The sequence below is a fragment of the Sturnira hondurensis genome, unplaced genomic scaffold (assembly GCF_014824575.4).
Source record: "Sturnira hondurensis isolate 20B ecotype Veracruz unplaced genomic scaffold, ASM1482457v3 Scaffold0024124, whole genome shotgun sequence".
Lineage (NCBI taxonomy): Eukaryota > Metazoa > Chordata > Mammalia > Chiroptera > Phyllostomidae > Sturnira > Sturnira hondurensis.
Window position 1 is genome coordinate 1 of NW_028096755.1, and position 116,400 is coordinate 116,400.

The following is a 116,400-nucleotide window of genomic DNA, read 5'->3' on the forward strand; positions in this document are numbered from 1 at the left end:
TTTCAGCAAAATTGGTCCACGTGCCCCTTCATCCAGATGGGGGCCAGAGACCAATCCCACAGGGGAAGGTTCACCTTTACCAAAGGGCATGGCTCTCGGGTGGAGGTGCACTCGAGGGAGAGCTTCTGTCCAGGGCAGAGGGAAGGCTTCTGAAGCTCTGTCCAGTTGAACTTTGGTGTCCCATTGGTGCGTCCCCCAGTCCAGAGGGTTGGGGTGAGGGGTACGTGAAAGTGCTGCAGAAGGGGCCAAAGGTTCCAGACAGATTTGGTGACCTGCCCAGTGAAATGAGTCCCTCAGTCACTGTGTAACTCAGAGGAATTCCCCAATGGGGAGTTAGTTTCACTTATAATGTTAGGGGAAATTGGTAGCTATTTTAAAATATAGCGCAGTGTGTAGGGAGTAACTCGCTCTACAGCACAGCAATTAGGGGATTGTTTTTACAGCCTAGTGATTCGCCTTGTTTCTCTTAGCTTATCTTCTACATACCAGAGTTAATGAAACTCTGTCTCTGCCTTCTGTCTCTGTAAATTGTCTCCTGCTTTTGGTCCCAAGGATGGGCCCTCCCTTGATCTATAAAATAACTACTTTCCCACTGTTCGAGGCCCAGAACTTGGAGACGGACTCCTCTGGGTCCACGCGGAAAATAAACTTCCACTCCGTACACCCAAAAGCGGCTGAGTTGTTTTCTGTAACAATAAGAATTGCCAGGGAATTTCCCATAGATCAATGACTCATACAAGGAATCATACAAGTCATCACTCGTGTACATTTGTGTCCCTGACACGGTGACATTTGGATAAAATGCCAACCTCACGTGGACCCACAGGGAGTGGGAAATGTCCTGGGACCCAGGGAGTGGGTGCCTGGGCTGCACTCTGGACAGACAGGACACCTGCTCTACTCCTCATGAGCTACCGCAGGAGAAGGTCTCCAGGGACAGTGTTCATTCCATGGAATCACCTTTCCAGGCCCCCAGGGTGGTGGCTCCTGTGCAGGTTCAAGTGCAGGGCCTTGGGCCCCTACAGGGAAGATGGGTTCTGATTGGGTCCAAGCCACTTCTGTCTCTCTGGGTCAAAGGTTCCCCCCTTTTGTTGTTATATTCTTTTCTCCTTCCATAGCTGTTTGTTGAAACTGTAAAAGATAATCCTTTATTGATTTAATAGAATTCAGGGAACATTTTTGGGCCTGGATTTGTCTGTGCAATGCCGCTTACCGAGCTGCAGTGTTGGCAAAATGAACTTCCTTTTCCTTCCATGGTGGCAGCATTAGAATATCCCGAAATTTTGATAATGGCCCGTTGTTTTGGGTCCTTTATGGCATCTAATGATTGTGCAACCAGTTTTGCACTTGTTTGTGCACTGCCCTGAGGAAGGGAGGAGGCCTCACTCACTTCCCCATCAGCCCAGAGTCATGAGCTACACCAGGTGCACAGCGGAAATTGTTACAGTGTGTAGGCTGAGAGGCCCCAGGCCCGCCTCCCCCCCACACAGGCGGAGCTTGGGGGCTGGGGAAAGCAGCAAGCACAGGAACTGATAGCTATTTTGCCCCTCAGAAAGGTGGGCTAGCTAGGGAGATGGGCTGGACCTTAAGAGTCAAAATTTCTTGGGTGGGGGGTGTGGCCTAAGACAAACCATAAGGGAAAAAAGACCTCTGGGGAGGGGGCTTGTTTCTGTAAAAATATCAGTGTAACAATTGGCTACTACATCTTCGTCCAGGTGACAAACCCGAGTTAGAGCAGTCAGTTCAGCTCGCTGGGCAGATTTTACTTCCAGTACATGAGCGCTATCGATTCTGTCCACCACGGAAGTTACTGCACATCCCACTCACTAACGTCCCTGCTCATCTCTCAGATGAGATCCCTCTGGAACGAAATTAAAGCAGCAGCATCAATAGGAGTTTCCTGTACATCACTCCTGGGAATCTGGAGGTGGTCAGTCAGCACAACACAGCTGTCCTCACCGTGTCAAGGGGGTGACAGGTGCAGGGTGAAGGTGGTCACACCGAGTTAAAGTGACATCGGGTGCAGAGAGCAGGACACTTCCTAAGAAGCCATTGTAAGGACAGTGACGTGTTGAGAGGTCTGAGAGGTCAGTGAAGAGTCAGCGGAATGAGGAACACAGGGGAGCGCCCATAACCATCTCTTCCTGTTCACACAGCCTTTTCCCATGGACGAGGAGGGGCTCAGAGTTCCGGGTGCAGAGGAGGGCAGAGCCCCGCGTCCCCAGACCTGGATACTGATGAGTTTTGCCAGTTCTCACTCGCTTTGGGTGTCCGAAGTGTGGAGTGGCTATTCAGCGCTCGCTGTGGGTAGATTTGAAAATTTTCTCCACTAGGGGAACTCATTCTTAGCAAACGCTCAGGGGTCTCATGGGACCCTTGTTGCTTTCCGGGGGCTGGCCCTGCCCGAGACCTGGGCTGGTGAGTGCGGAGTCGGGAAGGACGGCCTCTGCAGGGCAGGAGGGAAGGTGCCATGTCCTCTTCCAACCATGTTGTCTGACAAGGTCCGGGCATGAAGGACTCAAGTTCAAGGAATTCGTCTCCCCGGAAAAGAATGTGGCATCCAAAATGGGTTAGCAATTGGCTGTTTTATTTTAATTATTTTACTCTTGCTACTGAATATAGGCATTGTACTGTACTTACTTATTCCTGTGGAAATCACCCAAGAGGAAAGGACAGTTCAGGGGAAAACATTAGTATTCCCCACGGAACTGCCTGAAAGGATGGAAAAATCCCCTCTAATGAAATAGCCCCTGAATGTCTAAAATTGTTGGAGTAACAGCCCCTTCTTTACCTTGAATAAGAATATATATCAATTAGAATTAGATAGACAAAGAAACAGGAGAAGCTGGTTAGCTGCTACAAACTAAGCATGTAGAAACGATTACCAAGGAGTTAGAGTCCACAATACATAAAGAAACGTTTTAGACAGAGAGAGAGATAGCTAAGTTAGACATCACAAAGGCTTATAATGAGTTTCCTAACCTCTGCTCCGTCTAGCTTACCTTTTGCCCCATGTCAAACTCTGAGAACTTTAATAAACAATAAGACATTCAAACTCTGTACATAGAGCTATTTCAAATTGTCTGATTAACGGTTCTGCCAGTCAAAACAACACTTGTTGACCATAACTGAATCTATGGGAACTTTTGTACTTTTCCTGGGTACCTTTGTATTGATTTTTTTCTGCTTAACTGATCATGCTATGCACCTGTAAATGTGAATCACTACCAAAAATGAAAATATAAAAACCTGCTTGTACTTGCAATAAACGGAACAGAGCTTCACTGTCCTTGGAGGTGTGTTGTCCTCTGTTACCCATCGCCGACGCCTATCCTCACCTCTCGAGGGACCCCTAGACCCACTGTGGCCGGACCGCGGCAGGAAGGGACGCTGCCGGGCACGCAGGACTCAGGGCGGCCGTCTGCAACCCCCTGGGCTTGAACCCAGACCCCTGACTTCCGCCCCCTCCTCTCAACCACCGCCCCCTTGTAGGTGCCCCTGCCCGGACCAGGCCGCCTGCAGTCCCAGGAAGCGCCTCCTCCCGGCCCCCAGGCCCCCACAGCCCGAGATATTTCTCCACCGACGTGTCTGGACCCGGCCACGGGAAGTACATCGTCCTCATCTACGTGGACGACACGGGGATCTCGCAGTTCGGCAGCGACACCGCGAGTGCCAGGCTGGAGCCGCGGGTGCCGTGGATGGAGCGGCCGTGGGCGGAGCAGGAGGGCGCACAGTTTTGGAAGGAGCAGTCGCGAGAAATCGAGCGCCACGAACAGCGGAGCAGAGCGAACCTGAACCAGCTGCGCGCGCACCACAACCAGAGCGAGGGCGGTGAGCAGGCGCACCCGGGTCCGGACACCGCCCCTAGCCACCCACAGGCTGCTCTGAGTTTCTGGGTGGAGACTTACTCAGAGGCCATCGGCGGGAAGCCCCTCATGGGCCTGTGCTGACCGCTCGCCGGGGTCAGGGTCTCACACCTTCTAGGGAATGACCGGCTGCGTCCTGGTGTCGGACGGGCGCTTCCTCTGCGGTTTCTGTCAGTTCGCCTACTTGGCGCCGACTTCGTTGCCCTGAACGAGGACCTACGCTCCTGGACTTCTAATGGGGGCGGGGGTGAGGGTGGGGGTCAGCTGGAGCTACATTGTGTGGGTCCCTGATGCGGAGTTCGGAGAGTCTTTCTGGAGGACACGTGCATGTGCCGCCTCCACCTGCTCCTGGAGAAGGGGAAGGGGACCCTGCTCCGAGCAGGTACCAGGGCGCGGGCCTCCCCCAGGAGGGGATCTGTGGGCTGGAGCGGCTTCCCACAAGGAGAGGAGGGCAATGGGGCAGTGTCAGAGTGTCCCTCCTGCTAGGGAGAAGGAAAAAACCCCCAGGTGTCCTCATTCCGTGACTCACCCGCAGGCCCAGCTTTCTCTAAAGGACAGTAAGGGGCCCAGCCTCTCCCTGAAACACCCCCAGCGGTTCCGTTCCGTCACACCCTGCAGCACCTGGGGCACCAGGACGCTCCCCCTGGTTCTGCGGCTGAGACCCTCTCTGGAGGACTAAGGCCAGGGTTTCTGAATGATTCAGCCTCCACCTGAGTCTGTGTCTCCCCTTAGAGACCTGGACACTCCTATCCTAGGTTCTCACCTGATCTGGAACCTTCCAGGAAATAGGAGCCTCTGGGTGGTGCACTCCCTTCCCCCACCCTCACTGTCCTGTCCACTCTGAGGGTGGTCACATAAGCACTGCTGGAGTGTCCCATGACCGTGCAGAGTCCCTGAATTTTCTCACCCTCCCCTCAGACCCTCCAAAGACTCACGTGACCCACCACCCCATCTCTTGTGGGTGACCACAAGGTCACCCTGAGATGCTGGGCCCTGGGCTTCTACCCTGCTGACATCACCCTGACCTGGCAGCGTGAAGGGGAGGACCTGACCCAGGACATGGAGCTTGTGGAGACCAAGCCTGCAGGGGACGGGACCTTCCAGAAGTGGGCGGCTGTGGTCGTGCCCCCTGGAGAGGAACAGAGATACACATGCCATGTGCAGCACCAGGGGCTGCCTGAGCCCCTGACCCTGAGATGGGGTGAGGACTACGCTCTGTCGACTTCTAATGGGGGCGGTGTGCCCACACCCCCTCCTCAGGGTGTCCCTGAGCAGGGTCAGGACTCAGGCTTGAGGCTGACCCCTCACCTTCCCCTCTCAGAACCCCCTCCTCAGCCCACCATGACTATCGTGGGCATCACTGCTGCCCTGGGTGTCCTTGGAGCTGTGGCTGCTGGAGCTGTGATGTGGAGGAGGAAGTGCTCAGGTGAGCAAGGGGTGGGGCTGGGTTCCCTGTCCCCCTGGGGGTCAAGCCCAGGTGGAAGTGTGCTCTGCCTGGTTAATGGGCATGGTGTCCCCACACGGGTGCTTGTCCACCTGGGGCCTATTTTCTAACACTGACTCTTTGGTGAGGCCCGTGGGAAAGTGAGGGACACATTTATCCCCTGATGATTCTAGAAATGGGGACTGATTCCCAGGTGTCAGAGGTCAGAGGGGAAGGTGCCTGCTGAGGACAGACGTCCAGACTGGCAGTTAGACCAGTGCCCACACTTGTACTATTTCCTGATCCTACCCTGTGTGTTCAGTCACAGTTCTGGAACCTTCCCTGTGCTTCAGGAGTGTGGGGCTCCTTTAGGGTCACAAGACACAGCCTTCCCCCTGACTTCTCACAGAACGTTTTCTTCCCACAGGCAGAGGCAGAAAGAGCTACTCTCAGGCTGCCTGTAAGTGTGGGTGTTGGGAAGGTGACTTTTGGGACCCTTGGGAAAGTGTGGGCTGGAGTCTGTGAGGGGGGCTCCCCCACCCCATAACTCTGCTGTTGTGTCTTCCCCAGACAGTGACAGTTCCCAGGGCTCTGATGTGTCTCTCACAGCTCCTAAGGGTGAGACCCTGAGGGCAGGAAGTGGGGGGGCACTGGAACAAGGGGCACTAATGGGTTTGGGGATTCTCAGGTGGGACATTCTGAGCATGTGGTGGCTGTGGGAGAATGTGACACTTCTGAGAATTTCTTCTGAGTGTGACACTTCTGAGTTTGTTCATGACAACTTTCCAGGGTGACAGAGCTGCCTTGTCCAGGACTTGGTGCTAAAACAGTCACTGCAGCCTCCCCTTGGGACTTTAAGGATCCCTGACTGCAGTTTCTGCAACTGGCATCAAAACTTGTCCGTGTTCTTATCAGCACAGTGAGGAGCTGGTGCCCATACCACCCTCCCCACAGGGACCTGTGTCCCCTCTCCTGGGGACTGTCCTGCCCTAGCAGAATCCCCATCAGGGTGCTCACTTCCTGTTCCTTTGAGTTTTAATGTCCGTTTCCCAGTTGGAAATCAGAATCTGGGTATGAATTATATTTTTAGATACTTCCCATAAAGGGTCAATGGGTTAAATGAAGGAGAACCTACAATGGGATAGAAGACATCAATGACTGAGAGCCTGGGAACCTTCCAGAATCTGGGTGCTGAGCCTTTTGTAGGTTGGGGCGGGGGTGGTTGTGAGGAGCAGGGCGAAGCCCAGTCAGGCTCTTTGCATTGTGGGCTCGGAGGTGATCATTCCTCGTCTGGGTCATCTTTGTTACTCCTTTGTCCTGGCCACTTCCGAAGAACCTTGTCCCACCAGGACCTGGGATCCCAGGGACTTGAGTGCCACCTTGTGGTGGTTCCAGGACTTCGCTCAGTGAGGGCGTCCTGTGGCCTTGTCAGCCTGGGCTCAGGCTGGGTCTGGCCTTCAGCCCCTGTCTTTGGGATATTTGTTCTTTGTTTTTGTAGATATTGTACCTATCCTTGGTTTTTTAAATTTTATTTTAAATACAATTATTTGGGTGTTTTTTATTGGTAGTTTTTTTTTTTTTTACTGTTGTTCAATTACTGCTTTCCCACGGTTTTCCCCATTGCTTTTCCCTGCTCTACTCATACCCCGTTATTACAGTGGTACTTTTCATTAAGTTTAGTGAGGTTTGGAGCATCATCCCAATTTTCCAAGATTGCAGTTTGACCCCTTGTCAGGGGCCAAAGTCAACCAATAACTGTATGAATAAGTGGGACGACCAATAGACACCTCTCTCTTCCCACCCCCGTCTCCCTCCGACTCTGAAAACAACAAATTGCTTTTGGAAGAGAAGCTGTAGCCCCACACAGGACGGTGGTAGGATGTGGGGCCCTGGCGGGGGCTCAGACCGGGAGGGCGGGGCTTCGGCACACTGGCTGAGAAACAGCTGGAATGAGCCCTGGCCCTCCCCCACGGGAGGTGTTCACCCCCCACCCCGTGTTCTGCTGCTCAGGGCCCTTTCCCCACTCCCGTGTTGCCTCGCACAGGACCAGCTGACCACTGAGGCCATGCGGTCCTCCCGGGAGGTGGGAATGAGAGGCCGGCAGCTGGGCGCACCGGTGCGGAGGGACACACCGCACGCTTCGGCCTCAGTTCCATCCCTGCGGGGGCACATATACATACACGCACAAAAATACGTACATAAACACACTGCTGTTACTTCCAACATATCGCTAAAATGAAGAAAAATATTTCTACTTTCACTTGCTCCTTTTTCCGTTTAATTTTCTTGAATCTTTATCTGAGGACTGTTTTTCTCCCATCGTTTATAGACAGAGGAAGGGAGAGGGAGAGAAACATCAATGTGAGAGATCAGTTGCCTCCTGCACGTGTCCCAAGCAGGAGTCGAAACAGCAACCTTAGCCTATGGGGATGACGCTCCCTGGCCAGGGCGACAGTCCTAGTAGGCAGGGGGGCCGTGAACTCTAAGGGGGTGGGGGCGTGCAGGGCTCTCTCCTGCGTGTCCCATCACACACTCAGACGTACCTGGTATTGTCAAACTCTTCTCACGAGGCAGACAGTAAACGTGTCGGGCGCTTGGGGCCACAGAGGCTCTGTGCCACCCGCTTAGCCCTGCCTCAGTGGCCACGGGTGTGGCTGGGTCCCATGTGGCTGGGTCCCAATTAGCTTTGTCTAGGGAACTGAGCCGCCAGCCCACCCACCGCTGTGCTGACCCGCGTGGGGACGTCCGTTCTGGGACCTGCCGTGGTATGTCCTCGGCACCAGGAAGGGCATGTTGCAGACTCAGATGGGTGCCAGTCCCACGTAGTGGGAAGGACGACGACACTAGGGACCCAAGAAGGGGACGGATGCCCCTCTGCAGAGCACAGCGGGCCTGGAGAGAAGCAGCGTTTCTGGTGGAGGAGGCTCGAGGCCCAGGCCCACTGAGAGGGGAGTGGTGCGTGTCGGAGTGGATTTGTGACAAGAACCTGCAGCTGGGCATCACTGAGAAAACACGCTCGCAAGGCCGCCCTACAGCACGCGTGAACTCGAGGGTGGTGTCCCGAACCCCCGCCAGGCCGCGGCCTCTGGTGACCCCTGCTGGCCGCCGACTGCACCTGCCTCCTGGCCCCAGACCCCAAACGCCGAGGAACCGGAGCGCTGCAGCTGGGCCCACTTGCAGGAAGGCCCTCCCTGGGTGCGCGCCTGTCCTCTCCAGCGGCCTGGACACACAGACCCCGGTCAGAACCGCACCCATACGACCCTTCCCAACACCCACGAAGGACCCAAGCCCTGCCATCTGACCCGCGGGAACACGAAGACTACTGGGGAGAAAAACAGCAGGCGCATGTAATACAACAGCGGGAGTGAACAGAGGTGGGCGCGGCCCTCCCACCAACACCCAGGGACAGGCGGGACCCCACGCCCCGGGTGTGCGGCTCACGGGGAAAAGTGGCGACTAGAGGAGACTGACACTTTTGGAGCAGAGAAGCCCAGGACGAAATTCGAATCAAGCCCAACGCCGCAGGGGTCCTGCTCGTCCCCTCCCCCACTGAGAGACAGGGGACAAAGGCAGACGCTGAGGGAAGTCTCGGACCCTGAACCTCCCGCTAGGACACAGCACCACACACTTTACCGCCTTCACTGCCTTTCTTCATTGACTTCAGAGACCGGCGAGCGAGGCGGTGACTGGCTGCCCCCCACACCGACGCACTGGTTGGCTGCGCCCCCTCTGCGCGGTGAAGGGCCTGAGCCGAACCCTGGGGCACGGGACAGCGCTCCAGCCACGCTAGGTCCCAGGCAGGAGCTCTGCGGGGGTGGAGGCCCATCCCCCCACCTCCTGCCCACACTAAGCACCCCCAGCCTACCCCTCCCCAAGGACCCCACCCTCCAGGCAGGCCCAGGAGACAACTGTCCCAGCACCTGGGCCCCGGACCAGCTGGCGTCGTGGGTCGCATCCCTGACCCGGTGCCGCGCTGGCCCACTCCGTCCTGCCACCCCAACCACCTTCCCATCAGCCTGGCCTGCAGGAGCGCGCCCTCATGCTGCCACCCCTCAGGGGCCGGGGCCCAACAGCTGTCCTGAGGGCGGCGCACACTGCCCCACGCTGGTCGGCACAGACCTCCGGGCGGCTCGGCTGCTCCCTGGGGCTGCAACCCACTGGTCTGCACCCGTCCGTCCCTCCTCACCTGTGCCCACTGTGTCTCCCCGGCAAGAACTAAGGCTGGCTGACCACGGGGTGCTCCGGCCTGGCAGCCACCTGGCCAGGGTTTGGGTGCCCCCACCCACACAGCGCCCCCACTCTCAAAGCATCGGGAAGGACATGAGGGCTTCAGAGAAAGGGGTGCTGCCCCCACACCCTGGGTCCCCAGCGTGAAGGGGCCGCAGCATCACGGATGGGCACTCTGGGAGCCACACCCATGAGAATTGCCATTTATTCCCGAAGTTGCCAAAATCACCGAGGACTCACCGAGGGAGTGGGGGGGGGCTCAAACACTGATTGAGGAGGGCCGGTCGGGAGTGGGAGGGGGACGGGGTGCAGCTGCCCCTCCCTGTCTAATGCCACGGGAAGAGGTCCTCCTCTGACCGGCACCCTCCCCACCCCCACGTCCAGTTTCTCGGGGAGGCGAGGCGGTGGGGAGGCGGGAAGAGGTGTAGTGTGAGTGGCCCCGGGAGGGAGGGCGCAGGGGCCGCTTCACATGCACTCACAACACTGGTGTCCCAGGCAGCGGAGCCGGGCAGGCCAGCCCCTTTCCGCCCCGGCTTATAGGAGGAAGGGGTTAGTGTTGGGGGCCGGGGGTCCAGGGGGCATCATGGGGGGCAGGCCCGGACCCCCGCCCAGAGGAGAGATGTACGTCGGAGGAGCCCCCGGTACCGGGGGCCCTGGGCTGAGCCGGAGCTGGTTCAGGGTGAGCGTCGCAGGGGGTGCTGGCTGGAAGGGGTTGGTGACGGAGGGGCCTGTGGCCGGGGCTCCTGCAGGAAAGGAGAGGACAGATTCTCGGTGCACTGTCAAGGGTCTCCGGGGCTGGGGGCCAGGGGTGGGATCAGCAGCCCTGCTGCTCGGGAGGCCACACTCACCGCTTGGCAGGAAGGGGTTGGAGGCCTTGGCTCCTGGCAGCGTGGGGCCCGGCCGGGTCACCAGCGAGTCCAGGTCAACTAGGGCTGCGTTGGGCCCCAGGAATGACTCCGGTGTCTTCCGTGTGGGCGGCGTGGGCGTCGGGGTGGCTGCGGGCGGGGGGCTCCCCACAGCCTCGGCCAGAGAGCCCCCGACCCCGCTCATGTCGAAGGCCCCCGGGCTGCGGGCAGGCACCTCCCCGGCCAGCAGCTGCAGCTCCCCTGGAGGACAGAGGGGCCCTTGGTGGAGGGGCGGAGCCCAAGGGCGAAGGCGGAAGGACACCAGGAGAGGCCTCCACACTGGAGACTACTGGGTCCTCGGCAGCCTCCCCGCCCACGCCCACACAGAAGCGCAAAGTGGGGAGTCCTGCAGGTGACATGTCAGTTTGAGTTTGTTTATTTTTTACTTATTTAAGGGACCTGGCTGGTGTGGCTCAGTGGATTGAGCACCGGCCTGCGAACCAAAGGATCGCAAGTTCGGTTCCCAGTCAGGGCACATGCCTGGGTTGCGGGCCAGGTCCCGGGTGGAGGTTGTGTGAGAGGCAACCACACATTGATGTTTCTCTACCTTTCTCCCTCCCTTCCCCTCTCTGAAAATAAGTATGTAAAAATCTTTTTTAAAAGTCCCGTCTAAGGCTGGAAAGAGCCCGTGTGAGCATGAAGGGAAGGCCTGGAAACCTGCAGACCGCAGGCTGCACAGCGTCCTAAGGGCGTCCTGGAGGAGGGCCCCCGCTGCCTGCGAGGGGCCGTGGGCCCCAGGTGTGTCTGCTCCCATAAAAATCTGCTTCCGTGGGAGGCAGAAAAATGAAAGGGACCTAAGGGGACATCTCGGGAAAACAGACACCTGAACCTCCTGGTAAGAGGCTCTGATGAGAGCCCCTGCCATGTCAGACAAACCCAAACGAAGGCGGACCGTCCCAGACGGCCTGGCTGCCTCTGCCGGGCAGACAGGTGCTGAGGGCCCAGGAGGAGATGTGCACAGGTGAGGAAAGAGCGCAGGGTCCCTGTGGTCACCATGGCACCGGACTCCTCGGGGAAGCTTCTGGGGGGCCAGGGAGGTCAGAGACCAGCACCGGGGAAGCTCTGGGAGGGAGCTGCCTTCTGCTACAAGCGTTAACTCTTGTCCAAATCTGAAGTTATTCCAAAATGAAGCTGAAACCTCTTTTTGAAGATGGGGTGATGACCAGTTCCACCTCAGTAAAGCTCTGTTTTAAAAAGCCAGGCGCTGGGCCTGACCCAGGCCTGCACTCGCACCACAGGTCTCCCTCTGGGCAGCGGGCACAGCGGGCAGTGGGCACGGGAGGGCCGCTCACCTGTGCTGCTCCCCGAGGTTGGCAGCGCTGTGCGCAGTCGGTCAAAGTCAGAGAACTCGTCGGGCTCCGCGTCAAACCCCCCGACCGCTGTGGGGGACACGGGGGCCAGGATGTACGCTGGGCTCCCCCAGGGCCCGCCTCCCGCCCCACCCTCCTCGGGAATCGGGGGCTCAGACTCCTCACTGGTAACTCTGCCCCTCACCCAGCGCCCACCCAGTACCTGCAGTGCCATTAGTGCTGGGCTTGGCAGGTGACCCCCCCCAGGGGTCCGAGAAGGCTGGGGCCGGGGCCCAGGGATCAGAGGCTGGGGGTCCACCGACCAGGACCCCACCTGGGTGAGGAAGAAGGCACATGAGGACCTAGGGCCCACCTTCGGCAGGTGGGGCTCTGCCCCGTACTACCCCCGTATCCCCAGACCCTGCCCCCGACCTCATCAAGTTCCCACTGTCCCACCAGGGTGCGCACCTCCCCCAGGGCCGCCAGACCTGCCCGCCCACTGGCATCCAGCCCCCTCCAGCCCCCCAGGGCTGCACCGTTGCGTCTGGCCGGCCCCCGGACGAGGCCGCACTCACCATCCGAGCCCCCCCATGGGTCAGGGGTGGGCCCCTCTCCAGCTGCAGGGGCCTGTGTCCCCCCCCACGGGTCAACGGAGGGCCCTGTGGGGGCAGCAGGCCTCCAAGGGTCCCCAGAGGCTGGTGTTGGGGCCGGACCACCCCAAGGATCAGCAGCCGGAGGGGCAGGGGGTCCCCCCCAGGGGTCCGAGGTGGAGGTAGCCGTGGGGATGGCAGCAGCCATGGGTGCTGGGCCCCCCCAAGGGTCTGAGGCTGTCGGAGGAGCTGGGGCCGTAAAGACATCAGCAAGATCCATCAGGGACGACTGCAGAGAAAGGGTGTGAGGGGCGAGCCAGTCAGAGAGGATGGGGGTGGGAGCAGGAGCCCTGGGGAGGCGAGGGCGTGGCCAGCAGGCCCATTCCTGGTACCCCCAAGTCCAGCCCCACACCCTCACCCCTCCACTACTCCCCCATGCCCACCACAGCCCCTGAACAAAGGAGGGCAAACACCAAAGACGCCCATGCAGGGCTGTCCCCACATCCCCCAAGAAGCCCCACTGATGGGCACCCCAAGTCGGCTCGGGAGCCCAGGTCATCCTGAGTATGCCTGGCCCAGAGCCCAGCACACAGCCCACATCACTGCACGCCCCAGGTTCCCCGGTGCTGCACACGCACCCACCACACCACTTCCCTGCATCCCGGACGGACCCGGCTGGCCAGAGGCCCTACCCTCCTCAGGAAAAAGGAGCAACGGGGGGACCAGGGGCTATCTTCCCCGGGGTTCCTGCTGAGCCTCGTGGGGTACCCTTTGGCCATACCAGCTATGAGCTACCTGCTGCTGTCCACTGGGATGGGGTCCAGCCCCCACCCTGGGCATGTGGCCCAGCCTTGTGACCCACAGCCGCGTGCAGGGGGATGGCCCTGCTGTGGAGACACTTCAGACGCCCACAGCAACCAGTGCGAGGCTGTAGGGAGGGAGGCTGGAGGGCGAGGCCAGCTTGGACACCTGCCCCACGCTCACCTCCTCCTGGCCCGCAGTCTCCCGCTTGCTCTCCTCTATGGCCATCTGCAGCCTCAGGTCATCCCCGCGGCGGATCCGCTCCTCCTGTTTAGGCCGAGAAGACAGGCAGCGGGAGGACGTCAGAGTCGAAGTGAGAGGACAGCCAGAGACCGCCCCCCGCGCCCAACAAAGGCGGCTAAAAATTAAAATGGGATGTGGACGATGTGTGGGGTGGGGTGGGACACAGGGTCACAGGCTGGGGCACGAGGACACTGCTGGAACAGGCTGGGAGGCACAGGTCTGCACTGGGGGAGCTAAGGAAGCCCAAGCTGCGGGGCGGGGACGGGGAGGCCCTTGCTGCTGCAGGAGCGGCTGGCGGGCAGCTGCTTCACGTAGTGGCTGTCCCCTGGGGTCTGGGATCCGGCTGATACGAGGTCTGCAGCTGCACGTGCTGCAGGGCGAATGTGTCAACTGGGACGGGGGCCGTGGGGTGGGGGCCCTTCTGGAAGACTCAAGGAGGCGGGACCCGGGGAAGAGTCCCGGGGAGCCTGCGGGGCGGGGAGTCTGCTCTGACCTTGTCATGTTCCTCACGGCTCAAACTAAGGGCCAGCTGGAGCTGGACGTCGTCCTCGGGGCCGCAGGATGGGGGCTGGGGGAGAGAGCATGTGAGGGGACGGGGTGGGGGTGACGGGGGGGGAGGGGCAGAGACACAGAGAGACAGACAGACGGAGACAGAGAGCCAGGGTCAGACAAGGCCAAAGACAGAAGGACAGCCCCCAACCTGGAGTGGGGGAGGCTGGGACAGACAGGACCAGCACTGGGCAGGGCAGGACATTCCCAGGACAGCGCGGCGCAGAGGCGACGACAGGGCCGGAGAGCGAGCAGAGGCAGACGGGGAGACAGAGCGGGCCTCTGAGAGAGGGGCGGGGGCTGGGCTGAGGGCGAGGCATGGAGATGGGATGGCAAAACCCAAGTCGAACCCGGCCACACCCACCCGGGCCCTCCAGGCCCTGGTACCTGGTCGGCCTCCTCCTTGCTCATGGCCAAGGCCAGCTGGAGCTGCAGCTCCTCCTCCCCACTGCTCTGCGGCCACGCCTGCTCAGCCTCAGGTAGGGCCCCGGAGCCCACTGCTGCCGAGGAGGCTGGGGGGGAGGGAGGGGCAGTGAGATGCAGAGCAGACCGGGGAGCCCAGAGCCCGACCTGCATGCTTCCAGCAAGACCATGTCTGGGACCCAGACACCAGGTTCTGAAGGTGTGGGGGAGGGGACTGTGCCCGAGACTCTCCAGCCCCACTGGGAGGGACAAGTCAGGGAAGGACAGCCAGGCAGACAAGGGAGGGCATTCAGGAGAGTCCAAGCCTCAGCAGGGGCTCCTGCACCACGTGGGCCCTGTCGCAGGGCTTCCTCCCGGGCCTCGGCCGGGAGAGCACCCAGCATGCCCCTGGGGTGAGGGGAGGCCAGTGCCGTCATGTCCAGGGCTGGTTGGCACCTGTAGTTCTGGCAGGACCGTGGGTGTTAGGGGAGGCACCACACCTGCACCCCATCCCCCACCTCCCGGCGCGCCCCAACCCCATCCTGGGTGACCAGCCTGGGTCATGAACGAAGATGGAGAGCTGGGGGAGGAAGGTGCTGACCTGAAAGGGGCACAGGCGGGCATGGCCAGAGCTGACTGGACCCACCCTGCTCTTCCCCGGCCCTGAGCCTGTGGAGAAGCAGACGCGCCAGGCGGGAAGGCCCCACCTCAGAGCCCTGCACCCGTCATCCTGGGGTCGGGGACCACCCCCAGCCTCACCACACAGAGCCCAGGGCTGGGGCCACCACACCAGGCACCAGCCACACTTGCTGGGCCCTGCTTGGCCGCGCTCGGTCCAGCTCAGCCCATGAGCCAAGAAAGGCATTCAGGTTTTAAGTGATTAGGGAGAAAAGAATCAAAAGATGTTTGAATAATATCTTGAGACGTGAAGAAAAAAACTGAAACTTCAGGACCGAAGATGAAGGCCTGAGGACAGAGAGCCTGCCTCACACAGGGGCCTGTCTGGTGGCAGGAGGAGCGCCCCCTGAGGACAAAGTGGAAGCACGGCCCTGTCTGCCCCACTACAGAGAGGACGCCACGTGCACGTCTCTCCACACCCCGTCCCTCTGCCTGGACCACCGCCGTCTGTGGCCTGGGCGTGTCCCCGTGTTCACATGCGTGCCGGACAGGGACAGATCCGGACAGAGCGCCAGACAGGGGCAGATCTGGCAGAGCCCTCCCACGGGCCCAGCTCCTGTGGGGAAGCGGGGCGGGCGCCCTGTAGCCTCTGGTCCCAAGACAGAGAGCCAGTGGCCTTGCCATGGGTGACCAACGCGGACTTCCTAGTGACCCGGCTCCAAATGCTAGTCACCGCCCCCACCTGAGCTCACTCATCTCCACCAACAGCTTCTGGAAACTTCATGGCAGGCTCTGCGCAGCCTCCAGCCGCGCCCCCCCCCCCCACCAGGGCCCCTGTGAACCTCGGGCAGCCCCCTGGGGCCTTCCCTCTCCCCAGGGGCCATCCCTAACCATGGGGCTTAGGGAGCACCCTCTGGTGGCATTTGTTCTCTCCTGGACCGCTCGCAGACGGGACCTCGAGCACCCCCATCCAGCCACTCCAGGCCCAGGCTGAGGGCAGGGCACCCTGGGCCTTCAGGGACGCTCGCTATCACCTGCAGGTGAGCCAGAGGAGCCTGCGTCCAGGTGAGGAGGGCAGGGAGGCAGCAGGGAGGGGACGTGCAGCCCCGGGGCCTCACCAGTGGCCGTCTGCGCCAGCTTCTCCTTGGTCTTGAGTGCGTGGGCACGCTCCTCCCGCAGCCGGTCGTCATCCCGCAGCAGGGCCACCAGCTGCTTGGCCTTCTCACGCACGTTCACGCCCTGGTCCTTGCCGTCGCGGTCCACGTACTGGAAGTCCTTCAGCGTCTGCACGGCGTACATGTTCTCCTTGCACTGCTGCGACACTCGCTCCGAGCCCGTCTTGATGAGGTACTCCATCAGCGTCATGGCCTGGGGAGGGTCACGCAGTCACTCCCCCCACGCCACGCGGCATGGCACTGCAGAGCCTGGGGGGGGCCGCGCGGGCGCGTGCCACCACCTGTGCGCCTGCAGCCCCGGTGCCGAGGGAGAGCGGCGCCGAGCAGCACAATGGGAGACGGGCAGCCCCCCAGAGCAGCAGCTGTGGCGGCCGGCGCCCGGGGACGCGGGGGTGGCTCCATGGGCACGGGGCTGCTGCCCGGGGAAATGGAAACTTTCCGGAACTAGTCCATGGGGACGGCGGAGAGCTTAATGCCCTTGAACTGCAGACTTCGAAAGGGTCAATGGCATGGCCTGTGACCCCTGTGTATCTCCCCAACGGGATCTGAGGGGGCCCGGCAGCGGCACGGAGCCAGCTGCTTCGGCACAACGAGAGCCTAAAGGAGCCGGGCCCAGACCGCAGCAGGCTGCCCGCTCCAGTGTGTCCTCGGTGCTCTCCCCCGGTGCACGGAGCACACTGCACGCCGACGGGCTGGGCACGGGGCGGGGTCAGCCTTTGGTGCCTCTGCGTTTCCTGATTTGACAACAGACCATCTTCAACAAGTTAAAATTAAATGGGGGCAGGGGGCAGGCGAGGCCTTTGCAGGCCCCGATTTTGAGGCCTGCGGGTCTGGGGAGCAAGGTCTGGGTGGCAGCCCCTTTCGGACTGAGAGACCAGGGCCACCAGTTTTGGGAAGGGTACGCCTTAGAATTCACAGGTGATTCCAGGGGCTTCCAGGGGCCCCCTGAAACCTGCCAGGAAACAGCAGAGGGAGGGGCCGGCCCTGCTCTGGGCCTCTGCCATGTCCCCAACCTTCAGCCAGCCAGACCTGGGCCTGGCACAGCTTCCCAAAGGTGTGCCCACAGTATTTACGTCTTTAACTGGAGATTAGTCTTTAACTGGCCCTCGAGGTGTTTGCATGTTCAAGGAGGAAGGAGAGGAACAGCCACACCCACAGGGGAGGCTGGCTGCAGACCCCCGGCCAGCTCTGCCCCACACCACGCAACACAGCTCCTGGGAGGAGGGCATGCCCGTCACTCGACGGGGGCCACCAACTCCAGATAAGCAGCCTCACCTTGTCTTAGACTGGGCCAAACAAATCCCGAAAAACCTCTTTCAGAGCTTGGAGACTTTGGAACCGCAGTAAAAAAGATGGTGAACCCGGAAATGAGCCACACACCCATCGAGGGTGAGATGCATGTGGTTACAGGACGCACACCTACCAACCTCCCAGACAGAACCAGGGCCCTGGGCCACACGAGTCCCTGCTAAGGAAGCTCTAGGACAATCTCAGCCCACAGAAGGCAGGCCCAGTGCCTTCCACTCCCCCAGGCGGTGGCCACCACAGGTGCACACGCCTGCAGGAGCCAATGGCAAATGAAGAATGTGTTTCCAAAGCAGGCAGCTAGACAGCCCAACAGTCCCTGTCAACTCCAAACGCTCCCCAGTCAAGGGTGCCCAGGTCCCCAGGAGATGAGGGCAAGTTTGAAGAGTCTTCTGTGAGGGCCAGGCACCACACAAGCCCACCTCCCAGGCCATGCTCCACAGACCTGATGCCCACAGGTGCCGCCCACAAAGCTCTATTCACAAAAGCAGCAGGGGCCGGACTTGGCCTTTGGGCCGCAGTGTGCTGCCCAGGCCCCGTATTCCTGGGACGAAGCAGGTGGCAGAGCCTAGTCGAGAGGGGCTCTGGGGTTCCCTGCACAGCCCCATGGCATCCTGGGGGCCTAGGACTCTGTGCCTGCGTGTCCTCACCTGGGGAACGGAGACAGGAAAGTGTCTACAGTCTCCCCAGGCACTGGTCAGGAAGAACCTGCCGCCCTGGGTTCCTCAGGACTCACCGCCCCTCACACACCCGTCCCTCCAGACGCCCAGGCCCTGTCCCTCTCCGTCACCTGTATGCAAAAGCTCGCCTGCCAATGACCAAACAACTGACTCAACAACGAGTTGATCAAATTGTGGGCGCAATCTTGGTTTGTCAAGGTGAGCAGGATGGGGCCACAGCACAGGCCTCAGGCCCTGCTCTGTGAGCCATGCGACCCTCAGGCTTTGGGCGCTTCTCAGAAACCAAGGGCACCCCTGCCAGCCCACGCCCCAGGCCCCGTCCGCAAGGCCAGGGCTGTCCCGTCCCGCCCCACCCACTGCCACACATGGAGCAGGACCGCAAGTGACGATCACTGAAGAAATAGCGACAGCAGGCCCTACCAACAGTCCTGGGCCAGACTCGCTGGCCAACAGCCCTGGGTCCTGGGTCAGATCTTCACCTGGAGGGAGGTCCAGGGACTGGCCTACAGCCACACCACCAGGAGTGGGGCCTGGTCACCCACCCCAGCCCTTGACCACTTCTTTACCAAGGGTGGGAAGCGGTAGCGGGGGACACACCAGACCCCCAGAGCAGCAGTCAAATGGAAGCCCAGGCACTGAGTGCTGGCTGCAGGCGGGCTCCCTGACCCAAAGCCTGTAATCTGTCTGGCCACTGGGTAAGCGTGCGCATGAATATCAACAGGGCGAATAAATGGGCCACTTCTGTGGGCAGCACTTTGGCCACATTCATCAAAATGACACACACACATGTCCTTGGACTCAGACTCCCAATTCCAAAAATGGCAAACACAAGGATACGCGTGACAGTCACGTCTGTGACAGCTGGGCACAATAATTATGACCAGCCCGTGCAGCAGAGAAATCCCTTCTTCCCAATACCTAGCTCTGGGCTCCGACAGCGGCACAGGGCCACGGAACCACCCTGCTGCCCGCCTGCCTGGACGTCCGCAGACCGACAGCCCCGACGGAAGCCAGAGGCAGCGGACGCAGCTGCCCCCAAAGGCAGAGACTGACTCCACACAGAGGGACGGACACTGTGCACCTGCTTGCAAGCCATCCGGGTGGGCACCTGCGGCATGCCGCCCTCCAAAGGGAGCTCCAGTCGTCGAGGTCAAAGCCCTAAGATGTGCGCTTGCAGCCTCCACTGACCGAGAGATGTCACACAAAGACGCAGAACTCTGGCTCCTCTGGAAAACCAGGGAGGTCTGCCACAGCCCGCTGCAGCGCCCACCCCAAGCCCGGCCCGAGCCCTATGCCCGCAGGCATCGACCAACCTTGTAGACGTGCCGCCAGTTCTTGCCATGGTCGTTGAGCCGCTTCCAGATCATGCTCATGATCTCTGAGAAGGCCACGACGTTGTAGGTGAGGTCGGCAATCTCGGACATGAGTGAGCTGGACGGGCCCCAGGGGTCGTTGCTTGTGGCCTCGCGGACCTTGATCTCAGCCTCTGAGTAGTTGTGGACGATGTTTTTCATCTGGCGCCGGAGCGACGAGGTCGACATGGTGGCTGGTGGTGATGCAGGGGAAGGGTCCCCTGGGGCGTGGTCGGAGGGAGTGACTCAAGGAGGGAGGCCGGGCAGGGGCTGGCAGGTCACTGCATCTGAGGAGAGAAAGGACCTTGGAAACACAAGCAGGACCTGGGGCTGCCTGCCTGAACCCCTACCCTTGTGGGCGCCCCCCCACCCCCCACTGCCAGCCAGGTGAAGGACGTGGTCCTAACAGTGACCTAGGAGGCCCTGACGCTTGTCACCCTCCATCTTAGTCACCCCATCCATTTTGGTTCCTCAAATGTGCCCAGCTCCTTCCTGCTCAAGGTCCCTGCTCAGCCAGGCAGAGCAAGCAGTGACACATTGTGGCCCCGGGGGACACAGCTCAACACTTCCTGGCCTAGTCACTTGAGTGGGCCGACAACTCCCGCACCTCAGTTTTCTCCTCTGTAAGATGGGGCTCCACTGCGCAACCCAGGGGGCAGGGAGCAGGAAGCAGGCTACCCACGTGGGTGGTGTCACAAGCTGGTCTCCCTGCTCTCCCTCTCCCCAGTCACCAGGTCACTCCCACTTGCCCCAGGGCGTCACTTAGCTTCCCAGATCTGAACAGGTCAAGCACCAAGGTCTCCTTTGGGGGTGGAGGCCTCAGGTGTACCTTTGGCCAGGTGGTTCTACACTCATTCGTCTGATTCTGTGGCTAAGGCCGACCAACCAAGGCCATGGTGGCAGAGACCATGTCGGTCTGGACACAGCTTTTCCCATCTGAGAGCTGGCCCGGAAAAGCCATTCAATAAACTGGAAGGAAGGGAAGCAGGGGGAGCAGGAAGCACCTCGGGGGGGGGGGGGCAGAATCTAGGCAGAAGCAAGGACACACACAGAGAGCAGGCAAGGAGGGAGTGAAGAGATGGGGGCAGGGAGGCACCAGGAGGAGAGATAAGGAAGAGCACAGCCCTGGGCTGTGTCCTCGCTGTGTGCCAGGCACCCATTATCTCATTTAACACTGCTGGGCCTCTGGGCCTCGGTGTTCTCACAGCTGCCTGCGGCCCACGGAGATTAAACACGTCAGCGAAGGTCACCAGCTAGGCCTGGCAGCACAGACTTGACCCCAAGCCAGCCTGGGCTCCAAAACTTGTACTTTTACATTGAGATGAGGGTGACATGTGAGAAGGTGTCACCCAGAAGGGTGAGAATCAGGAAAACGACGACAATCCCAGCAAGTACTCCCCAGCCCTAACTCTGCACCCGGGGCTCCTATGTGCTGGGCACATCATAACTCATTTAACCCTCACAAGTCTGTGATTCCCAGGCACCTCACCGGAGAGGACACTAAGGCACAGAGAGGGACACAGGCCTCAGCCGGGAGCAGCCTGACCCCAGAGCAGGCTCTGACCACTTCCGGCCACAGCCTCACCAACCCGCCACCTGCCAGGGCCCCGGCAACCTGAGTCAAGTCCCAGGTACTCCGGGACAGATGGGGCTGGCTGAAGAGAGGTGGCACCTGCACCAGGCCAGTCACACTGGAACAGAAGGTGATGTGAGAAGACGGAGAGGAAAGGGAAGGGGAGACAGGGAGAGAGAGAGGCAGAGAAAGCGGACAGAGACTCAGGTGCGGTGACACTACCAGACACCAGTACAGAGCCATGGAGAGTCAGACAGCGAGGCAGGGCACAGAAAAACAAAAAAGATACAAAAAGACGCAGTAACCCGGGGCTGAGAAACATGAGAGGAGGAAAACGGGATCTAACAACAGCAAGAAGAGGGAATCTGGTTCCCAATCCCGGCCATCAGCTCCCAGCAACCTGCTGGGATACCAAGGAGGAGAATCCTCCTCCCTGGCAGACTTGCTGATGAAATGAGACAGGCACATAAAGTGTTTGGTGCCGGGCCCCACAGACAGTAGGCACTCGGTAACGTCGGCTGCTGTTGTTATCAGAGAAAACACCCACAACCCTTCCACAAGAGTGCATCAGAAGACACACCACCTCAATTCCATGAGTTTACATCGAAGTGCGTTAGAAAAATACACAACTAGTTCCTCAGGGTCGCGGAAATCCCACAGTTGCCGCGTAGCATAAGAGTAAGGTTTTCAAAATAAATTAAAGATTACATAGCAGCAGGAGGGCAACGCAAAGTTCTTCAGGGGGCACCCAAATGACGGATATCAAACACCAGGCGACAGAGAATCTGTAACAGTGAGAAACGAGGGCTCCCAGCGGTAAATCACACGCTTTCCCGCAGCCGGACAGTATCTCCTCCATCACCAGCATCCCCTCCGTCAAAATACACAGCGGCCCTACGAAGAGCAACGACGACGGCGCCCCCATGTAACCCCCGACGCTGCGATGTGGAGGTAAGAGGAGTCTCCGCAGACATCCCAGGCGAGCAGGCAGCGGGCCTGGTTCCAGAGCCCAGATCTTCAGCCCCAGACTCAGGAGTCTGGGGGAGGGGCGCGTCTGAGCTCCGGCCACAGACCCGCGATGCGAACGAAAGAGGGCACAGGGAGAGACACCTGGCGAACGGAGAACACGGACGACCAGAGCGAGACGCAAACGTGAGTCGTGACCACCAGGCACGAAAAAATGCACCGGGACAGTGCTTTATAAAAACAGCGACATGGCACGAGCAAGGCCGAAGCGCTGACAGAGAGAGGCGCTGACAAGAGAGAGGCGCTGACAGAGAGAGGCGCTGACAGAGACGCTGGAGACGGAGACGCGGGTGGTGCAGGCCCACCCGGCGCGGAGACCCGAAAGCCGAGAAAGCGGCCGGGGGCTGAGAGACCCCCGAACCCGGCCCGCGCTCACCTCAGCCCCCTCACGCCGGGCTCCGGGGGGTCATGGCGGGCAGACCCCTGTCCCCGCTCGGCCTCGGTGTCGCGGGTCGCGCGCCGAGCCGCGGGCGGCAGCCGTGGAGATACGCTCGGGCGCAGGCGCGGACGCACGGAGGGCCGCACGACGACGGCCCCGCCGCCCCGGCGCCCGGGAGGGGCGCGGAGAGCCGGGCGGGGAAGGGGAGCCGCCAAGCGGACGGGAAGCAACCGAAAGAGGCGACGGACCGGAACCGGAAGTAACCACGCGCGCCCCGCCCAGCCCCAACCCCGGGGAGCCTGCGCAGCAGCCTCTTCCACGGCCTCCGGACGAGCGTCACTTCCGGCGCGCGAGGTCCCGTCCACAGGTGCCTGCTGCCTCACTTCCTCCCGCCTCCTCCAGGTACGAAGGACGTGCCCCGAGGTGTGGAGGCCCGCCACCTTCTCCCCACGCAGTCTCTACGCGGGCGCAAAGTCAGGCCATCGACCCCTCCTCCCCACGGCCACGCCCCAAAACCGGCCCGGGAAGTCGGGGCGGGCCCATGCAGCGGCTAAAGGGCATTGCCGAGACCAGCCGGGCTTCTCACACACCAGACACAGCAGCTCCATCAAGTATAATACAACAAAATGTTTAATGAGCAAATTCGTCTTAGCAAATATGAAACCGCCACAGAGAGGAGAGGGGCAGGGGCCATGGGGTCCGGGAGGCAACTAGAGAGGAGAATCAACTACATTAAGAAACCAAGGGGAGGACTAGAGGCCAAAGGGCGGGAGCTGCGGTCCTGGAAAGGGACAGGGCAGGGCGAAGGGCAGGGCAAAGGGCCGGACAACAAAATTCAAAATAGTTTGGCCATAAAATATAAACACGCTATGTTTCTACGGTGGGGAAGAGAAACAGGGTATCAGGGAGGAGAGGCTGTTTTGGGAGAGGGGCTGTGGGGTCCCACCCCACCCTGCTGTGCACCCCTCCCCACCCCAACCCCTTCCCTCTGTGTCTGCGGGTGTGTTTGTGTGGGCCATGTGCACACTTCCCCAGTCCCCTTCCCGCCCAACCCCCACCCCCCCACCCTTAATTGCTGCCATTCCAGTTGCTGCCGGCTGTCATTCGGCTGTCACTCCTCTGCCCATCGTCTTCGGAGGGGGAATAGAGGGGGGTGGGAGGGGGAGAAGACCCCAGCCCAGCCCCCACCTGCCCCCGCCGCCTCTACCAGAAGTCCCGGCGGTGGTAAGAGTCGGGGTCACAGTATTTTGTGACAACCACTCTGTTGGCGAACTTGCGACCCGTCAGGCCTTGCATGGCTTTCTGGCAGTCAAACACAGAGGTGAACTCCACGAAGATCTGCAGGACAAGAGGCGGGCTGTGAGGGCCGAACAGCCCCTCTGCCCCCAGAAGAGTGGTCTGCTTGCTCACAGCCACCAGCCAGCACGCACCCACACCCTGAACTCGGAGTGAGGGGGAGGGAGAGGGGCTCACTGCAGGTCTATGGACATTTACCCAACGTCCTCCAGGACCAAAGAACAGGAGAGCCCAGAGCGGAGGTGTGCAGAGGCACAGAGAGTGAGAAAGAGCAGAGAAGCAGCTCTCCTGGGGAGGTGCACAGCACGGAAATCCTAGAATGCCCCTATTATTTGACAACTACATGGCCTGCAAGAAAGTGTGGCAGGGCTGATGTAGATCAAATTCATAACCTTGTTAAAACTAAGCTTCATGATTCCTGGTTTGGACCTTGAGACCAACCAACTGTAGAAGACATTTTTGAGACAGTAAAGGAAAATGATATGTGGACTGAGTAGGTACTAAGGATAATTTTGTTACTGGCATTGTAGTTTTGTTAAAAAAAGAATTTTTAACATGTTTCAAACCGTTCTCAGCCAGGTCAAGTGCACCCCAGGTTACACATGACCATGTGTACAGATGGTTTTAGCTGTCACAAAGGGGTGCACTGCTGCGGGCGTCTACAGTGAGACTGGGGACAGGGCTAACCGTCTAACTACGGACAGCACAGACCCCAAATGAGGGCTACTGCAGAAGCTGGAACACTGCTGCAGACAGATATGCCCAAGTATCTCAGGTGAAACGGGCCTGCTTTAAAGTATTTCAGCAGAAAAAGGGGTCGGGATGGGAAGCTGACTATAGAATTTACCAGTGACAAGTACCGGTAGTGGGAAGCTAAGCTCTCGAGTGCTGCGTGTGCAGTGCACCACTGACAGTCTTCTCTACCCCTGTGCTATGTTTGAGGACGGTGCAAATCGGGTTTAAACACCAAACACTGAATACAACCACTCGTCTCCTTACTGCCCCAAACCCAGGGCAGGGCTCCACTGCCTGCCGGGTGCTTAATGCCACCTCTTGACTTCGACCCTCCCACGTGAAAACAGGGCCCAGGGCCTGCTCCATCCCCCATACAGGCTGCCAGCAGGACGAGTGGAAGGATGAGCCAAGTCATGTGTGCACCCTGCCTCACAGGGCACAGTGCCAGATGCAGCATGACTCTGTGGCTTAGCCACCAGGCTGCCAAGAACCTAAAACCTGACCCTGTGGCCCACATCCTCCGAGAAGAGGCCTAAGGAGCTGCTTTGACAGTTCAGGGGTGACACAGGTGAGCTTTAGCGGGGATGTTCAGCACGGCATTGGCACTTGAGAGGTTCTCAAGTGCGTTTGTGGTTGTACTGTTTTTAGAACTTTCCCCACTCCAAAGACAGGGCCAAATTACTTGCACACAAGGTTACAGAACAGCCAATTCCTGAACCAAAGTCTGGGCCTGCAACCTGGCCGCAGGCTGGGGTCCCTGGAGGGCTGTTGTAGCGGGTGTGATGTGTGGGACAGGCAGGGGAGGGCGCAGGGGAGACACCCTCGCACACACCTTTCCACAGCCAGGCACCTCGACGCCGTCCACGGGCCGGGGGATCTCGATGGACTTCACCAGCCCGTACTTGCTGCACTCGTCCCGCACGTCCTCCACGATCTCCTCATATTCCTCGTCGTCCAGCAGCTCCTCCGGCAGCACCATGTTCATGAGACACAGGACCTCCGTCGGGTGGCCGCCCATCTGCACCTGGGAGCTCATCAGGCCCGGCACTTGCAGGGTCACGGGGGTCTGGTTTATGGTGCTCTGTGGGGCAGGCGGGCAGGGCCGTCACAGAGCCGCCCTCCCTTGGATGCCATCCCAGGAGCACCGAGCTCTGCCCTGGATGCCCGGCATCTGAGGACAGAGCCGAGAAGGGCCTGCCCCACCCCACCCTCTCCCACCCCCAAGCCCCCCTAGCCAATGGAAGATGACGTGCCGGGGGGCTCACCAGCGTGGCATTCTTGGCTCCCACACTTGCCCTCTGGACCAGCAGTTTCTTGTCCCCCAGCTGCATCCCATTCAGCCCCGCAATGGCCTGTGTTTGGAGCACGAGGGGTGGGGGTGCAGGGAAGAGGTGCAGGGTCAGGGGCCAGGAGCCCACCAACTCCCCCCAATACCACAGAGCCAGGCATTGGTGGGAAGAAGGGACGGCAAAGGGCTGAGAGCTTGGAAAGCCCCAGGCAGCGCCCCCAAGGCCGACCAGCCTCCTCCCGCCCATCCCGAGAAGGGGAGACCTCAGCGAGAAGAGCGGGGTGCGGGGGCAAGGGTGGATTCAGCAGGGGCCCGGGGCTCACCTGATCCGTGACGTTGATGTCCACGTACTCACAGAAGGCGTAGCCCTTGGAGAGCCCAGTGGCACTGTCCTTGACCAGGTTGAAGGCCTTGAGAGGCCCAAATGATGTCAGCAGCTCTTTTACCTGCAGGGCCAGCCAGCGTACCATCAAGACTTACTCGGTCAAAGGCAGGGGTGAGGGCGGTGGGTGCAAGGTGGGGTGGCAAGGGGCCTACCTGGTCATCGTTCAGGTAGTTGGGCAAGCCCCCAATGAACAGCTTGTGAGCAGAGTCTGGGACCACGGTGGACACGACTCCTGAGGGGAGAAGAAAGGGACAGACTTGGATGCCCACCAAGAGGTTGTCACCGAACCCTGAGGGAGTGTGCAGGGAGAGGCCCGCCTTCCTCCCGGTCCGGTGACGACCGACAGAGGAAACACCACGTCTCCCCCGTCTGCCCAGCCTCTGGGGATGCCTGGATCCCGCTGCGGCAGACACCAGCACAGCACAGCAGCACAGCCCTGCCCAGGGCCACGAGGACCCTCACCCACCCCCAACCCACTGCCTGCAACTATGTAACCTCACCCTGCTGGGAAGGGGCTTCAAGGGTGCACGACCCCTTCTTTCCCCTTCAGCCCCTTCCTGGTCACCCGCTGCTTAACGGGATCTCCAAGCTAGTGACCCCATGGCCTGCCCTCAGGGCTCCACCCCACGATGCCATGCAGCCTCCAGTCGCTCTCTGGCCTCAAGCAAGTGTGACGCTGGAGGGATCTGCTATGTCCCTGAGGTGGCTGCCTTACTCAGCAGTGTCCCTGGTACGCAGTAAGGACTGACACAGCAGGGCCATATTGGCTGAGTGGGTTTGGGGACCACCGTTCACCTGCCCCGATCCTACCCTGTGCACAGAACTCTGGGCTCAAAGATGAGGGCAGGCAGCTGGCCCCACGTCCCACAGGTGTCTTCACCAACATGCCACTCCGTTGCTGTGAGGAGCCCCCACATTCTGTCTGGACAGACCCACCACCCACGCCACCTGACCTGCTGCTCATACCCTTGCCTTCTCCTGTAGTCCCACACCAACCGGCCACCCTACCTCCTGCTGACCCTTGGGAGGTTAGCCACAGGTGGGACCTTGCCAGGACACTAAGTCACCGCATCCCTGGGAGGGTGCCCTCCTCCCACCTCCCGCCCAGTCCCCTGGCACATACATATCACCCTGTAGAAGGGCTGGCACCAACCTAGCCACCGTGAGCACCACAACTGAGCCCCACCGACCATGAGGCCCACCGGTCCGAGGGGAGGAGCAAAAGCACCCTGGGAGCAGGGGCCTCGGACCAGACAGTCCTCTCAGGGCAGGTGCCTGGGTCACACTCAGTCTACACTCAATGCTCTCCAAAGCCCTACCTGCAGTACAACCAGGGTACACGGAGGCGCCCAGAGGCGGTGCTACCCTGAGATCATACAAGCAGGAAGGAGTCTCCAGGACCCACCGCACCCAACTCCAAGCAAACTGAGAGCTTTCCAGGTGACCACCACCTTCCCGACCACAGACAAGGGCAGAGGTTGAGGTCACCCCGGCAGGTGAGAAACAGGACCAAGTGAACCCCAGCTGCCAGGCCCACACTGGGATCTGCGGTGCCGTGAACCTCAGGGGAGCCTGGAGGCTGAGGGCACCCTTGACAAGCTCCCTGGGTCCAGGTCAGAGGTGCGGCCCCACCAGAGGGTCTGCTGTGCCCTGTGGGGAGCACAGTGGCGCCGACCACAGAGGGCGCATGCATGAGACAGTTTGCACAAAGTGTGTCCTTCACACAGGGCCTGAGGGCAGGCCTAAGGGACCAGCCCTGACAGCAGGTGGCACTGCAGCCACCGCACACCCTTCATGGACACTGGGCTCTGAAGCCTCCGACACCCAACGTGAGGAAGAGGCCCCAAACATGCCAGCTGTGGGCTGGCTCCCTGCTCCACACATCTGCTCTCAACCACTTCCCCCACCTGAAAACCACCCTGGGCCCCAGCAACCAAGCCATCTTGCTGTCTGTGCCTGCAGAGTCACCTCTGTGCACCGCTGGACCCCTGGCACAGAAAACCCTGTGGGGGGGCAGAGTGGCTGGAGCCTGCAGGCAGGAGCCTCCTGGAGGCACTCGGACTCAGCCCCGACCCTCGCGGAGAACCTGGAAGCAGGCGGGTGAAGGCACCAACTGCCAAGCCACGTTCACCAGCTCAAAGGTCGCTGCGCCTCCCAGCGTCCACACCTGGCTTGGCTCTCCCTGCCCCTGGTTTCCAGCTCGTCTCACGGACTCCACAAGGACCCACAACAGCACTGGACAGGGAAGCCGACCTCAGTGGGAACACATTTACGGCATCACCACCCTGAGGATGTGCTTCCAGGTCCAGGTCCGAACCCTGTGCCCAGGTAAGGAAGCCGACTCCCGGGTTCCTGAATTCTTCCCAATCAAGGACTGCCGAGTTTAATGAAATGCTTTCCCACTTTAATCATAAAATTGACTGACTTCCTATGGTGAAAAAAAATAAGCGTTTAGGTTATTTTTATTACAGAGGATGCTTGACCTGTAAATGGAATCCTGCTTCCTGCTGCCCCACCAGTCCCCAGAATGGGACAGTGGAGTGAACGCCCAAGCCGCCCAGACAGAGAGGATCAGTGATCAGCATCACACCGCTCAAGCTCAGTGACAGCCACTTCAGGCAAGGGCTGAGGACTAAGGGAAGACAAACTACATCAGCTCTCTGGCACCACGATGCTTCCATCCCCACAGGACAAAGAGCCAGGGCAGGGAGCCCACGGGGCCTCGCCCTGGAGCAAGTTAGCAGCGCCCAAGCCTTGATTCCCTCCTGTGAAACGGGACCCCAGTTCCCCCACAGTGAAAGCTGGGTGGTGAATGTGTCCAGTTTGTGTGCCAAGGGCCCTGTCACTGCTCAGCTTGGCCGCTGCAGCAGACAGAGCAGCACACGCCACAGGCGACAAGCGAACCCAACTGGGTATCGGTAAATAGTCAAAAAGCAGGTAGAGGTCTTGCTCTGGCTGGTATGGCTCAATCAGTTGGTGCGTCATCCCGTGAACCAAAAGACCACAGGTTCAACTCCCAGGTTGCATCCCTGGTTGGGAACATTATGATCCCCCACATGCAAGGCAACCAATCAATGTGTCTCTCTCACACTAATGTTTCTCTCTCCCTGACTTCTCCCAGCATGTCCTCAGATGAGGATTAAAAAAAAAAATTTAGCCCACTAGTGTGGCTCAGTGGATTGAGCACCAGCCTGCAAACCAAAAGGCCACTGGCTTGATTCCTAGTCAGGGCACATGCCTGGGTTGTGGGCCAGGTCCCCAGCGGGAAGCATGAGAGAGGCAACCACACACTGATGTTTCTCTCTCTCTCTCTCACCCTATTCCCCCCTCTTTGAAAACATATAAAATCTTTAAAAAGTAAAGTAAAATAGGGCCTGCGAACCACACGATCGCAGTTCGATTCCCAGTCAGGGCACATGCCTGGGTTGCAGGCCAGTTCCCAGCAGGGGACGCACAAGAGGCAACCATACATTGATATTTCTCTCCTTCTCTCCTTCCCTTCCTCTATAAAGATAAATAAATAAAATATTTTTAAAATTTTTTAAAAAATAAAAATAAAGTAAAATGACCCTGGCTGGTGTGGCTAGGTGGAATGCATGCCAGCCTGCAAACAAAGGGTTGCCAGTTCAATTCCCAGTCAGGGCACATGCCTGGGCTGCACACCAGGTCCCCAGTAGGGGGCCAATGAGAGGCAATCAAACACTGATGGAAGAAATAAAGAGAGGAAGAAAAGGGGAGAGAAAAAAAAAGAAATTAGAAAAATAAATTTAAAAATAAAAATAAAATAAAAATAAATAAAATCTTGAAAAAAGAGATCTAAAAAGCAGGTGGGGTCCAATCTGGCACAAGGTTCTCACTCCCCAACCCTTGCCACAAAGATCAACGAAAGACCTCGCGCACACCTAGGACAGTGCCTGACACAGCAGCCTCACGGAGGTGGAAGTGGGGATGCTCTGCAGGAACTAAACACGAGGCAAGACACTGGACTTCCTGAGAAGAGCAGAGAGGATCCTTGTAGCAGCTTGACCCTTGACCCAAGGAGCTGGCACCAGACACGCAGCCCACGGAGATTCCTGGGGCTGCACGCTCAGAGAAGGTCACTGTGCACGGCGCCTGGCTGCTCAAAAAGCCAGAGGGGCACAGATTTGCCCACGTTGCTATGGGGACAGCACCGGACATGAGCCGGTGCCAGGCCCAGTCCTGATCGCCACCCTCTCTGGACCCCTTCGTCCCCTCCACTTCATAAAGCCAAGAGCTAGCTCAGTTTCTGAACGGTGTCCCCATGTGCCCGCAGCCTCAGGGCCCGGCTCCCCCACACCTGGCGCACACCCGTCATCTCCTCCCGCCCCCGGGCTCCCCGCACAGGGCCTCCAACGGGCTCTAGTCCAGCCCACTGCCTCGTTCCACACAGCCTGCACTCTGAAAGGTCGTTCAGGACACGTAAACATCTCTGAAAGGTCACTCATGACATGTAAATGCCGCACAGAAACCCAGATGTCCACGAGCATGAAAGAACGGGTGGGACACAGCCACGCCGCTCACCGAGGTTTGCCATTTCCACAGAGGCCAGGTGGCCGGCAACGCCCACCGGTACCTACTACCTGGCCCTTGGCAGACAAGGGTGCCGCCTTCAGGCTGTTGTGTGCCAGCCAGGGAAGGATGGCTGCGCACCTCAGGGACAACAGGGCCGGCACACCCGCCAGAGGCCACAGAGACGAGGACAGAAACGAGGGAACGCCGGCCATTGGGCCCCAGGACCCACACCGGGAGCTTCGCCTGAAAGCGCGGAACCAGCTCAGACTGGCCCAACCTTGTTTATGTAACAAGGTGCCCAGTTGTTCTTCAGTCCCACAGCCAAAGCACAGGCAGAGAGAACTCTGACCTGCAGTCACACCCAGAACCGGGGACGGGACACGAAGGAACTCGGTCCCCAGAACCCTTTCTGAAGCGAGAAAGGGTCTGCTGTCCACGAGGGCTGGATGCTGAGGCCCTCCCGCCTCACCACGCGATCCCATCCGCACCCTCACAGGGAGGCAGGTCTAAACCTCGAGTCCTGTCCTCCGGCTGGCGGACCGTGCACGTGGGCAGGGAGCACACGAGCAGCGAGCCCCTGTAGCCGCACATACACTCACCGTCTCCCCGGCCCTCGACTTCCCACGACACCTGTGCTCTGGTCCCGGCTCTGCCATTTACAGGCTGTGCGCCCTCTGTGGCCCCAGGTGCCACCGCTTGTCAAGCACGCTTTGGGGAACTAGAGCAGGAGACGAGTCCACGGCACTCACACTGCCTCCCCAGGCGGGACGGGACCCCACTCACCAGGCACGTAGACGGACGGGTTCTCCGACATGCCGGGCAGGGGCTGGTAGTCGTGGGGCCTGCGGATCTTCAGCGACTGGCCCTGGAAGATGATGCCATCGAAGGCCATGGCCTGGGTGGTCTCGTCCACTGAGCGGAACTAAAAGGAAGAGGACAGGTGGTGAGGGGCACAGCCGCACAACCAGTCCAGCCCCCGGGGGACTCTGGGACAGCAGAAGGGCCCCATGACAATGAGGCTACTGCCAGGCTGCTCAAGCCAGAGCCACATACCGCCCGACCCCTCAAGTGCCCGCTCACCTCCAAAAAGGCAAAGTTCTTGTCCTGGTTAATCTGCACAGCCAGGACGGGGTTGCCAGGGGCCTGCGTCAGCCCCCCGAGGCGCATCTGGGCGTTGAAGAAGTCCATCATGGCCTCCTGCAGAGGGAACAGGAGACGGGGAGGGCGGGGAGGGGTGGAGAGAGGAGGGGAAGGGTGAGAGAGGGAGACACGGAGGGTTCGGGGGCGAGGGGGAGGGTCAGGGAGGGAAGAGGTTGGGGAGGGAAGAGTAGAATAGGGTGGGGGTAGAGGTCGATAGCAGAAAAAGCAGAAGAGAAATGAGAGAATGGGGAAGGGGCAGCAGAGATGGCCAAGGGCCAGGAAAGACGCAGGAGGTGACGGGCACGGAGACCAGAGGAAAAGCACGGACAGCAAGAGCACGGAGACAGGCCACGTAAGGAGAGGCAGCAGCCGGTGGGCCAGGGCGGGCGGGGGGGGAGGGGGGAACGGGACGATGGACCGCAGGAGAGGAGCGACAGGCAGGACAGAGGGATGAAGCAGGGGAGAGAGTGGACAGAGAGGAGCGGAGGGGGGGGCGGCAGAGGGGACAGGGAGGGGGGAGGGGAGGGAGGGGAGGAGAGAAGAGTGATGTGGAGGGATCTGGCCCTGGAGTCGGGGGCTGGTTCATCAAATGTAGCAAAGTGCAGGTTGAGAAAGTCAGAATGGACCTTACTTGCCTTCGCCGACGGTAGCAAACTTTTTGTTGCTACGAGGGATCTCAGCCCCACAATATTTCACTTTAAAGAGAAATGGAAACAACTCTTTGATCTCGGGATTCTCAGGGGTGGTACGGGAAGGGGTGGGGAGGGGAGAGGAGCGTGGGGAGGGGAGGTCAGGGCCATCAGTAATGACAGAGCAGCGACGGGAGGCTGCGGGAGAGGATGGGGACAGGCGGCAGAGAGCAGAGGCGTGTCGGAAGCCGTGGGGCGTGCGTCTGTGTGTGTGTGCCGAGTCTCCCTCTCTGTCTCTCTCCACGCGGATTCGGACGCGTGCATTCGTGGTTCGTAGGTAAGTTATGTGTGTGCTCGATCCCTGGGTTTGGAGGAGGGTGGGGAGGGGGAGGGGAGAGGATAGAGGAGGGAGGGCGGGCCACCCCCAGCCCGGCCCCTGGCTGGCTCAACTCCATCGTCCGTCTGGGAGGGGGCCGGGGGGCCTTGCAGGAGCAGAGTCTGACCCGTGCAGGTGGGGAGGGAACAAAGGGAAGGGGAGGAACGGGGGAGGAAAAGGGAGGGGCAGGGCAGGGGGAGGGCAGTACCTCAGTGATGCCAAAGGGGATGTTGCCCACGTAGAGACGCCGGGCTTGTCTAGTCATCTGGCTCCCGACCACAGGCACGGGCGTCGGGGTGACAGCCAGGCCGTCCGGGGTCATGGTGGGAAGGAGGGCGGTGGCTGGGATCTGACCCGCAGCTTCAAGAAGGGCAGAAAGGGTCAGCAGGTGTCAGGACACCCCTGGACCTCTGCTCCCTCAACCGCCCGCCCCCACAGCCCCCGTCCTGGGGAGGACTGACGGACCTGCTGCTGAAGGTGGCCCTCCGGAGGCCTCGTCCCCACTCCACCACGGGGGCTTCCGAAGGGCAGTAGCCAGAACTCCCAGGGCACAAACCTTATCCCCCTCCCCAAGAACGGGGGTCTGCCTCTTTGCGCACCCCAGCCCTCATGCCGCAGAGCCCACCTTGCATGGCCTTGTACTGCATGGGAGTGATGTGCTCAAAGCCAGGTGGCGGCACGTCCCAGTACTTGCGGACCTTCTTCTTCTTCTCATGGCGGGGGGAGCGACTGGGGAGGGCGGAGGGGAGAGCGGGCAGGGCTACCTCAGTGCAGCCCACGGCAGGCCTGCCAGCCCCCCAGGCTCCCCTGGCTCCCCACCAGTAGCTCCGCTCTCTCCAGGAGGGAGAGGGCCTGTGGATGGGCTTGTTTCAAGGCAGGTGCGCGGGCAGGGCGGGACAGGGCTGGGCAGGTGCACAGGGTGGGCGGGGAAGGGGGTGGACGTCAGGGCGGAAGGGGCAGGAAGAGAAGCTCACATCAGTCCACCGTGCTCCTCTTTAGCGCCTCTGGTCAAAGGTTTGCTGGGGGTGGGAGGGAAAGGTATGGGGAGGGGTGACTGGGGACCCTTGTCTTCCCCACACATCACACCCCCCAAGGCAAAGAGAACCAGGGCCGGGGCAGGGCCGAGGCGAACGAGCACAGGCAGGCCCCCTCGGCCCTGCCATTCCCCCCAAACCCCCACCCCGGGACAGAGAAAACGATGAAGGGAGAGGGGGCCAGACAGACCCCTTTCTAGTCAGAGAGGCTGAGCTGGGAGGAGGTGGAACTTCACTACCCCGCCCCCGTCACCTAAGGGGCAGAAGGAGCAGAAGTGTACCTGGGGGTGGGGGGGAAGGCATTAGAGAGCCGACAAACAAGGTCCCAGGCCAGAAGGTGGCCCGGGAGATGTCGGACCTCTGAGATCTGCCATCCCCAGGAGGCAGAGCACAGCATAGCTCCTCAACTGCCAGACAGGAGATCAGAAAGAGAGCGGAAAAGATGGGCCCTCGAGGCAGAGAAGGCGGGGGGCGGCCCCTCGCAGAGGAAAGACAGAGCCAGCGCTCGTCTCCACCCTCACCTCCAAGAGGAAGAACCTGCCGCCCCTACAACCCTCCAGGAACTGTAGGAAACCCCCACACAGGAAAAACTGAATTCCAGACACACGTGCCACAGATCCTGCCCCGACAGAGAGGAGCCAGAAGCCAGGACATCCCGCTGCTGCCAGCCTCGCTGGCCCACCCCATCCACCCAGCTGGGGTCCCCAGGCTGGTGGTACCTTCGTCGCCGCCTGTCTCGAGAGGCACTCCGCTGATCCCGGTTGCGCCTGTCCCGGCTCCGGCTACGACGCTTTCGGTCCCGGCTGCGAGAGCGGCTGTGGCTGCGCTTCCGGTGACGGTTCTCCTTGTCTCGCTCTGGGCAAGGTGAGGGAGAATGAGCTGAGGTAGGACGGCCCAGCCCACCCGCACACTGGGGGCCATGCCCCAGCCCCAGGAAGGCCACCCCCAAGGGGACAGGATCTGATGGAGGAAGGGAGATAGCAGGCCACCTGGGTCCACAAGCCAGTCCAGGGACCCTGGGGGACCCTGGGGACGGGAGCTGGTTACCTGAGGGGAGAGGGCCTGGAGATGCCCCCGGGGTGTAAGATACCTGAGGCTGCTCAGGAGGAGCTGGGGAGCCAGAGAAGACAGAGGAGGCTGGCTCCTGGTCCCCCTCCAGGGCTGAGGGGCCTGACCCCAGGGTCGTCCCTGAGAGGGGCAGGGCTAGAGGCTGGGGAACCAAGAGACCCAATGATGTTTTCCTGAAGGGACCTGCGGCCCCTCAGGAAAGACGTCCTCAATCACCAGATGCACCCACAGCCCCACCATCGGGCCCAGGGTGAGGCCCCAACCAGGGCGCCCTCCCCGAGGCCCCTCCTTCTGCCCCACGCAGACCTGAATACCAGACCACCCCACCCTGCCTCAAAGCCAAGTCCACAGCACTAGAGGCGCTACACGTCGCCTTCGGACCGGAGGCAGCAAAGAGCTCTGCCCTCCCAGCACGGCCACGGAAACTGCTCCCTACAGGCCTCACTCCTGCCTCAGAACAGGTGCAGGCCGAGCCATGCGCACAGGGAGCCCAAGCACAGAGCTCCACGCGAGCTCCTGGGCTCAAGGACCCCGATTCTCCGACTGCCCATCAGGCCCCTGCCAGTGCACTGGTGAGCTTCACCGCGCTCCTGGGGGCAGGAGAGCAGAGGAGGCAGTAAGGAGAGGGCCTCCAAGTGGACATCAGCCTCACCCACAGTGTTCTGTATTTTTTCTGGTATAACCACAGTGATGATAAACACCTGAACTGCCGAGCCACCCAAACTCAGAAAAATATGCCCCTAAGACAGGGAAAACACACAACAGCAAATAGCAGAATGCCTCCCAAACCCAGAACCTGTGCTACATACCTCACGTGCACTTCGCCCTTACTACTGCTCTGGGGAAACCCTGCAGCCAGCCCAAGTAACAGAGAAACTGAGGCTCAGGGCACTCACATGTCTGGCCCAAAGGCCCAAAAAGCAAGGAAGTGGCAAGGCCTGGACGTGAACCCTGTCGTGTCCGCAAGCTCAGTTAAGCAGCGGCCCACACTCCCCACTCCAGCGTCTGGGTGGAGCCACTAACAAGGGGATTATGCCCTTGAAGGCAAGAGAATAAAAAAGACAGGAAACACCAGGGGAGTGTCAAAGGGACAGCAAGGTAAGCACACGGGAGTGAGAGGGCCCCTTGGGTCTTTCCTGCTGCTGAGGCTCTCAAACACACAGAGGAAGCAGTGGCGCCCGCTGGGTGTCTGGGACGCACACCAGGAACTCAGTTCTCTACAGACATAGGTGCATCAGACAGGGGTCAGGTCGGGAGGAGGCCAGCTCAGAGACAAAGACCCACAGATCGCCCGACAGGCAAGGTGACACGTGGTCAGCTTCCCCTAACTGAGTCCTCCCCACCCCCATCCTGGGCTCCGAGGGAGCTTCGGGTGCTCACAATGTTGTGGCCACCCCAAGGGGACGTGGAAGAACTGAAGGCCGCAAATCAAGGCAGCACGTGGACAAGAGCCTCCAGGAAGGGCTCACCCAGGCTCTGCGGGCGGGCAGCACGGTGGAGTGGGCCTTGCAGCCAGCCAGAGCCACACGGTGTCACCTCTCCTGCTTACCAACCACATGAAACCAGCATGAAAAACTAACCCTTAAAAACTCAGTTTTCTCCCCTCCAAATAAGGGTCACTTCCAGCCCCGCCTACAGTGTAGGGTGTGAGGACTTGGCAGAAGGATGTTCCTAAAGCACCTTCCCCAACGGTGACACCATCCGAGTGAGTGAGCTGAAGACCTACCTCTACTCCCCTCAGCATGACATTACCGTAAGGACAATTTCACAGTAAAAAATAGCACCTACTGCGCACCTAATGTGTGCCAACCCATAAGCCACACACTTTGCCTACATTACCCCATTTGTACCTCAGCTCTGCCTCTGACCAGGCCTGGGAAAGTTTTTAAACTTTCTGAGCCCATTTCCTCCTCTACAAAAGGAAGAAAGTCATTTCAGACCCACAGGTCAGTTGCAGGGGTCCACTTAGAAACCTGCGCAAGGAGCCTGCTGGCACAGTGCCTATGAAAACAAACAGGCTCAAAGATACTGAAGTGTAACAGAGTAGCTGGCTGAATCCAGTTATCTCTACTTTACGCACAAAAAGACAGCCCTGGACGCTCAGCAACCAGGCCTTCTTCCCCAGGCACTGTCCCCTCACGCAGCCACCCCATCCTCAACTCCGAGCTGTGTTCAAGGGAGAAGTCTGGCATCCCTCACTCAGCCCTTCAAACACACGGTCAATGCAAGCCTCAAGTAAGTCTCCCACCTTCCCTACTTCTAAATTTCTTTGCATCCAAACCGAAATAGCGAGACAAAAAGAACTTTTTGAATGTCTATCGGTTCTCCCAATTCCAAAATTCTTGGACTAAGTTGATGGGCACCGGCGTGGGCCCCGTAGAGAGCCCCCACTGCCCACTCTTCTCTGCGGTACCCAGCTGGACCAGAGCCCCCAGTCTTTGAGGACCTCAGTCTCCCCATCTCTACGTTGAGATGATTTACGTGTCAATGAGCCCCAACTTTGGGACATAAGAAGACGTGAGATTGTCACTGGGGTGGGGCAGGTGGGGGACAAAGACTCCCTGTTGCCATCACCGCCGCTGCCGCCACTGCCTGCTAGTATGCATGGCGTAGAGCTGGGTCCATGCGAAGAACGCACAGCGCGCCCGGCTTTCAGGAATGATCCCACGTCACATGAGGCAACCCAAGGGCCCTCACAACCAACGAGGATCTCGCGCGAGGAAGCCGCAGGACACGACGCACGTGGCGGCCTCGCGGGGACAGCCAGGCCACGCACGCCACAACCTCGCCCACGTGAAGGGGGGGGGCTCGCAACCGCCATTTTGGAACAAAGGGGGCGTGGAGACCCGAGCCGCGGACCCGGCCGGAAACGGAAGTGCCCAGGCAGCGGGAGAAAAGGGGGGAATGGCCGGATCCGATGTATGCCTATACGCAACTGTAAGTATATATTCTCCTCCGGTTAGTAAAAATAAGAATGCGCGAGGTGACACACGGCAGGCGCTCTCGGGCCTTTACTGTCGCACCGCCTCCGCCGGGGACCAAGTGGTGGGGGAGCAGAACGGAGCGCGGCGCGCATGCGTGCCGGCCCGCGCCTGCCGCCCCTTCCCCTCCCGCGCACGGAGGCACGCCGGGCAGTCACGTGAGCGAGGCGCGCGCCGCGAGACGGTGGGGGAGGGCGGCCGCGCGGCCCCGAGAGGGGAAGCGAGGGGGAAAATGGCGGGGGGCCACGGAGGAAAGCCAGGAGCCGCCCTGGTCGCCGCCCCGAGCCCCTGGCGTCCTCACCTTGTTTATTCTCGTTGAGCTGCCGCTCGAACTCGTCGAAGTCCGACATGCTGAAGCGGCCGCGTAGGGCCCTGTGCAGCTCTCACCTCGCCTTGCCGCCCGCCCGCTCCGGCCGCTTCGGCTACTTCCGCCGCTTGCTTCGGCTACTTCCGGCCGCCTCCGACGCGCCACCGCCCCCTGTCTAATAGAGCACGGGCCGCCCGCCCCGCCCCGGTTCCGCCCTCTCCCGGCCCGCCCGCCCGCGAGGTGCCCCTTCCCCAGAGCCTGGTCCCGGAGTGCGTCAGCTATTTCCGGACAAGTAGAGTAAGGAGTTGGGCGCAGCGGCTTTGGCTTATTCTGAAAACACCCGAGGCGAGGATTTTGCCAGGTTCTCAGGTTGTCGTAACTTTTCGGAAACGAGCTCTTCAACGTTCGTGTGTTTCCGTAGATCCTCGCCTTCCACTGCGCCCAGCGGCAACCCCGCCAAGGGTTCAGCTTCTTCCGACGGTTCAAATGGTCCGTCTTTGGCCGCTCTTCAGGAGTTCCCCACTCTACTCCGCTGGCCGTGTCCGAAAAATCCGCTACTTCCGACAAGCCTAACTGTCCCGGGATTCAAGCACTTCCCGAAGGTTTCTGGAGCTCGCCCTCGGAATCAGCGAGAGATTAAGCTCGATTCCAAGCTTCGGTAGTTTCCGGAGATTCCACTGGCTCAGTCCTTCCCTCTCGCAACTTCGGCTCTTTCCGCCACCGCTTCGGGAAGGCCTAACTCACGGAGAAGGCTTCGGCTTTTTCCGTCGGGGCTTCGGCTCCTTCCGGCGTCGGGAACCGAAAAGGGAGGGAGGACGGAGACGAGGTGGGTCAAGGGAAGGGATACGGGGAAGGGGTGGGGGTCCCGGTTCCCACCTGGCTCTCCCGATGGGGAGAGTGTAGAAGGACCGATCTCGTAGAAGACCTAAGAAGGTTGCGCGAGACAAAAGCAGCCAGCGGGAAAGAAGGGGGAGCGCGGCCGCTGCGGAGGTTGGCAGCGCGGCTATGTGCGCCTGCGCAGGGTGGAAGCGTTGGGACGCGAGATGGCTTTTTGCGCCTGCGTAGAGGTCGGTCTTGCTGCGAGGTTTCTCGCTGCTCCGGGAAGGGGACGGGTTCTAGAGACCCCAGTGCGCGTGCGTTAGCGCGAGACGTTTTCCCTTCTTCCAGCCAAAGTTCTGTCGCGATGGTTAAGCAAAGTTGCCGTCTCCTGGTTGCCGTAGCAACCACGTAAGCGCTTTTTTCATCCTGCCGCGCCAGCGCAGCAGGCAACGTAGAGGTCGCTTCCAGGAGACCGATAATTTCTTATTATCGCCTCCTGGCCGGCGGGCGGAAGCCTTCGCGTTACTCTCTGTTTCGCCCGTGACCGCCTCTTCTGTAGGTCACCGAATCCCCCCTGCCTCTTGTCCAAATGGCCCAGCGGTTAGTGTTCACGCCTCTTCCAGAGCTCTGCCCCTGCGAGCTCCGGAGATACAGCTGCTTCTCTCCCTCCCTCCGCTGCCTCCGGGGGCTAATTACACCCTGTCTCCCCAACCTCCCCGTTTCCCGCCTGACTGCCCGCTCCCTGGAGCCCTTCAAGGTCCCGCCACCGTCGCCGTGGCAACGGCCACCCCCTTCCCAGGAAGAGGCCGGAACCTAGTTTATTCCAAATTTTATCATCTTTTTTAATTTAAATTCTCTGAATAATTCTCTGTCTCACATGGAGTTGGGGAAGGTCCAGAATGCGTGTCCTCGGGGCTAGGGGCAGAGGCTGGGTATGTACAGTGTCCCCGCCCCTCAGAGTCCCGCCCTTTTCCCTGGAGGAAGGGCCCAGTGAGGGCAGGAGGGGTACCAGTGTTTACCAGGTCCCTGGGAACTTGGTTAAGTGAGGCCCTCCCAATCGTGGGAATGGGAAGGATGCTGGGAAAGTGGGATGGAAGGAGAGCAGATCTATTGTATATACAAGGGGCCTGGGGATGGGAGTGGGCATCTGCAGGAGGGGGAGGAGAGAGGCACACGCAGAAGGACGCTGCCCACTCCCAGGCCCTGGCGAGGGGCACCCCACTCGTGCACACGCTCTCTGTGTGCCAGGTAGGGAGGGGATGAGAAGGAAGCGGAGCGGGGGCTGGAGGGCGTGTCCCGGGCCAGGTGGAGTAGGATCACCGCTTGAAGCGGTAGGTGATGGGAAGCAGCAACTTGCTCTTCTTGAGGGCTTGCACCTTCTTGAGGGTCTCGTCGTCCAGGGCCAGGAAGCAGCGGCGGGAGTACTCAAGCAGACGCTCCTTGGAGGGGTCGAACTCGCCCACCTCCGCCAGCTTCTCAGGGGCCACAATGAGCAGCTCCGCGATGGGCGTGGTCAGCGCCACCGTGTTGCGGTCCACGCGGTGGTGCTCGAAGGCCCGAGACATGCTCTTCAGCTTTTGGAAGGTGCCCAGGATCTTCTTGTAGCGGCAGAGGACACCGTCAGCGTCCTTCACTGCAGGGCCAAGGAGGGGGGAATAGAGAGACAGACATGAAGCAGAAGGCAGAGAGATATGGGGGATAAGTGGGACAACAGACATACGGGGTCAAGGGCCCACCGAGCAAAGGAATGGAGAAGAGGAAAATAATGAGTGAGGAGCCCGATACAGGAACGGTCAACAAAATGGGAACAAGGAGAAAAAACGGGTGAAAAGAGAGCAGGTGGGAGAAACAGAGGTAGAACTTGGAGGAGGGGGAAATCGGAGGAAGGCCCCAGGAGAAAATGAGCAAGAAAGAGGAGCCCTACAGCAGCTCAGAAGGATGGGTTCCCAGCAGGCCTGAGCCACCATCCTCTGTTACTGAGGCTCGGGCAGCCTGGGGAGGGTGGACCAAAACGTAAAGACTAAATGGAAACACACAGGTGGAGGCTGGGGGTCACCGGTAGGTCCAGTCAGTTACAGATGGGGAGGAGAGATGATACAGTGAGTACACACCCAGACCCCCCTTATTGCACCTTCCCCTCACCCCGCTGCCTCTCCCGGGCCTTGGGCTTCCCAAAGCGCCTCCTGCCGGCTCCTCCCTTCTGCTTCTGCCTCTTCCTCTCCAAGTTAGTGCCTTCTTCAGACACCCCGCTGAGCGAGGAGGCAGCGGACTCAGGGTCAGAGGCCTCACCCGCAGCCCCACCCCGGCCATCGCCCTCAGCTCTCCGGGGCCCAGGCTTCACCCTGCAGTGGTCCTCTGGAGAGAGATGGGGGGGGGGAGACACGTGAACTGTGGGAACAGGAGTGAGGAAGCAAGAGACCTGTGCAAAGTGGGGGTGGCTGTGATATCACACAGGTCCCCATGAAGGACCAGAAATGCTGTATAGATGCTGAGGTCCCTGTGCAGATGGCTGAATACATGCCAATCAGCTGGGATTTGGGAGTAGACGTGAAGAAAGGTGGGGCTTGAGTGAGGACATTCAGCTGACTCCAAAATTTGGTGTCCAAAAAAGAGGTCTGGGGGACATCCTACACTAGACTGGGGACCTTGGAGAAGTCTGTAACGGGTTCCCACAGTAGAGGAGGATTTTCCTGGGGACCTAGTTGGACCTCCAGGATAATGCACTCTGGACATCTAGAGGTGGTTCTGGAGCACAGGAGTCCCCAACACCCAACTGGGGAATAAAATTGGCCCCTTGCCCAGCCTTTGGTGGAATTCACAGAGGAATGTGGGAGTGTGAAAGGGAGCCAGCCAGGGGGGCTGAGCACCAAGGGATGGACCATGCAGGTGGGGCTCACCAAAGCACAGCTAAATATCTGGCGAAGGGAAGCCCAGACTAATGAATGGGGCACAGGATCCTGCTGATCAGCAGAGTCAGGAGGGAAGCTGGGTTTGGGGTCCTGGAGACACCACAGGACTAAGCTGAAGGTACAACTGCCCAGTCCCCACTGGGCCACCAAAGCATGAGTGTGTGCAGGAGAAGGGTTGGAGCTGGCGCCAGGGCCCAGGAGTGGGTCGTGGATATGACTGGCCCACGGCACCCTCACCAGCATCCATGCGAGCAGAGGAGATGAACTTGTCCAACTGACACCGCAAGAAGTCCCTCTCCTCCTCCAGATCCTCGATGCGTTTCTGCAGCCATGAGTTCCTCTCCAGGGCCATGTGCAGCTGGGCCCTGACGCCATTCATCAGGGCCATGGTCGGGGACACGGCCTCCGGAGGCTCTAGGGCAGCCAAGGACCCTGGTCACACCCAGGCTCCAAGGGCCCTGCACCCCAGCTGACATGAGGGCCTCCACGTCCTGCCCCCCCCCCCCCCCAGCTCACCATCGAAGTTTCCCCGAGCGGGACTCAGACTGTAAAAGAGCTGTGGGTCTAGGTGGGGTGTCTCCTCAAAGGGAATAGAGATCTCGAAGGCCTCGTTGTCCTTCTTCACTGGAGAGAAGAGGCAGAGAGGTCAGCCCGGGGAGGTCCCATCAACCCTGGGGAGGAGGGGGCAGGGATGGCAAAGCATGGGACCAAGGGTGGGGCAAGGGTCCCAGCTTCCTCACGTGTCCTCCGGCTGTTGCGGTCACTCATGGTGCAGCCTCCCACGGACCCCAGCAGCTGGGCGCCTCAGAAGCACTGGACAGAAAGAGCAGCCACAGATGGAGGGACATCCCAGGAGGTGGGTCACACTTTTCAGGACTGGGGGTGGGGTAGGGAAGTGCTGAGGACCCGGGCCTCTGGGTCTGATGGGAGGACACCTCGGGGGTCCAAACTCTTGGGCTGCTGCACAAGTACCCAGGGAAGAAGAAGCGGTCCCGGTGGGGTCCACAGACGGGATATCCTAGCCGGAACGAATCACCTCGGGGCCAAAAAATGCGAGAGGTGCAAGGGGAGCCTGCCCTTAACTTCCAGGCATGGGATGGGGGTCCAACCCGAGCGCGGCACCTCTCCCACCCATGGGAACCCACCAGCCTCCCCCGCACTCATGTAAGCGAGCATGGCCCCTTCTCCGTGGTGGGAGGCTAGGCGCGTGCGCACTGTGGGGGAAGGTCACGCGTGGGGTCCGCCCCCGCCCTTTGTCCCGCGGATAGGAGGGGGGGCGATGGTAGCAACGGTTCCTTGCGGGGTGTGCACCAGGCTGTGGGTGTAGGTGCGGCCACCCTCCGGTGCCCCGGTCGTACGGGCCGGGATCCCGTGCTCACCCACCCACGAGCAGAATCCGGCGCCGGGGAGCGTCTGCAAAGTCGCGGGGAGCAGAGGAAAGCGCCCACCCACCGGCGGGCGGGCCGTCAGGGACGGCGATTCTCGGGGCGGACAGGGATGCTCTCCCCGGTCCTCTGATCGGCGCGCCTCCTCCAGTAGCCCCGGCCCCAGGTGAGGCCCGTCATGTGCGGCGGAGGCCGGGGCCGCACTTGCGCGATGGCCCCTGGCAGCTCTCCCTTACCCCGCCCTGTGAGGCCCGAGCAGGGATCGTCATGAAATTCCCAACTCCTGGAGAGCCGGGGGCTTCGGGGGTTCCCCGGGTGGCTGTGTCCTCACCGAGTCGGGCCTCGACTTGGCCGGGGGATTTGCGGACATGTAGAGGGCGGCCAGAGAAGTTAAAGCACGGGGAAGGTCCCCTTAAACGGTTCCCAGAGCCTTGAGGGAGTGAGTTACCCACTCCCTGAAAATAGGGGCCTATCCCCCCACCATCGGCACACGTAGGTGTTCTAGGACTGGTTTTGCCAAATTCAGACCTCGACCCGGTCCTGGCCGCTGCTTCTCCCCAGCCTCAATTTACTCACCTGTAAAGTGGGGAGGATGCAGTGACTTGACACACGCCAACAGCCAGCCCAGTGCCTGGCCATAAGAGTTCAGGTTCGGGTCACTGGAGGCCTGACTGCGGGAGGCTGCATGCTCTGGGACTTTTGCCAGCGCTCCCGCGAGCACAGCTTGAACCCTGCCCTGCAGCGGCCTAGAGGTCTGCGACACTGAGAGCTGAGACCACACTCCCACCCGCTCTCGTTACAGATGAACAGTAGCATCAGTCAGAATGCCCAAGGGGAGGCACCTGCCCTAGATAGGTGTTTTTCACACTACAGGTTCATGGGCAAGAGAATTCAATGTAATAGGATGGGATCAGCAATATAAAAAATAATAGATAAAGAGAGTGACCTGCACATGGAAGAGGTGACTTGTTATTTCACACACATTTGGTATATCCATACACTGGGTTGCCATATAAAATGTGTTTCTTACAGTGGAGCGTGGTTTTAAAAAATAAGTTTAGAAACACGCTGCCCAGAGGACACGAACCCTGAGGAACCAGGGACTAGCCCCTTCCCCAGCCAGGCAAGCAGAGGCCCACCAGCTCAGGCACGGCATCTTCCTGCTGGGCAGCCAGTGGGTGAGCTAAGCCTTGTTCCCGAAAAACGCCTCAAGCGCTTGAAGTGGAAAATGGGTTTATTGGGTGTCTACTCTCAGTCCCTGGCTGGAGCTGGGAGGCAGATCTGGACCCCCTGCCCCCGCCCCCCCCAACATCAGCAGGGAGGCCTGAGGAAGGTGGTGCAGGCTCCTGAGAGCTCCCAACCACCTTTCCAAGCCAGAGGATTTCCAGGTGTCCCCCACACTTCCCAGTCAGGGCTCAGCCTGGAATAATTCTGATATCGCTGAGGCTAGAGGACTCCATCTGTGAATGTGAGGACTTGTTCCCATCTTGTCTTCAAAACAGGGGCCTGAAGATTACTCTTGTGCTCCTCCTTGCACAGAGCTCGGCCCCCAGAACAGGTGGGTTTGTGGTTGTGTCCTGGGCCCGGCTACCCAGCCTCAGCCCAGGGTGCTCTCTGGCTGAGGACAACAGGAGTCCAGGCTCCCCGAGGTCCATGGTAGCAGGGGTACCCCTGCACCCCCGGCTCAGGGATGCTTCCATCGGGTGTGCTTCTGCAGCGTGTTCTGCTCCATAAATCTGCGCGGACAGTGAGGGCACTGAAACGGGCGCTCCCCGGAGTGAACCCGGCTGTGCTGGGCTAGCTCGCCAGCCTCTCGGAATCGGCGAGGGCAGAGCGGGCAGCCGTGGGGCCGCCCACCACCGGCCCGGTGAATGGAGTGGTGCCGAGCCAAGTGGCTGGCCCGCTTGAATGCCTTCCCGCAGATGTCGCACTCAAAGGGCTTCACCTCAGAGTGGGTGATACTGTGTCGCTGCAGGTAAGACATGTACTCAAAGACCCGGGAGCACACTGGGCAGCTGTAGCACTTTTTCTGAGCCGAAGCCCCATCGGTCCCAGGCTGCCTCTGAGCCTCCTCGTCCACCAGCACGGTGTATGGGACACCCTGGGTGTCAATGAGCAGGTAGTGGTTGGGCCTCGGAGGGGACGAGGTCTGGGAAGATCCTGTGGAGGAAGAAGGTCCAGGTTCTGGAGACCGGCCTGTCCCTGGGGGAGGGTCCTCCATGGCCTCAGTGGAGGGCAGCGCTGGGGACTGGGAACAGGGCCCCGACAGCACCAGCATCCGGAGGGTGGCTGAGGCCTGGTGGGTGGGAGAGAGGGGCAGGTTACACAGAGGAGGGAAGCTTAGACCCACGGCTCCGTCCTCCCGCCTCTGTGGGCCTGCCCAGAACTACTGCATCCTCCATCTCTCCTCCAGTCTGTGACCCTCTGTAGGCCTGCTGCAGTCTCCCTCCTTAAGAAACCCCTCCTGTCCTCGGCCCCAGCACCCACTATAGGCACAACCTGGGGCGCTCTGTCTCCCCCGCCCTGCCCTCCGCAGGCCACGAGTTGCCCCCTGTACTCTGGCTGCCCCATCCAAAAGTACTTCCAAGCCTCTTCATCCCTTCTCTCCTGCCCACCGGCCCTACACACTCTACCCATAAACCCTCTCTACCCCTGTATACGCATCTCAGCCTCAAATGGGCTGTCACCGTGAGGCCCCGTCCCATCCCGCGCTGACCACCTCCCTGCACAGCTCTGGCCGGCTACCTCCAGGCTCTCCAGTGCACGCCCATCCACCCCCAGGTCTTTCTAGGTCCTAGCTCTCTCGAGGTCCACCCGCGCCCGGCCTCCGGCCTCTTCTGGAATTTTGGGCAGCGACCTCCTGGAGCCCGCGGAGCAGCCCGCCCCGCCCCGCGCACAGGTTCCCCCTAGTCTGACCCGCCCCTCCGCGGCCCCAGCCCGCCCGCCACCTCCCGGCCCCCGTACCTGGTGCAGCAGCCTCTCAGGTCCGGGCGGCTCCGGCCCGGCCCCGAGTTAACCCCGTAATGGCAGGCAGCGGCGAGTAGGGGGCCTCTGCTGGCGCCCCAAGAGCCAGTGACACCGCTAAAGGAGCTGCGGGAGCGGGGGTGAAGGGGAGACACAGAACAGGGTACAGGGGAGGAAAGGAGCGGAGCGCTTGTGCCCTTGGAGGAACGGCTCCGGCCAGAAACACACACCGAGATAAAAGTTCCCTGGTGCTTAAGGCCCTGGTCCAACCCTCAACCCCGCTACCTCCTGCCGCAGACAAAAAAAAAAAAAAAAAGCCCCCAAAGTGAAGTGTGGAATGTTTATTGAGCAAAGGATGAGGGGCATAGGTGGACAGGGAAGGTACAGAAAGGAGCTGTGCCCGTGCTTTTGTCAAATCTACGCGGACGACCTTTCACCACTTCGGAGCAGAAAACCAGGGCTCACAGAGGTTAAGTCATTTGCAAAGGCGCTCACAGCACAGCTGGGCTAGAACCCAGATGCGATTGGTTCCCTGGCCCAGGGAGGGTCAACGATTTGATCTACATCACACAACTAGGGAGAAAGGTAGGGAATGAATGAAGGAATGACGGTTCTCCCTTTGGTTAGATAGGAAAACTGAGGCCTGGGGTAAGGCGGTAGCCTCAGCAGGGTCGGGCAGTGTGTGTGGTCGTGCCGCTGTGTGGGCCGGACACCGAGGCCCAGGGCCAGGTCTGGACTTAGTGGAGGCGCATATGCTGCGCCAGCTCTGCCGCGTCCTGGAAGCGGCGTGGGCAGAGTGGGCAGGTGTGTGGTGGGCCGGCGCGGGCGCGGTGCGTGGCGCGGTGCCGGGACAAGTGGCTAGAGCGCTTGAAAGCCTTGCCGCAGGCACCGCAAGTGAAGGGCTTGAGGTCCGAGTGCGACACGCGGTGGCTCTGCAGCCGCAGAGGACTGGCAAAGACACGAGCGCACTCCGGGCAACTGTAGCCCTTTCGAGGGCTGGGCTCTGGTGGGGGTGACACTCGCGGGGGCGGGGGCCGGGGCTCCTCCTCAGGCGGCGGCACCGTGTATGTGTAGGGGACCCCGTTGGCGTCGATGAGCAGGTGTCGGTCCAGCAGTGGAGGTCGGGGCCCCGCCACCGAGGAAGGAGTGGAGGAAGGCCCTTCCGTCTTGGGGAAAGGGGGAGCCTTGGGGGACGGTGGGTCCATGGGCTCCGGAGAGGACGGAGGGTGAGGGGGCCGCGGGGGCAGCAGCAGCATCTGGAGCAGTAACTGGGAGAGGCAAGGAGGGAACGAAATCAACATTGCTACTTCTGAGGAAAGCGTGCCCCTTCTCAGTGCTACTCCTCTGCACCACTAACTTGTCTCCCTACAAAAAAAGCACCTCTGACTCCAGGACAGATCGCTCGGGTTCCAAAACGCCTTGGGTCGCCTCCAACCGAGCATACCTGGGCCCTAACCCGCCCTTCCTGCTGCACCCTCCTCCCAGCCCCAGACCCCACCATACAGCATCATCCTGCCACTTCCTCACAACAGCCAATCAACACCCACATCTATTTCCCCACCTTTACATCTATTCGGTTTTTAGATCGGGCCCGGGTCCTTCGGAAGTTTTCTGAAGGGTCGCTTGCTTCCTCTGCTTCCCAGCCCCACTTCAGGTTACATCCTCCCCCAGGACCACGCAGCGACCCTTTCTCTGCTTCCCAGGCCCTCCTGGATCTCTACCCCCACCAGGTGCGCTGTAAGTCCTCCCCATACATCGGGACACTCGCGTCCTCTCAAATTCCTCTCCAGGTACATCCCCAGAGCCCCACTAACCCAATTCCCCACTTTTCAGTACGGCTCCTCTAGCCTGTTCCCACCCTTAGCACCTCGTGGTCCCCACATTCTCACCCCACTCCCCCACCCACCGTAGGCACTTTGTATCTACGTCCCCAAGACCCTCAGCGGCCTGCTTTCTAAGTACCCTGCGGCTCTTGAATCTCCCATCCCCCACTTAAGGGTCGCTCACACAGAAGCCACTGCCATCTTCACTTTTTTCCCCTCCCCCTTCCGGTCGCACACACCAGGGCCTCCGGAATCCTTTTCCCAAACTATCTTTCCCAAGCCCCCTTGGCCCGCCCCTCTGTGCGCAGCTGACATCTTTATTTCTCTGGTCCTCGTCCCGCTATACACAGCAGGGCCTTCCAACTCCTTCCCCGCTGCACCATGGGGTCCCATTGCCCCTCATCCCCTCCCAGCCCCACCCCCACCCAGGAGCGCCGACCCCTCCCCCTCCCTGCCCGGCCTCGCGGCCCCCTCCTCCCTCTGTCTCGGCCCCCTACCCGGTGCGGCAGCCTCTCGGGTCCTGAGGAGCGGGCCGAGGTCCCGGGCGGCCCGGGCTTCCCCTCGCGAATGCCGGCAGCAGCAGGAGCGAGACTTCCGGGAGCTCCGGGCCGGCGGCGCCCCGGACGCGAGCGCGGGGGGTGCGGGAGCGGGGGCGCGAAGGACGGCTGCGTCCCTGGGAAAGGGCGCCGGCCAGAAACGCGCGCGCTACCACAAAGGTTCCGCTGTTCCTGGACGGGCCCTTCTAACTGACGGCCTTTTTTGAGCACCCAGGGTAGGAGTGCGCGGGAACCACACAGCCCACCTCCGCTCCCCTCTCAGCAGGACCGGAGTAGGACCGTCACAGTGAGTGATCAATTTATAAACTGGGGCTGGGCGCGGTAAGTCTTCCCGAAATCCCCCAAGGAATAGGCGCGCCCAGCTTGTTATGTTTCCACTGGAGGTCCCGCCTGCGTTCTCTGCCCCACAGTGTCCAGAACCGGAGGGACGGATCCGTCCGCGGGGCAAATGGCGAGACCGAGGTCCAGAGGCTGGCCGTTGATTCTGACGTGGCACAGCCAGGGTTCTCCGGCCCGGCAAACGGAGAAACCGAGGCCCAGAGAAGGTCAGACAAAGCTGGATAGACAGGAGAAGGACGGGTAACATGCTGCTGGACAGGGAAGCTTGAGGCCCAAGGAGCAGCAGCCCTATCTTGCTGGTACCCACCAAAGCGTAGTGGGTTGAGGGGGAAACCGAGGCAGAGAAGCGGCGCCCGCGAAGGACTTCAGTGTGGAGTGCGATCGGGTGGCATTGTAGGTGCAAGCGAGGACTGCACTCGGGGCGCCCCCAGTTCGTTCTCCAGCTACCTCCAGTTCGTAAACTTGAAGCTCCAGGAGCCGATAGTGACGCCAGCCGGAGCGCACAGCACACGGCAGGGCGAACGTCGGGGACCACCGTCCCAAGGCAGGGCGGGAGAGACGGCGCTACAGCAGTATCTGGGGGTAGGATCAGCTGGGAGCGCCGAGGGGAATGGAGGCCTTATTGTTGGATCCAGTTCCGGGCCCCAAAAGGTGGCCAGAACTGCATCCTGGAGAGCTGTCAAAAGAACTTTATGCGATGATGGAAGTGGTCTGGGATCTGCACGCTGTCCAATGGGGCAGCCACTAGCCACGTGGCTGTTTTGTTTTATGGGCTGTTTTTTGTTGTTGTTGTTGTTTGTTTGTTTTTTTGCACGCCGTAGTGACTAGTGAGCTGAGGATAAGAATTTTTTAAAAGATTTTATTTATCTTTAGAGGGGAAGGGAAGGAGAGAGGGAGAGAAATATCAATGTATGGTTGCCTCTTGTGCGCGTCCCCTGCTAGGATGTGCCCCGACTGGGAATCGAACCGTGATTCTTTGGTTCGCAGGCCCACGCTCATTCCACTGAGCTAGACCCGCCAGGGCAGAATTTTTAATTCATCTTAATTTAAATCGAAAAAGACACAAGTGGCTCTGACAGCTTACCTTTTGGGACTGCAGTAATTCACTTCCGAGGGGCGAAAAGGGCATCCAAAAGATTCCCAGGCCCTTGTAGTAAAAGAAGGGTGTAACCAATTTCATGAATGACTTTTATATTGATTTACTATTTAAACAATAGGACTTTGGCACCGGCTGGTGTGGCTCAATGGATGGAGTGTGGGCCTGAGAACCGAAAAGTCACTGAAAGGTTTTCTTAGGCTCCACGGAGGAAGAAATGCCAATCAGCCACAAAGCTAGACAGTATAGAGCTTTATTGGGGTTTGCGCACCCAAGCGAGCTTCTCTGGTCCGCAAAGTGGGGGCCGAAGAAGCCACGCCCAAGCAGGGAATGTGGCGGGGGGTTGGGGGGGGGGTTATATTGGTTGGCTCTCTTCCTGGGAGCTGGGGATTGGTCCCCTTTTAACAAAGCGGCAATATATCATTGGTGGTTCTCCTGGGGCTGGGGTTGCTGTGCGGATATCCGTTTAGGCAAAGCCCGCCACTTCGACTCCCTGGTTTGACGTCAGCCATCTTTTCCGGGTTGTAGTTCAGCTGCCATTTTGTCCTACCCTGCCCATCCTGACGGTAACCAGGTCTATTCCCAGTCGGGTTGCAGGGTTGCAGGCCTGGTCCCGGTTAGGGGCATTCGAGAGGCAACCGATCAATGTATCTCTCCCATATCGATGTTTCTTTCCCTCTCCTCCCTTCTTTCCCTTCTCCCTCAAAATAAATAAAATCTTTAAAACAATAGGATCTTGGACATGTTGGATTAAGTACAGAGTGTTATCAAAATCAGTGTCGCCTGTTCCTTTGCACTGGTTTTAGTGTGGCTCACCTTCTACTTCTGCTGGACAGCACCCTCGTGGAGGTGGGGACATGCCCGACTTAAAGGGGCAGTGCCGCCTTCTGGTCACACCAGGGCTTCTCGGCCTCAGCACCACTGACATTCTCTGTGGTGGGGGCTGCCGTGTGCCATGCGAGAGGCCGAGCAGCGTGGCCAACCAGTGCTGGTCCCCTGGCGGGCACCCTCCCAACCCCCCTTCCCCTTCTGTGACAACACAGAGCGCCCAGTGTGCCCCAGGGCTTAACGTTGCTCCTGGTGTACAGTTGTAGGCCACCACCCAGACTTAGTCTCCTGCTCACCCATGTCCCCACCCCAGCCCCAGAAATGGTGACAATGACCCACGTACTGCGCCCTGGCTATTGCTGAATGCACCATATCCTCAGAGCAGGTCCATGAGGCAGGCGCTTCCAGATGAGGAGGAAGCCTGGAGAGGTCAGGTGACCACTGTTTCCAAGCACCTCACACCTCTCCCCTAAGCCTCAGCTGCTGCCACCCAATAGCAAACCCTGATTTATGGCAACAGCCACCCTCCCGTCTCTCTGTGTCCCCCCACCTCTTTCTCTGTGTCAATGTTGCGGCATTTTTTTTAAAGTTGTCATTTCCTGATTTAAAACCCTCCTCCCTGCATTTAGAGGAAGCCCGGGAAGCCCTCAGGCCCTGTGTGGGCTGGGCCCCCCACCACTTCACTACCCCCAGGCCCTCCAGAGCCTTTGTGTGCACTGTGCCCTTCCCACGGACAGATCCTTCCTGGCCGCTCATTCTCAAGCGCCGCTTCGTCACGGAGGCTTCGCGGGTCCTGTGCAAGGTCAAGGAGGCAGAGCTCTGTCACGTCGGTTTGTTTACTTCCTCTGTATCCCGTGTTGCCGTCCATGGTGCCCTTGCTCACAGAGGGATTTGCTGTTTCACTGTCTGCGTTCCCAGCCCTCCACGAAGGCAGGGCCCAGCCCGTCCCCGTGACCACGGTATCCTCAGGACCTGACGAAGGCTTGGGAGAGGGTAGGGGCTCTGGCTGCAGGATGAGTGAATGGATGAAGGAATGAATGCAACCACTCCCTCCAAAAGTGCAGCATCATCTATGACCCGCCCCCACCAAAATAAATAACTTCTCCCCCAGGACATGATCATGATGAGGCCCTACCATCCACACGAGCCTGGAATCTCAAATGGCCTCACACTCCCTCCTCCCCAAGGCCAAGCAGGCACCAGGTTCTGTCCACTTCCTCGTCGTGAAATGTTCTGAGCTGTATGCCTCAGCCCCGAGCCCCAGCTCTGGCCTCTTCCCCTTGTGCCTGGGCCCCAGTACCTGCCTTCTGGTTGGTCTCTGTCCCCCAGTCCCCTCCCACACTGACGTGACACTCTTCTCACAGCTGTGTCGGGTGGACCTTCTGCACCATTCAAAACCTTGTCATCACCCCTGGTGCCCTCAGGACCAAGTTCCCAAATTCCTTCACCTGGGATGAGGCAGCCCAGCCTCTTTCCCTTACCTCTCACTCCTGTGCTCCACCTACAGCCAGAATCTCACAGTCTGGACTAGACCTTGAACTTGGGCTCTAGGTGCAAAGGCTTATGTATTTTCCTCTGCCTGGGATCTCTTCCCCTTGCTCTGTGGGCAGGCTCCTCCCCAGCCTTCCGGAAGCCTGCGTGCCCTGACGCCCAAACCGGCCAGGTATCTCCTCTCTGGCACACTCACCTGTCCACCAGCTCAGGAAGGACCGAACACCTCCTCTGCTCAGGACACGCCCACAGCTCTGCCTACAGGTAGAACCCCCTGGCCGGGCATCCGAGGCCTCTCCCCTCAGTCCCGGCCACCATTCTTGCCCCTCGCCTCACCCACCCTAATCAGGCAGCCACGGTGAGCCATTCTGACTTCTCCGTTCAGGCCCCAGATTTTGGCCTCTGTTCATCTTCAGCAGTCTATTCCCAGACTCCCCTGAGACTGACTGGTTACTCAGGTCCCCTGAACGTCGGTCGGTGCAGACAGCACGTTCACATCCAGGAAGGCGGGCACAGCGCTGAGCCTCAGGCAGTGCAAGAGGCTTGTCAGGGACGGTACTCAAGCCTGGCGCCCCCCACTCCAGCCCCCTCACTTCCAGCTCTCCCCAGCCCACAGTCTGAGCCCTGCCTCCTTCAGGCACCTTTCCTAGACCACCCTCTTCTCAATGTCCACTGTTCACCCTACACCAACTCATGTTACCATCCAACAATCCCTGTGCCTCTGGGTCAACTTAAGTCCAAGTAGTCCACTTGCCAGGCTTCCCACCCTCCTCTCTACACCCAGCCCGGGTCTCCTCAACCCTCCTTCACTGGGCTTCTCAGTCAGCAAGACCCACCGCCCCTGAGACCAGCACACCTCAAGTCCCTCACGTCACACCCAGTCCTTACTGCTCAGCTAGGCAAGACTCTAAAAATGCCACCTGTTGCCCTGGCTGGTGTGGCTCAGTGTATTAAGCGGGGGCCTACAAACCAAAGGATCGCTGGTTCGATTCCCAGTCAGGGTACATGCGTGGGTTGCAGGCCAGGTCTCCAGTGGGGGCGTGTGAGGCAACCACACATTGATGTCTCTCTCCTTTGCCCTCTGTCTAAAAACAAACAGATAAAATCTTTTTTAAAAAGTGTCTTTTTTTTTTTTTTAGATTTTATTTATTTATCTTTTAGAGGGGAAAGGAAGGAGAGAGGGAGGGAAATATCAATGTATGGTTGCCTCTCATGCGTGCCCTGCTGGGAACTGGCCTGCAACCCAGGCATGTGTCCTGACTGGGAATCGAACCTTGATCCTTTGGTTCACAGGCCCACGTTCAATCTACTGAGCTACACTAGCCAGGGCTAAAGATGTCTTAAAATAAATAAATTTTAAAAATTCTTTACAAGTGCCCCCTGTGCTGCACCTACCCATCCCCTGAGCCCTGGCTCCACCTCCAGACCTGGATGCTGCCAACTTTTGGGTCCAGAAATGGTTGCAGGGAAGAGGTTCCGGACGGCTCCGACCTCCAGAGCAAAGGAAGGTGCCCCTAGGAAAGGACTGTGGCCAGGAACGCCCACTCACAAAACAGAGAGTCCTACGTCGTTTGGGTTCCAGCCCGTACCCCAGCAATTTAAAAATAATAAAAACTAACAGACATTTGTTTGAGTGCATCTCAGCAAGCACCATGAGCTGCTACAAGGAAGTGATGGAGCAACGCAGAGTCAGACGTGTGTCGTTCACCTGGAATACCCGCGTCTCCGTTCACTCTGTGCACGGGGAACGGGAGCTCTGCCCCAGCTGACAGGCTGGGGGACCGGGCGCCACAGTGGGACGGTGACCGACCGACCCCAGGCTAGAAACGGGCAGTCAGAGGGCCTGTCCTGTCTCTCACCCTGGTCCAGGTGGCTGGGGGCAAAACATCCCCTATTTCGGGAATGAGGAACCTGAGGCCCAGACAGGCAGGCCTGCCGCGGTCCAGCCGCAGCCCATCTGAGGGTCCTCAGGGGAGAGTAGGCGTCGGCGCTGGGTCACAGGCAACTACACAGCTCAGAGGCAGGTGAAGCACTGTTCCGTTTATTGCAAGTACAAGCTGATTTTTTATATTCTCATTTTTGGCATAGATTAACTTTTACAGGTGTACAGCATGGTCAGTTAAGCAGAAAAAATCAATACAAAGGTAACCAGGAAAAGTACGAAAGTTCCCATAGTTTCAGTTATGTTAAACAAAAGTTATTTTGACCAGGAAAACCATTAATCAGACAATTTGAAATAGTTCTATGTATACAGTTTAAATGTCTTATTGTTTATTAAAGTTCTCAGAAATTGTCATTGGCAACAGGTACGCTAGACCGAGCAGAGGTTAGGAAATACACAATAAGCCTTGGTAATATCTAACTTAGCTATCTATCTTGCTGTCTAAAATGTTTTTTGTATACTGAGGACTCTGACTCCTTGGTAGTTGTTTCTAAGTGCTTAGTTTGTAATGGCTAACCAGCTTCTTCTGTTTTTATGCCTGTCTAATTATAATTGATATATATTCCTATTCAAGGTAAAGGAGGGGCTGTTACTCTAACAACTCTTTAACAATCAGGGGCTATTTTCTAAAGGGGTTTTTGCTATTCTATGAGGCAGTTCTGTGGGAATACATATTTTTCCCTGAACTGTTCTTTCTTGGGTGGCTTTCACAGGAACAAATAAGTAAAGTACAATGCCTTAAATCAGCCAGGGTGATATTGCTTAGGACTTGAGCCAACTGTTGTTTTTTCTCTGAGAGTGGTCATTAATTCTAGGAGATTCCAAATTATCAGAAGTGTAAAGGTTAGAATACTAAGAAACAGTGAGAATAAAAGCAACACCATATATCCACTAATGCCACGTCCGTCCTGCTGGAAAACGCTTCTGTGAAGCCGTCATCTCCAAGTCGTGACTGTGTCAACCGACATAGCTAGAAAATGCTTCTGTGAAGCCTTTGTCCCCAAGCCGTGACTGTGTCAGCCGACCTGGTTAGCTCTGGACGCGGCATCCCCAAGCCGTGACTGTGTCAGCCGACCTGGTTAGCATTGGACGTGGCATCCCCAGGCCGTGACTGTGTCAGCTGACCTGGTTAGCATCGGACGTGGCACAGGCCCTTGGCTCAGATCTCACAGCAAGCAGTGAGGCCTCGGCCTCTAGTCTCGGTGCAAGAAACAAGATTTTGTGGAGCCCCTGGGACCTCCCCAACACCCAGAAAAGCCCTTCCAGCCTAGCAGTCCAGGATGTGTCCAGCGAGCTCCGTGCCTCCTGCAAAGTTTGCCAGGACACAGCGGGCAGGCGCCAGTCGGCTCCAACGGGGCTGGTGTAGGAAGCGATACCTGTGACCGGCTGGGGCGCTCGAAGGCTTGGCCGCAGTCGGTGTGCGGGAGCTCTGAGTGGTAGATGCAGGGGCTCCCCGGGGTCAGTACGCTCTTGAAGTCCTGCAGATACTGGGGACAAGTGAGGGCCCTGGGGAGCTCGGGCTCCGGCCAGGGTACCTCCTCCATGTGCACAGACAGGGAACACCAGGTCCATAGGCAGAGGTGGAGGAAGAGGAGGGGGCCAGTTCAGGGGCAAAAGCCCCAAGAAGGGCGGGGGGCCCATGGCCTCCAAAAGAATCAGGGACAAGGTCAACTCTGGGACCCTGAGTTTGAAGGACGGCAGGGGGTAAGTGAAGTTCTTCCCCAAACTCAGCAGCTCAGGCCTTCTCCATTCCGCATCCCGAGACTCGAGACTCGTGCGCCCCACCTGTCAAACCCTGGGACCCCGCCCCAAAGCTTAAGGCCTCTCTACCCCGGGTCTCTATGGTTCAAGCATATCCCTCCCGGCACTGCACACAGCTCGCTGGTTCGCCCAGACCTCTCCAGTCCGAACGCGCTGGGAAATAACTCAGGGGGCGGCCCTGCGCGGTGGTGATGTAGCCGGGCAGTCAAATCTCGGATTCCACTCCTGCCGCCATAGCGGCCAGGTGGGGTCCCAGGAATCTGCCCCGGCGGGAAATAAACACCACAAACAGTGGTTCCGGGCTTCAACGGGGGAAAAACCAAAGCAACCCGTCTATAAAGTTACTGGGACGTGATAGCCGCAGAGAGAGAAGACAGGGGTGGCTTTTTTCCGAAAAGTGACATTTTATTCTTCCAGGCTCTAGGACCCAGTCTATCATAAATAAGACTACACACTAGGAAGACTTTAGAAAAAGAAAATAAGGTAGCTTCAAATGGGAACTGAAACCATAAAGGGCTGGTGAGTTGTTTGTTGCTGCGGAGCAAAAACAGCGAGAATTATGAAGTCCGTGGGACAACTGAGGAAACCCAGACTTTGAGACGTAATGCATAACAAGAAAACAAGAGTCAAGTATCATTCTCATACACCAAGCCCAGAGAGGGGTAGCCACCGGCCCTGGGTCACACAGCTAGTCAGGGCCGACTAGTAAGATGCTGATCCCTCCTCAGGGCTGGAGTGCAGGAAGGAAATGATAATCTGGTCAAGGGTGCACCAGAACCTCTGGCCTGGGCCTCCATAGCCAGCCAGGAAGCCCCTCCCTGATGGACACACCAGGGTAAATGGGCCAACTCCTGGCAAGGTCAGGAGTGGGCAGAGGTGGAAGGGGTGCTGGAGCACCTTACCAGCTTTCCACGGGAGCCACACACTTAGGTCCAGAGTTCCGAGTGTGAGACGCAGTGCTGGCTGTGTGAGTCCTGCAGATCTGTAAGGCCTGGTGGAGGCTGGCCCACCTGCCTTTGCACCACCCTGTGCTGCTTCTCCAGCCATAGGATATGTGGAGAGCACCCCATGGTGGTCAATACACAAGTGACCGCCTGAACCTGGGGGCATAGTGAGGACAAAACGGGCAACCCGGGAGGAACAAAAAACAGGCAAGAAAATAGATGTTGTCGCAGTTTGGCAAGTCACACTACCATCTGGCTGCTCACAGGGAGATCATGCATTCCCCTTTCCACTGACAGGTTACTGCGGCCAGACAGTGAACACCCCAGTCACAAAGAACACACAGTGCAGAGTTAAACCCCGGGGCCCTGGCCTTTTGGGTGAGACTAAAGGGAACAAGGAGACAGGCGATCGCCCTAGGAAGTGAGACCATCTTTCTCCCGCTCCCCTGCCACCTGTGTGTAGACTTCTGGCACGCCCTACCGTCGGAGAGCACTCAGTCTTGGGTAGCACGGCCCAGAAAACGGTTACAGCCTTGTCCATTANCGCAGTTTGGCAAGTCACACTACCATCTGGCTGCTCACAGGGAGATCATGCATTCCCCTTTCCACTGACAGGTTACTGCGGCCAGACAGTGAACACCCCAGTCACAAAGAACACACAGTGCAGAGTTAAACCCCGGGGCCCTGGCCTTTTGGGTGAGACTAAAGGGAACAAGGAGACAGGCGATCGCCCTAGGCAGTGAGACCATCTTTCTCCCGCTCCCCTGCCACCTGTGTGTAGACTTCTGGCACGCCCTACCGTCGGAGAGCACTCAGTCTTGGGTAGCACGGCCCAGAAAATGGTTACAGCCTTGTCCATTAGAGTACCAGAGCCCAGTTCTTCACCTGACACTTCCCTAGCTGGAATTTTCCCAGGTGGAGACCTGGGGAAATTTCCCAGACAGCTGGCTAAAGCCATCGGTTTCGCGCCCACCTCAGCAACAGACTCAGTCTCCCCTGAACACCAGGACGTGCCGAGCCAGCTCCCCTGTAATCCCAAGCCACCAGGGCAGAGGAACAGGGACAGGAAGCCCGGTGAATGAGCCCATGCTGGCAAAGGCTGCTGGACTGCCTGAAGGCCTTGTCACAGGCGGAGCACCAGATGTCTAGGTGAAAGGGCCATGGGCCTTGAGAGAAAAGCATTCTGGGCTCTGGCTGGTGTGGCTCAGTGGATTGAGCACCAGCCTGCAAACCAAAGGGTTGCCAGTTCGATTCCCAGTCACGACACATGCCTGGGTTGCAGGCCAGGTACCTAGGTGGGTGGGCACCTGAGAGGCAGCCACACATTGAGGTTTCTCTCCCTCTCTTTCCTGTCTAAAATAAATTAATAAAATCTTTTTTTTAAGGCATTCTGAAAGACCTGTAAGCACTAAGGGCAGCTATAAACCGGTGGAACCAGCACCACTGAAATTCTGGTTGCCCTCTCCACATATGTGTACCTGTACCATATACTCCTGAGGGCAATGGGCAGGTACTGGCCTTCGATGTGGGCAGGAGATGAACCTAAGGCCCACAGGGAGGATGAGGGGCTAACTCGGGGGAAGATAGTTGCTGGGAGTGGGAAAATCTGCAGTTCTGGAGGATGAACTCATGGTTATTCCTGAAACGAAAGCAGGAACTAAGGGAAGGAAGGTTGCATTGACTGAAGGTGGGAAGAGGAAAGCTAAGGGTTGAGGCGACCACAGGGCCTGCCTGCACCCCCCACCCCATCTTTGCTTAGCTACGTCATCCCCAACTCTCTACTCCTTAAACTCCTCATCTCTCCAGGCAGCTGGGGGATTTTCCACTGGCCCTGCCTGTGCCCAAACTCTAGATCTTTTTAATTCACTACTGCCCCACACTTTCAAGGATTTGCCCAGGCATCTTGCATCCATCAACCAATTCTTGTGGGGTGCGCTGAGGGTCTTCCTACACACCCCCAGCATCTGTGGGACACATATGTTTCTTTACTATACTGCCCTCCATCTCCTCTTTCAGAGCCCTAGCGCGTTTTCTCTTCCCTGCATCTCTGTTCCATCCCATCACGGTAACCCTCGTCTCTTCTAAGGTCTCCCCAGAGTCCCTGAGTGTCTTCATCTCCCCAACACCGAGATCTCTTCCTTTCAGGCTTGTCCTGTGACACCAACCAAGTGTTTTCGTCCTCCCGATGTCAGTCACCTCGGACAGCCTGTATTCGACGCACTCCAACACCTCCCGCCTCTCACCGTGCCCCTCTAAGGGGCACGGCCTCCCCGGTTTAGCCCGTGCTGTGTTCCCGAGGGCTCTTCCGACACGAACCTCCTCGGTCCTCCCCCTGGTCCCCTCCCCCTCCGCCCGGTCAGTCGGCTCCAGTCTTTTCCCAACCCCCCAGGATGCCCCAAACTCTCCGGCAGACCTTTCACCTCACGCTCTGCGACGCCTGTCCCGGGCAAGACCCTTTCCGTCCGTGCGGAATGCGGGGCGGCCGCGCAGATTCTGCTCCGAAGGAGGCGAGTCAAGAAGTAGTTTAAGCAGAATTTCAGCTTTGGGTGTTGAAGGAGGGTCTCAGGCCTTCTCCTTGAGGCTATGGGAAAATTCTCTTTTCGGGTTTACAAGACCAGTGTCACTAATACACTACGTGGACTGTTCCTTCTATAACCTGGGAGGCGCTGGAGCCGCACCTTCTGGGTTGTGGGGCTCCGATCCCCAGGGAGATGGAAGGTGTTCATGTGAAAGCCGGTCGGCCGGAAACACACTCTCGAAGGAACCGTTCCAAGAGCCTTTAGTTCCTCTGACCTGAATCTTAGTCATTCCAAATGTAACAAATACTTAAGTGTCTCCTCTATGCCAACTTCTGGGGCTACAAAAGAGGAAGCGAATGGGATCGAAGTCGTTCCTGCCTTCCTTCCCCTTAGAGGCGACAGAGAAATCGTATTTTTATTGAATACATGCTGCAAGGAGGAACTCTCCTAGACCTCGTGGGGGCGACAAAGACCAGAATATGTATGAAAATGCCTCATCCGCCAGAGCACCTGGAGGAAGAAGACAGGGATAACAGGATTAGAAGACTGAAATTTAGAGGCAGGTAGAACACCTTTCGCCTCACTAAAACATGTTGTGTAGATAGAGATTAGATTTCGAAAGAGAAGCTCTTACTAGTGTGTCAAACTGATCGGAGCTCCATGAAGCTAATGAAGTTTAAGCTTCTGAGGCTCCTCACCTGTGGAAGTCGTTCTCTGGGTGAGAGTGGGGACAATTTGGAGCAGTTAAGATTAGCAATTGCTACACACACACACACACACACACACACACACACTGCAATGCCCACATCAGAAACATACAGGACCAATAACACTTTTAGAGGTCCTCGAAAAAATTTAATTTTGAATTCAGAAGGAAAAAAGAATATAATCCAGCCTAGCGTAGGTTCATTATTATACCAACTCAGCCATGAAATATTATTTTAAAGATATTTTTGGAAATAAAAAACCCATGAAAGCAGAACTACCAGGGCCCATGAAACACTGGAGACTATGACCAATATCATATCATTTCATATATGTAGCAAAATAAAGATATACAGAGGAAGAGGGAGATTTGACTTTGGGTTGGTGAACACACAAGACTGTCTGCAGAACATCTTTCTGTAAACAGATTTAAGAATCCTCCCGTTCGTAAACTTTGCTTTACTGCGTTACCCAAAACCACGCAGAGCAGGTGACGACAAAAACATGCAGTGTGAACACAAAACAAAGGTTATTAAATTCTGGCGAGTGTCAACTGACAGCTAGAGTCTATTAATGTGGGTGAAAAGACAGCCATTCGAGTTAGTTCGCAGCCCGCTAGCGCTCCGCGCAAGCTGTCTCCTTGGAAGGGAGGTTAGGTGACAGGTGATTTGGAAGGAAAGGCAAAGGCCTCAGGGGTTGAGATAGCGCAGGCTACTTGGGAACCCCGCCCACTCTCCAGTGCGCCTGCGCGGCGGCTCTTACGCACTCTAGCCCCGCCCCTTCCAGAGCGACCACGGGCCCTGGGGGCGGGGCCTGGGCACAAGATGGCAGCCGAGCGCCCGGAGCCCCAGACTCCGAGCTCAACGGCCTCGGAGCCGCGCTCCCCAGAGCCGCCGGACCTGGTGCGAACAAGGAAGGGGCCTGGGCCGGGGGCCTGGGATGGGAGGAGGCTGCAGGGCAAGTGGCGGGGCAGGGCCGTGGCCTATGAAGGTTGGGCGGGGGAGGCATTTAGAGCTCCGGCCTGGAGGCGGGGTTCCTGGGGTTGGGGGGGGTGAGCGAGGGGCGTGCTCTGAGAAGGAGCCTACGGGGTTGAGGGGCGGGGCTTAGAGAGGCGGGGCGTAAGAAGCGACCGCCTGGACAACGGATGGGTCCAGGGTTGAGTTTTTCTAATTAGGGGGCGGAGCCTCCGAAGGGGCGGTGCCTCCGAGGGACCCTGAGTGGCTAGTGAAGTTGGCTGGAAGGATAGGGAAGGTGGTCTTGAAAGACAAAGAGTTAGGGGGCGTTACGAAGCACCCACGTTGGGGTGGGGGGTATGATTCCGTAAGGGTCAGATCGAAGAGTCTGGATTACCCAAGGGAGGATTTTAGGGGGGAGAAACAGCTACTTCTGGTGATTTTTGGGACCACTCCCAGGTTTCTCAGGAACTCGGGACGGGAGTGAGGACAGTCATTCATTCAACAAACATTTACCGAGTCCTCTTTGCCTGTGCTAAGTAGATGAGTAGGTGAATGAGGCAGATGAGGACTGTGCCCCCCTGACGCTTGAGTCTAGCAAGGGAGAAAGGCATTAAGGAGATTTATTGTGTTGTGTTCTAGAAAGGAAATAAAGACGGAGCGCTGGAGTGGGGGTGGAGGAGCTAAATTTAGACGAGAGCAGTCAGCTGTGGACCGGCTTATATTTACTCTGGGGTCAGGGAGACAAGCAGGAGCCAGTCGCGATGGATATTACTATTGACGGCTTTGGATCTTTAAGTGCCATTGGAGCCACAGAAGCGTTTTGAGTGGGAAAATGACTTGATCGGATTTCCATTTTCAAAAGGTCTTTTGGGCAGCTTTGGCGAGGCTGGTTATAAGGACCAGGCTAAGAACAGAGGCTCTTTCATGGGGCTTTTTCCATTGTCACGGCAAGAAATGACTGGCTTTTAACTGGAGTGGAGGAGACTTGGCTGGTGATATATTCTGCACAGGAGGGGAAGCCTTGATGGGGGCAGAGCAGGTCCTGAAATCGAGGGGGCCCGGGATGCTACAGAGGGGTGGAGGTTTTAAGTAAGTGGGAGCGTGTTGGGGAGGCCTTGAGGCAGGGTCCTCAGGTTCCTCTTTTCTCCCCCGCCCCCTTCCCCAGGTGCTGGTGCCTGATGACAGCAGCCCCGCCACACCCCCGACCGACCTCATTGAGATCCAGGTGGTGAAGGTGACAGACACCACGCTGGTATGCGAGCCCCCGGAGCCAGGTTCTTTTCACTGTGCCTTGTGCCCGGCCGCCTTCCGGCTGGTCTCGGAGCTGCTGTTCCACGAACATGGCCACCTGGCGGGGGCTGAGGGCGGCGGGCAGGGGGCGGACCCAAGCCGGTGCCACGTGTGTGGCCACAGCTGCCCGGGCCCCGCCAGCCTCCGCGCCCACTACAGCCTGCACACCGGAGAGCGCCCTTACCGCTGCCCCCTCTGCCCCCGGGCCTTCAAGGCTCTGGCGCCCCTGCTGCGGCACCAGCACCGGCATGGGGTGGAGCCCGGGGCCTCTCAGAGGCCCTCAGAGGTGGCGGGCGTGGCTCGGGGACAGGAGCCCGGGGTGCCCCCGGAGCGGTCAGAGGTGGTGATGGCGGCGGCAGCGGCGGGCGCGGCTGTGGGGAAGCCCTTCGCCTGCAGATTCTGCGCCAAGCCATTCCGCCGCTCCTCGGACATGCGCGACCATGAGCGAGTGCATACGGGCGAGCGGCCCTACCACTGCGGCGTCTGCGGCAAGGGCTTCACGCAGTCCTCGGTGCTGAGCGGCCACGCCCGCATCCACACAGGCGAGCGCCCCTTCCGCTGCGCGCTCTGCGACCGCACTTTCAACAACTCCTCCAACTTCCGCAAGCACCAGCGCACCCACTTCCATGGCCCCGGGCCTGGGCTCAGGGACTCTGGGAGCCAGCAGGCGGCGGAGACAGAAGGGCCGGGGAGTGGATGTGGGGTGGGAAACACTCGAGAAGAGGGGTGTGGGGACAGAGCGACTGCGAAGGGTGAGATCGACCAGTAGGCTGGTTAACGGGGGTGGTAAGCGGCAGGTTTCAGGGGAGGGGTTGGGTGGGACAAGGAGGCAGGTCACCAAAGAGGGGAGACTGGGGGAGAGATGACATCATGAGCGGCAAGTGGGAGAGCAGCTGGACAGCCAGAGTCAGGGCTCCCACAAGCGCTCATGGCAGCGCAGAGACTCGGAGAAAGGCGCAGGCCCAGCCCGGTGGACGCCCAGCCAAATGGGAGGAACATAGGCTGGGCGTCCTTCCCGTCTGCCTGCCCTGGGTCATCCTTGTGCAGGACGCAGTGTGTCACAACAGAGCCCGTGCCCCACACTGTCCCTGGGCAGCGCTTCATCAGCTGAACCCTGAAGTGTCTTGGGGCCTAGAGTAGGCTGGGGTGAAATCTGCCTACCTCACTGGGTTGCACTGAACTTCAGAGACCTTCCCACCCACCCTCAGATAGAAGATGCCAGCCAGGTCCTCCGCAGAGACTCGAGTCCCACCACCTCAAAGCCATAGGCCCCCCAGGTCACAGCCCAGAACACTTGGGCCTCCGCAGTGTAAGCCCGGCTGGCCATAAGGATCTCAGCTGGGAGAGCTGCTCCCCCGTTCCCATGGTGGTCCCTCCTCAACCCACGAGACCTGCCTCCTCGTTCTGAGGCAACTGAGAATGCAGACAGCAGACAGCCACCCAACGTCCCGTCCTCACGGTTGTCTCACAGCCCCACGCCTACAAGAACAGCCTCAGGTTTCTCTAATCTCCTCCACTCCCGAACTAGAGCAAACAGTGTCCTGCCTGGCCCCAGATTACCCCAAGAAAGGGTCAGTGGGTGGCCAGGTGTGGTGGGTGTGCTCTGAGAGTGGGGGCAAGGGGAGGATTTGAGAGCTGGAGGTGGGAAGCCTGCAGCTCCGTTCCTATTAAAGGACTTTCTGAAGGGCTTCTCTATGTCAGTCTGGTGTTTGGGTGGCTGCCCTGTGGGATGGGGGCTGAGGGGCCACACTGGAGTGTTGCCACCAACAGTGCCTTACAGCAAACCTTTCCCCGAACCTCGTTAGACAGGGATGGGCAGCACCTGGCTGTTCAGAAATGGCATGTGACTCAACTACAGACGTGGGGACCGGGAGTGGCTGAGTAAAGGACTCTTGTGACCAGCATGCCTGTTGGGGGGGCTCACCCAGCACTCCCCAGGAGGTGCCCCAAAGGCAAGTCACACCATGAACAGAACTCTTCCTCCCAAAGAGATACCCCCATTTCCTTATCTCCTGGTACCTGAGCTAAGTGCATCCTTCATCTGTTTAATCTAGTCACTTGTCAGTTCCCCCATACTGAGCCAGTGAAATGTCTTTGGAACCTGAACACACCTAACCACTTGTAGACCAAGCCCACAAGGCTGTACACCGCGATAATCACACAGCAGCCCAGCCTCCGGGGCCTGCCCCCACAGCTACATGCATGTGTCAGAAACCCAGGCCCCCAGCCTCACCACTAACCCACAGCTCATGGGCTTTGAGAAGGAATCACAAACGTGGACGCCTGCAAGTTGGAGCTGGGTAGCAGTGTGAATTAAGTGAGGAAGGTGGCAGGTTCACAGTGAAAAGACAGAGACCGACATGGACTCTGAGTTGGGATTTGGGGTGCCGTGGGGACTGGGGACAGACTGGAGAGTGTGCCCCCCATCTGAATGGCTACTGAGCTCAGGAGAAAGGCGGCGGGGTTGCTGGAGTATCCGAATTACTGAAGTTACAATAGTCTTATACTAAATGTTTTGATTTTCAAACGTTGGCTTCCATGTCGAACTTAAAAAGAAAAAAAAAAGGTGGGCTATTCAAAATGTGTCAGGGGCATGGACCCAGGTTCCACCCTCTGGGGTCATCCAGGCTCCACTGTTTGTAATTCAAAGCCCCTCAGGATCCAGCCTTCCACACCCCAAGCTCTACACTCTGAAGAGTTGCTAGGTGTAGCGAGATACACTGAGCCCTCCACCCGGAACCCTGTGCCCACTTCAACTGGCCTTACGTCACCACTCGGGAATCGCTTTCTCCTGCAGAAAGCTGGTTGGGCCCCCATCTGATAAGGCGACTCCTCTGGGCTCCCTCAGCCGGTTTTTGACGGTGTGGTGCACCACACCCATGCGGCTTTGAGCCCCAGCACACTGGCACCTGGGGTCTTCAGCACTAGAGGTGGGGCCCACACTGGGTGGCCGCCTTCCTGTGGGGAGTCAAACCAGGCCCACCCAGGCAGGGCCCTGACCCGGTTTGGTGTTTAAGCTTCACACAGGCACATCGGAGTGCAGTCCCAGCTCTAGCCTGGACACCCCCCCAGCTCCAGGCGGCTTTGGAGACCGTTCTCCGGGACCTCAGCTGCTGCTTCTGACAAATGGGATACCACCACAGGTCACAGGGCATATATCACTGTTCTGGGAACACAAGCGAGGGCTGTGACTGGGCTTCTGGAACGGCCCAAAGTTATCCTGAAAGGACAGGCGCAAGGAGCAATCTATATCAGAACCATGAGTCCACACGGAGCCACAACGCGCAGTGGCAGACCAGGACGGCTCTTCCATCTCACGTGGGGGCCGGGAGCATGTCCAGTTCATGTTTCCCAGAGCTCAGCAAAGAGGCTGGCAGACTTCGGGAAATGTTGGCAGGGAATAGATGCACGTGGCACCTTGAAGGGGGAGGAGTCTGGGCACGTTGTCCGCTCCCAAGAAAAGACTTACCCATCTCGGATGCAGTGATTCCTCAGAAATACCGGGGCTGAGCGGCACGGGGATGAGGAAAGGCAGAGAATGTGGAGAAATCGAAATCCCAGGGAAACAAGTATCCTCACCCTTCCGATTGCCAGCACTTAATCCCCTCCCCCGGGGTGTGAGGGACTCCGTCACCCTGGTGATAGGTTTATTGTCTCTGCTCTGTACAAGCCGCGTCCGCCCCCCGCCCCACCCCCCACAATCCGAAAGAGCACCCAGGCCCCCTTGTGCCCTCCCTGCTCCAGTCGCATCCCACCGTCCAGCCGGACCCCACAGGGGAAGGGCGGTTCACGCCCATCTCCACCGAAGCTCGTCAGGAAAGAATGCTGCTGGGGCGGGGGACTGACGGGGGTTACAAAGAAGGGTCGAACGGAGGATCAAGTTTAGTGTCAGACAGGATGAGAGGAGGGCCAGAGGAGTCTAGTTTGGGAGTGATTCAGCCTTGTGTCTTGTACAATGTGGGCCTCAGAGGAGGCTAGTCTGTCTGAAGTTCCGAAGAACGGAGGGGGCAGCTGGTCAGGAGGGGCAGAGTCTGACCTGCGGCCGGGAAGGGGCAAGTCTGGAAGGGGACAGCTCAGTGGAGTGGTGCAGGGGAAGACCCCTAGTCAGGCCTCTTTCCCGGCCAACGTGCCGGCTCCTGCTCCAGGACCCCCAAGGCCCTCCGCCTTGTGCGCCAGGCGGTGTTTCTTGAGGCCGTAGGTGTTGGCAAAACCCTCGCCACAGGAGGAGCAGCGGAAGGGCCGCCCGCCCTGGTGGGCCGCCAGGTGCTTTCGGAAGTAGCCGGGATCCTTGAAGGCCTTGAGGCAGGCTGGGCAGCGGAGCTCGGGCCGCGGTGGCTCGTGGGCACGCTGGTGGCGCAGCACAGAGCTCAGGTAGAAGAAGCCCTTGCCGCAGTGCTCACAGCGATAGGCACGCTCGCCCAGGTGCAGCCGCTGGTGCNCAGCACTTAATCCCCTCCCCCGGGGTGTGAGGGACTCCGTCACCCTGGTGATAGGTTTATTGTCTCTGCTCTGTACAAGCCGCGTCCGCCCCCCGCCCCACCCCCCACAATCCGAAAGAGCACCCAGGCCCCCTTGTGCCCTCCCTGCTCCAGTCGCATCCCACTGTCCAGCCGGACCCCACAGGGGAAGGGCGGTTCACGCCCATCTCCACCGAAGCTCGTCAGGAAAGAATGCTGCTGGGGCGGGGGACTGACGGGGGTTACAAAGAAGGGTCGAACGGAGGATCAAGTTTAGTGTCAGACAGGATGAGAGGAGGGCCAGAGGAGTCTAGTTTGGGAGTGATTCAGCCTTGTGTCTTGTACAATGTGGGCCTCAGAGGAGGCTAGTCTGTCTGAAGTTCCGAAGAACGGAGGGGGCAGCTGGTCAGGAGGGGCAGAGTCTGACCTGCGGCCGGGAAGGGGCAAGTCTGGAAGGGGACAGCTCAGTGGAGTGGTGCAGGGGAAGACCCCTAGTCAGGCCTCTTTCCCGGCCAACGTGCCGGCTCCTGCTCCAGGACCCCCAAGGCCCTCCGCCTTGTGCGCCAGGCGGTGTTTCTTGAGGCCATAGGTGTTGGCAAAACCCTCGCCACAGGAGGAGCAGCGGAAGGGCCGCCCGCCCTGGTGGGCCGCCAGGTGCTTTCGGAAGTAGCCGGGATCCTTGAAGGCCTTGAGGCAGGCTGGGCAGCGGAGCTCGGGCCGCGGTGGCTCGTGGGCACGCTGGTGGCGCAGCACAGAGCTCAGGTAGAAGAAGCCCTTGCCGCAGTGCTCGCAGCGATAGGCACGCTCGCCCAGGTGCAGCCGCTGGTGCTCCAGCAGGTTGGAGCGGTAGCGGAAGGTCTTGCCGCAGGCGCCACAGCGCTGGGGCCGGGCCACTGCGTGCAGCCGCCGGTGCTCCGCCAAGCTGGATGACTGTGCGAAGCGCTTGGCGCACACACCACACTTGAAGGCCCGCTCACCCGTGTGCACCACACGGTGCTGCCGCAAGTACCAGGAGCGCAGGAAGCCTCGACCGCACACGCCACACCGGTAGGGCCGCTGCTCCGTGTGGCAGCGCTGGTGGCGCATCAGCAGGGCCGCCTCCCAGAAGCGCTTTCCACACACCGGGCAGCGGAAGCCCCGCTTCTGCCGGTGACTGCGCCGGTGCAGAAGCAGGTCATAGGCACCAGCGAAGCTCTGGCCGCAGAGCCCGCAGCCCATGGTCCGCCGCACCAGGTGCACGTACTTGTGAGTGACCAGGCCCAGGAAGTGCTTGAAGCTCTGGCCGCAAGTGGCACAGCTGAATCGCTCGGGGCCCGAGCTGGCGCCCCCACCGCCCCCAGCCCCTGCAGCACCGCCAGCATCATCACCCCCGGACACCCCTGCCAGTGCAGCCACGGCCGCCCCCACCTCCCCCGCCAGCCCATTGTCCAGCACGCCGGCTGCCTCGGCACCGCCAGAGGCATCCGCGGGCTGCTGGCCGCTGGGGGCAGGCGGGAGCAGGCGCTCGGGGGCAGCCTGGTGGACCAGCTTGTGCCACATGAGGTTCTCGATGAAGCCGAAGGTCTTGCCACAGGCATCGCAACCATAGGGCTTCTCCGACATGTGGGCCTCCTTGTGGCTCATGACGTGGAACAGATCTGGAAAGTGCTCCCCACAGTCCGAGCAGGGGTAGCTCAGGCCCTCAGTGGCCCCTGCGGCTGTGGCTGAGGTTCCGGAACCACAAGTTCCAGGCGCGCCCTGGGTGGTGGGGAGGCCGGCAGCGCCGGCCAGGGCGCAGGGCAGCTGCAGCCGGTGCACCTGGCGGTGGCGCGTCAGGCTCTGCGGGTAGCCGAAGACCTTGCCGCAGAGCTCGCACTTATAGGGGCGCTCGCGAGTGTGCACCACGTGATGCTTGCTCAGGTGGAAGGATTCGCGGAAGCGCTTCCCACACACCGGACACTGATGTGGCTTCTCGCCTGTGTGGATGCGCTCGTGGCGCTTCAGGGTCTCTCGGCGCCCGAAGCCGCGTCCACAGATGCCGCAGCAGAAGGTCTTCCCGGGGCCGCTGGCGCCCGCGCTGCCTGTCCCACTGGTCCCCGCACCAAGCAGCAGAGGGTGTGCACCCAGGAGCGGCACGGGCATGGCCCCGTACACCACGGCCGCTGCGGCCGCCGCCGCCTTCTCACTGTCTGTGGCAGGGGCGTCGGGCGGTAGCAAGTAGGGCCCGGGAGGAAAGGTTGGCCCGGGCTGTGAAACAGCAGCCACCGAATCCTTGGGTGCATCAGGGGTGGCGGGCGGTGCGTGTGCGGCCTTGTGGCGGAGCAGGCTCTGAGGTGCTGAATAGGACTTGCCACACAGGTCGCAGGGGTACATGGGCCGGGGCCCTGCCGCACCCGCGTGCGCCGCCTGGTGCTTGAGCAGGTAGGCAGCGTCGCGGAAGGCCTTGCCGCAGACCCCGCAGGGCAGGCGCAGGAGGTCCGCTGAGTGTGTCTTCACGTGGCGCTTGAGGCTCTCCCTTCGGTTGAAGCTCTTGCTGCACACGGAGCACGAGAAGGGCTTCTCGCCCGTGTGGATGATCTGGTGCTGGTGCAGGTGGCTGGGTTTCTTGAAGACCTTCCAGCAGAGTGGACAAGCGAATGGGCCCTCACCACCGCCACCGCCACCGCCGCCTGCCGCCGGAGGAGGCACCCCCACATTTGCTGGTGTGCCTGGGGCCGTGTTCCCTTCGGCGGAGGCTGCAGGAGCGGAAGGCGTGGATGGTGGGCCAGCAGGGACCGGTGTGGGCGCACCAGGGGTGGGGACCCCGGGGGCGGGGGCACCAGCGGTGGGGAGAGCGGGCAGGCCCAACGGTGGGAGGGCTGCACCTGGTTGCGGTAGGACCCCTGCAGTGGGCGGAGCATCCTTGTGGCAGCGGCGGTGGCGGATGAGGCTGGAGACGTGGTTGTAGGTGCGGCCACAGACGCCGCACTCGTAGGGCCTCTCCCCCGAGTGCACCAGCATGTGCTGGACCAGGTGCGAGGACTGCTTGAAGGACTTCTGGCACACGCCGCACGGGAAGCGCCGCTCCATCAGGTACTTCAGCCTACGGAAGTAGCCCTTGTCGTCCTTGGTGGGGTCACAGGCCACCCCTGCAGCGGGTCCCGGCGGGGTCTGTGAGGGAGCAGGGAGTGGCCCGGGTGTCCCAGCGGCAGTGGCCAGCCCTGGGGTCACCCCCGGCCCGGAAGTGGGCCCTCCACGTTTCAGGTTCCCAAACAGGTGCTGGTGCCCTGAGAGGTCCACAATGCCCCACTGTGGGGCTGGGAAGGCAGCGTCAAAGAGGGGGGGCGGGGGCGCCCCGAAGGCGGGTGGCAAGGGTGGGTCAGGCTTCTTGGCTTGGGAGGATGAGGAGGAGGAGGCGGACGACGACGACGAGGTGGACGAAGCGGAGGATGACGACGAGGAGGGCGTCTCGGCCTTAGGCTTGAAGGCGGCCTGGGGCGGGTAGTCGTACTGGGGTGGCGGGGGCTGCGGCGGGGGCTGCGGCGGGGGCCCAGGCGTGCAGGGCAGGGCCGCCACCGCCTTGGCGTGCTCCCCATACAGCTCCATGGGCTCGAAGCGCTGGTGGTTGAGGAACTCCAGGAAGTCGAAGGGGTAGCTCTGGAAATGCACCCCGTCCTCGCCCCCGAGGCCGCCGCCCCCGCCGCTGCCCGCTGCGTTTGCCTCCATCTCAGCCGGTGGGGTAGTGAGACCTTGCGGAGAAAAGGATGCAGCTGAGCCAGCTCCTAGGAGGGGCACGGGATCTTCCGGGGTGCGAAGGGGGCTGTGTGCGCTGGAGACTCACGTCCGACCCCCACCCATATTCTCCAGTGCTCACACATCTCTTCCAACCCCCCAGACCCTGTATCCCTGCAGGCCTCTACTCTCTCTCCTTCTCAGACCCCAGTTCTCCCAGCACCCCTGACCTCTGGTCTCAATCTTCTTTGCAAGCACTCAGGCCTCTGCTCTGTGCCCCGCCCCCCCAACCCCTACCCCCGAAATCAGCCCTCTGTCCCCTCTGGTTCTGTCCAATCACAATAATTGTTTCTATCAGAGTATTTAAAAGGGTGGCCCCTGGAGCCAGAATGCCAGGAGGGAATCTAAGCTGTGTGACCACCAGCAAGGTCCTGAACTTCTCTGTGCCTGGATTTCCTCATTCACAAATAAAGGTGACAAAGCACATCCCTACTTCACAGCTGACAGGGGGTCGGAGCTAACAGAACCACAAGGCCCTCGAGGGACGCTGGCCCCTGGTACTCTGCGAGCACGCAGTCACAAGAGGTGTTGTGTCGTTACCGCTGTCACTGCTGGCAGGAACGGAGAGTCGGCAGAGGATGGGAGTGGAGACAGTGTCGGGAGGGGTGGGGAGTGGTGCTGGCCTGGACAGACGGGCTGCCGCTGGGGGCTGGCAGAGAGGGAAGGCAGCCTGGCAGAGCAGGAGGCGGGTGGCCCGGGCACACCTGGGTTCGTGTCCCACCTCCTTCCCACAGTCTCTGTCTCTAAAGGGGCAGTGACCCCTGGACTGCAGGGGAGTTTAAGGGGGCTAAACAGGATGTAAGGTAACGCACTGGCTGGCAGAGCTCACGAGGTCCCCGGGGCTCTTTGGACCTTCAGTGACGTCACTGGTCTGGGAAAAGCCCGATGGCAGCCGCTTAGGGAGCCTTTTTCTGTCCCCTCCCAGACAGCGGTCATTCTTTGGGCGCCTTGTTTAAAAGGCTTTCCCTTCCTGACTGCCGCTGCCCACTGCACCCCGCCAGCTCCTGCCAATGACCCCAGGGGCCTCAGCAAACGCTTATGCTGCGTCCAGGGTGACAGTGGGAGAAAGGAAGGAAGCCCCCAAGGTCTGTTGTGCTTCTCAACAACCACCCCTGCCCCTGGGGGGCCGGGTCTGCACCTGTACCCACAGCAGGAGTTGGGGGGCGCAGCAAGACCAGGGCCTATCGGCCCCCAGTCACTCAGCTGGCTCTCTCCCCTCAGGTGAAAGGTGAGTGTCTCCTCCCCCCCTGCCCGGAGGTGATATTTTTAGCTGCCCGCGCTGGGCGTCCTTGGAGGAGACCCAACAGCCCATGTCCTTCACGGATAGGCGTGGTTGGCGTGGGAGCAGACGCTGGGAGCGGGGAGCCAGGGCTGGAGTGGCAGGTGGGCATGAAGGAAGCAGGTGGCAGAAGGGTGCGGGGAGGAGGGGCGAGAGGGTGGGCGGGAAGCTGTCTGGGGCAGAAGCCACTGACAGGCTCCCCTCCATCGGCCCACACAGGGCTAACAGCTGCCCCTGACTGGGCATGGCCTAGGGGCTGCCGGTCTGAGCACACTGTGTTTGGTAACTCACGGAATCCCCAGCACGACTCTACGCGACTACGAGCGAGGGACAGTGGCTGTGCCCACTTGACAAATGAGCAAACGCACAGAGAGGTCCAACGACTTGCCCAAGGTCACAGAGTCAGTCTGGGACTCAACCCACACCCTCTCCCCACAAGGTTGTTCCCTGAGGCAGGGGCAGGTAGGGGTAGAACCGAGGAGTTAAGGCCCTTACTTGGGGGTGCTCCCTGGATTATGAGGGGCCCCAGAGAAGAGGAGGGTGGTCCCTGTCCTGAGCACACAGAAGAGCGATGTGCTGAGGCTGTGCCATCTACCTGGCATGTCCTTCCCTGCACCTCAAGGCTCTCTCCTGCCTCCTTTAGGTCTCTGCTCTGATGTCACCTCATCACTTCCTAGCCCCTTGTCTTGCTGCAGTTTTCATCACGGTCACTGCCACCAATTTACTGGGTCCATTTCATTTGCTGTGGGTTTCCTGTCTGGCCTCCACACCTAACAGCAAGAACTCACCTGCCCTGTCAGCCTCTGTGCCTGGCTCCTTGCACAGGGCCTGGAAGAGTGTGCGTGCTCTATAAATACCTGCTGCTGCGTGGGAACTCAGCAGCACCCTCCTCCATCACCAGGGGGCCCACAAAGAAAGCGTCAGGGAAGTTAGCAGCATGGAAATGCAAATGCAGCCTACTTGGGAGATGCAGCCAAAGCAGTGCTCAGAGGTAAATTTATAGCTGTAAATGCCTCCACTGATAAATATTTGTCGAATGAGTAAAAGGGTAAGACTAAGGTGACCGAACACCCCCAGGAAGGGAGGGGGACATGGCGCAGCGTCTGAGCTGACACTGAGGTGAGTGCCTGGCAGAAGGAATCAGGGGATGCTGATGTGACGAGGGCAGGTGGGCAGAGGCTGCAGGGATGCATGCCAGGAGCAGGGGATGCTCCTGGGCGACAGGACTGCTCAGACTCATGCTCATTCCCTGAGAAATCAGAGACATTTCCGCTTTCAGGGGACCCGAGCCTTCCACTGGTGTCTCTCTAAGGGGAGATGGCCTCAGGAGGGTTTCTTGCAGAGTGTCCCAGGGCAAGAAACGGTCTCCAGGGGCAGGAGCGCCACGGCAACCACGGCCACAGTCAGAGCAGCTCCTGTTTATTATTGGAGCGAATCGACAGGACCCATCACCCTGACACAGCACAACAGCCCTGTGCCATCACTGGTCCCATCTTGTAAGTGGGGAAACTGAGGAGAGGGGTGGGATTGTTTCCCCCACGTCAGAGAGCCAGTAGAGGGGAGAGCAGAGCGGGTGTTGGAGTCCAGATCTCTCTCTCTTTCTAAAAAGATTTTATTTACCTATTTTAGAGGGAGGGGAAGGGAAGAAGAGAGGGAGAGAAACATCAATGTGTGGGTGCCTCTCATGCACCCCCCCGACTGTGGCCCCCCAGGGGACCTGGCCTGCAACCCAGGCACGTGTCTTGACCAGGAATTGAACCAGCGACCTTTTGGTTCACAGGCCAGCACTCAGGCCATTGAGCCACACCAGCCAGGGCAGATTCCAGGTGTCTCTGATGCCAGGACCTGTGAGCCATTCCCCTGCATCAAGCTGCCTTGTGATAAAATTCCAGCCTGTTCATGCCAGTAACGGTAACACCTAGTAGCATGATGGTATGATATATTTACATACGGAGCACCCGTCTACCTCCTTTACAGCGTCCACTCAGTGACTCTTCCCAACAATCCCAGAAGACGGTTACAATTGTTAACTGTCTCACAGAAGAAGAGCCTGAGGGCCAGAGAGGTAAATTAATCTCCGCAAGTCACACCATCACAAGTGGCAGGGCCAGGGGCAGAGGACAGGCTGTGGGGCTCCAGCAGGCATGCTCGGACCCCCTCCTTGCTGCCTTTCAATATTTCTTCTAAACAAAGGAAGGTCCCCACCCCACCTTTTACTGCAAATATACTTGGTCTCACACACCGCCCTGCCACCCCTCCCCAGGACTAGCCGCCGGCATTTACTGAATACAAACAACCACTGTACTAGGTCTGTTATGTGGCACGTCTCCATCAAACTTCAAAATAAAGCCCTGGCTGGTGTAGCTCAGTGGATTGAGCGCGGGCCTGCAAACCACACGATCATGGTTCGATTCCCAGTCAGGGCACATGCCTGGGTTGCAGGCCAGTTCCCAGGAGGGGACCCATGAGAGATAACCATACATTGATATTTCCCTCCCTCTCTCCTTCCCTTCCCCTCTAAAGATAAATAAAACTTAAAAACAAAAGTAAACCAAAAAAACCTTCAAAACAAGACTCATGAGATAATTTATAGGCAAGAACACGAAGACCAACCATGCAGTGACTGCATCTCACTCCAAGTCCTTTTGATGACCTACACAGCCCCCGTGGCCCCCTGCTGCCCCTCCCACGTGCCAGCTACATTCCTGCCCCAGGCCTTTGCACTGGCTGTTGCTGCTGCCCAAATGCTCTGCCTCGCTCCCCAGCCTCCTTCACATCTCTGCTCAAAGTCCTCTCCTCAGCGAGGCTCTCGTGCTGCCTACAACCCGTCCCTCAGACCGACCCTCCACCACTCCCCAAATGGCTCAACTTCTCTCCTAACCAGGCGCATCCCCTAATAAACCACACACACTCCACTTGCTGGTCTTGCTGCTGGCGGTCTCTCCCTGAGCTGGGCTCCATGCATGCCAGGATCTTTACTTGATTTGATCACTAGGACCTATCCCCAGGACCCAGCACAGTGCCTGCCTCCAAAAAGACTTGTTAAGTGAATGAGAATGAGGCTAGGAAAAGATGGAGTGGTTTGCTCGGTGAGATGAACACCAGTGGCATCCAAAGTTCATCCTCTTAACCATTTCATTCTCAGGGGAGGAGAGCTGAGAGCCACCTCCAGGGTGGGCCACAGCTGTCCCTGAGAAGGGGGTAACTTTTTGGTGCACGGCTTTTTGGAAGGACAAGATGACAACAGGAAGTTCTTGATAGAGGCTTCCTGCCGCCCTCTGACACTGCAGCCTTTGTAACACTATACCCTTACCCTGCTGGATTTTCTTCACACACACGTCTTTTCTTTTTTTAACTGTCTACCCCATGAACTAGCATATGCACCCCACAAGGACGAAGGGTTCTACTTTGTCCCCTGTTGCATGCCCAGTGTGTAGTAGGGGCTCATTAAACAGCTGTTGAACAAACGGATGAACAAATGGCAGTACATCCTGGGCTTGCTAAAGTGGACAAAGGCCAGATGACTGATGGCGATGCCCCAACCTCCAGGACCCTCAAAGATCACACCTTCTCTCCCCTCACTCCAACCTCTTGGGCCTCCCAGGTTGCTCCACACAGGCCACGCCCACACCCACCTCAGGACATTTGCACTGCTTTTCTCTCTGCCTGCAGCAGTCTCCCCATATCTCCGCATGGCTAAGTAAGCTCTGCCAATTCAGGCTGCACCTCTGAATTAGCTACCAGGCTCTCAGAAAACAGCATTGATCACGTTTGATTACTTGTTTTTGATCTGTCTGCTCAAGTGGCCTGTTGAAGCCACAGAAAGAAAGACTGTGTGCCTATCCCTCCTTCACAGCTATATGCCCTGGCCTAGAAGAGCGCATATCTGTTCAGTTAGGATCAAAAGAATGGATGGATGCCTGGGCAGAAAAATGCTCCTGCCCCAGTGAAGCTAGGGAACTTCTACAGGGAGTCCAGGAGGATGGAGTGAGAGCTGGATGAGCAGGGGCAGGTTAGGATGAGTTCCTAGAGTCTGGGGGAGAGGCTCATTCTGAGAGTGAAGGCCTCATGGAGGGGCGCTGCCCTGCGGGACAAGGACCAAAGGCAGGACGCGACCCGGAAAAAGATGGGGTGGGAACTGGGGCTACACTGGCAGCTATTCCTACTTGAAAAGGGAGAGGATGTGTGTATGAGAACGCACCTCTAGAGGGAGCTGTTCTATGCGGGGAGGGTCTGCGGGGTGGAAAAGGGGTATTTTCAACGGTAATTACTAGGGTGGAGGGCGGTGCAGAAGGAAAAAAAGGTATTCTTCGCTGCTGACCAGAAGTGTGAGTATTTTTACACCAAGGAAGGCGGCGTTGGGGAGGGGGTGGTTAGGAGTTTTGGGGGGCTGTGTGTCTGTGGACAGAGGTAATGGGGGGCATTCCGCTATAAAGCACAAATGCAACACTTTTTGGTGGCAACCTATAGAGGTAACTAAGGGAGGGTTCGGGAGTAGCTGCTCTGCGTGGGCGAGGGCAATGCTGGTGGCATTTGGGGGGCTGTCCTGGAGGAAGCAATAACGGGGGGCTACGTAGAAGAGAGCCTACCAAAAAGCAGCAGTATAGAGAAACGCCATGAAAGACAGCGCTTTGGCCCCCGTCCTCCATGGGGGCGTTAATGGGCCAGATTTCTGGGTGCTCATATGGGGGAGCAGTGATGGGGGCCCCTGGCGAGGGCCCGGCGCGAGAAGCACTGATGAGGACTCTCTGAGGACCAGAGCGGGCCTGGGCGGGAACCCCCGCCCCCCCGCCCCCAGGCCCCCGGGCCACGCGCCCCGTCACTCACCGGCGCCGGGGTCTCCGCCGGGAGGAGGCCGAGGAGGCGGAGGAGGCGCCGCCGCACAGGGGAGACCCGAGGGCCTGACCGGAAGTGCCGCCCCTCCCCCTCCCCGGCCGCCCCGCACCGCCCGCCTGCCCGGAAGCGGAAGTTGCGCTCGTCTCCGGGGCGCCGGCGTGAAGAAGCGGAAAAAGAAGGCTACGGCGGCAGCGGCGGCGGCCACCGGGAGAAGGAAGTGCGCCTGCGCACTGGCTCAGGGGAAGCAAGCGGGGAAAGCCTAGGCGACTTCCGGTAGGCGAGCCGAGCAACTGCGCCTGCGCTCTGAGCGCCCGCTTCTTAGGGCACCGCTCCGATCATCCAGTTAAGCCACGCCCTTCGCACAAATCTCACGCTTAAGCCCCGCCCCCGGCCTGAGTCATTTTTATTTATCACAAACCCCGCGCGACGTCTCAAAATACGACCTCCTCATCTTGGGCCCACAAATTTTCTCTTATACGTTTCCACCTACAAGACCTCACTCTGGAACCCGACCTCTTCCACCTAAGCCCCACCCTCAGTCACGCCTTTTTCCTCTAGACCCCGCCTCTCAAACGGTTTAGGCCGAGCCACGCCTCCCTTGGTTAAGCTCCGCCCCACATTCCCCAGCTTTTAAGCTCCCCCTCTCACAATTTTAATGTGATTTTGTGTCTCGAACCTCTAAACTTTCTAAAGCCTTCTCTTAAACCAGTGGTTTTCACACTATGGTCCAAACACCAGCAGCAGAGGCATTGTTAGAAATGGAAGTTCTCGCCTTGGCTGGTGTAACTCAGTGGATTGAGTGCGGGCGAACCAGAGGATGGCGGTTGGATTCCCAGTCAGGGCACATGCCTGGGTTGCAGGCCAGTTCCCTGCAGGCCAACTCCCAGCAGGGGTCGCATGAAAGACAACCATACATACATTGATGTTTCTCTCCCTCCTTCCCCTCTGAAGATAAATAAATAAATAAATAATAAAATCTTAAAAAAAAAAGAAATGGAAGTTCTCAGGTCCCCTAATCCAGACGTGACGTTCTGAATCAGAAACCCTGGGGGTACAAACTTTAGTTATAAAATATAGAAGTCACGAGACGTCATTCGCATATAGCAAATATACTCAATAATGTCGTAATAACTTCGTATGGTGACAGATGGTAACTAGACTGATTGTGATTATTTCTTATAGAAATACCGAATCCCAGCCCTAATATGTCAACTAAAAATAAATAATAATAAAGCCCTGTAGGTGATTCTCATGCAGGCGGAAGTCGGAAGCACAGCTTTACCACACACTTGACACTGCCCCTCTCACACATCTCTGCACACCTCACCCCTAACTCAGCCCCACCCAAAGCAGCTAAGCCCAGTTCTATTCAGCCCACCCTGCTAAGTTCCCCCTCTCAGGGATTCCCTTAGTCACTTCTCTCTTTGGTACCCCTTCCCTTCCCTCGGCCTGAATAACAGTCAGGCCCACCTCTCAGCATCCTAACAGTTCGTTCCCACCCCTCCTGACACCTTGCTCTCCTAGTTTCCCCTTGAAGCCCCACCCCTCAGATAAACCCTATCCAATCCTCTAAATCGCTCACTTTCTGCCTAAAACAACTTAAGCTCCACCCCAGTTCATACAGCCCTTCTCCTAAGCCCCGCCTACAGTTCTCACCTGCCTGTCCAATAAGCCTCTTGGCTCAGCCCCAGCCCCCACTTCCTACTGCCTTTGCAGGTCGCTCCAATCCACACCCCCTACCTACCTACCTACCTACCTAAGCCTTGGCAACGCTGTCAGTTCTGCCAGGGACTACCAACTTAGTTTTTCCTTCCAAGCAGGGTCAGGACAAAGAGACGGGGCAAAGTGGTGGCTGCAGAATTTCCAGGAATCTGGCTGGAATGGGGATGGAAGACTAGAGTCACATCTACGCCAAAGGGTCAATGTTTTACTTAGAGTGGATATTTAGGGGAGTGCTTTGGGGTCTTCTAGAGGTGAAAGAGGGGACAAAGGCTCCCCACAAGCCACTTCTTCAGCACCAACAAGTTAATGAGGCACATGACATGGGGACCCCCAAATTCCATGCACCCCCATGGGTAGTAAAGTGGCAGGAGGGGATCTGAAAGGAATAGAGAAGGGCCAGCCCTGGTACCATCACCGAACACACGCAGGAAGCCAGAAGGCAGTGATTTATTTTCATGGCTCTTGCCTCCAAGGGCCTGTCAGTCCAGGAGTGGGTGGCAGAAGGCAGCAGGGCCCAGAAGTTGAGGTCCTTACCTGCAACCCCCTCCCACAACAGGAAGACCACCAGACCTGAGGGTGTCCCAGCCTCCCTGCCCAGGCGCAGCACCAGCTGAACCCCCAGCTCTAAACTTGACCTGGGGAGGGGTGGCTGGGGGTGTGGGTCAGGCCGGCTCTTTCCCTTCCAGCTCCTCTTCCTCGGCCCCTGCTGTGGCCGGGATGCCCTCATCGTCCCATGGTGGCTCAGACCCTGGGTCCAGGGCACACACGGGTGCCCCCACGGCCTCGGGGTGCTTGCGTTTGGCATGGCGCCGGAGCGAGTTGGCCTCTGTGAAGCGCAGCCGGCAGATAGGGCACTGGTAGGGGCGCTCCCCGGAGTGGACGCGGTGGTGGTGGGCCAGCTCACCCGCCTCACGGAAGCGGCGGGGACAGAGTGGGCAGCGGAAGGGCCGCAGGCCGGCATGGATATTGCAGTGCCGCCGCAGGTGGCTGGACCGCTTGAAGGTCTTGCCGCAGTCCTTGCACTCGTGCGGCTTCAGCTCAGAATGCGAGATGCTATGGCGCTCCAGGTCCGAGAGGTAGGGGAAGGCCCGCAGGCACACCGGGCAGAAGTGTGGGGCCTTCTTTGGGCCGGAGCCCTCAGGCCCACCTGCTACTGACCCTTCAGAGACTGTATAGGGCACACCCTGATCATCAATCAGCAGAAGGTCGCTGCCACTGTCGCTGCCCACAGGGACTGTCACCCCTTGCACCAGCGGGGACTCCTGCCCTGACTTGGGGGGGCGGCCCCGCTTCCGAGGGAGGCAGGCCTTGAGCGTCTGATTGGAGGAAGTGGCCCCCCCAGCACGTCCGCCTCGGCGGCTCCGGGAAACAGAAGGAGGTAAGGCCAGAGGTTTCTCTTCTTCCTCAGGCAAAGACGAAGGCAACGGGTCTGGGCTAGGGGTGTCCATTGAGCAGTGGGGGCCTTGGGTCTGGGCACCAGAGCCGGGCTAAGAGGAGAGAAAGAGCAGCTGTCAGCGCAGGGAGGGTCTGGAGCACCCATTGTCCCCCAAGACCTCACCCATTCCTTTGTCTGGGTCTCACAAGCTGGGCATGGCTGACATTTACCTGGATCCACAATTATAGCGATGCTGGTGAGGAAAAGAGCAAGATAATTCTGTGCCAGTTGGTAAACAGGCACTGCCCTGAGCCTCACAGGTGTTCCCCAGGCCTCCCGGACCCCTGCCAAGGATCTCGAAGTTCAAGGTCAACTTGAGCCAAAATAAAGAAAAATCCTGAAGGGAGTACAGAGTCCAACTGAGGGTACAGGCCAGTATTGTGATCCTTAAAGCAGACAGTCCATCAAATCCCAGAGCCACAGAGGCCTGAGAAATGTTTTTGTCCCCTCTCTTGATTGGCAGAAGCGGGAGGGCGAGGGGTTCAGGACCAGAAGAAGAAAGGGACTGGTCCCAGGTGCTGTTTGATCCGGAGTCGGTGAGGAAATATATTGGAGTCTGGTCTCCGGAGTCAGATGTTCTGGGTTCGATTCCTCAGTCTGTCACTTACTCTCTCTGTGGCTTTGGGTAAGGCGCTCACTTTCCTAAGCTTCAGTAAGCCTTCTGCAAAATTGGACGAGTAGTCCCACCAACTTGCAGGAACATGCCATGAGGACAATACACATAAAGTGCTCAGTACACAGAGCACTTAGGAGACATTAGCCCTGTGAGTAAGGTTTCAAACACCCTCATTTTCCAAATGGGAAAACTGAGGTACAGGAAAGTCAAGTCAGTTGCCCAAGCTCCCTGTGTCAGGAAGTGGCGGGGCTAAGACTCGAACCAGATATCACGCAGACACAAGAGCCCAGGGAATGAGAAGAAAGGGACTCAGGGGACAAGAGGACATCATGGGGTTCGTTGGTCCTGTGTTTGAATGCAGCTGTGAAGTGGAAATGCCAGAGTTGACCGTTGGCTCACAGTACGGACTCGATAAACAACCACCACCACCGCCATCATCATCAGAGCTCCAACCAAGGAACTAGGGGTGAGGGAGTTAGCACAGGTGTAGTTTAGGCGCAGGGGCCGCAGGTGCCACTGCGCCCACTTGGAACAGGCACGCAGGCGGAAGCCCAGAGGCGGGACAAACACTTTTCCTGGATTGCAAGGTTCACTCCGGTGGGGGTACCTGAACTAAAACCAGGGGTTCCGGAGCTGGGCTCCGACCCTCGCCCTCCCCCCGAACACTAGAAGACGCGCGCCCAGCGGCCCCCGAGCGCGTAAGGCGGGCCCTGCGGGGGCGGCGGCCAATGAGCGGCGCCGGGCCGCGGACGGTGGGGGCCGCCAGGAAGGGGGTCTGCGCGAGCGCGCGCACCCGGGCCGGCTCCGCGGGGCGGGAGGTCGGCGAGCGCACGCCGCTGCGAGCGCAGAAGCAGGAGCAGGTGTTGGGGGGCGCGCTCCGGGAGCGCGCGGCCCCAAGCCTTCCCTCCCTCCGCTCCCCTTCCCCCGCCCGGACCCCCTCCTCTCGGGTACCTCATTTGCATGCCGCCAGGGCTCGAGAGTGTGCGCGCGCGGGGGGCTACGGGGCCGACGCATGGGAAGGGGCGGGGGAGAAGGGGCCCTGCCCCGCGGTGGCGCGCACGACAGGCAGCCCCGCCCCTCAGAACGCTTGCCGGAGGCCCCGCCCACCACCCCACCCCGTCGGACCCGCGCCCTCTGGGAACAAAGGGACGCGCTGGGTCCTAAGGGCCGCGAACATCAGTGCCTGCGCGCACGGCGCACTAGGTCACCCCGAGCGGGAAGTAACCCACTGACACGACCCAGCCAGGTAGAAATGCCTCTCCTTCCACAAAGTGCCCGGTCGGAGACCCAATCAAAAACAAGTACCGAAAGGATGAGAAACGGGAAAATGGCTGCTCCTTCCCGTAATTAACATGGCGCCTGATAAACTTCAATGCCTCCTGGAGGGCTTAGGACAAGATGGAGCCTGCTGTTTCCTATCTCTGTCGCAATAGGAGGACTTTGATTTCTCTTTTCCCCTGATGCAACTCTAACATCCTACTCAGAAGGAGCCTGAGGCTGCGAAAATGGACTCAGATCTGCCCTCACCCGCCAGCGTCGACACCGCTTGAAGAAGCGGCACGCTGAGCTTGGTGCCCTTAATCTGTATGGCGCTGGGGTCACCCTGAGCCCCGCCCCTCTTCCTGCCCTTACCTAAGATGGCGCTGGTGTGGCTTCTCTCATAGTGCTGGGAAAGAGACGGGAAAGAGGGAGAAGGGCGGGCGGCTGGGAGGAGGGAGGCCAAGAAGGCGGGAGAAAGGGGGAGTACGAGGGAAAGGTAGCTGAGGCGGAAGTCAAGGGGCCCCCCGGGTGGAAGTGACGCTACCCCCGCTGCCCAAAATGTCGGCGCCCAGAGGGAGGTGTAAGTAATTAAAGAGGAAAGCCGACTGACTTTCCTGGCCTCCCGCGGCCGCCCTAGGGCTCCAGAACCCCAGCGCAGTACGAGAGAGGTGGACTCGCCTGGCCGCGGTCCCGCTTAGCCTGCCCCCACACCGGGCGCCCGGGGCCGCACCTTTTAGGAGTGGGGGGAGGGGTACAAAAGGCCAGCTCTGAGCGCCTGGGTCCTGGAGCGGACTGGGGAGGGGGGCAGGCCCCGCAGGCTACTGGGTGGGGAGGAGGCGGGGCCTAGTGGAAGCTGGGGGGCGGGGTAATGGTTGGGAGGAGTCTCTAGGCGTGGTTTACGGATAGGATGGGTGGGGCATGGAGGAAGCAGGTCTACGGGTGGGAGTGGGAGGAGCTTAGGCAAAGGGGTGGGGCTGCTAAAGGGGCGTGGCTCAAAGTGGTAGAAGGACCCGAAGCTGCGGGGTCCTAATTAGAGTTGAATGGGGAAAATGGGGCTTAGAGTAAAGGCAGCAGGAGCTCAGAGTAGAAGGGGTGGAGTTTGTGCCGGGGCGTGGCTTAGAGAAAGGTGGACAAAGTGACGGGGTGGGGTTTATGCGTGTGATTTGGGGAGTCTTAGTGGAAATAGCAAGTCTTTATAATGCAGGTGAAATGACTTAGGAGGCCTGGGGCGAGACTTGGAAGGGTTGAGAAAGTGAGAAGTGTTGGGTAGGCCGGATCTTGGAAAGGACAGGGCTGACTTCAAGGCTGGGTTTAAAGGCAAATTGAGTGGGGGTTGGCGACAGATCTTAGTGGGGAAGAGACGTGGGACTTAAAGAGGAAATTTGGAGGAACTGAGTAGATAGCAATAACCGCCACTGGTGAGCTAGGTCCTCCTATCACCCGTATTTTGCAAGTGAAAAGAGTCTCAGTGGGTTTTATCTGAGGTTCCAGGAGTTGAATCTTCAAAGAAGAGTGGAAGGAGTTTACAGTGGAGTGGGAGGGGCTTGTCAAGGAATACAGGAGGCTCCTGAAATAGTTTTGAGGGACTTTGGAGAGTAGGCGGGATTCGAGCAAGAGTGGGTGGGGCCTAGAGGATGAGGAATCTTCACAAAGGGTGGATGAGAAAAATCACTGGGGTAAAGGCGACTGGGAGTGATTAGGTAGATTAGCAGATGAGTGGGAGAAGGGTTTGTAGTGGAAGGGGTTTAAAGGTTAGGTAGATTAGCAGATGAGTGGGAGAAGGGTTTGTAGTGGAAGGGGTTTAATGGCCTGGTCCTGGTGGGAGTGGCTTAAAGGTTAGTGGTCAGGGCTCCAAAAGGATAGGTGGGGGGTAGTGGAAGGGGTTTAAAGATTAGGTAGATTAGCAGATGAGTGGGAGAAGGGTTTGTAGTGGAAGGGGTTTAATGGCCTGGTCCTGGTGGGAGTGGCTTAAAGGTTAGTGGTCAGGGCTCCAAAAGGATAGGTGGGGGGTCTGAGTCCCAAGAGCCTGATGTGGGAGGACTAAGGAGAGGTGACTCCCTCACCTTCCCTCACTGTCTCCCTTGCTCCAGAGAGCCCCCCACCCACAACTGCCCTCACGCCACGCCACCATGGATGACGCCCCACTGGCAGCGCCCCCTGTCCCTGCCCCGGCCCCAGCACCGCCCGCCGCCGCCCCCCGCGTCCCGTTTCACTGCAGTGAGTGTGGCAAGAGCTTCCGCTACCGCTCGGACCTGCGGCGCCACTTCGCGCGTCACACTGCTCTCAAGCCCCATGCGTGTCCACGCTGTGGCAAGGGCTTCAAGCACAGCTTCAACCTGGCCAACCACCTGCGCTCGCACACGGGTGAGCGGCCCTACCGCTGCTCCGCCTGCCCCAAGGGGTTCCGAGACTCCACTGGCCTATTGCACCACCAGGTGAGTCCTGCAGGCCCATCCAGCTGCCCCCCACCCCCCACCCCCGGGCTGGAAGCGCCCTTGGAGCCCCAGCCCCACCCTGGGCAACAGAGAAAACTTTTTTTCTCTTCCTCGCTCCCGGCCAAAGCGCCCTGACCAGTCGAAGCACCAGGGCTTTCTCTTCCAGTCTCCACCTGTTTAGGGATCATAGTACATGTGCCCCCCCTCCATAGGCTCCTCTTCTACCGCACCCCCTGCCCAAACACCCTGTTCCCCTGCACACCAGCCTCTGCAGTTTTGTGTTCATTCTTCCCTTGCCATTTTTAAAAACAGACATACCACATATGTACTTAATTCTTTTATTCAGTGATGATCCGTTGAGAGCTTTCCCTGCTCCCAACACTGGGGTCGCCAAAGGGAAATCAGTCAAGTCCTAGCGTTTGGAGAAACTTACATTCCACCAAAGGTAGACAGTCAGCGAGAAAGCAAATACTCATGCAAGAATGTTCTAGGAAGGGAGCAGGGTTAGGAAGGAAATGAAACAACAACAAGCCAATGTGCAGGAGCAAAGTGGGGAGAGCCAAGGGCCACCAGACAAGGTGGGGAAGGGCAGGGCAGTGTGATGTGGGAGCTGAGACCTGAAGGATGAGCAGGCATCCACCATGGGAACAGCATTGCAGGCAGAGGGAACAGCAAGTGCAAAGGCCCTGAGATGGGAGCAGCTTGGTGTGTACCAGAAAGGGATCGGAAGCCGCGTGGTTGGGGTGGAGTGAGCCTGGGGCAGAGCAGAAGGAGGTGAGGTAGAGGGCCAGCGGGGGCTGGGTCACGAACACCTTCCTGGCTGCTGTGAGGAGTGGGGTTTTATTCCACGGGCCAGACATTCCCGCTACAAGTTCAAGCAAAACCAGACGCCTCCCTGGCCTCTCACACTAGTCCCTTCCCCTGTCTCATGGTATCTGCCTTGGCTCAGGACCTCACAGCCTGGCAGTTGACCCCAACTTTACAAGCGGTCTGATGAGCTCCTGTCTCCTCATCATGTCCAGCCTCTGTGACCTGGAACCCTCCCACTAAAACCCCTGATCCTTAACCTGATGTGACACGCACAGCCCTCTGAGGCCTCACCACGGGCCAGGAGGAGGTTATAATTCAACTGAGAATTTAATGAATATCTAAGGTCTGCAGGGTCCTGGGGGGGCGGGGTGGGGAGGACAGAGACAAAACAGACACAGTCCACTCCTTCTGTGGCTTCCCAGAGCCCTGAGTCTAGTGGGGGCGACAGTCACTGAATGACCAGGTTAATAAATGTCGAGACATGAGGACAGTGGGTCACCGTATCCTGACGGCTAATACAGTTGTCTGGGCAGACACCACCAGTCGACAGAACTCTGCACTCCAACGCCTGTCTGGGTCAACATTGGTAGAGACTGCTGCCAGGTCAGGCGGTCTCACTCAGCCACCTGACCACATTTCGGGTGCTCCACCGCCATGCGTGGCTAGTGGTCACCAGTTGGCGAGTACAGAAAGGGAACGTTTCCACCAGATGGAAAGTGCAGAGGCTTCTGTTCAATGGCTCTGCTGTCAAAGTCGCCACAGCATTTGCAGGGAGAGTCCCACCTCCTACCCCAGGGGACTGCCAGGGCCCCTCTCCACTCCCCGCAACATCCACTGGTTTGAGGGAGATAAGTAGCACATCGGAAAGTTTGCTGAGAAGAGGGTATTCGTTGTCCGAGTTTTCACAGAAAGTGGAAGGCAGAGCTGGGACTTGTACCCAGGCTGGCCAGGGTTCACCTCCTCAGTGCTTAGCCGCTCTCCCAGGAAGTCCCAGTCTCCGAGGTGGGCTTGCTGGACTTGAGTTAGAGTGAGTCGGGAACAGCGGGAGAAAGAGCTCCCCTCTTCCTCAGGAAAAGCGCGTGCAAAGGTGCGGAGGCCCGACTGACTAAGGGCATGCCAGGATGGCCCAGAGCAGAGAAACAGCGGGAGGGCATAGAGGCTGGATCATGGCCTTGTAAACCTGGCAGGGGGCTTGGGCCACCTCCCTCTGAGGGTCCAGAAATCTGTCTTGCGGACTAGACCCTCAGCCCTGATACTCTACTCTCCCTCCCGTCCCCCAGGTCGTCCACACTGGTGAGAAGCCCTACTGCTGCCTGGTCTGCGAGCTCCGCTTTTCCTCGCGTTCCAGTCTGGGTCGCCACCTCAAGCGCCAGCACCGAGGCGTGCTCCCGCCCCCACTGCAGCCGGGCCCTGGGCTGCCAGCCCTGAGTGCGCCCTGCTCTGTCTGCTGCAACGTGGGGCCCTGCTCCGTGTGTGGGGGCGCGGGTGCCGGCAGTGGAGAGGGCCCAGAGGGGGCGGGCCCCGGCAGCTGGGGGCTGGCAGAGGCCGCCGCTGCTGCCGCCGCAGCCTCACTGCCCCCATTCGCATGTGGTGCCTGCGCACGGCGCTTCGACCATGGCCGTGAGCTGGCGGCCCATTGGGCCGCACACACCGACGTGAAGCCCTTTAAGTGCCCGCGCTGCGAGCGCGACTTCAACGCGCCTGCCCTGCTAGAGCGGCACAAGCTAACCCATGACCTGCAGGGCCCGGGCGCACCCCCAGCGCAGGCCTGGGCTGCAGGGGCTGGTGCAGGGCCTGAGACTCCCGCAGAGGGTGGCGCTGCGGAAGCGGGTGATGCCAGGCCGGCCTGGGACGGCGGGCTGCTCCTGGGCCGTGTGGGGGGCGGTGTGCCCGAGCTGGGGGCGCTGCTCCCAGAGGGCGGCGGGGAGGCCCCTGCTCCTGCGGCCGCGGCGGAGCCGTCGGAAGACACCCTGTACCAGTGCGATTGCGGGACCTTCTTCGCCTCGGCCGCGGCGCTGGCCAGCCACCTGGAGGCGCACTCGGGGCCGGCCACCTACGGCTGCGGCCACTGTGGAGCGCTGTACGCAGCCCTGGCGGCTCTGGAGGAGCACAGGCGAGCCAGCCACGGGGAAGGCGGCGAGGCGGAGGCGTCCACGGCGGCCCCCGAGGGGGAGCCCACCTCGGGGGAACCGGCATCCAGCTCTGGCCGCAGCAAGAAGATCTTTGGCTGCTCCGAGTGCGAGAAGCTGTTCCGCTCACCGCGGGACCTGGAGAGGCACGTGCTGGTGCACACGGGCGAGAAGCCGTTCCCGTGCCTCGAGTGCGGCAAGTTCTTCCGCCACGAGTGCTACCTCAAGCGCCACCGGCTGCTGCATGGCACCGAGCGGCCCTTCCCCTGCCACATCTGCGGCAAGGGCTTCATCACCCTCAGCAACCTCTCCAGGCACCTGAAGCTGCACCGGGGCATGGACTGACCGTGCCGCTGCCCAGGGCTGGACTCGTGGCCCCGGGGGGACTGCCCGAATCCAGACGTGCGCCCTGAGTGCAGTAACCCTGGCTGGGCCACCAGAAATCCACATAGGCCCCTCAGCTGGGGGTCCCGGATCCATGAAGACTCTTGAGCTTGAGGCCTCCCTGGAACCTGTGCTGGGCGCCCCCTAACCAATGGGCCCCTAGGCTGGGGGACCAGGGGATGAGAAGTGGGTCTCCACAGGTACTTCTCACCTTAAGGGTCCTCATGAAAGATGGGCGCCCCTCCCCCAAGGGGAGCCTGCCTCTCCCTGAGAGCAATCATTCCCAAGGACCTGGATCTGGAGAATGTGGGGCAGCCATGCCCCTAAGGGTCCCCAGGTCCCCTCTGAATGCTACCCACCAGAGTCACTGATGCCCGTAGGGAACGGATAGCGCCGGAATCTGCCTTTCCCCGGTCTCATTCCCTCTGCTGAGAGAGGACCAGGGCAGATGCCCCCTGCCCTCAACCTGCTCCCTGAGTAGGCGTGCCCCCCTACTGCGGAACGGATCGACCCTAACGATCGTCCCCATCCCCAAACACTAGAATAGGCCGGTTGGAAAATCCCCCCTGCCCAGTAGGATGAACTGATCCAGAGACCCACCCTCCTGTCCAGTGGCAAGGGCTGGCCCAGGCTGTGGCCTGCACCCCACCCCCCTCAGTGAGTAGGGCAGACACACTGCTCCTCTTCTGCGTCATTCTCCATCCTGTGGACCCACCTGAGAGGGAGGTGGTGCACACTGGAGTCTCCCTCCTGCTCTGCTGTAGAACGTGTCCGTCTTTCCATTCCTGTCCATTCGTCTGTCTCTGTGTTCCTCCCAACATCAAGGGAAAGCGGGGTTTGGCTAGGGGGACTTCCCCATGAGCCTCGACCTCACCCCCTCTTCCCAGTCCCCAATGTCTCCAGGATCCCCAATAAACCTTGTCCTGTCAGTCAGTGCTGCCTCATTGTCTGAACTTGGGCTCCAGGGGGTAGGAATTTCTCCCTCTCTGACTTAGGACAAGCCCCCTAAATTGAGACAGAGCCTTCCTCTGCCCCTGAAATAGTGCCCACCCCCTAAAATCCAAAATGGTTTAAGTGTCCTCTAAACAGAGCCCTGCCCCTAAACACAAGACCCACCTCCAAAGATGAACACGCCCCTCACCCCAGAACCAGACAGGTCCTTCCGAAACCACCAATCCTATGGACCATGCCCTCTAAAAACTGTCTCCTTCCAGACAAGTTCCCACCTTAGACTCTGCTTCCTGGGTTAGTTCCTTCGAGGTACCTTCAACCTCAGATTAGGCTCTGCCGGTCAGAGAACAGGCGGGCCTTCAGATTGCTTCCTGGGCATCAGGGTACATTCCTGTACCAAGTGCCCATCGCATGCCGGGCATTGTAACCCCTCCGGGGACCCAATGGCAAACATCCACTTGTGGAGTTGTTGATAGTCCAGTGTGAGCCCAACGGGGGGTAGCAAAGAGTAACAGACGAAGAAGGCGATTTCGGAGGGTTGTGAGCACTCTGAAGGAAATGAGGTAGGGTGTTAGGGAAGGGAGTGGCTGAACTTTGCCGCCTTCGGTGAGGGGGTCTGGATAGGCTTCCTGCGAAGGTGGCATGTGGTCTGAGACTGGGGTGGGGAGGGAGGAGAGGCCAGGCGGGGCCTGGCGGGGCCCAGGAGGGCTAGGAGCCAGAGGAGGGAGGTGTGAGGCAAGTGGGGAGGTAAGTCGGGGTCAGGTCCCACGGAACCTGGTGGCCCCGTGTAGGCATATGATTGTACTTCCTGGCTGAGCAAGATGCTGAATGTGGAAGGTGAACTTGAGGGGGGCAGAGTACGGGCAGCAGAAGACCACCTTGGTCTGCCAGGAGACAGGCGTGGGGGCCTGGCCCAGAGTGACGGAGACAAATGGGTGGCTTTGAGATGAATTCCGGAGGTAGAACATGGGTGTGACGGAAAGGGAGGAATCAGGAGACATTGGTTGTGGGGGGCTGGGTGCATTAAGACCAGAAAACGAGAGGAGGACAAGCTTGGGTAGAGGCGATGGGAGTCAAGCGTTCCATCCTGCCCTGACCGTGTGGCTCAGTTGGTTGGGTGTCATTCTGCAACATGAAAGGTCACAGGTTTGATTCCCGGTCAGGGCACATACCTAGGTTTCTGGTTTGGTCACCAGTCGGGGCACATACCAAAGGCAACCGACCATCAGTGGTTTCTCTTGCACATCGATGTTTCTCCTCCTCTCTCTTCCTCCCTTCCCCTCTCTCTGAAAATAAATGAAATCTTTTTTTTAAAAGAAACTTCCATCCTGTCCTTCTCAGATGTGAAATGCCTGGGAGGTTGCCATGTTCTAATAAGGCTGAAGGTGTGTATGGCCTGTGATGCAGTAATCCCACTGCTAGGCATGGACTCTAGAGTAACTCACGTTCCCCTGCCCTAGGAGACACATCTCACAACCTGCACAGCAGTGAAATGCACAGCCCCAAACTCCAGACCACAAAGCCCATTGCTATGGTCTGAAGGTTTGCATCCCCCCAGATTCATACATTGAAATCTTTTTTTTTTAAGATTTTCTTTATTTATCTTTAGAGGGGAAGGGAAGGACAGAAGGAGAGAAATATCAATGTATGGTTGCCTCTTGTAGATCCCCAGCTGGGAATTGGCCTGCAACCCAGGCATGTGCCCTGACTGGGAATCGAACCTCGATCCTTTGGTTCACAGGCCTGCGCTCAATCCACTGAGCTACACCAGCCAGGGTTCATACATTGGAATCTTAATGCCTACGTGATGGTATTTGGAGGTAGAGCCTCTGGGAGTTGCTCAGGTCATGAGGGTGGAGCCCCTGTGAATGGGATTAGTGCCCTTAGAGAAATGGCTGCTCCGAGAGCCCTCACCCTTTGCCCCAGGTGAGGACACAGCCAGAAGGCACCAGCCACAAACCAGGAAGGGGATCTTCACCAGAAGGTGACCTTGGTGGAGCCTTGACCCTGTACGTCTAGCCTCCAGAACTGTGAGCCATACACCTCTGTTGTTTATAAGCCACCCAGTTGGTAGTATTTTGTTATAGCTGCCCGAGTGGACTAAGACACTCAGCAACAATACAGGGGGTAAATAAATGATGGTGTATTGAATACGTACAGATACACATAATTGCAAAAATGAGAGCCACAAAGACGATGGACACAAGAAGCCAGATGTACTTCTGTAGCATTTAAAAACAAGCAAGACTATCCCCGGCTGGTGTAGCTCCGTGGATTGGGTGCAGGCTTACGAACCAAAAGATCACAAATTTGATTACCAGTCAAAGCACGTACCTGGGTTGTGGGCCAGGTCCCCAGTAGGGGGCGTGTGTGAGAGAGGCAACCACACGTTGATATTTCTCTCCCTCTCTTTCTCCTTCCCTTCCCCTCTCTCTAAAAATAAATAAAGTATTTTTTTTTAAAAAAACAAGCAAGACTAAATCGTAGTATTGCCTAGGGTGCATTGTGGGCACTGAACCATTCAGGAAAACAAGAAAAACATTTTTCCTTCCACAAAACTAAGTATAGCGGGATTGCACAGGTTAAGCTGGATATGGGACATGCCAGAACCTTCTACGGGCTCTGGAATGACTGCCAACATTCCATTTCTTAACCTGGTGATCATTTTATAATTATTTGTTAAATTCTGCGTTTGTACGGTACCTTTTTAAAGGAGGGCATATGTATGTATTTGCGGGGAGAGAAAAGTACCAGGCTGTTCTTCAAGGAAGACTTTATGGCCTGGAGGTCTGCAATGGCACATTTGAAAAGGACCCAAGTCAAGTCCCTGAGTCCTGTCCACTCTGCCGCCAATACCCAGGATCCAGGATCCAGACTCATCCCCTCGGAGTAAAAAAAAAAGGCAAAAACCCACCTGCCTTGGAGAAACTAGACCAGCCTCCTTAGATACAGGCACCGCCCCAGGGACAAGCCCCGCCCACTCAGATACCTGCTTAACCGGAAGAGTGGAGCACCTGGAAGAGGGCCAGGGTTGTCATGGAGATGCTATGGCGTCAGGAGGCCCAGCAACATCCCCCACCCCCCACCCCCAGGAGTTTATACTCCATTGGGAGGGGAGATGAGCAGTTGGTGGGCACTGACAAGTAGCCTAATGCTTGTTAGCTGTAAGTACAATGTTGAAAATAAAAGCAGAGCGCGGACTACACGGTGACAGGAGGCCAATTTTAGCCAGATGCGAGTAAGAGAAATATGGGAGAAGGGCATTTCCAGGCAGGGGGAACGGTCCGTGCAAAGGTCCTGAGTCCAGAAAGTTTGTCCGGGGCAGTGGGGCTGGAGCAGAGGGAAGCACAGAGAGACACATCAGGGGAGGGAGGCCCCAGGGGCCGGAAGAGTAGAGCCCTCCGGGGAGCGAGCGAGGAGGGGGCGGGGGAATGAGTGGGAGCCGGGGGAGGGTAGCCATCCCAGAGGGATGCAACGGGATCTCCAGGTGATGGGACAGCAAGGGAAGGAGAGCCAATGAGGAGGCAGTTGCGGTGGGACTGGCACCCGGCAGGGCACGTCTGAGCCAATCAGCGCTAGGTCCCGCCTCCTGCCGGGGAGCCGGGTTCCCAGCCCAGGCTGGCTTCTTTCTCACCTGGACGCGCGCCCCGCCCCCTCCCTGCTGGCGCCTCCATCTCCCCCGCATCCGGCCGGGCCTCCACGTGGGTCCCGCAGGAATTTCTCTAGAACGCTAATCGGATCATGTGACTCGCCTGCTTCAGACCCTGTCAATGGCTTCTCAGTGCACCAGGAATGCGTCCAGCCTTCAGCCTGGACGGGGAGGCCGGACACAGTCGCTGGCGCAGCCCTGACCTCCCTGCCGCGGGGGCCGCCTTTGCTGCCCCAATCCGAGGCGTGTGGTTCCCCCAGCAGGCGCACACCTTGCTGTTTTCTCTGACATCTTTTTTCCTGTCCCCTCCATTCCTGAATTTGCTTCAAAACAAACAAACAAAAAAGTAAGCCTTAAAAACTTGCATGATAAAATAACATGCAGAGTCCTGGCTGGTGTAGCTCAGTGGATTGAGCGCGCCTGTGAACCAGACGATCACGGTTCGATTCCCAGTCAGGGCACATGCCTGGGTTGCAGGCCAGTTCCCAGCAGGGACACACAAGAGGCAACCACACATTGATAGTTCTCTCCTTCTCTCCTTCCCTTCCCCTCTAAGGATAAATAAATAAAATTTTTATAAAAAATAACATGCACACTTCCCAGGTATATATATTCAAGAGAATTGAAAACGGCCTTCCAAACAGACGTTAAGCCCGGATGTCATGACAGAACTATTCACGAAGGCCAAAGGGTAGAAACCACTCAAATGTCCACCAACCAAAGAAGAGATAAAATGCAGTATGTCCAAACAATGGGGTATTGTTCAGCCGATTGAAAAAAGGAATGGATTACTGACACAGGCTACAAGGGTGGATGCGTCTCGAGGGCGACGTTGTGCTAAGTGAAAAGCCAGCTGTAAAAGGCATGTCTCTGACTCCACTGATAAGAAATGTCCACAGCTGGCAAACCTTCAGAGACACAAAGTTGCTCACTGGTTGCCAGGGGCTGGAAGCGGGAGGGAGTGGAGAGTGACTGCTTGGGGGTGATGGAAAGTTTCTGCAACTCGTTAGTAGGTGTAGTTACCCAACATCACAAATGTACTGAAGGCCACTGAATTACACACTTTAAAATGGTAAGTCTAACATTACATGTGTTTCACTCAACAAAACACACGCACGTTACCCATACCCATATGCTGACTCACAGCTTTAAAACATTACAAATGTGCCTCAATTTTCATTGCCCCTCCAAGATCCAATTATCTCTCCCTTCTCAAAGGTAGGCCCTACTCCAAATTTGGTGTTATTGTTTCCACAGATGTGTTTAGACTTTTGCTCCATACATATATGTCCTTTTTCAAAAATTTGTATTAGTGAGCTTCTAACTGTCATGCTCCTGGCCACTACCCTTTCTCCCATCTCTTTGGGAAATGCAAAAACTTACTGAGACTCACTCGCTTGGAAAACGTTAGTACCTCACTTTACTGGTCTCTAAAATGGGAAAGTCACGTTGCCCACCTCATAAGTGTCGATGTAAGAAGCATCCAGCCCTGGGTGATGTGGCTCAGTTGGTTGGAGCGTTGTCCCGTAAACCAAGGGAGTGGGTTCGATTCCCAGTCAGGGGACCTGCCTAGGTTGCAGGTCAGTCCCCTGATCAGGGTGCCTGCAGGCAACTGATCAATGTTTCTCTCCCTCCCTGTCTCTCCCTCCTTTCCCCGTCTCTCTAAAATCAATAAGCATGGCCTCATGTGAGGATATCAAGAAGGAGGAGGAGGAGGAGAAAAAGAAGAATCCAAACCTGTGAGAATTTTTATGAGTTTATTTGAGCCAAACTGGCAACACTTGCCAGGGAGCAAAACCTCAACAGGTTGAGAAAATGCTCCAGAAAATGGCCGTTTTGCACCTTAGTTCATACATTATAACAAAAAAAGGAGGTGTAAGTGGGTTACAAGAAGTCCACTGGTGATAGATTGGGAGGAGGAAGAAAGCAAAGCCCAGTCAGGGGAGTCTCTGGGATTGAATAAAAAGTAAAATGATTGACACATACTTTTCTTTTACACTGGTGGGTGGGGGGTAGTTAACAGTCAACAAACAGTCAACAATTAACAAGATACCAACAGCAACAAGGGGATTTGAGGTCTCCCCTGATGTGGTCCCAGTGCTTTCCAGCAAAAGGAAATTGGACAGTCCAAAGGCATGTTACCGAAAATACAAAAAGACAACAGACAGGCTCAGTGAAGGTAGAGACTGGCGTTTGTCACAGGAAGATTCTAGCCTAGGACGTAACTGCCCACCGTGACCTACTTTTAGTTAGAAAGTTTCTAATTTTTTTTGTTTTTTTTTTAGAATCCCCTGCTATTTATTGGCCATCCCTTCCACTCCACCCCCTACCATATGGAGAGGTTCAACTTGGCCCTTGGAAGAGTTCCGGAGATGGGAAGGGAAGGTGGGAGAAGGAAGCACAGCTCCAAGCTCAGCAGCCACACTCCACACTGCACCATAGTTGCCTCTCTCTCTCTGAATCTTCCTCCTCCACCCGACCTTTGTTTCAGGCACCTGAAACAGTTGCCTTGGCCTAAGTTAAAGGCCAAGGTCTAGAGCTGGAGGAGGTACCCGGGCAGGATGTTATCCCACCATCCAGCCCATCACTATCAGAAGAAAGAGAGCCGTCCAGGCTCCTGCCAAGCTCCGGCTGCTGGAGGCATTGAACTTGCTCATTCGGATGGGCTCGAACTAGAAAGCTTTTCATTCCCTATCATCCTCCTGCCGTCACTTCAGGTCTCCGTGTTTGTAAGGCCGTCACGCAAGCCTGCCCCTGAGCTTGTCGGGTTTAGTGTGTGGCCCCTGTTCATTCACATAAAACAGGGAGGAACAGATGGGCTTGTATTTGTCAGGCACAGACAGAGTCAGCTGTGACTTCACTCTTATTTGTATCGCCCTCCATTTCTTGTTCCTTTCACTCTGTGGAATGTGGAACATGGTCACATGGTTTCGAGTTGAGACAGCACGGAAAGGATAGAGTGTAGGAAGTTTGTCCTGGGCTTCAGACAATGTTGCCAGTTCCCTCTCTCTCCCTCCAGGTCTTGCAGACCCAGCGCAGAGAAAACAGGCCGTGGGCTGTTCTGCACCTCCTGTTCTTTCTCCCTTCCAGTTATCGCTTGGAGCTTTTCCATGTGTTTGCACAAAGGGCTTCCTCGCCCTCTTTTTGTAATCCTCGCCCAAGGGTATGTTCATTGATTTTTCTTTTAGAGAGAGAGACAGAGGCAGAGAAACATGGATCGGTTTGCCGCTCATAAGAGCCCCACCTGAGGATCGAACCCACGACCTTTTGGTGTATGGGACAATGCTCCAACCAACTGAGCAACCGGGCCAGGACTTCATCTTTTTTTAATGGACACAGAGCATTCCACTGAGTGGATCAGTCGCTTTTCTTTTTTTTACCCAAATCCCCACCGATGGGCGTGCAGCTAGTTTCTGCTCTTTTGCAGATTCGCAACACCAGGCGGACTAAATCCTGGCATAAGCAACGATTTGCCTGTGTCTGAGTTCACCTATCCGACGGGTAAGTTCCTGGGGTTGCTCACTGGTTACGGCTGTTCCAAATTTTCCTCTCCCAAGCCCTTTCCCCCCACACTCTTGCAGCCAAGTTGAGTGTGTGGTTCCCCTTGAACAGATGGCATCTAGCTTGGTGTGTCCCGTGCCTTCTCTGCTCCACTTCAGGTGTTTGAGATGTGGCCCTGTTGGCACGTTTCCAATTGCTCCTTTTCCCCATTGCTAACCCTTGGCTTTTTTACCCTGTAGATTTGCGCTAAATCATGGTTGCCTCCAGGAAGCCCTCAGGGATCACTCTCTGAATGGGAGGTCAGCTTAGTGTCTTCCCTGTTCTCTGTATTCCCAACCTAGGTTGTTGGCTGCACCCGGGTTCATTCTCCAGGAGGGTGACTGGATCTGTATGAGCTCCCTGCAGACAGGGACCGAGTGCCCCTGTCTTCGCCTCTGTCACCCTAGCACCAGATCCAGCCCACAGTAGGTGCTCAGTAAATATTAGTGCCTTAGGGTCAAGTGAATGTAGGTAACAAAGTGCATGCCAAGTCAGCTGCCAGTAGATGCGCAGTTAACGCTGATCAATAAGGCTCGAGTGATTATATGCAGAGGTTATCATGAGGGGGGTGGGGGGGATGAGGTTAGAAGGGAGAGGCACTCTGCCAGGTAGCCAGGTGAAGGCTGGAGTCTGGCTCCTATCCGAAGGGTCGATATTTCCCCTGAAGCCTCTGTCACTGCTTCATTCACCCCTCCCCCCTGGGGTCACCCCCTCCTCCAATACAGTGCCTGGCACAGACAGGACCTGATAAATGTGTGTTTGTTGAAAGAAGGAATGAATATGTGTGTCTGTTTCAAGGGGAGAGGAGCTGGACCCAGGCTCCCAGGTCCCCAAATCCCTGCTCCCTCTGGGAGCCCCGAGGACAGGCCCCCAGCTCTTCCCGTTACAGGACACTGGGGTCCCAGCCGCCCTCCTGCCTCGCCCCCCGGGTCCCCTCACCCTCCTGCTTCCGGCTTCCCAGCCGGTCTTTCCTCTCTCAGGCCGGGAGGAAAGGCGGGTTTCCGGGGGGAAGGCTTAGGCAGTGACACCGAGCCCAGCCTCCTCCACCCGCCCTCCCACCACGCTGCGCTCGGCCATCCCTCCCTCCCCGCCACCACCGTCCACTCGGCGGCCGCGGGGAAGGAAGAAAGGCGCAGAGGAGGCCGAGGTAAGCACCGGACGCCCAGCGATGGGGGCCCAGTCCAGGCTCTGGGCTCAGGAGTCTTGCACGGCCTCCACCCAGGCCCCAAAGCTGCAGACCATGCCTGGGACCAGCAGGCTGGGCCCAGCTGGCAGAGCGGCCGCCTGGGGGACCTAGTGACCCCCAGCAGCCTTCCTCGGGGGTCCAGGGACCTGGCCCTCAGCCTCCTCCTCCTCCCTGGAGAATTCGGGCAACGGGGTCCGCAGCGCCCTCCTGTCCCTTGTCGGAGGAGCCCAGCCCCCTCCCCTCCCCCTCCCCACCACTGCGACCCAGGAACTCACACCCTTCACATACAGGGGGGTCGGGGTTCTGCACCCCATCATCTCCCGGAGCCCAGGTCCCAGTCCCCAGGTCCCCGCCTCCCTCGATCCCACGAGTCCTGGCCCCAACCCCCTCCGGGCTCAGACCCAAGTCTGAGCCCTCCCACTCCTGGCCTCTCCCTGCCCCCGGCACCTGGGCGCCCACACCCAGTGTCGGGGCCTCGGGATTCGGACCCCCACCCCCGCCCCTCCGGCACCGGGACGTGCTCCCAGCCCCTCCCAAAGCGGGGTCCCTGGACAAATAGCAGTGGCTGACTCTGCCTCCCTCTCTTTCCCCTCGTGTCTGAATGTCTGCCTTGCTGTCTGTCTGTCTGTCTCTCCCCACCCCTCCTGCCGTGGTTCTGAACTCCGTGTTTACGCGGTCTCGGTCTAAACCTCTTTGTTTTCTCTCCACCTCTGCCTCTGCCTGGCGTCCTGCTCCCTGTGGCTCACCGCCCTGCCCTCCTGCTCCTCCCGGTCTCTGTCGCTCTGTCCCTCCCTCCTCTGGCTGCATATCTGACCTCCTGCACTTTTATCTCCCTGTCTGTTTCTCTCTCTGCCACCCCTCCCCCCCATCTCTGCATCTCTTCATTTCCTCCTCACAGGCATGGATCCACAGCCCCCTCCACCTGCCCAGGGCAGCCCACCTCACCGTGGCCGTGGCCGTGGCCGGGGTCGAGGCCGTGGCCGGGGTCGAGGCCGAGGCCGGGGCAGGGGCGCTGCTGGAGCCCCTCGGGCGCCCCTGCCCTGCCCCACCTGTGGCCGCCTCTTCCGCTTCCCCTACTACCTCTCGCGCCACTGGCTGAGCCACTCGGGTCTCCGACCCCACGCCTGCCCTCTGTGTCCCAAAGCCTTCCGCCGGCCGGCCCACCTGTCTCGCCACCTGCGCGGCCACGGGCCCCAGCCCCCGCTGCGCTGCGCCGCCTGCCCTCGCACCTTCCCGGAGCCCGCCCAGCTGCGCCGCCACCTGGCCCAGGAGCACGCGGGCGGCGAGGTCGAGCTGGCCATCGATAGGGCGGCCAAGGAGGTGGCCGAGCCCAGCTGGGGCCCGCAGGACGCCGCCGCAGATCAGCCCAGCACCGCCGCTGCGAGCGCCCCGGAGGAGACGGCGTGGCCCGAGACGTGGGCCGCGGGGGAGCCTGCCTCGCCAGTGGCCCCCACGAGCGCCGAGCCCCAGGAGCCGGAGCCTCAGGAAGCCGAGGCCGGGGCCGCGGAGCTGAGGGCCGAGCTGGCGCTGGCCGCCGGGCGACAGGAGGAGAAGCAGGTCCTGCTCCAGGCCGACTGGACGCTGCTGTGCCTCCGCTGCCGAGAGGCCTTCGCCACCAAGGGCGAGCTGAAGGCGCACCCGTGCCTGCGCCCCGAGGGCGAGCAGGAGGGCGAGGGCGGGCCTCCTCCACGCCCCAAGCGCCACCAGTGCCCTATCTGCCTCAAGGCCTTCGCCAGGCCCTGGTCGCTGTCCCGCCACCGGCTGGTCCACTCCACTGACCGCCCCTTCGTGTGCCCGGACTGCGGCCTGGCCTTCCGCCTCGCCTCCTACCTCCGCCAGCACCGCCGCGTTCACGGCGCGCTCAGCCTGCTGGCCCCGCTGCCCTCGGCTGGCAAGAAGGACGACAAGGCCTCGGGCGCACGGAACTCAGGGAAGGGGCCGGAGGGCGGCGAAGGGGCCGAGTGTGGGGAGGGGGCAGAAGGTGGGCAGAACGGAGACGATGCGGCCCCGGCCCGTCCCCCTGCCGGGGAGCCCCGCTTCTGGTGCCCGGAGTGCGGCAAAGGATTCCGGCGCCGGGCGCACCTGCGGCAGCACGGGGTGACCCACTCGGGGGCGCGCCCCTTCCAGTGCGTGCGCTGTCAGCGCGAGTTCAAGCGGCTGGCCGACCTGGCGCGCCACGCTCAGGTGCACGCGGGTGGCCCAGCCCCGCACCCGTGTCCGCACTGCCCGCGACGCTTCTCGCGCGCCTATAGCCTCTTGCGCCACCAGCGTTGCCACCGCGCAGAGCTGGAGAGGGCAGCCGCGCTGCAGGCGCTCCAGGCCCAGGCCCCGCCGTCGCCTCCTCCGCTCCCGCCGCCCCCTCACGCGGGGCAGGACGAGGAAGGGCTGCCCCTGCCCATCGCACACATCAAGGAAGAGCCGCCCTCCCCGGGGACCCCACCCCGGTCACCGCCGCCTCCCCCTGTCTTCCTCAGCGCCTCCTGCTTCGACAGCCAAGACCACTCAGCCTTCGAGATGGAGGAAGACGAGATCGACAGCAAAGTGCACCTTCGAGGATTGGACGGCCTGGCCTCCTGACCTTCACACGCCCCCTCGCCCCTCCCGTTGGCCCCCGGTTTGCAATATGGAGGAGAGAAGCTGAAGGAAAGGACCCCCTCCACTTGCCCACCCTGCCCCTCTGAGCCCTGACACTAAGGAGGGGGCCTGGACCGCCCCCCTTCCCTTCACCCACCCCCAGGTCCCCCCCCCCCATGCTGGTTAGGAACTGCTCACCCAATCGTGTCTGAGGCAGGACCCCTTGGAAAAAGGAGGGGCAGGACATTGGCCAGAAGGATGGAGACTGGGGCCCCCCTGCCGGCTGCCCTCTTTGTACACACTGGACACCGTCACCTCTTTGGAACTGCCAGACCCTGGGGGATCCCCAGTGAGCAAAGATCTGTCCCTGTCCCTTTGTCTGTCTGTGAATAAATGTGAGTTCGTGACCTGAGAGAGGGGCTCTCTGTGGAGGTGGGAGCTGGCAGAGGGTCCAGGTGAGCCGGGCTCTGTCCGACAGGCTCTGGGCTGGGGTTCAGGGCAGGAGGGACGCAGAGCTCGGCCACACTTGAGAGGCACGGGAGTGGGAGGAGACCCGTTACCACCTGCCTGGGAGACTTTGGGGAGCTCCAGACCCCCCTGCAATCCCGCATGTTCACTCTGTTGGCAAACACCTGCCAGGCCCAGGGCTGAGCTCTGAGGATGCTGAACATGAAACTACAGTCTCCCCCTAAGAGGAACCGGAAGTCTTTTTTAAATTTTTACTTATTGGTTTGAGAGAGAAAGAAATATCCATCTGTTGCCCCACTGACTGATGCATTCATTGGTTGATTCTCGTATGCGCCCTGACTGGGGATCGAACCCACAACCTGGGCGTGCAGGACGATGCTCTAACCAGCTGAGCTGTACCAGCCAGGGCGGGGCTGCAATTCTGGACCTCCGTCCAAGACGGTTTAGCCAGGAGCCCCACACGGCTACCGCCATTCACATTTAGAAGCAATAGGTTTAAAACGATGTTGAACAAGAGTCCAAGCGCAGTTCCTCAGTTCCCAGTGGCCCCCTTGTGGCTGGTGCCTACTCTGCTGGACATCGTAAATCTAGAAGGTTCTGTCATGGTGCACGGCGCAGCCTGAGAGCCTAAAGCATGGACGTCAGGTATGGAAAAGGGCTCCGGAGGAAGCTGCAGGGCACGGTGATGACGCACAGGACTGGGAGGGCGGGGCTGTGGGGAGGCGACTTCTGACAGGAGTGAAGGACCAGGTCGGGGAAGGGTCTGGCAAAGGCCATGTGGTGGAGGGCCTCTGTATGCTGGAGAAACTAGAGAGGACCTGGGGGGGGTGTCATTTTCTATAAATCCTCTAGGTGTTTTGTTTGTTTGTTTGTTTTTTTATGCAAGTGTTCATGTCCCAGGACTGGAGGGAAGAATGTTGTGTCCAAGCTCATCTTCCCGAAACCCCTTCTCATTGCTTCTTCCGCCACCCTGCCTGCCCCCAGGGCCTTCCATGGCTCTCTCTTGCACTGACCACTTGGGTGTCTCCACACCTGTGAGGCCAGGGAAGAGGAGGGCAGGGTCTTCCCTGGTTTTCAGGCCTCGGCAGGGAGGAGGTTTTCCCTGGTGTGCTGAAAACACCAGGCTGCAGGAGAGGGGAGGGAAGTGGGCCAATGGTGGCTGAGAGTCAGGGGGAGGACAGCTTTGCAGAGCCCCTTGTCCCCATCTCGGCTGAGCCCTTGGGACGGTGCCTGGCACGCAGAGAGTGCTCTGTCCGTTAGCCTGTGTGATTATCTCTGTACTCCCTGTCACCCAGGGATGGCTCTTGGGGACAGAATGACAGTGAGACCAGCTGGCCACCTGTCCTCACGGGGCTTACGGACCGGCAGAGGGGATGGAAAATCATTAAGTACCGATACAAAGAAACGAGGGTCGCCAAGCGAAACCAGGCCTCCCAAAAACTAGACCCCACAGCCTGGGATGCTGGAGAGAGGGGACGCTGGGCTATGGTTTCATTATGTCAAGGCCACACCTCCCTCCCCAGGAACCTTCAGGGGCTCCCCATGGCCACGTTGCAATGTGGGCCCCTATTTAGTGAGCACCTCCCATGGCCAGACACTCCTTTAACCCAATCCGCAGGACAGAACCCGCTGAGGGGGGGATGCAGTAACGGCCCCATTTAACGGAGGGGCAAATGGAGGATTCCAGCGAAGAAGTCTCTCTTCCTACCCTGGAGCCACCTCCATGAACTGAGCCCTCCATGGTCAGCGAGTTACTTCGTGGAGAGAGCAGCAGACACCTGGGTGGACATGATTGCTTTGTTCTTGCCATCGTCCCAGGATGGCATGGCCTGGAATTCAGGCAGTCCTCAGCACCCCGTTGGGAACTAGGGCGCATCCTCGACACGGCCTCAGGGAGGAAGTTGCTCGTCCAGGATCTCGCAGTGAGCACACAGCGGACATGGGATTTGAACCCAGGCTGGACCAGCTCCACGCCCTGAACCCTTCATCAGGCTGGTACAACTCTCGAGATCCGCTCCCAGCCACACAACCTACCTTTCCCGGCCCCTCCCTGTATACATGCTGGTCTCCCAGCCCCTGGGTACCGTCCCCCAACCACGGGTTTGCCCACCCCCATCCCCCACGCCTATGTAAGGATCCGCTACCTCCCAGGAGAAACAACCCTAGAACAAAATACAGAACTTTAGATGAGAAAACCAGGGCTCAGATGTGTGGGACAGACTTAGGAATTGGTAAAATAACCAAACGGTGATGACTATTATGAAGTCTTACATATGTGGTCACAATCACATCTGTTAATGATAATAGCAAATGCACTGTTTGAGTATTTATCTTGTGTTTCTTTCTAAGGGGATTGCATGGATAAGTTTATGTAACTTTCCCCATCAGCTAGAGATTATTTATGGGCTCCTTTTTTCCCTGAAACTCCTTCATTGAGGTATTTATTTACACAGCACAAAATTCACTTGCCATAAGTGTGCAATTCAATGGCCATTCAATGGTTTTTAGTCAGTTTACAGGATTGTGGGACTATCGCCACAATCCAACTTTAGAACATTTCCTTTTCTTTATTTTTTAAAGATTCTATGTATGTATTTTTGACAGAGGGGAAGGGAGGAAGAAAGAGAGGGAGAGAAGCATCAGTGTGTGGTTGCTTCTTGTGCGCCCCCTACTGGGGACCTGGCCTGCAACCCAGGCACGTGCCCTGACTGGGAATCAAACTGGCAACTCTATGGTTCACAGGCTGGTGCTCAATCCACTGAGCCACACCATCCAGGACCAATCATAGAACACTTTCATCACCCCTGAAAGACCTCGTGCACATTCATAGTCACTTCCCGTTCCCATCCCTGGGTTCCGGCCATCACTGAGCTACTTTCTATCTCTCTAGATTTGCCTTTTCTGGACACATAGCAATGTATCCCCACTACGTGGGGCCTTTCGTGTCTAGCATCCGTCACTGAGCATAATGTCTTTAAGGTCCACCCATGTTGTGAGTTGTATCCGTACTTCGTTCCTTGTTTATGGATGGACAATGTTCCATTGTATGGATGGACGTCATTTTGTTTATCCATCCACCTGCTGATGGACATTCGGGCTGGGCCCGCCCTGCAGCTGTGGTAAGTAGCGCTGCTATGAACGAGCGTGTCCAAGTCTTCCTGGAGGCCTGGGATGCCATTTGCCTCGGGCAGTTCCCAGGAGCGGAATTGCTAGGCTATGTGGGAGGCTTGTAACAAACTGTTAAAGAAATGTCCAGCCCTGGCTGGCGTAGCTCAGTGGACTGAGCGTGGGCCTGTGAACCACACGATCGCGGTTCGATTCCCAGTCAGGGCACATGCCTGGGTTGCAGGCCACTTCCCAGCAGGGTACTCACGAGAGGCAACCATACACTGATATTTCTCTCACTCTCTCCTTCCCTTCCCCTCTAAAGATAAATAAATAAAATCTTTTTAAAAATGTCCAACTTTCCAGGGTGCATGTGACACTTCCAGCCCTACCAGTGACGGATGGGGAGTCCCTGTACCTCACCAGAGGGGCTCCATTTTCTTGGGAAGGAAACTCAGGTACAGAGATGAGAACCAACCTGCCCAAGGTCACATGGGTAGGCGATCCTGACGTGACACAGACGTGTGATTCAAAGCCAGTGTTGTTAATCCTTTTCCTAAGATTCATGTTTACCTTTCTTCATTCATTCATTCAACCTGAAACTCTTTATTGAGGACCTACTAAGTGCGGAGGGTTCTGCTTAGAGGTGGGAGAAGCCTCGGTGGACAAATAGACGAGGTTACGTTCTGGTGGACAAGCAGACTCAGGGCATGGATTGGACCAATACTGATTCAGGCCCCACTGTGTGCTGGGCGCTGTCCAGGTGCTGATAAGCCTGGGGAGAATGAAACAGCTATAGACTCCTCCCCCAAAGGGGCCACGCCCCAGCACTCTGGTGGGAGGAGACATGGAAGCACAGGCAGCCAGTGATTGATCACGCAGCTCTGGAGGGGACGTGTGCCAGGGAGAAAGATGAACGGGACCTGTCTCAAGGTCCTGGTGTGGGAATGGGACTGGTGTGGGCAGGAATCAGAGGCCAATGGGACCGGAGGGCGTGTGAGAGGGGAGGAAGGAGTAAGAGGAGGGGAAGTGGTAGGGGTTAGTGGATCTGACCTGCAGAGACTCGCGGGGACTCTGGTTTCTGCTCCAGGTGAGATGGAGAGAGAGTTCCAGAGGGATGGATGCTGGGACCAGCAGGGTTTCACTTCCCCTTTTCCTCTTCACATTTTATTATAAAAGTTTATGTGTTTTAAAAAAGATTCTATTTATTTATTTTTAGACAGAGGGGAAGGAAGGGAGAGAGGGAGAGAAACATCAATGGGTGGTTGCTTCTCATGCTCCCCCTACTGGTGTCCTGGCCTGCAATCCAGGCATGTGCCCTGACTGGGAATTGAACTGGCGACCTTTTGGATTGCAGGCCAGCCCTCAATCCACTGAGCCACACCAGCCAGGGCCATTTTATTATGAAAATTTAAAAGCATGTACCGATGGGAAGAATTGTAGGGTGACTCCCTATATGCTCACCCACCTAGACTCTACAATTACCTTTTGGCTCCATGTGTTTCACAAAGAACCTGTCCATCCATTCACCCTTCTATCTGTCTCTTTAAAAATTCATAAATATGCCCTGGCTGGTATAGCTCAGTGGATTGAGCACAGGTCTGGGAACCACACGATCGCGGTTCGATTCCCTGTCAGGACACATGCCTGGGTTGCAGGCCAGTTCCCAGCAGGGAATGCACGAGAAGCAGCCATACATTAATATTTCTCTCCTTTCCTCCCCCTCTAAAGATAAATCAGTAAAATCTTTTTTTTTAAATTTTTTTTTAAGATTTTTATTTATTTATTTATTTTTAGAGGGGAAGGAGAGAGGGAGAGAAACATCAATGTATGGTTGCCTTTTTGTGCATCCCCTGCTGGTAGTTAGCCTGCAAGGAACCGGTTTGCAACCCAGGCATGTGCCCTGACTGGGAATCGAACCGCGATCGTCTGGTTCGCAGGCCCGCGCTCAATCCACTGAGCTACGCCAGCCAGGGCCAAANAAGGTCCTGGTGTGGGAATGGGACTGGTGTGGGCAGGAATCAGAGGCCAATGGGACCGGAGGGCGTGTGAGAGGGGAGGAAGGAGTAAGAGGAGGGGAAGTGGTAGGGGTTAGTGGATCTGACCTGCAGAGACTCGCGGGGACTCTGGTTTCTGCTCCAGGTGAGATGGAGAGAGAGTTCCAGAGGGATGGATGCTGGGACCAGCAGGGTTTCACTTCCCCTTTTCCTCTATCACATTTTATTATAAAAGTTTATGTGTTTTAAAAAGGATTCTATTTATTTATTTTTAGACAGAGGGGAAGGAAGGGAGAGAGGGAGAGAAACATCAATGGGTGGTTGCTTCTCATGCTCCCCCTACTGGTGTCCTGGCCTGCAACCCAGGCATGTGCCCTGACTGGGAATTGAACTGGCGACCTTTTGGTTTGCAGGCCAGCCCTCAATCCACTGAGCCACACCAGCCAGGGCCATTTTATTATGAAAATTTAAAAGCATGTACAGATGGGAAGAATTGTAGGGTGACTCCCTATATGCTCACCCACCTAGACTCTACAATTACCTTTTGGCTCTATGTGTTTCACAAAGAACCTGTCCATCCACCCACCCTTCTATCTGTCTCTTTAAAAATTCATAAATATGCCCTGGCTGGTGTAGCTCAGTGGATTGAGCGCAGGCCTGGGAACCACACGATCGCAGTTCGATTCCCAGTCAGGACACATGCCTGGGTTGCAGGCCAGTTCCTAGCAGGGAATGCACGAGAAGCAGCCGTACATTGATATTTCTCTCCTTCCCTCCCCCTCTAAAGATAAATCAATAAAATCTTTTTAAAAATTCATGAATGTTCCTGACCAGTATGGCTCCATTAGTTGGGTGTCCTCCCCCAGGGCGAAGGGTTGCTGGTTTGGTTCTCGGTCGGGGCACACGCTGAACTGGCGACCCTTTGGTTCACAGGCCAGCGCTCAGTCCACTGAGCCACACCGGCCAGGGCACCACCTGGCCTTTTATCTTAAGTAACCTCTTCCTTTTAGAATCATTGGGATTTACAGAGAAGTTCCGATGATAATGCAGATTTCCCGTGAACCCCTCACCTAGGCTCCTTAACGTTATCACCCCGGGTTAACGTGGGCCATCTGGCAAAACCAAGAAGCCAACACAGGCAGACGGCTCCCCACTACATGCTACCCTCCAACTCGGGGTTCACGCATTTCCCCCCCAGCATCTGTTTTCCACCCCCGGATCCTGCCCAGGATCCCACAAAGACTTTACAACACACAGCTCTGGAGGGTCGGCTCTGGGATCGTTTCTCAGACTGACCTTGGTCCTTGGTGACGCTGGCCGTTTTGAAGAGTCCTGGGGAGCAAGACCACTCCAGAGAAGCATACTGCTCAGTACCTGCTCCCAGGAGCGCACGACATCCTCGTGGCTTAGCATCACTCTTGTTAACCTTGATCACCTAGCGGACAATGACATGAGGTTTGCACGTTTCTCCACCGGAAAGGGGCCCCGCCCCTTCCAGGCCCCACTCTGGAGATAGGTCCCTAAATGTAGCCCATGGGGAAAGGAGAGGAAATGAGCTCCATATCCCGGGGAGGGCGTCTCCTGAAGATACTATTTTTTAAATTCTTCTGTCCCGTTTCCTTCTGCCTGTTTATTTATTTATTCAATCAGTTATTTGTATTTGCATGGACTCATGAATATTTATTTCATACTTCGGGTTATGGTCAATACGATGTCATTTCATATAATTATATATTATAGTCCAACACAGTTATTAATTAAACATAAGTATGTATTAGTTCAACATAATATTATTTATTTTATATAAATATGTAATCCAATATGGCATTATTAATTTCACCTACGTATGTTATAATGCAATATGATGTCGTTAATTTTATTAATTTTATTTTTTAATCATGTAAAACTATGTACATTTTTTGAAAGATTTTATTTATTTATTTTTAGAAAGAGAGGAAGGGAGGGAGAAAGAAAGGAAGAAAAACGTCAATGTGAGAGAGAAACACAGATTGGTTGCCTCTCACTCGCCCCCAACTGGAGACCTGGCCTGCAACTAAGGCATGTGCCCTGACTGGGAATTGAACCAGCAACCTTTCGGTTCACAGGCCAAAGATCAGTCCTCTGAGCCACATCAACCAGGGCTGAAGTTATTAATTTTATATAAATATATATGATAGCCTGATATGACATTATTTATTTCCTATCAATATAGTATTGCTTGATACAATGTTATTTGTTTTATACAAATACGTCTCATCATCTGATACAATGTTATTTATTTGCTTAAAGTCTGCCCGCTTCTGACACCAACCTGGTGCCACCAAGAGAAAACAACACAAGCTGAAGGTGGATCGGGGGCTTCTGGGTACTGCATGACTGGAGATGGGACTTCAGCCTGACACCAAGGAGGGCTTCCTGGAGGAAGAGTAATTTGGGACCCGACTCAGATGAGCTAGGGAGCTGAGCTCAAACTGGGAGCTGGGACAGACTCCTTTTTTTTTTTTTTGAGAGGATGCATGTTTATTACAGCTGGGGACAGTGAAAGAAGGAAGGGCTTAGCACAGGAGAAGCAACCAGAGGGAGCCTGGGCGGGGCCCCTGTCCCCTCACTGAAAAATAAAAGTCACAGCGGCAGAAGTGAGCCACGGTGGGGCTGCTATTAAATCCCTGGAGAGTCAGAGAAAAGGGGGCCTTGGAGACAGGATCAGGGGGTTAGCCCGGGACAAGCTGCCGCTGCCTCACTGCTATCCTGCTTGCAGGCCAGGTGGGGACCCTTGGAGTTCAGGAGATGCACACCTGGGGCGGGGGGAGAAAGGTGTGGCAGGCTCCTGAGAGGCAGAGCATGCCCGACTCCTTCTGGAGAGTGGCTCTGAGGCTCCCAGGGAATGCCCACCTGCCCGTGGGCATCCCACCATACAGAGCAGCGACCTCCCTCCAGTGTCCAGGCCCCACAGCATTATCCACCCCTTCTCCCAGCCTCCTGGCTTGGAATTCAGCCTCAGAGGCCAAGTCCTGGGCCTCCTTATCTGGCCACACCGAGCACTGCGCCTGGCTGGGATCCCAGCTCCATAAATATTTGCTGCCCAAGCTCCACCCCCTTTCCCACCTCTCGGGGCCTGAGCCCAAGAGGTGCCCACCTCCCAATCAGCTCTTTTGTCTCAAGGAGAAATTGGGGGTGGGGGTGTTGGTGGAACCAGAAAGAAGGAAGTGACCCACTCAAAGTCACCGGGAGAGGGGGGCAGAGAGGAAGAGAGAGAGAGAGAGAGTGTGCTGGGATGCTTCCAACCTCTTTGACGGGATGATATCTGTGGCCACTATTCATTCTGCACCCATTCTCCCAAGCAAGACACGGTCTCTCGCATCAGCTGGTTTCCATCTGCATTGCAACTGCGGGTCCCTAGCACAGGTGGCTTTGCAGGGACACAGTTGTCTTTGCCTGGAATGACCCCCCACGGTTCCCTTCAGGTCTCCCCTTAAAGGCCCCTCAGGAGGCACTCCCCGTCTCCTTTGCATGGTATCTCGTTGCATCTGCTGTGGTAGGCAGAATTCAAAGTCGGCCCTAGGACCCCTGTGCACACCCCCGCCCCAGTACACATCATCCCCAGGTTCTCCCGACGACCCGTGGTCGCCTAGGCGCTGCTCCGAGGGGGTGTTGCAGATGGAATGGAAGTTCCCAGTCAGTTGCCTCTCGGAAACAGAGGGGCACTGTAGGTGGGCCTGGCCTAATCAGGCGACTCCTTCAACAGAGACTCCTGGAGAGACCCCGGAGGTGTGCAGTGGAGCCAAGAGGAGGGAGAGTCTCCTTCGCTGGCTTTGGAGTCGGGCAGGGGCAGAGGGGGGCCCCCTGGGGGCGGGGCAAGAAATGCAGGCGACCTCTGAACGCTGAGCATATTGGGTCTCACCGCCAGCAAGGAAATGGGAGCCTCGCAGTTTCTCCCAAGGGGAGACCCCGGTCGGGCCTTCCTGGGCTCCTGACTCACAGAAACTGTGAGCTAATGAAGGAGGGGCCCGTCTTCAGCTGCCGCGGAGGCGGTTGCCAGGGGTTGGGGTGGGGCAGGGACGAGCAGGTGGAGCACAGAGAACCTCTAGGGCGGTGAAAACACTGCGTGATGCTGTAAAGATAGATACATGTTGTCACGCACTGGTCCCACCCCACTGAATGTCCCCACACCGAGGGTGAACCCAAGGTCCACTACGGACTTCGGGGCACAGCGATGTGCCCATGGGGGCCCATCGATCGTAACAAACGCAGCGTCTGGTGGGGGGGTGTTGATACTGAGGAGGGCTGTGCGTGTCAGGGTGGGGGTAAGAAATCTCTCTGCCTGCCACTCAATCTTGCTGGGCCCCTAAAACTGCTCTAAAAAATAAAATGTATTACTTTAAAAAAAGAAATAAAATGCAAATCAAGAAAGCGATGCTGCCCTGGTTGGTGTGGCTCAGCGGATTGAACACTGACCGGCTTGCGAACCAAAGGGTCACCCGTTCTATTCCCAGTCAGGGCTCATGCCTACGTTGCGGGCCAGGTCCCCAGTAGGGGGCGCGCACGAGGCAACCACACATTGATGTTTCTCTCCCTCTCTTTCTCCCTCTCTTCCCCTCTCTCTAAAAAATAAATAAATATTTTTTTAAAAAAGGAAGAAAGTGATGTTGCTGGTTATTCTGTGGCTATGACCGAAAATAGTTGTGTTATACGGTTGGCGGCGGGGGGGGGTGGGGTGGGGGGGTGGGGGCGGTGTTGGTTAGGGCTTGGCGTTAAAGTGACCCACGCATCCAGTTCATTACCCTCCCTCTCACTGGGGACAGGGAGTTTTAACAGCTTGATCGACGACGAACATCTCCCACAAACATACCATTGGGCCATTTGCAGGGCAAAGCTCGTCCCGGCCGAAGAGCACGGTTGGTTAGCGCCTCATCCCCACGTGCCAGGGTTGCAGATTTGATCCAGGCCAGGGCACCTCCAAGAAGCCACCACTGAATGCATGAAAAGGCGGGACAAGAAGATGGTGTTCCTCCCTCCGTTAAATCGTTAAATAAAAGAAAATTAAAAACAATAAAGTAAAGAGTGCAACTCAGTGGCTTTTGGAGGTGTGCAACCATCATTACGGCCAATTTTAGAACACTCCCACCACCCCAGAAAGAAACCCCTCACCCCTTATGAGCCCCCCACCCTCTCCAGCCCCAGGCACCAGGCTCGCTGTGCCGGAGGTTTACCTGGGAGGGGGAGGGGCTGCTGGCTCTGCTCCTGCGCGCTCCCTCTCTCTCTCTCTCAGAACCTGCAAACCTGCCTGATACATTGTAGCCAGCAGTAGGCAGGTGTGCTTCATAGCTATCTGACTAACGTCCATTTTCCTTTGAATTGTACTCATGAGTGACTTCTGCTCCCAGGCCTCTTCTTCTGCTGCCACTGTCCTATCAGGACTTTCCAGAGTCCCCTCTGGGCTCCACTTTGTCACCTGCATTAGAACAGGTGCTAAGGATAACCTGCTCCTGTCCGAGGCCCTGCCCAGACTCCCCCCACCCACCCGCCGGGGCAGAATCTCTCTGCTCATCTCTGTCCCAGCTCAGGCCCCAGGAGCTGTGTGTTGAATTTGACCAGACACCAGGTCCATCTGCAACCTGGAAAATGCAGGGATTCTGAGCCCAGGTCTCCAGGCTTCTAGAAAGGTCCAGCATGGTCTGCTCTGCGGTCCTGGAAGGCTGGCTCTGCCAAGTTATGTTTTCATTTTTCTCAAAGAGTTTATTTATTTATTTTTAGAGAGAGGGGAAGGGAGGGGGAAAGAGAGGGAGAGAAACATCAATGTGTGGTTGCCTCCTGCATGCCCCCCACTGGGGACCTGGCCCGCAATGCAGGCATGTGCCCTGACTGGGATTCGAACTAGCGACCCTTCCGTTCACAGGCCGGCACTCAATCCTCTGAGTCACACCAGCCAGGGCTATGTTTCCATTTTAATGGAATGATGGGTGTTGCCTGTTCTAAAGAAGGTGACAAAGTGGAGCCCAGAGGTGACTGAAATGTCCAAAAGTAACAAGGTGGCCCTGGCCAGGTGGCCCAGTCAGTTGGAGCATCGTCCAGTATGCCAAAAGGTTGTAGGTTCAATTCCTGGTCAGCGTACATGCCTAGGTTGTGGGTTCAATCCCTGTTGGGGTGATTCAGAAGGCAACTGATTAATCGATGTTTCTCTCATATCGACGTTTCTTTCTCTCTCTCTGAAATCAATATATACATATATATATATATCTCCAACCTTGGGTGAGGATTTAAACCAGTAACAAGGTGAAAATAATGTTGATACTATGTCTCATTCACTCAGCACAGTGCATTCTTCTCCTTGAATTGTTGGTGTCCCTCCATTAGGTGGAGGCCCCTCATTCACAATCATTCTGGTCTGTAGAGTCACAGAGGACACAGAATGACTGACACTGAACCCCCGCCCCAGGGACCAACACGGGGTCAGGTCCTTGGGAGCCCTTGGTCACTCCATACTCACTAACTGGTGAATACACAACCTTGTTCCGTGGGTGTCTCCGCTCAAAGACCCCTTACTCAGTACCTATTGTCGGTTCCCTGACGTGGGACTCAGGGCCAAGGGCGTTGTCATTCAGGCCCGAAGGAAGCTCATCCAACACCCGGATTTTCTCTGCAGGGCACAGAACTGGACGTACCCAGCCCTTCAGTCCCGGGGGGGGGGGCGCTCAAAACCACAAGACCACAAAGGACAGCATAGGGGCACCACCCGGCGTGCACAGGGACAATTGCTGGGGGGGGCGGTGACGGAGGAAACAGGGCAGGGCATCCACTTGTTCCTGCTGGGCTGGGAACATGTGCCAGCGACTCAAATTTTCTGACACACGGTGACTGCAGATGTAGGGGTCACCCGTACATGTTCGTGGGTAGGAGAGTTTTCGAATAGGGAAGCCGCGAATGCAGAGGGCGACTGTGTATCCGAAGCACCGAGCCATGGTGTGATAACTATGAGCATCGTCAGGGAGACAGCTGCCATGTTCTGAGCACCTGTTCTAATTCTCTTTTTGGTGCTAAGTTGCGGAAATCCCCCGTGTATTTTGTGCTCCCATCTCAATTAGAACCAGCCACGTGTCCACAGGGCTGTAGCCACGCCTGGCGAGTGGCTTCTGCATCTGTCTGCCTCAAAGGGACCTAGGAACTTAAAAGATAAAAATTAAAATTTAAAAAAATCCAGGCCAGGTACAACCGCTGTGCAGCGCTGTGCGGCCGGGGCCAAGGAAGGCGCGCACAGCGTCTCTTCCCACCCAGGAATTCCACCGCGAGGCCAACGCCCCGGAGAGAGCGCGCACTTAGCGCCAATCAACACGTGTAAGAATAGTTTCTGCGCCCCCGCTTGGAGGAGCGTAACGTTGGAGAAAAACAAACCGCCCGTCATCAGAAGGATGGACCTTGGGAAATACAGCGTGCCCACGTCTTTGCGAAGGAGAGAACTTGAGCTTCATGTCGCAAGACGGAAGACACTCACAAACACGGCGCTGCGCTAATGAGGACAAAGGCAGCTGCAGAAGGTCACAGGCGTGATACTATTTATACAACATTTAAAAACATGCAAGGCGATACTCTATAGCGGTTATGGGTTTATGCATATGCAGCAAGAGCACTTTTAAAAAAAAATTGCAGACGCCTCCTTAGGGACAGTGGTGACTTCTGGGAGGGAAAGGCATTGGGGGGGGGGGTTCTGATTATATCTGAAAAAGTTGTCTTTCTTCAGCTGGATGGTGGCGGCCAGGTCGGGACTCATTATACTATTCGGGATATTTTAGGCGGGTGTTTGCCTGGAATAGTCCGCTCTGCAGGGAGCCACAGCAAAGCTCTGTGCGACCTGGCCAGAGACATTGAGGGGTGCGGGTGGGGGGACCTGTGGCCTGTCTGTGCCTTGGAAAATAACAGTCACCTGTCGCAGGTAGGCGACGAGGATGAAACGTGCTCCCTGCACAGGTGCGGCCTGCGCCGTGGGAACTGCCGGAGGAGTATTCGTTAACAGTAGCAATACCGTGAATTACTCTCTTCCACGTGCTGAGTTTACACCTGTCTTCTATTATCTGATTTAACAACACTTCTTCGCTGTACATGTGAATAAACCAAGAAACACCGCGGTGCGACAGAGAGAAAGGAACCTGGCCCGAAAAGATGGGAGGGGCACGCTCTCATGGGCCCGCTGAAAATCTTTATCTTTTCAGACAAAAGAAATCAATGTAATGTCACCGCTTTTTTTCCCTTTCACAAATGTCTCAAAAATATTTTTTCCAATTACAGTCGACATTCAGTATTATATTAGTTTCAGGGGTACAGCATAGTGGTTCGATATTTGTACAATCTGTGAAGCGATCGCCCCGATAAGTGGAGCCCCCCAACACCATACGTAGTTATTGCGATATCATTGACTATGTTCCCTGTGATATACTTTACATCCTCATGCCTTTTTCTGTTTCTTTTTCTTTTTTTTTTTAATCTCTTTTTTGACCCAAGGATGGCATGAGTGAGCCGGTGGGTTAAGTTGAAAAGTTAATCAAAGCACAGTCTTTGATGTGTGAGTTAAATTTTTAGGTGATCTTCCAGGATATATGTTATTCATTACATTTATTTGAAAAAATATTTTAAAATATAGGAATAATATCTAAAATACTGGGCGGGGCAAAAGTAGGTTTACAGTGGTGAGTATGCAAAACACAGTTTATTCCTGCGTTACTGTTCATTAATTATGACATTATTTCCCATAGCAACAACTGTAAACCTACCTTTGTCCCTCCCCCCTGTATGTACTTTACCATATATAACACAAAAAATGCATAATTATATACAGGGCAATGCGGGTCACATACATTGTCATATTATATGCAGTATTGTGCACACAGGGATACCTTGGAGATATCAGGGCACATCTAGATCACGGCAATAAAGGGAATTGTACTTTTTGCTGCTGGAAGGTCTTGCCTTCAATATGTGAAAAACTCCAGGGTGGAAATAGGAGGGGGGTGGGGAGCACCTGGGGGGTGGGCTGGGATGGGAGTAAAGGACAGAAAACTGGCCCTGGCTGGTGTAGATCGCGGTTCGATTCCCAGTCAGGGCACATGCCTGGGTTGCGGGCCGGTTCCCAGCAGGGGAAGCACGAGAGGCAACCGTACATTGATATTTCTCTCATTCTCTCCTTCCCTTCCCCTCTGAAGATAAATAAGTAAAATCTTTAAAAAAAAAGAAAACTGTACTTGAACAACAATTAAATAAAATAAATAAATAAAAATAAAGAAAGTAGAGCCCTGGCTGGTGTAGCTCAGTGGATTGAGCCCGGGCCTGCGAACCAGAGGATCAATTCCCAGTCAGGGCACATGCCTGGGTTGCAGGTGGATTCCCTGCAGGCCAACTCCCAGCAGGGGATGCACAAAAGGCAACCATACATTGATGTTTCTCTCCCTCTCTCCTTCCCCTCTAAAGATAAATAAATAAAATCTTTAAAAAAAAATAAAGAAAGTAAACAAAACAAAAACCTCCACAAGTACCAAGGACAAGGAAATGAGATAAATAATGTATTGTAGGTGCTGTTGTTTCTTTAAGAGTAATACCCCGGGTAGGCTGGCAATGGTCCCGGGTAGATAAGGAGGAAACTGAGGCTCGCACGCGGTGGGACGCCGGGCCCGGGGCGGGGCGGGGCAGCGGGAGGCGTCACCAGAAGGAGCCCTTGGGCCCGGGCTGGCCCCAGGAGGCGCAGAGCCCAGCTGCTGAGAGGGGTGTGTGCGTGCGGCGGCCGGGGATGGAGCCGCGCCCGCCCACACCTCCCTCTCCAGGTCACTCCGGGTGACCCCGCCGAGTGGCCGTTGCTAAATGGGGAGGTGCAAAGCTCCCGGGATCTTCGGCGAGCCTCTCCGCGGGTGTGTGTGCTGGGCGGGCTCAGGAGGGCCCAAACCCGCGGGCCCGGTGCGCTCCCCGGCTCCCGGGGTCCCAGGTGGCCGCGCTGCGTCCTGACCTTTTGGCGCTGGCTGGTGAGGCAGGACTGCCGTGCGGACTCCCGGCGAGTCCGGAGGGAGGCGCTGCACCCCAGCCGGTCCGGGTCACCGGGGCCTGGCATCCCGGCTCCGCCTCCCGGGGGCTGCCGTCCAAACACCTCTGCCGGTCCGCGCCTCGCTGTCCCCACCCGTAGATTGGAAACCGTCATTCTCCCAGGGTAGAGCTTGCAGGGGGCACTCCACAAGGTCATGAATGAATTATAAAAAAGAGAGAGAGAGAGACCCAGGGCCTGGCACCTCATAGCAGGGACTAGTCACATTTTGCATTATTTCCTTGCTTTTGTGTCGGAACAGGTAACAGACGCTGGAAGGAAAATTCGAGTAAGCCAGAAGGCAGGGTGATAAAAAAAAAAGGTCCTCCGAAGCCGCGTGTGGATGGCGATCACTGACTCCTCCCAATTCAGGAAAATTGGGGAAAACTGGATACGGACGGATGGGGCAGCAGCTGACTTTAAGGAAGAGTTAAGGCCCCGCAGCGGGATTCTCAGTGTCCTAGTCGGGCTGGAAATGACCCTAATTTTTCAGATTTCATCCTAATCCGAAGATATGTCTATTGATTTGAGAGAGAGAGAGAGGAAGGGACAGACGGGGAGAAACATTGGGATGAAAGAGAAACACTGATTGGTTGCCTCCCATACGCCCCTCACACTCCCACGGGATGGGGGGGGCAGAACCCACAAATTTTGGGTGGGCAGGAGGGAGGCGCTTCCACCCACGGAGCCACCCGGCCAGGACACCCCAGCTTTCTCCGCGGCTGCCACCCGGCTGTGTCGGGGCAACAATGTAGCATGTCGCCTGTAGCTTCTTCGGATCACGTGGAGCTTTCTCCTGATGGAAACATGTTCGGCAGAGCCAACAACCAAAACAAAAAGGCAGCCCTTTGTCCTCAAGTATCAACATGCCCGTGGGCCTGTCCGGACTCCATACGCTCCCCACGGCCTGGGCGAGCCTGCCTGTCTCTGGCGGGAGTGTTTGAAAGCAAACATCGGGCAGCCTGTCCTTTCACCCCGAAGTTTTTCCATAGGCTGTAATTTAATTTAAAATAGTGGATTTCTCCCCCCCCCCCCCCCCCCCCCGCCTGCCGTAAGAAAATAGATAAAGCAAGGGTGGCATGCAGTTCTCCGTGGTGAAGTCAGTCAGGGGCTGAAGAGTGTTCCTTGGTGGCCCTTCTTACTTTTTCTGTATATGGGCAGTTCTGCACAATCAAACCTCAAAGAGCAAAGGAAATTTTCCCTCCGCACGCTCCCCTGGTCCCACCCACCCCCGCCCCGCCCGGCCCCGCCCCCCAG

The 116,400-nt window shown here is 58.0% G+C and overlaps 10 protein-coding genes, 1 long non-coding RNA gene and 1 pseudogene across 27 annotated transcripts; 5 read left to right on the top strand and 7 right to left on the bottom strand.

The window, feature by feature from the left end:
- The first annotated feature begins 2,565 nt into the window (after positions 1 to 2,565).
- Positions 2,566 to 6,513, top strand: LOC118981367 (patr class I histocompatibility antigen, A-2 alpha chain-like; annotated as a pseudogene).
- A 3,190-nt stretch (positions 6,514 to 9,703) lies between these two features.
- Positions 9,704 to 22,664, bottom strand: EPN1 (epsin 1). Of its 2 annotated transcripts, XM_037038061.1 has the most exons (11): positions 22,401 to 22,663; positions 19,387 to 19,712; positions 16,032 to 16,281; positions 14,281 to 14,405; positions 13,838 to 13,912; positions 13,285 to 13,368; positions 12,286 to 12,589; positions 11,934 to 12,044; positions 11,714 to 11,800; positions 10,365 to 10,622; positions 9,704 to 10,259 (listed from the first exon to the last, which is right to left on the bottom strand). In XM_037038061.1, the coding sequence occupies exons 2-11, from the start codon at positions 19,612 to 19,614 to the stop codon at positions 10,051 to 10,053; spliced, it is 1,731 nt and encodes a 576-aa protein (XP_036893956.1). In that variant the 5' UTR covers positions 19,615 to 19,712; positions 22,401 to 22,663; the 3' UTR covers positions 9,704 to 10,050. The 2 variants fall into 2 exon arrangements, with proteins under 2 accessions (XP_036893956.1, XP_036893957.1); XM_037038062.1 differs by lacking the exon at positions 13,838 to 13,912 and having other exon boundaries at positions 22,401 to 22,664.
- A 928-nt stretch (positions 22,665 to 23,592) lies between these two features.
- Positions 23,593 to 38,313, bottom strand: U2AF2 (U2 small nuclear RNA auxiliary factor 2). 4 transcript variants are annotated; one of them, XM_037038068.1, is made up of 12 exons: positions 38,170 to 38,313; positions 34,539 to 34,674; positions 33,760 to 33,804; positions 33,411 to 33,514; positions 32,994 to 33,145; positions 31,721 to 31,837; positions 31,424 to 31,562; positions 26,260 to 26,339; positions 26,046 to 26,168; positions 25,700 to 25,786; positions 25,267 to 25,515; positions 23,593 to 23,741 (listed from the first exon to the last, which is right to left on the bottom strand). In XM_037038068.1, exons 1-12 carry the CDS (start codon positions 38,216 to 38,218, stop codon positions 23,607 to 23,609), a joined length of 1,416 nt encoding a protein of 471 aa, XP_036893963.1. In that variant the 5' UTR covers positions 38,219 to 38,313; the 3' UTR covers positions 23,593 to 23,606. The 4 variants fall into 4 exon arrangements, with proteins under 4 accessions (XP_036893963.1, XP_036893962.1, XP_036893961.1 ...); XM_037038067.1 differs by having other exon boundaries at positions 25,688 to 25,786; XM_037038066.1 differs by having other exon boundaries at positions 26,260 to 26,363.
- A 1,522-nt stretch (positions 38,314 to 39,835) lies between these two features.
- Positions 39,836 to 43,485, bottom strand: CCDC106 (coiled-coil domain containing 106). 6 transcript variants are annotated; one of them, XM_037038080.1, is made up of 6 exons: positions 43,356 to 43,485; positions 42,644 to 42,716; positions 42,420 to 42,527; positions 42,141 to 42,317; positions 41,137 to 41,349; positions 39,836 to 40,627 (listed from the first exon to the last, which is right to left on the bottom strand). In XM_037038080.1, the coding sequence occupies exons 2-6, from the start codon at positions 42,669 to 42,671 to the stop codon at positions 40,311 to 40,313; spliced, it is 843 nt and encodes a 280-aa protein (XP_036893975.1). In that variant the 5' UTR covers positions 42,672 to 42,716; positions 43,356 to 43,485; the 3' UTR covers positions 39,836 to 40,310. The 6 variants fall into 6 exon arrangements, with proteins under 6 accessions (XP_036893975.1, XP_036893971.1, XP_036893973.1 ...); XM_037038076.1 differs by having other exon boundaries at positions 43,287 to 43,485; XM_037038078.1 differs by having other exon boundaries at positions 43,283 to 43,485.
- Positions 43,381 to 44,246, top strand: LOC118981361 (uncharacterized). Its single transcript, XR_005065334.1, has 2 exons — positions 43,381 to 43,454; positions 44,091 to 44,246. It is a non-coding gene; the product is annotated as an uncharacterized LOC118981361 (long non-coding RNA).
- A 261-nt stretch (positions 44,247 to 44,507) lies between these two features.
- Positions 44,508 to 46,509, bottom strand: ZNF581 (zinc finger protein 581). 2 transcript variants are annotated; one of them, XM_037038082.1, is made up of 2 exons: positions 46,253 to 46,509; positions 44,508 to 45,584 (listed from the first exon to the last, which is right to left on the bottom strand). In XM_037038082.1, the coding sequence occupies exon 2, from the start codon at positions 45,564 to 45,566 to the stop codon at positions 44,973 to 44,975; it is 594 nt and encodes a 197-aa protein (XP_036893977.1). In that variant the 5' UTR covers positions 45,567 to 45,584; positions 46,253 to 46,509; the 3' UTR covers positions 44,508 to 44,972. The 2 variants fall into 2 exon arrangements, with proteins under 2 accessions (XP_036893977.1, XP_036893978.1); XM_037038083.1 differs by lacking the exon at positions 46,253 to 46,509 and adding an exon at positions 46,034 to 46,171.
- A 66-nt stretch (positions 46,510 to 46,575) lies between these two features.
- Positions 46,576 to 55,872, bottom strand: ZNF580 (zinc finger protein 580). Its single transcript, XM_037038131.1, has 3 exons — positions 55,705 to 55,872; positions 48,573 to 48,890; positions 46,576 to 47,520 (listed from the first exon to the last, which is right to left on the bottom strand). Exons 1-3 carry the CDS (start codon positions 55,870 to 55,872, stop codon positions 46,990 to 46,992), a joined length of 1,017 nt encoding a protein of 338 aa, XP_036894026.1. The 3' UTR covers positions 46,576 to 46,989.
- A 5,182-nt stretch (positions 55,873 to 61,054) lies between these two features.
- Positions 61,055 to 66,538, top strand: ZNF784 (zinc finger protein 784). Of its 3 annotated transcripts, XR_005065333.1 has the most exons (3): positions 61,055 to 61,159; positions 62,379 to 63,587; positions 66,526 to 66,538. XR_005065333.1 is itself a non-coding variant. In XM_037038069.1 (2 exons), exons 1-2 carry the CDS (start codon positions 61,082 to 61,084, stop codon positions 63,270 to 63,272), a joined length of 972 nt encoding a protein of 323 aa, XP_036893964.1. In that variant the 5' UTR covers positions 61,055 to 61,081; the 3' UTR covers positions 63,273 to 64,190. The 3 variants fall into 3 exon arrangements, 2 of the variants coding, with proteins under 2 accessions (XP_036893964.1, XP_036893965.1); XM_037038069.1 differs by lacking the exon at positions 66,526 to 66,538 and having other exon boundaries at positions 62,379 to 64,190; XM_037038070.1 differs by lacking the exons at positions 61,055 to 61,159; positions 66,526 to 66,538 and adding an exon at positions 61,224 to 61,247 and having other exon boundaries at positions 62,379 to 64,190.
- A 435-nt stretch (positions 66,539 to 66,973) lies between these two features.
- ZNF865 (zinc finger protein 865) lies at positions 66,974 to 77,049 on the bottom strand. The gene is made up of 2 exons (XM_037038060.1): positions 76,817 to 77,049; positions 66,974 to 70,667 (listed from the first exon to the last, which is right to left on the bottom strand). Exon 2 carries the CDS (start codon positions 70,642 to 70,644, stop codon positions 67,456 to 67,458), a length of 3,189 nt encoding a protein of 1,062 aa, XP_036893955.1. The 5' UTR covers positions 70,645 to 70,667; positions 76,817 to 77,049; the 3' UTR covers positions 66,974 to 67,455.
- A 1,927-nt stretch (positions 77,050 to 78,976) lies between these two features.
- On the bottom strand, positions 78,977 to 82,317 carry ZNF524 (zinc finger protein 524). Of its 5 annotated transcripts, none has more exons than XM_037038074.1 (3): positions 82,231 to 82,301; positions 80,153 to 81,058; positions 78,977 to 80,034 (listed from the first exon to the last, which is right to left on the bottom strand). In XM_037038074.1, exon 3 carries the CDS (start codon positions 79,993 to 79,995, stop codon positions 79,210 to 79,212), a length of 786 nt encoding a protein of 261 aa, XP_036893969.1. In that variant the 5' UTR covers positions 79,996 to 80,034; positions 80,153 to 81,058; positions 82,231 to 82,301; the 3' UTR covers positions 78,977 to 79,209. The 5 variants fall into 5 exon arrangements, with proteins under 5 accessions (XP_036893969.1, XP_036893968.1, XP_036893967.1 ...); XM_037038073.1 differs by lacking the exon at positions 82,231 to 82,301 and adding an exon at positions 81,550 to 81,622; XM_037038072.1 differs by lacking the exon at positions 80,153 to 81,058 and having other exon boundaries at positions 82,231 to 82,317.
- A 65-nt stretch (positions 82,318 to 82,382) lies between these two features.
- FIZ1 (FLT3 interacting zinc finger 1) lies at positions 82,383 to 88,550 on the top strand. Its single transcript, XM_037038063.1, has 3 exons — positions 82,383 to 82,438; positions 83,949 to 84,293; positions 86,384 to 88,550. The coding sequence occupies exons 2-3, from the start codon at positions 83,988 to 83,990 to the stop codon at positions 87,575 to 87,577; spliced, it is 1,500 nt and encodes a 499-aa protein (XP_036893958.1). The 5' UTR covers positions 82,383 to 82,438; positions 83,949 to 83,987; the 3' UTR covers positions 87,578 to 88,550.
- An 8,258-nt stretch (positions 88,551 to 96,808) lies between these two features.
- ZNF579 (zinc finger protein 579) lies at positions 96,809 to 99,928 on the top strand. The gene is made up of 2 exons (XM_037038097.1): positions 96,809 to 96,903; positions 97,841 to 99,928. Exon 2 carries the CDS (start codon positions 97,843 to 97,845, stop codon positions 99,517 to 99,519), a length of 1,677 nt encoding a protein of 558 aa, XP_036893992.1. The 5' UTR covers positions 96,809 to 96,903; positions 97,841 to 97,842; the 3' UTR covers positions 99,520 to 99,928.
- Positions 99,929 to 116,400: the final 16,472 nt, after the last annotated feature.

Excerpts from the sequence above, each read along its gene's own strand:
- FIZ1 (XM_037038063.1), top strand. The coding sequence starts at position 83,988 with ATGGATGACGCCCCACTGGCAGCGCCCCCTGTCCCTGCCCCGGCCCCA. Across the intron at positions 84,294-86,383 it reads CTGGCCTATTGCACCACCAG|GTCGTCCACACTGGTGAGAA; the intron begins GTGAGTCCTGCA and ends CCCGTCCCCCAG.
- ZNF579 (XM_037038097.1), top strand. The coding sequence starts at position 97,843 with ATGGATCCACAGCCCCCTCCACCTGCCCAGGGCAGCCCACCTCACCGT.
- ZNF784 (XM_037038069.1), top strand. The coding sequence starts at position 61,082 with ATGGCAGCCGAGCGCCCGGAGCCCCAGACTCCGAGCTCAACGGCCTCG. Across the intron at positions 61,160-62,378 it reads CCCCAGAGCCGCCGGACCTG|GTGCTGGTGCCTGATGACAG; the intron begins GTGCGAACAAGG and ends CCCCTTCCCCAG.
- ZNF865 (XM_037038060.1), bottom strand. The coding sequence starts at position 70,644 with ATGGAGGCAAACGCAGCGGGCAGCGGCGGGGGCGGCGGCCTCGGGGGC.
- ZNF580 (XM_037038131.1), bottom strand. The coding sequence starts at position 55,872 with ATGGAGGAGGTACCCTGGCCGGAGCCCGAGCTCCCCAGGGCCCTCACT. Across the intron at positions 48,891-55,704 it reads AGCGCCCCAGCCGGTCACAG|GAGGGGAGCGGAGGTGGGCT; the intron begins GTATCGCTTCCT and ends CGGTCCTGCTGA. Across the intron at positions 47,521-48,572 it reads CCGAGAGGCTGCCGCACCGG|TTACTGCTCCAGATGCTGCT; the intron begins GTAGGGGGCCGA and ends TGCCTCTCCCAG.
- ZNF581 (XM_037038082.1), bottom strand. The coding sequence starts at position 45,566 with ATGCTGGTGCTGTCGGGGCCCTGTTCCCAGTCCCCAGCGCTGCCCTCC.
- U2AF2 (XM_037038065.1), bottom strand. The coding sequence starts at position 38,218 with ATGTCGGACTTCGACGAGTTCGAGCGGCAGCTCAACGAGAATAAACAA. Across the intron at positions 33,805-34,538 it reads CGAGACAGGCGGCGACGAAG|CAAACCTTTGACCAGAGGCG; the intron begins GTACCACCAGCC and ends TCCCACCCCCAG. Across the intron at positions 26,169-26,259 it reads ACTACCTGAACGATGACCAG|GTAAAAGAGCTGCTGACATC; the intron begins GTAGGCCCCTTG and ends CTGGCCCTGCAG.
- CCDC106 (XM_037038080.1), bottom strand. The coding sequence starts at position 42,671 with ATGAGTGACCGCAACAGCCGGAGGACAC. Across the intron at positions 42,318-42,419 it reads CGCTCGGGGAAACTTCGATG|AGCCTCCGGAGGCCGTGTCC; the intron begins GTGAGCTGGGGG and ends TGGCTGCCCTAG. Across the intron at positions 41,350-42,140 it reads CTCTGCTCGCATGGATGCTG|AGGACCACTGCAGGGTGAAG; the intron begins GTGAGGGTGCCG and ends ATCTCTCTCCAG.
- ZNF524 (XM_037038071.1), bottom strand. The coding sequence starts at position 81,612 with ATGCGTCGGCCCCGTAGCCCCCCGCGCGCGCACACTCTCGAGCCCTGG. Across the intron at positions 80,035-81,549 it reads CCTGGCGGCATGCAAATGAG|CCCGGCTCTGGTGCCCAGAC; the intron begins GTACCCGAGAGG and ends CTCTCCTCTTAG.
- EPN1 (XM_037038061.1), bottom strand. The coding sequence starts at position 19,614 with ATGTCGACCTCGTCGCTCCGGCGCCAGATGAAAAACATCGTCCACAAC. Across the intron at positions 13,913-14,280 it reads GCAAGGAGGAGGCCGACCAG|CCCCCATCCTGCGGCCCCGA; the intron begins GTACCAGGGCCT and ends TCTCTCCCCCAG. Across the intron at positions 12,590-13,284 it reads AGACTGCGGGCCAGGAGGAG|TCGTCCCTGATGGATCTTGC; the intron begins GTGAGCGTGGGG and ends CTTTCTCTGCAG.